A 118725-nucleotide genomic window follows, 5' to 3' on the forward strand; every position below is an offset into this window, starting at 1 on the left:
AATTATGAAACCTTCTGAGTGATAGTTGTGTGAAATGGTAGGCAAACGCTGCCTTGTTTCACGTCTGTTTACATCCACAGTCCTAGGCGTTCAGGTGTCCCAGTTTTGCATGACAAACACAGACTACCGGCACCTTCTGAAAGGAAGAGTTATCTCTTCTCACGTAGGATCAGAACGTATGTACTAGTGGGCCGTCGGCTGTAGTCTTTGCGGTGTGTTTAAGTGCAATTATTTTGCCAACACGGGGGCGACAGGGAGGCGACGAAACAGTCAGCCTTCATCGCGGCTAGTCCTTTGACGTCGGTTTGGTGTGTCAGGGCTTTTAAACCAATCGTTTGATGTGGAAAAATGTCCCACGGCTATTATACCTGCCCTGGCAACAGTTTCATCTGTACTTATCATTGTTGGCATAAACGCTGCTTTTGTTGTTGTTGTCGTTGGTGGTTGTGGTTATTATTGTGACTGTGATCCATGTCACAATCAAACTCATCATCATCATAAAAAGCAGATATCATGTCATAATACATCCAAATATAGCAAGAAAAGGCTTAGTTAACAACAAGTAGCAACTGACATACCAAAATATAGAATGTAATATGAACCGTTTGATAATTTAAAAAATATATCATAAATAGAAATATATATCATGATAAGGGGGCAGGAGAGCCAGGGTGTTTTGACTACGAGCTGAGCTCAATTTCTGGGTTTAAACCCCAATTATAGCATATAGGCACCCTTTAGCAAGATGCCATAACCCCCTACTCCTTAATGAAGAAAAATATATCCAAATATATCCAAACATAGACAAAGATAACCCTCTTCTATCCAGTCGCCCTGTTTTAACCCGATCCATATTCTTCCCTCCCCTCCCACAGGTGGCCCAGCTGCCGTTGAACCTTACCCGAGGCAGCTGGCAGCACATGTGTGTGAGCTGGAGCCAGAAGGGCGGAGCTTGGCAGGCCTACCAGGGAGGGAGGCTGAAGGGGGAGGGGCACGGCCTGGCCCCTGGACATCACCTCCGGGCCGGGGGGCAGCTGGTCCTGGGGCAGGAGCAGGTGAGGAGGGGGGAAGAACGAATAGCCGTGAGAGGGAAAGTTGAAAAGGTGGAGTGAAGGAGTGTAAAAGTGAGGGGGTTAACGAGCGAGAGACAGAAGGAGTGTAGACTAAGGAGGTGAATAAGTGAAACGGTGAAAGGTTTGAACAGTGTGAGAGATTAATCGAATTGAAAGAGCAAGAGGGTGAACGGGTGAACGAGTGTATGAGAAAATTTAATGAATAATTTAACTGAAAATATGATTCAATGAAGGGAGGACTGCAAAAACATTATTGCTGCAGTTGGCCAGTTTAAATATGTTGGACATATAAACCAAATATATTAATATAGAGAGTGATTGCCCTGTGAATGCCCTGCATGACTCAGTGTCACATACGTGCATGTCTTTATGATGATAGATTAAATGGCCATGGAGACCATACTTGCTAGAGGCTGGACCTCTTTAGTGTGTGTGTGTGTGTGTGTGTGTGTGTGTGTGTGTGTGTGTGTGTGTGTGTGTGTGTGTGTGTGTGTGTGTGTGTGTGTGTGTGTGTGTGTGTGTGTGTGTGTGTGTGTGTGTGTGTGTGTGTGTGTGTGTGTGTGTGTGTGTGTGTATAGCCGGTGGTGTGCAGCTGCAGCCTTAGCATTTCCCTTCATCTCAGATCAGAGTTCTGCGAATGGTCTTTTATGCCTCTCTAATTATCTCAAACATGTTCACCGCCACCCCTACACCAGCCCCTTCTCTGAACTCCACCGACTTTCCACTAACACTCTTACACTACAACCAACACTGCCACAGTCACCGCCTCAACAACCTTACAAACTTCACCTCTCTCTTTCACCCTCACGCTCCCTACCACTCCCACCACCGCTATCTCAACCTCACCACCACCACCACCTCCACCACTATCATCCCTACCACCACTCCTCTAACCGTACTCACCACCAACACTGCCACTACTACCATGCCCCCCCCCCCCCCCCACACACACACACACACACACACACACTCCCCATAACCAGCTCTCTATTCTCCACAATCTCCACCCCCCCAGGACTCGCTGGGCGGGGGTTTTGACTCAACCCAGGCGCTGGTGGGGGAGCTGGCCCAGGTGGGCCTTTGGGACCGTGTGCTTACCCCTGTCCAGGTGGCGGGTCTGGCCCGCTGTGGGCGTGTGGCGCAGGGCAGCCTGACCAGCTGGACGGAGAGGGAGGTGGAGGTCCATGGAGGAGCCACCAAACACCCCGGGGAGCCCTGCAGTAAACATAGCCGGAGCTCCCAGTGAGCGGCCGGAGGGGGAAGACCAGAACCATGTGTAGGGGAAAGGTGTTGCCACGTGTTTCATTAGCCCCCCGCCCCCCCTCCCAGTGTGAGAAGAGAAAAAGTCCCACCTCCCAGTGTGTTATTGAAAGACAAACTTAACAAAATAATTTCATCTCGAGCCATAGATGGAAGAATGGTTAAAAATAATTACTGGCTCGTCTGATCCCTGCTTGGGTCTTGTAGTGTAACAGTTACAGGAATTATTATGATTAGGGCATCCTCGTACTGTGAACCTATTGGACAAAGGGTTTGTCTGTTCAATTCTGCCTTTGGATAGAAAGTTTGTAATTCAAATCACACTGGGAGCCTACTGGACACAGATCTTGTCTATCAAATCATGCTGTGAGTTTATTCGACACAAGAAAGGCCATTTAAGTATGGCTGAGCTAGCTTAAAAAAACAAGGGCTAAAGCACAGTGTCAGTGTTAGCCATTTAACAAATCACCCACATGTACACACTACACACAAACACACACAAAGAATTAGCATTGTGCTAGTTCCCAGGCTGGACTTCACTTCACCTTCCCATGTCGGAGGCGCAGCAGAGATGAAGGGGTTTCGTGAAGGAGGTATGTGGGTATTGCATATTGATGGTGGGGAGAGGGAGAGCCAAAAGTGGGGGAGAGGGAGGTTGTAATTCAAGGAGAGAATAGTCGTTATTCATGTGAGAATACGATGAGAAGCACAGAACAGCATGAGAGTTTTTCACAAAGATAAGCCAAAAAGACGGGAGAGAAGGTGGTGTAGGAGAAGGAGAGGAAGAGTAGGAGGAGGAGGAGGAGGAAAGGTTATGGTATAAATATATGGATTCAGTTGGTAGCTGGCAGACTAGTAGACTTAAAAAAAAAAAAAACTCTATTTGTTTTCCATTTTTGCCCAGTATATTTAGACATGTGTCATGATTGCCACTCCATATTTTTCTGCTATTATGGCGAGGGCTAGTATTTGGCCCAATTTTGCAATTCGTGTCTCAATCTAAAATAAGACTTAGTGATTCGTGCTGCCTATGAGGCCGCTAGTTGCAGAATGGAGAGGTAGTGGTCTTGCCACGTCTCAGCACCACACACTAACTGGAAAGAAGGACTTGAAGTGTGAGGTAATTACACTCCTCTTCGAGGCAAACAAAAGTATACTATAAAAAAAATTCCTATGTATATTAGACAGCAAATCCAATAAGTTCAATATAATCATCAATTTGCCATATTCATTCCGAAACTATGGAACACGAAATTTGGCGCTTGAATGAAAACCAACCGACTTCAACACATTCCACCTGTTTTTGAACCACACTGCAATGTTTCTGATTTTTGTTATGTATAGTAATTCATTCGTTTTTTCGGTCAATTATTGAACGGTACAGCATCCTCCTGTGCTTCAAATGCAACCATCAAATCTCTTTGTTAACACTTTTCTAACCTGTTTTCTGTTTTATTTGAAGGCTTCTGCTGTCTTGTTTGTGAGGAAAAGTGCCTGTTAGGGTATTCACAGCCATGTACAAATTCACATTGCATACAATCTGATTTATTTTTGCTGCTGGACAAACCCACACTGCTATTCACGATATTTTCTGACTGATTAACCACCAGTAAGGCTATCTCGGGGGAATAAAAAGAAAATGATGAAAAAAAATAATTACTCCTAGATTTGCAAAGTGGCAAGGTACTGTTACAGCTGCAACTGGTGCCTAATGAGTGAGTCCACATACGTTGTTTAGCATGTACTTATACTCCTGAGGGCGTTTTGCATTGTGCTTTGTTGTTAATACGACTCTTTTGGTCGGTATGTATCCTGTCATTTTCCTTAGGGCTTTAAATGCAGCAGTGTTGTACTTTTTGTATTGCTTTGAGGACTTTGGGTCTGTGATTATTTCTATCTTTGTTTGTAAATGATGCTACTATGTCAGTGTCCCGTGGCTTTGTTGTGTACTGTTTGCCGTATAAAATGCATTGATGATGGTGTATTTCTCACAATCCAGACAAATAAAGTTTGGATTTTAAATGATCGGATATCAGTTCCTCATTTTTTCTTCGCTCTGCTTCTTGCTGTGTTGTTTCCCCTCCCCTCAGGGTTTACACAATAGGATTTTGTTTTCGTTTACATACGCTGTTGTGTTTCCTTATCGTATTTCACGGTTCAGGACACTGGTGTTAGAGTGCTTATCGCTTATGGGGGGACCTTGTTATTAATTGTTGTTCACTTCACCGCCCCTGCAGATATTACATCGCTCACACTGGCTCTCAAAGTGATGAAGCGTGCAAGATTGCTCTCTCTCTCACACACACACACACACACACACACACACACACACACACACACACACACACACACACACACACACACACACACACACAACACACACACACAACACACACACACACACACACACACACACACACACACACACACACACACACTTATATGCACACATAAACATACAAACATACCTACATGTGTACGCACCCACACACATAAAACAAATCATTGCCTGTGCAAAATATTCAGTAGTGGGTTCATTTAACCCAAAACGCTAGCTCTCCTGTCTCTCCTTCTCAACCTGTTGGACTTTTCTCCCCTCCATCCCACACTCTCATCCTCTCTGTGCGTCACAACATGGGTCCCTTAGGTTCTCATGTGTGATGGATATTACCCCACCCTCTTCATGCATGAATCCCTGGTTTATTTTAATCAATTCAGTCAAAACATCCCACACACGGCTACTACAGACCTAGTGTAACTGAAAATAACATTTTAAAAACGGTTCAAGGTTTCGATGATGCAAAAATCTGACCTACTTACTGATCAGCGGGGCACCTGTGAATAATAATCCAAGAGGACTTCCAGGAATAATACACTAAGCAAAAGTATTTTTTTGTAATCATGAATGGTTTGAAACAGCATGCCTCAATTCATGTCGTCAATCACATTTTAAACAATCAGATGACCTCAAACAAAATTAAGGGAAATCAACTGCAATCTCCCTTCTAACCTGGAGCCCATAATGTCTGGGAAAAGAGGGTCTTACCAACCCCAGCCCTCCAACAGCTGACTCCCCAGCAGCCGATAAAACCAGGGTTGAGGCATGCTTGTTACGCGCGGCGCAATCCTCTCTCGATATAACATACCTAACCTTTAAGCCCATCCAGGACTCCACATGTGTGTGGCTGATACATCACAGAACAGCCGGGATCTAACTTGCAAGATACATCTGTGGTTTGTGGGGACATGATCATCCCGATAAGGTCCTTATGACCCTATTAGGGCCAACGCTGTGCATGTGAAACCTCTTATCGCTTGGCTCAGCTCTTGATACATTTTCCCACCAGCCCTGTTCTACTGGACCAGATTGTCGCTAGATTGATCTAGATTGCTGTAACTTCAGCTCTAAATTAATCTCTCAAAATTATTATTTGAAGTGTGTTGGGAAAGAAAAAGACAGCCTTCTGATTGGCTAATTACCAATCAGGCAGTTCTAATTTAGGTTCAATACTAAACAGTGTCAGGGTTGTAATCACTTTAAACTGAACCTATGTGTTCTTCTTCAATGGCAATGACCAACAGAATACAACTAATCTTTCCAGACTTTTTTAATGATGAATGGCTTATAAACCGTCTTCTTTAACTTTCATACGTCATGAAGCCACCATTCTGCGTAGATATTTCCCTGCATAATTTAATGTTCCTCATTGAGAATGAAACAGAAAGGACATGAATCGTTCTCACATTCAAAAAGGAAAAGCTGAAGGACAGTAGCCACCAGTGTTGTATATATAAATATATATTCCAGGGACATATCACACATTTAATCCCTCAGGCACCTTTTCCCCCGTCTCACACCAAACTGACCTGCTTCCTGGATGGAAAATTAATTTCCAACAAACAAGTAATCGCAGGGAGGAGGTGCTTTCACACTCTTCATGATTTCTCAACTTAAGATGGCTGGCACAAATGAGACGAGGATGGAGGTGGGATCTGCTGTTCTAATATTTTTTTCCCACATGTCCCTTGAATAAGCCCACGGACTCCACGGGCAGGCATGTCCACGTCGGGCTGTGATATCCCTTATACTTGCATTGATGACATGACACTGTAAGTCGCTTTAGGTAAAAGCAGCTGCTAAATTACTTAATAGTATAAATCTGACTTACTTGTGTTTTTTTTTAATAGCCCATTAAAATCTGTGTTCACATTTCGATTTTTTTTATTTGCTTTGAACATAAGCCCTGGATTGGTGATTTTGCTAGTGATTAGGTATTACCCGCCTTTTGAAAGATGTAGGACATGTTCACAAATGGGGAATCCCGGCTTTGAAAGGTTGCTAATTTTGCTATTTAATCATGTAGCAGACGGTTTTATCCAAAGCAACATAAAACATTTTTTTAGATACACTTCATGTCGGACCAGATGGGGGTTAGGGCATCTCGCCCAGGGATGCCTCAGGCAGACTGCAGTCAATGGGGTCTAAACCCCAGAACCTTTAGCTGTCAAACACCATAACCACGAGGGTGTCCTGTAGCAGGCTTTGAAATTAAAACAGCTAGGGTAAGGGTTAACGTAAGGTATCTTTCCTCAGGCAGAATCACTGTTAGATAGACCACCAACCATCAACAACCAGCTGCATTAAGCAGACGAGAACCTAATCGTTACACACATCCACACCCACTGGAAGCATGAAAGATGATGGATTACAGCCCCCTTGTCTAATCCATAATGCCTCATCGAGGATTGCACGGTTCGTAATCCCTAGGAGCATAATCCAAGCAACGAACGGTTAAACAACAGTTAAAGTGATCGCCCCGAATGCCACGTATGGTTCACCGTGTCATGGATGCTTGTTGACGTGGAGAAGATGGGAAAAAATGGCTGTAATATGTTATTGCTTCTTGCTTTTTCTAGACCTAAAGTGTTAAGATAGCATTGAGGTCATTTGGTTTCGAATGTTAAAGCTCTAACAGTTAGACCTGATGGGGCTTCTAGCTTTTGGATCGTCGATAATATTTTTTTATTATAATTTTTATTTTTGAATCATAATAGAGACATACAAGGAGTGTCATTTGAATTGATGATGTACCCTGCTCTTAAAGTAGAGTCTACTCAACACATTCAAAAGGGGCGCAACCGTTGCTGTGTAAAAACCAATATGTATCGTACATGTAATGTTATGTACATCTTAAAAAAGCTAATGGTATATCGAACCAAGTTTCTGGTTCTGACGCCACCATGGTCTATAATATGGTCTATAATACGACAAAACACTATTGATTGCTCAAAACCTTTGAAAAATCGGGCATTAGCGGTGCTTTATGTGGGCAGGGATCGAGTTCTAAATACATTTCAAAGACGAGGGTTAAATCTTCTACATTCTACATTCTTTTAGTCATTTCTGATTATTCTTGCCATCGAATGATGTGATTGTGTGAGGGGAATAACGTACTGATGTAATGCAAGGCTCTCATTGAATTTGAATACCGCACCATGAAGGAGAACATGGAATAACTGCAGACAGGGAGATCAGCAGCGCGGCTACGCCGGGGCCCCACGAGCCCAGGACAACGCCCACTCATCGTTTTTCAGTTTGAACCAGAGCTTGGAACCCGCCCACTCCGCCTCCCCATCGCACAGCCCTCATGTCTCACTTTATCTGAGGACACACAACCACACACACACACACACACACGCACACAAAGGCGCGCAAGTACACATGCACACAAACACAAGCACATACACAAATGCATAAACGCACGCACATGCAAGCACGCAGTCACGCATTGGCACACACGTGTCCACACCCACACACGTGCACGCCCGTACACACACACACACACACACACACACACACACCACACACTCGCATTCACTTTGAACGCACCCACATACATTCACACAAATACACATGGCACTTTCACACACGCACACACACACAAAGAAACACACAGACACGCATATACACACATGCACTTTTTACAATCACAAATCCAAATTCCCTGCAGAGGGTCCATCTGTACAGGAACCACGTTTTACTCTTCCTTCCTCTCCCCCCCGCCTGCTTCTCTATCTCTTTCTCTACCTCTCTCTCTCTCTCTTTCTTTATTTTCACCTCTCTGTCTCTCTTATATCATTGCTGCTCATCAAAGTCCTCTTCCCAATACTATTTTTTTCGCTCTTCCATTTCTATTTTCCCTCAGAGAGGAAAATCGATGGTGGTCGAATGTACATGAGTGTGATAGCATGGGGGTGTTGGTGGGGGCTCTGGCTCTGTGTTCTGCTTTTGTTTATTGTGCTGCCTCTTCAAGGGTTCTAAACCTTCCAGGCTGGGATGAAGTCATGATGATCACGTCGTGGTCGGATGGGGAGAGAGGAGGGGTGTCAGCAGGGATTTTGGTTCCTGCCTTCTCCCTTCGCTTTTCGGCATGCGTCGATAACAGAGAGTTATCCAATGATCCTCTCTGTAGTTCTGATGGCACCATGTATGTACCATGTATGTACCTGTATGTACCGATCGGAGTCAGACCGGCCAAAACGTAAAAAGAGATGTTGAGGTTGAACTTAATGGAGCTAAAACATATAGTACATGTTTTGATTCTTTCACCTTTAGTATTATTATTATAAAAGGTTCGGCCTTATTATTATTATAAAAACATCGCAACATCACATCGCAATGATCGCCTCCATTTTTTAACACTAGGAGCATTTCAGTGATAGTTATGTTGGTCTTTGTTTAATGATTTATTAGGAAATTGTTTGTCATTTTGGGGAGGTTTTGTTGTGTTTTGTTCAATAGCCTCGTTTTCAATAGCCTCATGTTATATCGATGTTGATTTAGGATTTGAAAGTACTACAACTATCTTGAGTCCTACCAATAGGGCTGAGTATCGCCTACAGAAAATCCCATGATGTATCCTTACACCCTAACAATGATCCACTAATCGACCCCTTTAACTGGTGCAATGGTACCTTAGGGAAATCTGAAATACCTTCATGGAATGTCCCCATAAGTAAGGTTTTTCCATTGGGGTTGGTTGTATTACCTTCCTGTTGTTACTAGGTCTTCTGTCAAATGCAGCCTTGTGAGTACAGCTTGCAAGGTGGATAGTCAGTTTGTATGATATACAGGAGCTCTGAGCTGTGATTAAAAAGTGTTGCCCTGAATACAATGCATACATACAAACACCCGGAGCCGTTTATAATCAGTTAAAAGTGTTTTTTTGTGTTGGAAAAACACTTGTTCACGAGTGCTGGGATAAATATCCCACGACAGTAAATCTGTGTTAATTACTGTGTTCATTACTGTGTAGTCAATGCATGTGAGAGAAGAACAGTGATTGGTGAGTGGGAGTGTTGATTTTTAGATATAATCAGGATTTTGGAGGATCCAGAGAAATAAGGGTTTGTTTCTCCGCTTTAAAGAAGGTTCAAAGTGTTTCCGATTTCAGTCAGACTTTTGTTAGCAATTGGTAAAAAAACAGACATTTTCCTAAGCTATGCTTCTCCTAGGCAAATATGTGTGTTTCTAATCAATTGGGGTTTGAAGATGTAAAAGTTTGCTTTGGAAGAGTAAAGCTCTCTTTCAAATCCTGATGCAAGTGCTTAGCCCTTTTTTTCCACCACAAATAATTCATAGATTAAATAAATATACAGTTATCCAAGAAAATGTTCAATAAAGATCATTGAGAAGTGCGCTTTAGTCCACAGATTCTCCCACACATCATCCAGGGTTGTTTCTAGTACATCAACCCCCTAGGAGCTGCTTGTTCTCTGGCTCTCATCTGTGGCTACTCATGCTTCAAGCACTATCAATTCAACGTTTCCACACCTGCAGGATGATAATGAGACAAAACATCCACTGTACACCTGTTCAACCCTGGAGAGAACTCCAGCGCTAGTTTAATCGCTAAAGTAGCAAAGTGTAGATCTTTCTCCTGCAGCGAAGTTCGCTGTTATCAACCACAGAGTGTGAACGGTACGACACTGTTCGGGTGTTATCAGGATTGTTGGTTTAACGTGAACTCCTCCCTATTCCAATTTAGAAAAAGGTGTGATGTGTTTCGGATGACATCATTGACTGACTTTCCCGTCCAATTCTCTCTCCCTTTCTGGTACACTCGGTTGGTTTGCCCCTTTTACTTTTTCGGCCCTTTGTGAATCTAATCCCTAATTTAAGTGAGATGTTCATCTAGAACTTCTCTCTTTCTACATCTCGCTCCTCCATTCTCTCTCCTTACTTTCTCTTTCAACCTCCCTATTAATTATTCCTTCTCACTCTCTGTTAGCACTGTCTACTTCTCCCTCTATATCAGTTGTGTTGGCAGAAAATAGTTAAAAAAAATAAAGTTGGTGGAACAGAATGTTTTCATTTTACACCGACACGCACAAACACACACGTGTGTCAACACACACACACCACACACACACACACACACACAGACACACACACAACACACACACACACACACACACACACACACACACACACACACACACACTACAGTGCTGCAGTCCACCATGGATAAATAAAATACAATATTTCAATTATTCAATTATTACAAATATTCATGTAGCAGACACTTCTATCCAAAGAACTTTAGAGTGAATGCATATGTATCCATGATCAGGTCAGGGTTTGGAACTCTTTCTGTAAGGATGCCTCTGAAAAGGTAGCTTGCAGACATTGATAGGATCAAACACCTGCATAAATAGACCCTTTTCATAGATTCTTTGTGGCAGGATAAACCAAGGTTTCACTCATAACACTAATTAAGGGTCTGCTCCTCTGACGTCCCAGGGCTGCGGGTAGTAGACATGGCTTCACTAGTTTAAGCTATACTACCCTTGCTCTGGTTCATAAAATAAGTGGACCCATAATCGGTGTAATGAGTGACACCTGTGTTTGTCCTACACGATACCACCTCCACCCCCTCCAAAAAGATATATTCTTCAGACAGGTTGCAGACGATGCCTACGCAGGACAAACTAAACAGCTGACTAGTAGAACAGGGGGAGTAATGGAAGCTAGGACACACCTGGGGTTCACAAGGAGACAAAGGAGAAGGTGGCAGAGGAGGAGGAAGAAGAGGAGGAATGGCAGGAGGGCGAATAGGAGGTGGAGGAGGTGCGGTGAGGGAGATGGAACAAAGGGAGAAGGAGAAAGAAGAGGAGGCGCTTTAGGAGAAAGAGGAGGATGAACGGTAGGAAGGGAATGATGAGAAGGAACGGTAGAAGGAGGAGCAGGTGTTGGACTATAGGGGGTGGAGCTGTTTCTGTCAGGGCTCCAGTGTCTCCCTGTGTGTGGTGTGTGTGATGTCCTCTCTTCTCGGCCCTCGCTAGGCAGAGGAGGGCCTCCTCATCCTGGCAGCTCGTGACTAGATGATATCACTGCAGTGCTTTGGCTTCCTTGTCGATTACGTGCTCTGTGTGTGTGTGTGTGTGTGTGTGTGTGTGTGTGTGTGTGTGTGTGTGTGTGTGTGTGTGTGTGTGTGTGTGTGTGTGTGTGTGTGTGTGTTCGGTGTGTGTGTGTGTGTGGTGTGTGTGTGTGTGTGTGTGTGTGTGTGTGTGTGTGTGTGTGTGTGTGTGTGTGTGTGTGTGGTGTGTGTGTGTGTGTGTGTGTGTGCAGAGAGAAGGGGGGACGGGGGATAGGTAATAGTTGAGGCATTCAACTCGGCACTCTGGGTTGATCCCAAGTGTCCGCAGTAGGCATCCTGAGCAAGATGCACTGCGTGTTATGAATAAAAAGTTAACCGTGTGTTGTACTCCACGTGAGCCTGCTATGTGATTACGTGTGATCTATGTATGTATGTATTCACCCACACACAAACAAACCCACAGACACTTGTTTATGTAGGCACATGCTCACTTCGGGACTTCATACCATCTGCTGGATTCACAGCATACACAGACACATACACACACACGCAAAAAAGCATCTTTACCCAGTGACGAAAATACAGTTGGCCAACTAGGCATTGTACCGACACGTTTATGCAGAGTAATTTCTATCGTCGTTTATATAGAATTTCCCTCTGCAATTCTTGCATTTCTGTATCCGCCATGCAGTAAATCTGAAGCAGCAGCTTATCCTGATCACGCACACCCGGCATGCTTCTACAAGTCCATCTGCAACACTTTCAACCCACATATCTCCTCCAATAAGACTGTCGACTGTGACTAAGCGCTCCGATCGGAGAACGACGACGACGCTCGCTGTATTCCACGGTCCACAGAGTTCAACTTTCTTGGGTCCAAGGTAGCCCTGTGTGGAGTAGAGACGATAGTCCCTCCATAAGTTAGCTTTGTCTTTACCATAGCATTCGTGTTTAATTTCAAACCTTTATTACGTCTTGCAATAAACTCCTGTAGACTCCTGCTCCATTGACTCAGATTCCTACACTCTGCACCTCTCTTAGAAAACTTTAGGCTGTAGCACTTTACATTCCTGAAGTTGCTCTAATATCGATTGTGTGATTAGATTGTCCTTAGCCTCGCCGCCTTTGAGTCGCCTTGGATCTATGCGTGTGCTAAATTACCAAAGGTAAGTGTGATTACAATCAATGCTACCGAATAACCCTGGCATCCTTGCCGTCAGTAAAATAAAAAAAGTACTATTTAAGTGATCCTTACTGTTGACGGAATAGCTGTTTTTCTTTCTTTCTGCCTGTACTAGTTTATTTAACACTTTATTTAACACACACACACACACACGCACGCACGCACACACGCACGCACGCACGCGCGCACGCACGCACGCACGCACGCACGCACGCACGCACGCACGCACGCACGCACGCACACAGCACACACCACACACACACACACACACACTACACACCACACACACACACACACACACACACACAGCACACACACACACACACACACTACACGTGTATCTATAGCAACAGCAGATTCCTACCGTGTGGGGGTTGAGGGCAGGAATTAGGTAGGTATTAAATGAGCACTTTATCACAATCTGTTGCCGTGAAAGAGACGAAAAGAGAGAGGAGAGAAAGAGTAAGAGAGAGGGAGAATGAGATGAAGAGAAAGAGAGAGGCAGGGAAAGGGAGAGGGATGGAGAATGAGAGAGGTAGAGATGGAGAGGGATGGAGGGACGAGGAGAGAGCATTTAGAGATAGATGGAAAGAGAGGGAAGGAGACAAGATGGAGAGGTAAGGTTCCCTGCTGCTGAGGGAATTGACCAGTATACTGAATTTCCCGTTATGCAAGGCTTTCATCATTATATGTGTATCAATATGTTTATGTATAATATCTGTGATGTTTGCATGTGTGTCTTACGTACTATTATGTGCAGTACATAGAGTATGTCTGTCTGTGTATGTGCAGTAGTATGTAACAGCTCAAAGCCTTCCTGTCTAAATTAGGCTTTCCATGACAACACATCAGTGTTCCACAGCAGAACGCTAGTTGGTATTCCACTCGAGTCTCCCTCTCCTCCACTCTCTCTCTCTCTCTCTCTCTCTCTCTCTCTCTTCCATGTACTGTACTCTGACGCTCTTCAACTCCTCTCCTTTTCCCTCCCATACCCCAGTGTTTCATTACCCTGTCACGTTTTTGTCTTTATTTATATGTAAGTGTCTTTCACTCCGATCTCATCTCCATCTTCGCTTCTGTGAATAACTCTTGGTCTATCTCGGACTCTCTCTCTCTTTTTTGTTCGCTTGAACTCTATCTATCTTTCTCTCTCTCTCTGTATCACTGTGACCGTCTCTTTCTCTCTTTCTATCTCTGTGTGTGTGTCTCTCTCTCCCTCTACCATTAACAGTGTCCTCTCTGTCTTTCTCACTTCCCCATTAAATATTCATGTCCATCCATAGAGGGAAAGCTGTAGCAGCAGAGGTTCAGCAGTCCAACGCAACAACTTGGCTTTTGAAACGATTGCCGACCTGGAGTGGTAAAGAGAGAGTGGTATAGTTAGAGGGAGTGAGAGAGAGACAGAGAGAGAGAGAGAGAGAGAGAGAGAGAGAAATCCAGAGAGTGAGAGAAAGATGGTGGATGGAGTAGGCGTGTTTTTTCCTCTCAATGTTATAAAATAATTCAGCATTCAATTTGAAATACACCAGTGTACCCAACCTCTTGTTAATTCAACAAACTATTAAAAGCGAGGCGATGCGAAATCAGAGACAGAGCATGAAAAACAGCAAAATAACAGCCCAATCAAGGCTAAAACTCAACTGTTTCCAAAGTTAGTGCTAGCGCTAGCACCAGAACGCGCCATGACAGAACCTTGAGGCTAGGCAAAGACACTGATGCAGGAGTCGATCAAAATTCTTCTGGCGTTTCCAACGAGCGTTGTTGGCGGAACAGTTAGGTGCGTCCAGCCGCCATCCGGATTAAACCGCCAACGGTTAATCCGGATGGCGATAGCCGCTGAAGCTACGTAAGCATTGTGACATCAAAGCAGTGTTGCATAGTGTAGCCTGCTTATAAATTCAATAAAAGAAGAAAGCGAGACAAAGAGCAACATTGAAGGGACGTCCAAGAAGGCATTTTTTTCAATTAACAAAACTTTTGCGGTTACTTTTACAGAAATACCTTGCGGGCGTTTATTTGTTTTTCTCTCCCTGACGTACGGAAGTGGACGATTCTATCGACCAATCGACAGACGGGCGTGTGTAGCGTGTAGTATGACGGACCCTACCCAACTTTTGCTTAGGAAACGCGAACCGTGCCGCACCTTACCGCACCGAACTGTACCGCACCCCTCGGTGGAAACGCACCATTAGAAGCAACTCTCTCATCCACTCAAGCCCCTTCGTTAGTCTTGGAAACTCGTATGACAGAAATTACAGACTGTTGTTTAAATTATGTTACTTGTATTGGAGAGAGAGCATAGGGCTCTTTTGTAGCTTGGCTAAACTATGTCTGTTCGAGGCGAAAGTGCACTTGTGTTTGCGAAAGTTCTTAACAGTGTGTTTTTTTATGTTGTTTTCCCTTTATGCTGTTATCAGTGTGTTTCAAGGGCTTCACAATGTTCATATCACTGGACTTAGATATGCATTCTAGTCTTTCTTCCAGAGGTGTTAGCATTATTTTTACAAGTTTGAATGTCCGTGGATTGGGGCATTCCATTAAAACGGCAAAAGTAATTCTCTCATTTGAAGTCCTTAGCTGCAGACATTATATTCCTACAAGAAACTCATATTAAGCCCACGAGAGCAAAAATGCGTCGATGCAGCTGAGTCCCAATCAAATTTCCCAGTCCACAATTTCCAATAAAGCTCGTAGAGTGGCTATTTTGATTAGCAAAACTAGCCCATTTAGGCATGTTCTCCACCATGTGTGATCCAAATGGCAGCTATATTTATGGAACGTCATAGGTTTTGAATTACCCCGCAATCGGATTCATCAACACAATTTCACTATATTACGGGTGTAGTGAGGACAGTTAGGACACTTTATCGACAAAAATCACAATGACATTAGTTGTTGTCATCGATATATGTGCGAGAACAGATCTTAAATCTACCTTCAGGATGTTATCTCTCTTAGGGACCGTCAACATTTACACCCCCCAGACTGGTGGCATATAGCCTGGGTTAGAATGGGCGATATGACCAAAATATCATATCCCGATATAGGTCATCATATCCCGATAACGATATATATCACGATATAGCACATTTTCTGTAAATTCGATGAATAAATACTGTATTTTCCGCACTATAAGACTCACCAGAGTGCCGCAGCAGCTAATTGAAGGATGTGTACATATATAAGCACGCACTCGTCTATAAACCGCAGGTGTTTTAATGTTTAATTACCATTAGGGCTTGCCCAAATGCCATTTTTCAGGCTTCGAATACTCGTTGGTTTTTCCGAGCGAATATTCGAATACTCGTTCCAGAAAAAAACACCATCAAAACCAACATTAATAATCCCTATATACTCCCTGGAACCGATTTTGACAGTATCTGCATATTTTGTTGAAGATTTAATAGCTTTTGAAGGTTAATTAGTAGGCCTAAGTAGGTTGAAGTTCCTTATTTTTTTCCCCGTGAAAGCGAACAGCTGTTGTTCCGTTCAAATCAGCTGTCCTCTGCCGCACCGGTATATAAGGCCGAAGAATCGAAAAAAAGAAAAAAAGGCGCGTCCAGAATGACGGCCTAGTTTTATATAAAGTGGCCTATTTCGTAAGCCCCTCTTTTAGGTACGAGCTCACTTTTGTCTTGGCTGGTCGTGGGAGTCCTTCTCCTATTCAGAATTGTCTACGTTCACTCTCCTCCATGTTTGTTTGTGTTTCGTTCATGTGCCGTGTGGAAGAGTCGTCCAAATGACGTAAAATATTACCGTAAAGAGTGTGATTTGCGATAAGACGATATAAACGATAGAAGGATAATAATGCAAACGATAGACATTTTTTATATCATCACCACGATATATATCGTCATATCGCCCAACCCTAGCCTGGGGTATACCCATGCTGCCTTGCGTGCAATTTCATTTGCGCTCCTAAGCCAGCCTGGATTCCATGGATCTGATTTTCGCCTGTGATAGTGGAACCAATCACAGAACGGGGTAGGGGCGGCAAGACGAATGACGACGTCTAGGCAACACACCGAAGCTTGGTAGTATACGGATCCAAAATGGCAGCAGACGCGTACCTTTCGGATGCAGTCTTAGATAGTGTTCTAAGTAGTTTAGAACGCAAGTTTATTTTGAAAAATGAGAAACTTTCGGCGTTAAACTTTCATTACCATGAAGGATGTCTTGCCCTGCTACAAACAGGCTTTGATTGGCTATGAGCTACGTACAGACTCATATGATAGGACATTCTTTAGCGCCAATGAACGTCTCTAGGCAATCGTAAACCACACCTCAAATACGAGAAGAAAATTAATGTGTGGTTCCCAGACCTCATCTCAATGTAGATTAAAGATGAGGGTCGGCGTTAGCCAGGCTAGGTGGCATAGACTTTACCATGGATTGTATCGGGAAAGAAATCACCACAAATCAATAAAATACTTTTCTTATTCTGGACTGCCTGTTAAAACAAAAGTGAATAACCAATAATCTTAGTAGTTTGAAAATATGGCAGCAAATTAAGAAGTGGCTGCAAGTTACCTGGAACCTCTAGCTTGCTCCAATGTGTCATAGCTAGTGCTGTCAGTTTAACGCGTTTATTAACGGCATTAACGCAACCCAATTTTAACGCCGTTAATTATTTTTTTATCGCGACTGATTAACTAATTAACTGGTCGGGCGGATGGCCCTCGGCCATCCGCCCGACGGTTGCATGTACTGTGAACAAGGAGTCAGTCTTTGTAGACGCATACTGCAAGCCAATGAAATCGCCTCCCTCTACAAAGCCGATGTGTGGATATTAATACAAAAGAGGACACCAAAAAACAGGTGACTAAAAACAATCCTATCATTCCACATTTCTTTAAAAATATATAACGACCGGCTTTTTCCCTTATGGATCCAGGAAACGAAGTGGAGTGTATTGCATAACCGCGATCTGATTTGCCGACGGATCGGCGCTGCCTGAAAAGTTTAACATTTCTCAACTTTTTGACGCAGGCCACGGAGCTGAATGGACGGACGGACCCAAAATGCATTTCGCGAGCGGCCCCATCCAATGAGAACCGTCAACGGACGGAGGTAGTGTGAACAAGGCCCGAGGTTGCGGGCGCAAAGCTCAGGCTGCCGGACGGTGCTGCAAGGAACTTTTATAAACGCAATATTGTTATCCGGCAGCCGACAGCCCCGAAACCGGTAACGGCCCACCGTGCATTTCCTCCTTCATTCTCAGATGCAACTTTTTATAGTTGGGGGCTAAAAGGCATAGTCGTTTTACAAGATTTGTACATTGACAAACATTTGCCTCATTTAGTCAGCTAAACAATAAGGTTTACCTTCCACCAACCAACACACTTCTTTAGATACCTACAGGTTAGGAAAATGTCTGCTAAAAAATGCTTATTTTGAATCCCTCCCCAAGGAAAGCAGGGTTTATAGTTTTTTGCATGGCACACAGGAATCCAAACACCTGATTTCAAATTTTGCAAAGGTATTCTCTGAACAAGTGAACTATGCCAGATAATCTTTGAAGAAAGCTTGGGAAGAGGAACTGGTCTCCAAATTAATGTTATTGTTTGGGTAGAGAGTCTCAGTATAATCCAATATTGTTCTATTAATGCCAAACATCACTTAATCCTGTTTAAGGTCATGCATATACGCCATTATTCCTACAGTATCCCCTTTGTGGGGTGACTGTTCCTTAACCCACCTCTTCTGGACCTGTCTAAAATTGTATGACAGCTGGTGTGGAGTATTGCAATGGTTTTCTGCAATGTACGACTTTGTGTTCAAGCCTGAGCCAGAGGTGGCACTGTTTGGCTACTCCCTGTCTCTATTGACTCATTGTCCCCCTGTACAGCACACCATTATGTATAGATAGATAGATCGAAAACTTTATTGCAATGTCAACACAGTTGATTGGAATTTGTCTTAGGACCATTGCAGGTTAAAATAAGGCAATACACGCACAGTACATACAGTACATTAAAGACAATGACGCGTGCATAATTCAACCCAGTAAAAGATAAAAAGATCTCGTGCTATTGCACTTCCCATAAAGTGTTTGTGCAGTCTATAAAGTGCATGTTAATGGAAAAGAGACAGATTTTAAGGCTTTGGAAGTCAGAAGCAGTGCCACGCTTCAAGACGTGTTAATCAGAACTGCCATTCTTAGACCATCTTGCTCAACTTAATGGAGACCTCGCGCAGTCGTGAGATTCATCATAGGCCACTCACCTCTCTTTGATATATTATGTTTTACCTTTGAGTTCTAGTAATGCAACAATGCATTTCATTGTCTTTCTTTTTACCTTTCTTCCTTTCTTTTGTTTTTTCCATCTGCTTATTTTCTATTCATATTTGCATACTTTTTACTCCTAATCTTTGTACTTCACGACTTGAAAAACATAAGAAATATATTGAACAAATAAAAGAAAGATCATAACAAAGAGACAGACAGAGGGAGAGAGATAGAGACAGATAGACATGGAGACAAAGAGAAAGGACTAGAAGGATGATTAGAGAGAGCGACACACGTACACACAAACACACCCTTAACAATAGAGGGAACGATAGAGAGAGATATATTAAAGAACCCAGAGGGGGCGGAGAGGGAGACAGAGGTATCAAAAGACAGAGAGAGAAATGATGAATGAAAGAGATAGGTAAAAATTACAAAAAACATTTTGCCAGACAGATAGAGGAAGACGATGATGCAGACACAAAGAGAGCTGGAGGAAATACAAAAATATGATAGACAGTGACAGAGAGATGGAGAAACCAAGGCGACAAAAGAGTGAGAGGGTTTTATACATACACACAGAATGCCTAGTGGTATTTTACAGTCACAAACACACACACACACACACACACACACACACACACACACACACACACACACACACACACACACACACACACACACACACACACACACACACACACACATATTCAAATAGCCAAATGAACACAAGCACGTTGTAGGTACTTATATGTAAGCATGCATGCGCACACACACACACACACACACACTGATCGAATTATTTCCAGTGATAATTTGATATGCAATGTTAAATAGCATTTGTGGGAAGATTATATTACCATCTCAGCCTTGAAACAGTATTGAAAATTTGACAGCTGCTACCATAAATATCCCATAGATACAACATGCAGAAAAAATGAGAGAAATGGAGATTAATTTATTGGATGTCAGATGGAGGGCGAGGGAGGTGGAGACGGAGAGAGAGATGGAGAAACAGGAGTAGGGTCGAGAGACTAAACAGAACATTGACCAGTCTCATGTTTTAAACATGTCCCACAGACTGGACGAAACACAAGCAAACAAAGACCCTTTTCATAGCTTGTAGGCAGGTTTATATGCTTAGATGAGCTACGAAATAGCTGAAATAAAATGACATAATGTGTGTCCTCTTGGAGTCCGAGAGACAGAGATTAAAGACAGAGAGAGGTTGAGTGAGGGAGAAATTAACTGAAATGAGTTGCGTTGAGATGAGATAAAATGAGATGAGATTCAATGATCTGAGATGAGACACAGTGCAGCAACAGAAACAACTGCTAGTCAAGATCAAGGCCAGATAACAACAATTATGACATGGAATATTAATTATATTTGCATATCCATAATGTAAGGGTAAGGGTTAGTTATATGTACAAAAATAATCCAATAGGATAAACCAAGTTAAATATGAAAAATGAATGATATGTATGTGTCTACGCATCTATATGTATCTCCATATAACAGAAAGGCTTCCAAAATATTGTAAATACTCTAACACACACTTCTAGCACACCTTCTGTCACTCAATTAGCCTGTGGTTGACACTGATGAATAATACAAGCTCTGTGCGTGTTCCTCAGTGAGGAGAGGTGTAATGTAGCGCTCGCTCTCTTCATCCTCTGGTTTCACCTCACCTTCCTCTGCTCAGCGTCCATGTCCACGTTATGGGTTGTAACCAAGCAACCGACCACAATCACACCGCAGGCTTTGGAGGGTCAAACACACAAGGGGTGCAGTGCTTTTGAAGCACATGTGCTAGGGTGTGGGGGCGTGGTATATGTGTTTGTGTGGGTGTTCTCTTTTTAGAGAGACGGGGGGGGGGGTTAAGAATGCTAAAGTGTATGCGTGTGCGCTCGTGTCTTTGTGTGTGTCGGTCCGAAGAACCTGGAGACAAAACAGCTTGTAACAGCCGCGTCTCAAGCCCTGGTGTGCACACCCGCAGCTCCCAGCCCCCCCCCCCCCCTTTCACATTCCATCAACACCTCGGTTACAGGCTCCACCCCCATCGCCAATGGGGGTGGAGGGGGGGTCAGTGTGATGGAGTTTGGTCGTCACCCAATAATTCGATGGAAGGTGCACGGCGGATTGACCGTTGGGTGGATGGACCCATAGCTGGCTGTGGGCCCCATCCAGACAGGATTTCACCCGGGGATCAACGTCATTTGAGATGTTGAGGTTTGAGGGAAATATGGACGTCCTTGCCACCAATGGGGATTCTGCACCTCAGATACAGTAGTTGTCTTGGGTGACCAGTTTACCTCCTACCGTAGCGACATACAATGAATACGTGAGGAAAGCAGTTTTTAGCACTTAAATTATATTTTCAATGTTTTCCAAAGACTACCTCCCTGATAAAGAACTTAATAGATGATTCACCTTAACCTTACCTTACACATTAACAAGATTCTCTCTTATCCTCCAGTCTGTATAATTGAGAAAGACCAGGACAGTAAAAAAAAAAGCTGTTAATAAATGTTCCTATATTACGTCTCTTTCATTGGCTCTTTGTTCTCCCGCTGACGTTACTTTGATATTTCTCTTGAGGCCTTTCAGGAATCATCTCACATTCCTAATCCTACACACAGCAAGGAGAGAGAATGGGAGGGTTCTACATCAAAGAGATCCACACAGTGGTTACTATGATATTGGATTGGGGATGTGAGATGATTCCTAAAAGCAGAGAGAGAAAATCAAAGGAATGTGAGCGAGAGAAAAATAGGTGGTTCAGGCATCTTGTAAGAATGCCAATGGATGCCTCCCTAGGGAGGTGTTCCAGGCACGATCACTGGGGAGGAGACCTCGGGGGTGACCCAGGACTATGTGGAGAGATGGTATCTCTACACTGGCCTGGGAACGCCTCGGGATCCCCCCGTCAGAGCTGGTCGATGTGGCCCGGGAAAGGGAAGTCTGGGGGACACTGCTTGAGAGGCTGCCCTTGCGACCCGACCCCGGATAAGCGGTTGACGATGAGGATGAGGATGAAACAGACAGAACAGAGGGACATGTTTAGAAGAAAGGGGAAAGGACTGAGGTTGAGTTGCCAGAGGAAAAATGTGAGAAGAAGACAAAGACAGAATAAAGATAGGGAGAGAAGAGAATAAATGCCTTGGGAGGACAATCAGGGAATGAGAGAGGATCAAACGCCAGTAGAGGAAGGGATGGAGAGAGAGATAAGGACAGAGCGCAGCAAAGAGAGGGGAAGGGAGAAATTGAGAAAAAAGTACAACGGGAGAGAATGTAATAGAGAGGGATAGAGTTAGACAAAGAGAAAGAGAAAATTTGGTTGTGATTGACTGAAGAAAGGAAAGTGAAGGAAAGTCGATGAGAGAGAGAGCAGGAAAGAGGGAAGGAGGCAGAGTTGATGGACAGAATGTCGAGTCAGTCAGCATGTGTCAAGAACGTTCAATTTAGTTCTCGCCCAGCCCCACATCTTACATCTCACAAACCCATTTGCACACACTATACATTTCTATATTGGTATTCTTTAAGATAGCCATGAGACTAAATGACCATAATATTTTATTACTTTGCCGTGGATGAAGAAAATCATTGATGTTCTGCAACCTGGGAATTTATTTTTTCAAATTGACATCCAAGCATTGTATATGCAGCATGTGTCTGTGTGTATGTGTGTGTGTGTCTATGTGTCTGTGTGTATGTGTGTGTGTGTGTGTGTGTGTGTGTGTGTGTGTGTGTGTTTCTGAGTGTTGGTATGCTGCATGCCATTGTAGAGACTAGGAAAGAGTTTAGTCAGTTATAAGCTGCTCTTACCTGGTTAGACCCTAGAGTCGAATCAAAAGCCAGGTGAAATTGGAAGATGCCCAGGAAGATATTCCACCTCCATCCTGGAGGTGGAATATATGGGCCTCCCTGTCGTGTGGCTCAGGGTTTATGGACACTTTGGTCAGGTCAGACCATGTATTTGTGGCCAATACGCTGGAAGGTCACTCTAATCTAAGTCGGCACCTTAGAGGAACATGCTGGCAATCGATCAATGCGAACAGTCAGGCACAACCTTTAAAGGGGTAGTTCGGAATTTTGGACATAGGGCCTGATTCCGAAGTGAGCATTGGTATTCTATATCACTGGAGACAGTTTTCAACACATTTCATTTGTAAAATTCCTTCATTCACTGTACTCTGCGTTTGTAGCAATGACAGCGGCAGGTAACCTAGGTATCAGTCCGCCGCTGCCGTAGCCTACGTACAGGAATATAAACACTGCTGCTGAGACCCCGCAATTCCCTCAAAATGCAATGCAATGCAAGGTTGGTTTTATTTCTAACATTATTCTATAAACAGACACTTAGATTTATAGTCTTTATAGTAAATCGTTATAATTGATTTACCTCGGGTGTACTGTGGGGTGGGTAAGACTGTTTTTAATAGCAGGCTAGCATTGCCCGTTGACGTGCGCTAGCCTAGCACGAGCGAACTCTGCAACTAGAAGGACTGAATGAAATGTGTTGAAAACTGTCTCCAGTGATATAGAATACCAATGCTCACTTCGGAATCAGGCCCTATGTCCAAAATTCCGAACTACCCCTTTAAGTACTTTCTCACACACACACATCTTATCCCGTACGCAGTATCTCAATTGATATACTGCTATTCCCTGCTCTCGTTCACAACTTTCCCAGTATTTTCTCATATATCATAAAGACTGCGATTTGAGAGGGAATCTTGTTCATGTGTAAGGGTTTAAATTAAATGTCTCAATGTGTTTGTTGGGGAGGAGGTAATGGACTAAGAAAATGACAATAAATTTGATTTAAGTGTATGCTTTTATTTCATTGGATTTTTTTCATTACTAAACAGTTATCTTCTTAATGACTTATTTTTATTGATTACTTGTAATTATTGAATGATTGAGCAACTAATTTTGAAATCTCAGCATTAATCCAGGATTTGCGTGAGCCATGAAGCTAGCTAATAACTAACTGGCTGACCGTTGAACGGACAGCAGATCAATAAGGTACCGTCCACTCCTCACTCCAGGTCAGAGCGACACGGGGCACAGAAACCTACTGCATACACCACCTCGCTGTGTTTACATTGCTGAAGAATTGGCAACACACACACACACACACACAAACAGGAACACTTAATAATCTTCAAAATAACCAAAAAAAAGACTAACCCTTCATATGTCAGGCGTCTTTGATGTGCTTGTTTCATTGTATCAAAACTACAAAGCAATCGACAGAGGGATCAGACAGATGGAGAGAGAGAAAGAGAGCGTGAGCGATTACTGATTCAAGAGAGGTAGAGACCCCAAGGAGAACCTGAAGAGAGAGAGAGAGAGAGAGAGAGAGAGAGAGAGAGAGAGAGAGAGAGAGAGAGAGAGAGAGAGAGTTTGGATATCCAGCTGAGACAATCCGCACTGGAGGACTGAACACTGGATCAACTTCAGAGTCCTTGAGTCTTTCCGTCGGGAACCGACACTAGCTATTGTATGTACCCCTCACCTCTACTATGTTAATCAGAAACAGTTTAATTCATGGCATTCATTCATTATTTTTTCTCTTATCTATGTATGTGCATATGTTTGTGTAAATGTTAGCCTTTCTCCCTATTTGCTAATTTACTGATTTGTCTGCATTTGTACTGACATGACTATCAAGCTGGATGTCAGGGATCTGGACCTACTCCATTCTAGGCAATTATTCCCCACTTTCCTATCTTCAGGTGAATCCTTCATAGAGTATGTTCATATCAATGTGTACAATAATATACTTAATAGTTGTCTGGATTTCTGAACAGTATCCGTTTTTTTTGTGTTTTTTGTTTGTGTGTTACCAACATTAAACAGTGCCGAAATGTAATGGCCCGTGCGGTGCAGCCTGTTACATTGCGATTTTTGGATTAGTATCTTGGGGAAGAAAAATGATCTTCAAAAATTTTAGTTCCCCCCTGGTGGTTCTTTCTTTCTCCCAGGACCAGCATGTTGAGGCGAAGCGTTGGCGGTCGGTCCACCCGCTCCATCTGTCTGGTTCTGGCATGTCTGTCCCTGGCGCTGCACATCCTCCTGGCCATCTTCTGTCTCTCCGTCCTCCAGACGGCCTGTGTCCCAACTCACTCTGCTTCATCATCTCCCCTCCATGATCCTGGAAGCACTTCCCGCCAAACAAAATCATCTGTCATCATCTCCAACGGAATCTTTGCCAATAATGCCACTGAGTGGGAAAAGGAACCAACTGGAGATAAAATGTCCACCAAGGGTATGAGGGAGGTAGATCCGGTAGGTTCAAAGTTAGAGGCTCTGTTCAGCCACCCGTTGTACAATCTGCAACGGCCTGAAATGCAAGAAGATGATTGGTTGCTGCGAGTCAAGAACAGCGAAGATGAAGAAGAAGAGAGGGACACAGGAGGTGAGGAGGAGGAAGACAGCTACTGGTGAGTGGAAACCCATAAATAATAGATCAGGCCACTGATGCATATCGCTATTTTTCGTAGCATAGCAGTATTCTTTGCACTTGTCAACAAGGGTACAGAGAAGTACTTGAATACTTGAAAAGTAAAAGAAGGAACTCCATACTTTGACATTTACGGTGTAACTGCATGATTGCTGACTTTTTTTATATCAGTAAAATGATCGGTTTGTAGAAAGTTTGGATTTTGTGAAAAACTTGATGCAATAGTGTGAGGTATACTTTTACTTAAAATGTAATGTATTTAATCCCAGAATCCAGATTTGTAGTTGATCAGGGCCTAAACACAATATGTTGTCCATTCTCCCCTCCCATAGGCAGAGCGGTAGTGAGGAGGACGGCTACGACAAAGCTAACTGGACGGTGGCGGCTGAAACCCACCCTCCCTGGCTGCGCTTCCACCTGGGAATCTCCCGCTGGGAGCTTTACCACAGGACCGATCCCCTGCTGGACCAAATCACCCATTACATTTCCACACAGCGTATCCTCAATGTTGGTTAGTTACGACCGGCTCGCAGGGGTGTGTGTGTGTGTGTGGGTGCATTAGAGCATAATTTTGTGTTTGTGTCTGAGACATAGCCCATAATCCTGGAAGTGAAGAAAATGATCTCTAAAACATCGATACATTTGAATAAGCGCCGACTCATAAACATGTATGGTCATCACACACTCACATAAAATGGAGAAGTTGAGGATACAACCTCTCACTCAACAACAACAGCTTGCGTGATCTTTCATTTGAAAGTCTTGATAGAATCTACTCACTCATCCACATTAACCCTAACCCTATTTTCTGAATCCAAATGGATACACACAATACAAACTCCATTCCCACTACATAGCCTACACCAACTAAAACAACTGTGAGGCCCACGCAGATAAAAAAAATATACCCAGAAACACAAACAAAGACAAACACTCGTGAACACACACAAGACCACACACATACAGGCTGTGTTTGATAGAGCACAGCAGAATGAATATCAACAGTATTGTAATTTGTCTGGAGTGCTGCAGATTAAACAAAACAAGTTCCCAGCCGCGCAAGCTTTTAGTACTGGTTTCTGTACCGATATACAGAATCTCATGTTTTCCACACATTTGTTATTCATGATCTAGACTCTAGAGCTACACTGCATAGATTCACTGGCTTTTTTTTCATTTTTTCGGTTTCTGAATTATGATCACTGTGGCAATAGGTATTTCACAATTTGAAAGATAAAAAATGAAGTATGTATCTGTGCAAAATGCCTGCCCATTTTTTTGTTTACTTGAAATACACACAATTTGGCTTTTGCTATATTGCAGCAACGCTGCCTATGGGAATGCAACATGTAGGCCTATTGCAATGAATGAACTGCAGTAGAGCTCTAGATATACCCTACATTATGTATAGACGATGATACATTGGAGACAGCAAAACCTATGGAGGTTGACAGCAATGGAAATTCAATGTTAATGGTCTGGTTATAGTTGTGGCAGGGCACCACGTTGTGGAGAAATAGTGACAAGACATGTTGAATCCACAATCGACAAAGTGTGTTTACAGTTAGGCCTTCCTATAGCAACGTATAAAGATATTGTAGCTTTTATATGAGGAATGATACTTTGAAACTACTAATTAGAGAATACTAAGACTTGACCTATTTAGTTAGCCTACTACCAACTAGCTTTACTACTTTTGTGTCATGACGGTTTGTTAATGCTTTGAACTGGCATGTCCACCGTGACCTCAGCTAAGTATACATCCAACACATGCTTTTATCAAATGATTTAGTGTAGGCCTACCTTGCCTGTTAAAGTGTTTGGATGTATATTAATATTGATGTGTCTGTTTGTATCTCTCAGTGCAGAAAAGAGGGGGTACCCAGCTCAAACTACTCATGTCGTTTCCCAATCACGGAGAGGCTCTGCTCAAACCGATGAGGTAAGACCACAGCTTCATAATAATATAATAGGGTGTCCTGCACAATGAATTACGTGTAGAACAGGAAATTCTATTGGTTATGTTTGAATTTCAGTGGAGAGGATGTGGAGTTAACTTTGAGCCACAATGTCCACCCTCTAGGCCTACGAGTAGACCTCCCTTTGTAAGATCAACTCCTTGATGACTTAAATATTAACTCATTGGATAAAAGCGTCTGCAAAATTACTCCATAAAAAATAGTGAATAATCATTTTTGGGATTACAGGAAGTATAAGAATATTGATGTTTGTCTGTGGGTGTGTCAACGTGTTCCATCGCCATTGTCAGACAGACCAGAGACGCGGAAACAGATGTTAATCTGTTCTACTTCTCAGACTTTGAGCGACACAATGCAGAGATCTCCGCCTTCCACCTGGACAGGTGAGTATCCAGAATATATTTTATTGTAGGCTGCTATATTGACATGAAGTGTAGAACATGCTGTGTGTATCGAATCGATTGATAGCAGTTGAGTTAATCAAACTACCTCCTGGACAATGACCATCTAGTCTAGACCATCTCTGTAAATGATTTTGCATGTGCTTTATAACATAGAGTATATACAGCAATATAAGACTTTCTCTCTCTCTATCTCTCCCCCCTGCCTCTTTCTAATCTCTCTCTCACTCTCAGGATCCTAGGTTTCCAACGGATCCCTCCAGTGGTTGGAAGACTTGTCGACGTCGTCTCGGAAATCAAAGATGTCACCACAGACAAAAAGCTGTTGAGGACCTTCTTTACCTCCCCCGGTTTGTGCGCCACGTGAATGCATGTGTATTACAACAGAGATGGACGTTTCCTCTTGACAGTTTTGGGCTTTTAGCAGGGCTTTAAGCGGCCACCAACGACTTCAACTCTATGTTCTCCTCTTTTCACTCTCTGGCTCCCTCCAGTGGGGAACACGTGTTTCTACGGCCAGTGTGAGTACTACTGCTCCACGGAGAACCCGGTGTGCGGCGGTCCGCTTGCGCTGGAGGTGTCTCTTGCCACCATGCTCCCTGATCTCACCCTGGCACCCCGCCGGTCCTGGAGGTCACCATGGAGACGTTCCTATAGCCGCACCAAACTAGCACAGTGGGTAACAATCTGCTGGTCATGTGTTTGTGTGTGTGGCTGTTTAGTTTAGTGTGTATATGTTCGTATAGAATCTTGTTTTTCCATAAAGTTAAAGTTTCACCTCCTTAGCCAAGAATTTGTGAAAAGTTGTGAGATTTAAATTTTGTGGAGAAACATGTGTTCAGTTAATTACTTTTCAAGTTGTATCAACATATCAAGGAAGAAACCATGAAAAGAAACCGTTATGCACCAAGTGGGATCCATCCCTCCAGGTCTGGTTAGGCCTGAAATTTGTGCCATCATGGGCAGACAAATTATGGTAGCATAACAAGCACAGCAATTGAAATACTTTTTTTAGAAATGTATTATGTCCAGGATAAGACACTGTGTGTGCGCAGGTGGGAGAAAGACCCGGCCTTCTGTGACGGAGTGAAGCAAACCCCTCCCTACGACGAGGGAACCCGGCTGGTCGACCTCATGGATATGGCTGTCCTGGATTTCCTCATGGGTTGGTCACCACCTATATATGCGCAACCCAGTCTCACCAATATGCGTACAGATCGCACGGTTTGACACTTTCAAAATGCGTGCAGTACATACGCCAAATGACCATTTCGCGTGCATATGATACGCAAAACCCAGCATTAACTACTGTGGAGGGAGGATGCGTCCATTTCGCGTGCATATGATACGCAAATCCCAGCATTAACTGAATGGGAAATGCAATATTTTAGGACAGATTCACCATTAAACGTGTTTCTAATGACATTTCTAGCGAGAAATGTACTTTTTCCTTGAATAATCTTCAGTCAGTGAATGTGTATGATCTTTATTAATCTTTATTATCTGAATGGGAAATGCAATATTTAAGGACCGATTCACCGTTAAACGTGTTTCTAATAACGTTTCTAGCGAGAAATATACTTTTTACTTGCATAATCTTCAGTCAGTGATTGTGTCTGATCTTTAGTTTTATAGTTATTAGGAAGATTTTATCGGCTCGCTCGCATGTTTCAACGACGTCAGGTTGTTCAACCCAGTCGCCAAGAAAAAACGTCAGTGGTGTACGTTTCCATGAACACTGGATACGTAGCATTTCAACGTAAAAAATAGCGTGTTATACCTACAGTATCCACGTGTGCCGCTGTGGAGGCGGGTTTCGGGGTTTGGGTTTCACGGCTTTCGCGGCAAATTGTGGACACGATTGTTTAGGGGGGGGGGGGGAGACTGTTGTTGACCGGGGAGGGGGGGGGGGGGAGAGACACGTTTGTTGAGACACGTTAGTTGAAGGGGGGGGGGGGGGGGGGACACGTTTGTTGAGGGGGGGGGAGACACGTTTGTAGGGGGGGGGGCACGCTCGACAACGAGAGTTGGTTTTTATTGAACGCTCGACAACGAGAGTTGGTTTTTATTGAACGAGACTTCAACACGGAACAGCTGCGCGAAACGATGGTCACGTCACTCTCGGTGACGGTGTCGACAATAATGAACACACGAACAATGTTAATAGAACAACACACAACCACATAACATCCCGAACCCATTAACCCCACTTAATCCTAACAACAAAACAAGTTAACAAAAGCCCCATTTGTCAACTGAGAACCCCAATTCCCAGAATCCCCCGCGGCTCCGGAACACGGCGTAGCTTATATTAATCTTTATTATCTGAATGGGAAATGCAATATTTTAGGACAGAAACACCATTAAACGCGTTTCTAATGACATTTCTAGCGAGAAATGTACATTTTCCTTACATAATCTTCAGTCAGTGAATGTGTATGATCTTTATTAATCTTTATTATCTGAATGGGAAAAGCAATATTTTAGGACCGATTCACCGTTAAACGTGTTTCTAATAACATTTCTAGCGAGAAATATACTTTTTAATTGCATAATCTTCAGTCAGTGATTGTGTCTGATCTTTAGTTTTATAGTTATTAGGAGTTGATCGGCTCGCTCGCATGTTTCAACGACGTCAGGTTGCTTTCGCTAAACTAGCAGCTCACGTGCTTCCGGCGTTTGTGTTATTAAACTGTTACTTTATGTAACTTTTAATGATATCATCTTGTTAGAAACACGTATATCTGAGAGCCAACCCAGTCGCCAAAATCATACCTACGTTGACACTGTACGTTTCGTGAACACTGGATTACGTCGCATTTCAACATAAAATTGCGTGTTATACACACACACACACACGCACGCACATGCACAGACACACACACACACACACACAAGCACACACAAGCACACACACGCACGCACAGACACACAGACACACACACACACACACACACACACACACACACACACACACACACACACACACACGCACACACGCACACGGTGCATTTCGCTGCTAAAACCACAACAAAAAATATTCCCTCAAATATTATTACTTTCAAAACGTTGGCCAAAATGGCCAATAATATCATTTTTTTTTGGGATGCTTCTAGGACATTTTGGGTGGATTTTGAACGGTATGTGGGGGGCACGTTTTTTGCAGGAAGATCTGGCTCCACCCCGGCGTGGTGGCGTCTCCTTTTGACCTTTTGACCCCAGACTTCTGGGGGAATAGCTGAATCAATTCATTAGTCAATCAGAAGCATGTAAATATCTTTCCGGTGGCGGAAGAGGACAAACAAGGTATCCTTCAACATCTACGCTTCCAGGCGATTGCAACGGTGCCACACATGAGCATATTCGAACATGTTTAATGGTAGTAATTAGCTGTCGAAATTGGAGGCCTTAATCAATACTGAGCAGCTATTGATTTGCTTCCCGATAAAGATTTGTCACAAATGACATGTTATTTAGCATCTACACGTTGAGCTGAGTCCAATGACACCAAGAACGACTCTCTAGCTAATGGTAACATGTATTTTACATGGTACACCTAGGTCTAGGACATGATCTCGGTGTAGCAAGAGGCCGAGCTTGATCTCATTGGACTCAGCTTAACGTGTAGATGCTAATTAACATTAATTTGTCAAAAATCTCCATCGGGAAGCAAATCTATAGCTGGTCATTATTGATAAAGGCCTCCAAAATCGACAGCTAATTACTACCCCGAAACATATTCAAATATGATCATGTGTGGCACTGTTGCAATCGTCTCGAAACGTAGATGTCAAAGGACACCTTGTTTGCTCTGCTGCACCACCGGGAAGATATTTTCATACTTCTAATGGATTGATTCATATTTTAAGGTTCTCGGAGTGAGACTTTAAGTGGCTGCAGCAGAAGTGTTGCGACGAAAGATGATATCAAGAGATTTATAGAATATTCCCATTCACATTATGATTCTTCGTCGTAACTTCCGACCAAACATCCTTTACATTCACAGAGCGAAGATTATGAAAGTCCAGGCTCAGCAAGTGCTCCATCTCGTTGCACCTGCACCCAGCGGCTCGCTTGCAAGATTTTGGCCTGAAGTTCTTCCCAGACCTATACCCTAACAGTCCAATATGCATATCTGAGAATCAGGCCTCTCTTCAATAATGACAAAATGTAATGAGAGAAATACAGATTCACTTTTTGTTATCTCATAAGCGGCGTGGTGCCGGCTCCTTTTGACCTTTTGACCCCCGACTTCAAAAACGTGGCCACAGGCCAGCTGTGTCTACACACCTTTAGCCACAAATGTACACCTCCATCCCACAAAAAATGGGGACTAGAAACTAACCTCTGTCTTATGTACATACACTGTACTGTTGGAGGTCACGCCCCTTTGCCGACCTTTTCGAGATAGCTAGGGATGCTAAAATGTTTACACACATTTCCCGGGGCCCCGTGTACGACATATCCGAGATTTGGAGTTCTAGCCCTTAGAGATAAAAAGTTTTCCCAAATGGAGTGTCATTTGGACAAAGCCCCTCAGAAGTGTAGCCTGCAAGACCTAATGGTTCAGAATGTGGTGGAAAAAGAGTTTTTGAGATAGGAAGGTCCTACCGCCCTGAAATTTTAATACCTTATTCTAGGGCCTAACTGGGACCTCCGCACCGAAACTTGGCCCGGTCGGACCCCGAGGGCAGGAAGGGGGGGCCCTTCCTGCCCGAGACTTGGCGCGGTCAGACCCCAAGGGCAGGCCCCCCCTTCCTGCCCTCGGGGTCCGACCGGGCCAAGTTTCGGTGCGGGGGTCCCAGTTAGGCCCTAGAATATGGTATTCAAATTTCAGGGCGGTAGGACCTTCCTATCTCAAAAACCTTTTTTCCACCACATTCTGAACCATTAGGTCTCGCAGGCAACACTTCTGAAGGGGCTTTGTCCAAATGACAGTCCATTTGGGAAAACTTTTTTTCTCTATGGGCTAGAACTACAAATCTTGCATATGTCGTTCTCGGGGCCCCGGGAAATGTGTGTCAACATTTTAGCATCCCTAGCTATCTCGAAAAGGCTGGAAAAGGGGCGTGACCTCCAACAGTACAGTCAATGTACATAAGACAGAGGTTAGTTTCTAGGCCCCATTTTTTGCGGGATGGAGGTGTACATTTGTGGCTTAATGTGTGTAGACACCGCTGGCCTGTGGCCACGTCTTTGAAGTCTGGGGTCAAAAGGTCAAAAGGAGCCGGCACCACGCCGCTTATGAGATAACAAAAAGTGAATCTGTATTTCTCTCATTACATTTTGTCATTATTGAAGAGAGGCCTGATTCTCAGATATGCATATTGGAATGTTAGGGTATAGGTCTGGGAAGAACTTCAGGCCAAAATCTTGCAAGCGAGCCGCTGGGTGCAGGTGCAACGAGATGGAGCACTTGCTGAGCCTGGACTTTCATAATCTTCGCTCTGTGAATGTAAAGGATGTTTGGTCGGAAGTTACGACGAAGAATCATAATGTGAATGTGAATATTCTATAAATCTCTTGATATCATCTTTCGTCGCAACACTTCTGCTGCAGCCACTTAAAGTCTCACTCCGAGAACCTTAAAATATGAATCAATCCATTAGAAGTATGAAAATATCTTCCCGGTGGTGCAGCAGAGCAAACAAGGTGTCCTTTGACATCTACGTTTCGAGACGATTGCAACAGTGCCACACATGATCATATTTGAATATGTTTCGGGGTAGTAATTAGCTGTCGATTTTGGAGGCCTTTATCAATAATGACCAGCTATAGATTTGCTTCCCGATGGAGATTTTTGACAAATTACATGTTAATTAGCATCTACACGTTAAGCTGAGTCCAATGAGATCAAGCTCGGCCTCTTGCTACACCGAGATCATGTCCTAGACCTAGGTGTACCATGTAAAATACATGTTACCATTAGCTAGAGTGTCGTTCTTGGTGTCATTGGACTCAGCTCAACGTGTAGATGCTAAATAACATGTCATTTGTGACAAATCTTTATCGGGAAGCAAATCAATAGCTGCTCAGTATTGATTAAGGCCTCCAATTTCGACAGCTAATTACTACCATTAAACATGTTCGAATATGCTCATGTGTGGCACCGTTGCAATCGCCTGGAAGCGTAGATGTTGAAGGATACCTTGTTTGTCCTCTTCCGCCACCGGAAAGATATTTACATGCTTCTGATTGACTAATGAATTGATTCAGCTATTCCCCCAGAAGTCTGGGGTCAAAAGGTCAAAAGGAGACGCCACCACGCCGGGGTGGAGCCAGATCTTCCTGCAAAAAACGTGCCCCCCACATACCGTTCAAAATCCACCCAAAATGTCCTAGAAGCATCCCAAAAAAAAATGATATTATTGGCCATTTTGGCCAACGTTTTGAAAGTAATAATATTTGAGGGAATATTTTTTTGTTGTGGTTTTAGCAGCGAAATGCACCGTGTGCGTGTGTGCGTGTGCGTGTGTGTGTGTGTGTGTGTGTGTGTGTGTGTGTGTGTGTGTGTGTCTGTGTCTGTGTCTGTGTCTGTGTCTGTGTCTGTGCGTGCGTGTGTGTGCTTGTGTCTGTGCGTGCGTGTGTGTGTGTGCTTGTGCGTGTGTGTGTGTGTATAACACGCAATTTTATGTTGAAATGCGACGTAATCCAGTGTTCACTAAACGTACAGTGTCAACGTAGGTATGATTTTGGCGACTGGGTTGGCTCTCAGATATACGTGTTTCTAACAAGATGATATCATTAAAAGTTACATAAAGTAACAGTTTAATAACACAAACGCCGGAAGCACGTGAGCTGCTAGTTTAGCGAAAGCAACCTGACGTCGTTGAAACATGCGAGCGAGCCGATCAACTCCTAATAACTATAAAACTAAAGATCAGACACAATCACTGACTGAAGATTATGCAAGTAAAAAGTATATTTCTCGCTAGAAACGTTATTAGAAACACGTTTAACGGTGAATCGGTCCTAAAATATTGCATTTCCCATTCAGATAATAAAGATTAATAAAGATCATACACATTCACTGACTGAAGATTATTCAAGGAAAAAGTACATTTCTCGCTAGAAATGTCATTAGAAACACGTTTAATGGTGAATCTGTCCTAAAATATTGCATTTCCCATTCAGTTAATGCTGGGATTTGCGTATCATATGCACGCGAAATGGACGCATCCGCCCTCCACAGTAGTTAATGCTGGGTTTTGCGTATCATATGCACGCGAAATGGTCATTTGGCGTATGTACTGCACGCATTTTGAAAGTGTCAAACCGTGCGATCTGTACGCATATTGGTGAGACTGGGTTGATATGCGGCACAATTTTGAGCAGAGCTAGAAGTCATATCACAGCACTGTTGGATGAACACTATGATATGTCATTGAAATAATGTTTCCAATTTCGTAACATTACATGTTGCTTATGGCTTGAGTGTCTGATTACTGACCTGTATCTGAAATAACTGTAAGTGGCTTCATATAAATGTCTCTACCAATGACTTAAAGAGTATATACGAATTGATAGGTGAGGGCCAAGGTATTTTCTGACTCCTCAGGCAACATGGACAGACATCACTATGAGACCTTTGAGAAGTTTGGTAACAAGACATTTATGCTGCATCTTGACAACGGACGCGCGTGAGTTTCATTCGTAGAAGTCACGAAATTTGAATTGATTAATTACTGTAGGCGCCCAGAAAAACCACAGATGAATGAATGAATCAATGTTTTTTTTTTGTTTTTTTATCTTAAATCTTCAGCTTTGGACGTCACTCTCGAGATGAACCCAGCATTCTGGCCCCTCTACGTCAGTGCTGCAGGTACAACAGTGTTTCATTCAAACTACGGAACTAATACATACTATATACATGTTTCATGTAAAATAAGACCTTTTATTTACTACTTGGCTTTTAAATAATCTAAGATCCAGAAGTTTGACAACGCAATAGCTGAACTTCTGGGGGTAGACTCTATGTTGAGAGAAAAACTTTTTGCATTCTAATTTTTGTAAATATATATATATATTTTTTAATATAATTTTTGCAATTATTCTGAAGGCAAAAACTAGCTTTTAAGTTTTTAATGGACTATTGTATTTTATAATCAAGATTCCAATCGAAAATAATTATATTTCACACAAAAATAATAGCATTTTCCCCGCGGTCACGATGTGTTAAAATGGTGCCATATTTAGTTTTTTTAAGGAGTTGATGTGTTATGTGTTTGGTAATTACATTATCCATTAGGCAGTTGTTCCCGCAGTGATTGAAATGTTCTACTGGTCCATCTGTTTGGGTGGGGAATCAAAGCTGCAAGAATGCAGTGATGGGAATTTCAGTTATTTTTAGTGAGCTGGATCATTTGGATCAGCTCATCAACAAGAGCCGGCTCCCAAACGGCTCTTCATATTACCTTTTATAGTTCAGCCCAATGTAGCCCGTTCTGACTTATGATTCATATGTGTAGGCCTATACCGTATTGGTCCGAATATAAGACAGCCTTTATTTCCGCCCGAAATAGGTCCGAAAAAGTCGGGTCGTCTTATATTTGGGGTCTAGTATTCAGAGCGCAGCTTCTCTTCTTCGCCTCTCCCTTTAAATATCAATACACATTCGCGGCCCCAGGGGACGCCAAAAATTGGTTCCGGGAAGAAGTATTCCAGCGCCTGTTACCGGTGTTTAAAGATGGAAAGACAGGCTGACCATTTAGAAACAAGTGGCTCAAAAGTGGGTCAGGTCAATCAACAACAGCGGAGGAGCTATGATGGCAATTTTAAAATAATGGTTGTCAATAAGGCAGAGTCAAGTAACAACTGCCAAGCTGCCAAGAAGTTCGGGGTCACGGAGTGTGACGTAAGAAGATGGCGAGCACAAAAACACTGTCTCAAAGAAGCCAACAGTCAGCACAAATCCTGCCGTGGTCCTCAAAGTGGTCGTTTGGGTGAGGTTGACCGGAGAGTTTTTGAATACGTCAGGGAAAAACGAAGTGAGGGAATGCCCATTACCAGAGGTGGCATCCACCTTAAGGCCCTGGAAATCGCCAGAAGAGCTCAACATCACTGGATTTAAAGCCAGCCTCGGCTGGTGTCGTAGGATGATGCGGCGTAATGGACTGGCACTGGGACGGAGAACGAGTTTTGCCCAACACCTGCCGTCAGACTTTGGAGAGAAGCTTCGTTTTAGCGCTTTGTCATTTACTGAGGAAGAAGCACTCCTACCCACTGGATCAGATCGGCAATGCTGATCAGACACCCATTTATTTCGACATGCCAACATCGGTGACGATAAATAGAAAGGGAGAAAAGTCTGTGTCAGTGGAATCAACGGGCAACGAGAAGAGCCTGTCATGTTGACATGTCTCGCTGATGGCAGCAAACTCCCCCCGTATGTCATTCTAAAGCGTAAGACATTGCCAAAGGACCCAATGCCGGGTGTTGTGTCGAGATCTGTTTCCCCGTCGAGATGTGTTTCCCCTAGTCCCCGCCCCCGTCCGAAATGGCCCTCTGTTCCATAGGAAAGGAGGCTCACACATCTTTCAAATTCATACTGCTGACTTATTTCCCCACAAGAGATAAGTGCTGTGATTTTCAGGCTGATATCATTCAATTTGACCATTTAGAACAGGGGGAACGCATCCTGACAGCTTGGAATATTACTGTCAGATACTGTTCCCCCTCTGTTCCATAGGAAAGGAGGCTCACACATCTTTCAAATTCATACTGCTGACTTATTTCCCCACAACAGATAAGTGCTGTGATTTTCAGGCTGATATCATTCAATTTGACCATTTAGAACAGGGGGAACGCATCCTGACAGTCATTATCTGGGACTAGGGGAAACACATCTCGACGGGGAAACAGATCTCGACACAACACCTGTTGGCATTATCGTGCGTGCCCAGGAGAAGGGCTGGATGGAAATGGGGCTTGTAGTGGACTGGCTAAAGGTTGTGTGGGGTGCACGCTGACTGAGGAAGAGGAGGAACATGCTCGTTCAGGATGCGTTCTGCAGACATCTGAGTGAGCCCGTAAAAAGTCAGGTGCGAGCAATGAACGGTGATCTTGTGATCATACCAGGGGGAATGGCAAGCCAGCTACAGGTGTTGGACTTTGTTGTGAACAAGCCTTTCTAGGATAACCTGCGAAGGAAATACACAGAGTGGCTCCTGTCTGGCAACCACGCACTCACACCGACCGGGAAAACACAGAAGCCGTCAGTCCGTCGACTAGGTGAATGGATCCGGAATGCATGGGATGCTGTTTCCTCACAGAGCATCATCCGTGGCTTTAAAAAATGTTGCATCTCCAATGCATTGGACGGCAGTGAGGATGACAAGCTTTGGGAGGAGCCGGTGGAAGTGGAGCAGCTGGGGAGCGATAACAGTGAGAGCGAACACAGCGGGGCAGAGGACGTGTGTGAGGGATAGATAGACATTGGAGGTGAAGTTTGGTGAATTTTAGTTAAGTTTAGTCAAATATCTGGCCTGTATTTTCTCTGTTATTTAAGAATGTTCACAATGTTGCTTGATTATTGCTTGATATTAATTTTGAATCATACTGTACATATTTTGCCTTGAAAGTGCCGTGGCCTTTACCGCCATTATTATTATTGTCATTAATATAACAAGTGTTTAATTCACTGTGTTTTTAATATTGTTATTTGTTCTGCAAATCTTTTTTTCTAAATGTTTGTGTTGAAATACGGGGGGTCGTCTTATAATCAGGGTTGTCTTATATTCTGACCAATACGGTATATTACTTACATTTTTTAATACTTCCTGATACTTCCTCAATACTTGGTGATTCGGAGAGGGTGTCTTCTGTGCATGGATCCCGATTTATCTTAACAGTCTATATTAAGCGTTACGGCCAAATAGTATCCTGGGTTTGCACCAAATAAAACAGCATGTATTGTCACATTGTTCTTCATGTAAATAGGCATTTGTTGCAGCTTACCACATTAAAGGAACGAAAAGCCAGAGTGACGATCTAAAATAATGTCTCCTTACTTGTCATGTCTGTCTAATTCAATAACACTCTCATACTAATGTAATTGCCAGCCTAAGTGGATGTCGCCCCGTCACCATGACATAGGGGAGACCAGGGACAGTTGTAACACTTTTTGCATTTTTTAACAATAAATCAAAAACCATTTACACTGGAATAACCAATTTGTTATATTATAAACTTCAATCTGTCATCTACTGAAACATGGTATTTAAGTGGTTTTATGAAAATATGTACAGGTTGCAAAATTGATTTTAATACAGTCTCACCCACTGTTACAACCATCCCAGTGTAAGGGATGGTTGTAACACATGTCAGGGACGGTTGTAACATGTCCAAAATATATGTAATTAGTCAATCATATACTGTTATATTTATTGTAGGCCTATAGTTATATGTATTGTAGGTATAGATATTGTTATTTATACTGTAAACATTTAAGTTAGTTCAATTAGTTCTAGCCTACCTCCTTTGGGCTCAACCCATAAAATAAATCAGCTGCCTGCTTCAAATAATCTGATATGAGGAGCTCCTGCTCTAGAGAGAAAACCCTTTTTGGAGTCCAGTATCCAACTCTGGGATGTGTTTGGCCCTGGCTCTTCTTCTTGTAAAATCGATACAGGGTCACATGGCAAATGCCATATGATTTGGCCACTGACCTTACTGACTTTCCCTCTGTAATATCATTGGAAGCCCTCTCCAGCAAAGGAAATGGGACTCCCCTGTTTGTCTTCCTCTTTCTGATGTTTGGCATGCTTTAATGTTAACTCATTACTCAGATTCAAAAGCTGTGATGCACATGAAACATTTAAGACATAGGCTACCACGCAACAATGATCGACAAGGAACACATGGCAGGAACAAGGAAGTACAAAACACTAAACAGGAAGTAAACAATGGGAAACAGGATAATTGTATGTATGAATTAATATTATTATTATTATTATTATTTGCAATGCACAGTGTACATTTGACTTTTAACTTGCACATTAATACCAACATCTGCATCTCTATACCTAACCCTAGCTAGTTTTTAAAATATAAATGAAACTTCGTTCGTCATACTGGGACGGTTGTAACAGGGCGTTACAACCGTCTGCTAGTTTGACACTTGATAGCCATATATATTATAGCTTACAAAACAGGGATTCTAATAATACTTGTTTGAATTCGTAGACATTTTATCTTTGGACAGCATCCAAAAAAGAACATCGGGAAGAAAAGTGTTTTTTTGACCTCAAAAACAGACTTTGCTTTATAGCGCCCCCTGTAGGTTTCAAATGCGACTCCCGTTTTCGCAAGTAAGGAGGGAAACTAAATGTGCACAAGCACAGTGAGTTTCGTCATCATAGCTGGTTTCTGATTGGAGGAATTCACAGTGTTACAACCGTCCCCTGTTACAACTGTCCCTGGTCTCCCCTACCTACTAGCTTTTGTCTGTGAATAAAAAATCGGAGGTTATTATTCGAATAACCGCTTGTGCAATTCATTTAAAAACCAAATGTCGATAACGTTCCTAGATGATACGAGTACAGCTATCGATCGAGCAAAACAAAATTGGTAGAACCAGCAAAAAATAATCCTGGTTTGCTGGTTAGTTGGAAGGGTGAAATCGGGCTAATCATCCTGTAGTGTGTCCCTAGCATTGGGAAACAAAGCAACGTATTAATTTTGCCCAAGGATGCCTACAGGTACATTGGAGATAAAACCCATTACCTGTTGGTTGGGTGTCAAGGACCCTTACCGTACAGAACCAATTCGCGTACAAAGATATAAATAGTTGGATTACATCAAATTATAAAAACACCTACTTTTCACTTATTCTCTTTACAGAATCCGACGTTCCACTCTCCTACGTTTACGCCTCATGTCCCGGCCGGGATTCCGTTTGAGTGATGTCATGCGTGAGTCGCTGGACCGGGACCCCCTTGCTGTCATCCAACCCCTTCTCTCAGAAGCACATCTCTCCGCATTGGACCGTCGCCTAGCAATGGTATTGCAGGTGTTGCACACCTGTCAAGATCTTCATGATGATGCTGTCTACGATGATTTAGAGGGACACTATGAAGAACCAGACTGAAAAATAAACGACATGAAAACTTTTGAAACCTGTTTCCAAGCGCTTTCAGTGGGACAGCAGTGCCCACTTTAGGGTACTTATGATCAGGGACAGCAATGACATCGCACAGAGGAAGCGGTGTTGAGGAGCTCATTAGCGGTAAATAGCAACAGCTGAGGCGGCTGGTAGTCTCAGGAATTGAGACTCTGGGTTGAGAGTCTCTCTCGCGGGTTGGTCACCTGGAGACGAGGTGCCAGTGCAGCGTGTCAGAGAGAGTTGTTCACCTACGATGGTTCTGGATCTGGGGTGAGTAACACGCAACTAACCCCCTACATAGGCAAGGCAAGGCAACTTTATTTATATAGCACTTTTCATGCACAAGGCAGACTCAAAGTGCTTCACATATAAACATTGTTATAAAATAAAATAAAATAATAGATAAGTAAAAGAAAACATATGCAAAGAAATGGGTAAAATATAAAGTTAAAAAGGCATTTTAGTGTTAAAATAGAAAATAAAGGCAAAGTTAAAAAAGCTTTTTCGAAAGTGCAATGTATTTAAGATTTCAGCTGAATTTTATAAATAATAATATCAGCATTTTTAAATTGGAATGGAGTCTCTAGGTGAAAAATTGAGGAAGTATATACGTTCCCAAGTTTGGAGAGAGAGGATTAGGTTGTTTTAAATTAATTTCCCTGCATTTCTATCCTTGTAAAAGTTGCAGTTTGCTGTTTTTATTGAAATCTCCTCACAAACTTTAAGAGAATTGTGGACTTTTAATGAGTTCATGAACACAAGAAAGGTAGTGGTGTAGCCATTTAGGTTAAATCAGAATTTGAGGCTTCAATTGTTTTGTCTGAGTCTGCAAGCAAATGGAATTTTTGGCATTGAAGGTGGAAATAGCCAAGTCCCTCTTGTCCAAATTAAGCATCTCTTGTCCCAATTAAATTATAATGGATGGAGATCTGAATTGGCACTGGCTAAATGCAGTTTCTGATTAATTTAAATCTTTGTGACTCTATTAATCTTAGCCAGCTGGTCAACCTACATACAAGGCCAAATCTTAAATCCACTTTGATTGACCTAATTCTAACAAATGTTCCTCATAAATGCTCATCTTTGTGAGTCTTCTGCAATGATAATCCCCAAATGTAAACCACGCATTATTTTCAAGAGGAATTTAAAAACAATTAATAAACAAGCTTATCATCATGATTTGTCTTGGTTAATTGGGGGCATATAGGTTTGTTTCCGGAAGTAGCGCTAACTTGGACATTCTCTGAGGAAAATGTTGTGAAATTGTAAATAAACATGCTCCTACCAGGAAATTCAGGGTGAAGGGACGAGAAACACCTTTGTTTTCCCAAGAGTTGTCAGCTAGAGTGTTCAAACATCAACACATTAACTGTATTGTGTGCGTTTAACACAACAATAACACAGGTTAGCGTAGGATGAAGCCAAATATGAGATCCTTAGGGAGAGTAAAAGAAAGTAAATACTTTTATAATAGGGAAATTAAGTTGGTTAAACATTCTCTATGACGAACACTTGTGTAGAAAACATGTAAAAGCTGTCAGATATCAAGAAAAGAAAGCTAAAGGAGAAATCCAACCACGAAACATAACCAGCCTCCCAAAACATAAGAGCTTTGTGAGGAATGGAAGAATACAAAGACAAGGAACAGGAAGAAGATGGATCTGGCAGCCATTTTGGACATTACTCCCCCATCACCCGAAGAACATGATGAGTCCTTTAGTCCAGTTCATCTTACTCCTACTATGGTTCTCTTTCCCCAATTCCAAGTACCCCCAAAAAGGTTTTTCATTCCAAGTTGACAGAAAAAATGAAGAGGCTTGAAAGAGAAAACAAGGTGCTAAAAGCAATGCTCGATGGCATGAAAAAAGCCAATAGTAAGATGAGGGTTCAAAAGCATTTCTGGATAAAGGTAAGAAAGCACGTCAACCAACCATCAGACCTTCGCCGAAAAGAGCCGCGACACAAAAAAACCCGAATGATTTCAACCGAAAGTCTGTCTAATCTTCTTTCTTCCATTACTTGTAACACAGAGGAACAAGAAAGTCACACCTGGTGGTATTATATGTCCCCTTTAAATCATTTATACCTCCTATTTTAAATATTGGCTGATTGACAGTTTGTCATTATGGTCTGATCATTTGTTCTATAAGTGATGTCAAATTTAAACTAGCTTTGATGATTATGTTCATTTGAAAACATTGCATAATACAACTATCAAAAGAAAAAAATCAACATTTTCAAATATTTTGTCTCATTTTACACAATATTTCCACGGGGGCAAGTGATAAAAATGGCACAAGTAAGGAATAGAATCCAAAAACAGCTTTGCAAAAATACATATGCAGAATTGTAATGATCGTTCCTTAAGAGTAATTCTTAGACATAAAACATACCTGATTTATATTTGAAATCAATATTTAAACATTTTAATTTTATTGTAATGTCATGTCACAGCGCATGACACACTTTGTCTGGAGATGTGAGAAAAGCTTCATAAATTGCTTAGTGTGAAAAAAAATCTGCTAACCTCTAGCAGTTTCAAAAACTACACATTTGACCATCTGTCCATCTGTTTAAACACACGCAAACTAAACACATAACGCATAATACAGTCCTTGGCAATGTATATTAAAAGGGGGACACATGCATATTAGGAACACACGTCGATAACGATAATGCATACAACACTGATAAGAAACAATGTTTATAATATATTGGGTCTATCATTAAATAGAACCACAGTTACGCATATCATGTTATATCATATACGTTTTCTTTGCCGACATTTATTTGAGGACTCAGTATTTCTGAAGTTGTGGAAGAAAACCTTATTCCATGTGTGAATTAGGCCATACTATTTGGCCATAAACTGAGGCATTTAAAGTTAGAAATTCATGTGCATCTGTCTCATCGGAGACTTCAGACGCGATGTCAAAATATAAACTCGTCAGATTCAAATGCGCTCATGGCCCTTAAATGGGATGGGAGATGGCACTCTCATTGGTTGATTGCAAGTTACGCCCAAACCACACCTACGGGTAATTAGGCTACTTCAGACCAACCCTTTTTAGATATGGGCCGTGCGCAACAGTCATTTTTTGCGCCGGTAAAATATCGACATCGCCATCGAACCGCCCACAAAGCTACTTGCGCTTGGCGCTTCTCACTTGCGTTTCAGACCGTTAAAATAGGGCCCAAGATGTGTTGTCCTTAACTAAACACATGGATGCGTTAAGAATATGTTGTTTCCAACACATCCTTTTTGAGAGTGAAGCAATGTATAACTGTGAGGGGTATCCTAGAAGCCAATTCATTCTATGATATCACATTTAGCACCCCCATCCTACCAATGGAATGTCCTCACAATTATCCTGGTAAATTATCAGACTATTAACTTGATGTTGACTAAATATCTTCATCCTGAGATGTTGAAAATCTCCATTAGTTATATTAATACTTTGGCTGTGATTTTTGCTTACAATTCCCAAATCTGTGGCGCTACTTATTTGAATTGAACTTCACTTGTAGTAATGTAGTAGTAGTAGTAGTGTTGGTTTACAATTGTACTAAGTAACTTCCCGTTTACAATTCCCAAATTTGTTGTGTTCTATAAGTTTCATATTCAACCCACACTGAGTAAGTCAATAAAACTCCCTCAAAATCACTTATAAAAAATAAAAAAATAGTTTTTATTTATTAAGTATATTTTGTATTAATGATAATGTGTCATTCCATTTGATAATATTTGACAGCCCTAATTTTATACATTAAAGACCAGAACATTATAAAAAGTTATTTTATGTTAAAGTAAAGAATGTTATGCCATTCACACAGACGAGTACCCGTTCTTATTGCTAAACTGCCTTGTTCCTCAGCGTGCTAAACGCAGCACAGTGACAAATCCACGCATTTAATTCTAGCATGTCCAAGGTCCATCAGCACGTTGCATTTCTCTGCTACTGCCTGCGAAAAACCTTTTCTACAACTTGTTCATAGAACTCTTTCAGTTTGATTCCCATGTCCCGGAACTCTGGTCTATTCTGAAAAAACAAAACAAATCTATTAAACATTACCAAAGAACTTTAACATGCATGGCAAAAATAACAAATGAAAAAAAAACAATGACTTGTCTAGCTCACATATCTAACTCCACGGCCGGTGGTAATGCCGTGTTCGGGATGCATCGCACACCACCTTCCCGAGCTACAAAGTGGATAATCTACCAGCTTTCTTTCGACTTTTCAGAGGCCTTTTGGTCGTAATATAACTTGTCCCACTCAAAGTCCTGAGAGTCCACCAAGTTCAGCGAGGTTAACTGTACGACTGGTTTGCTAAAGAGGCTAATGTAGCTAACAATGACAATGAATAGCCAATGACTGTTCTTCCCCGATTGCCCACAAAGAGAAACGGAAACGCTATAAGTGCTACGAGCCAGGAAATTACGTTAAAAGAGCAACTCGGGGCGGGTGGTGTACAATGCATCTCGAACGCAGCATTATATGTGAGCCGGGAGGGAGGAGTCCTTCTCACTAACCTGGTTAAATTTATCACAGTTGGAGAAAATGAGTTGGATATCGGTCAATAACTGTCCAACGGTGTACTGCTGGCCTAGGAGCTCTGTGATCTTGTCCAGCCACATAGGAGTCACGATTTGAGAGCTGTATCCCCTCACCTGAAGTGAGGGAGGGGGGGAGATAAAGTGAGAGCAAGAGAGAAACTGAAAATCTTTCTGATTTGGTCCAGTCGTACAATTGCCAGTATGTTTGTTCATATCTGTCTGCTCGAGAGTTAAGGAGGGATAGATGGAGAGATGGAAGCAGCGAGGGAGGGAGGGAGGGAGGGAGGGAGGGAGGGAGGGACAGAGAGACCGAGCGAGATCACATACATACACAATAGAGAATAATGTTGAAAACAGTGATGCTTACATGGATGCATGGGTCTTTTGCAAAAATTTGATCCTTGTCTGCATTGTAGAGAGACAGGAGCAGGTAGTGGCACGGCTGTTAGGGCACAAGGGCAGCTTCTATATTACAAATTACGATATGAATAGTGTATGTTGCTATGTCGAGAATGCAATATTACCATGAGTTGTGTCACAGCTAAAAAATAGGCTACACTAGCAGGGAGCGCTAGTAGGACGATCTAGCTGAAGAGCTAGCACTTGATATTCAAGGACTTAGGGCCCTATCTTGCATCCGGCGCAATTGACTTAATCACTGGCGCATGTGTCATTGCTAGTTTCTAACTGGCGCAGAGCGTTCTTTTCCCTCCTGCGCCACGCGTCGGCAAGTTAGGGAATGATCTTGCGCCCCACGGGGCGGCTGGGGGAAAGGAGGAGGCATGTTCTGGAGCAAACGTTCCCTGTTGCTATTTTGACGTTTCAGAAACCACTTGCGCCACAAACCAGTAAATACCTGGTTTAAAGTCAATGCCGCGTTCTTCATATGCTATTTTAAGGGCGCATACATAATGTTGCTTGTGCACCTCGCGCATACACTTTGCTTCTCTCATCTACCTAGCCACACATTCATGGTATATTATTTGGGAAGAACAGCTGATACAGCGGTAATAAGTTGTACTTTTAAATCAATGGATCTGCAAACACCGTACAGCAAACACATATTTTCTTGACACAGACATCGTGTACATGCCCATAACTTTTAGGATTGATGAGTATTTGATCGTGAGAAAACATTGTTTTACCGCGAGTGTAGGGCTGGGCGATATGACCATCTGTCCATCTGTTTAAACACACGCAAACTAAACACATAACACAGTCCATGGCAATTTATATTAACGGGGGGACACATGCATATTAGGAACACAAATAGATAACGATAATGCATACAATACTGATAAGAAACAATGTTTATAATGTATTGGGTATATCATTAAATAGAACCACAGTTACCGCATATCATATGTTATATCATAATCGTTTTCTTTGCTGAAATTTATTTGAGGACTCGTGTGGAGGAGTTGTGGAAGAAAACCTTATTCCATGTGTGAATTAGGCCATATTATTTGGCCATAAACTGAGCCATTTGCAGTTGGAAATTCATGTGCATCTGTCTCATCGGAGACTGCAGCCGCACTGTCAAAATATCACTCGTTGTGCACCGGGCGCAAGTCATTTTTTGCGCCGGTAAACTAGCGACATCACCGTAGAACCGCCCACAAAGCTACTTGCGCTTGACGCTTTTCACTTGCGTTTCAGACCGTTAAAATAGGGCCCTTTGTCTGAAGAGTTAGCATGGGAGCTAGAAGAGAGTTAGCATGGAAGCTACTGTGTGAGCTAGGATGATAGCTAGCAAGAGAGGTAAAATGAGTGGTTACCAGCATGTGGTTGGAGACAGGATGCATGAGGGTCTCTTCGTACGTCATTCGAAAGAAATACTCATTCATATTCCAGATGCAGAACGTACACATCCATTTACTGTCGTCCCTTTTCTCACACACAAAAACACACAGGCAAACATACACACACACACAAGGTTAGGATGTTTTACTTTTTGGGGGAGGCAATGTGTTTGTGTGCCTGTGTATATGTGTCAGTCCGTGCGTCGGTGTGCTTTTGTGTGTTTGTGTAAACACCAGATGTGTACCTAGGTGTCCCTGTGTGTGCGTGTGGCTGTGGGTTTGTGTGCACATGCACATGCATATGTTGTGTAGTAGTATGAACAGTGATATCTTAGCTTGTTGTCCTTGTGTGTGTGTGTGTGTGTGTGTGTGTGTGTGTGTGTGTGTGTGTGTGTGTGTGTGTGTGTGTGTGTGTGTGTGTGTGTGTGTGTGTGTGTGTGTGTGTGTGTGCTCACCCGAGTATAGAGGGGTCCAGCTGGGGCAGGTGACACTTTTGGTGGAAGGAGCGTGGACAGTGGTCACACATCACCAGGTCACCCAGTCTCCCACACACAAAGCAATAATCATCGTTCTTCTGTTCCTCCTGCACACACACACAGTGGTAAGTGATGTAGTTTGAACCTATGTCTAGTAGTATGATTAGCATTAGTTTAGTAGTAGTGTAAGGATGATAAGTAAGCCTAACAGAAGTAATACGTGTATAATGCATAATAGTATCGGAAATTCGAATGATTCCTTATAAGTAGTAGTATAAGTAGTATGAGTCATAGTAATATTGCTATGATACCTTATTAGTATTTTAAGTATTAGTAGTAGAATTAGTACTAGTCTGATACATAGTAGCATTGGTATGATAACTTACAAGTAGTAGCATTTGTCTGATAAATAGTAGAAGTAGTACTAGTAAGATACATAGAAGTATTGGTTTGAAAACGTATAAGTAGTAATATAAGTATGATAAGTAGCATTTAAATGAGTGGAAATAGAATAATATTAGTATTTTGCATGATAAATAGAAGTAATGGTATGATAAGTAGTCCTGAACAGCCTTCCCAGCTGTTTGGAATCTTTTCTTTGACCAATCAAACATGTTGCAACTATCTCCAACAGACAGATGAACTCACCAGGACTTTAGGGTCTGGATGGCACAGTGGACAGTCACACTGCTCAGAGTGTAAGTGCAACATCTTCCTCTGGAAGGATCAAGAACACACGCTCTCAGAAATATGTAAAGGGTATGAATGATACTAATGTGAACTCTCACATAAACCCACACCTATTCCATATTTTATATATTTTGCTGTACACACACAAACACACACACTTACATAGGGCTGGGAAAAATCGATATAGGAGCAATTACATAAAACGTTGTTTGTGGCCCTGAGCAGCTTGCAGCCACGGTACCATGCGCTCTGTTTACATTGGATGTATCGCAACGGCGAGGCGCACACAGCCTTTTAGCCGTGTTCTGTAAGTATTCTAGAACACAGTGGAGTCCTGGAGCTCTATATCTAAATAATATCATATTATACATAGATATCTATGTCATATAATATTATCACGGCCAAAGCTGTGTTAGCCTCCAGATGATATTATGAATCTCAAACGGCCGCGTCGGGTTCTCAGACGATTCTGGTTCTTCCACGTCCACATCAATCTGAAGTAGACTGAACCACGACATGGAGAACAAAGGGATTTTTGCCCGCAATTATTGACAGCGGTTGTCTCCCGCCGGAGCCTCGCCGCCTCGGCAGCGGTCAGCGCTTAGGCACCACCGCGGTCCCTCGGCAGCGGGAAGCAGGGCTCAAACGGGAGACATTTGCTGCCAACAATCCCTTTCTCCTCCATGCCATTGTTCATGTACTTCGGGGAGTCAAAGCCAAAGTTCCTTTCCCCCAATGCATTCTCAACCACGGCTGAGATAACCCCCACTACGAGTCTCGTGGAAACACCAGAGATGAGAATCCGCCGTGTTATGCGCCATAACACCAACAGCAGAACGGTTATCCAAACCGGCTGGCCGCTGCCGGGCGGTGGTGCTTCGCGGCGGTGGTGCCTCGCGGCAACCGGCGGCAGGCAGCATGTCGCAGTTCATGTACTTCAGGGAGTCAAAGCCAAAGTTCCTTTCCCCCAATTCCTTCTCAACCATGGCTGAGATAACCCCAACGACAGTCTCGTTGTAGAAAAACAAGATACGTCAAAGAACCGGCTTGTTATGCGCCATAACACCAACAGTAAACACTTGCGTTACAGTGGCGCTCGCACGGTCGTGTCTCATTGGCGGGCCAAATTCTCTGGTCGGGCAAGGCAGAGAAACGGGAGGAGCTTAGATCCTTTATGACGACATATGGGACCACATTTCAAATCAGCAAAAAAAAATATGGCATAGGTGTGGTTGTGAGTTCACATTAGTATCATTCACGCACACACAGAAAGTGTGTTACCTCAAGGAGACTGCTGAGCGGCTGTCCTTTCCATTGGATGTCCCTCCTCCAGGGGGCGTTAAGCATTGCTGAACCCTGCGCCACGAACTCCACTGGACTCATCCAACGGTCCTCCGTCCGAATACTTTTCCCACACCTCCCTGGAGAAAGAGGACCTTCAGCCATCCGACTACGCCTGACCAGACCATAACTCCCCTCACTTTCCTACAGCGTTCATAATGCCACGCAACATTTAACAAATGCTGTTGTTCATGCCATGATCATAATCAATGTGTATGCATTTGCCATGTCTTTTTTAAATAAGTTCATCGAAGTTCATTAAATTAGCTATATTTTGGTCCAGGAAGACAATTGGCAGTCAGGAATAGGTAGACAGACAGACCCTTATACCTGAGGCAAAGCGGCTCCTGTGCAGCATCCCACTCAGAGCTCCACATATCACTCTGAACTCATTCTGGCCGACCCTGGGCCTCTCGTCTGTCACTTCGTCCAGATTATCTCCTTGGTCTGGATATATATATATATACACATACAACATTTGAATGAATAATTAAGTCTACAATGCTAATAATTCCATTGCTCAAAATGGAAGTTAAATTTAAGACCTGTTGAAGACTTATTGATGCAATTTAAGACTTATTTAACCTACATACTGGCAAAAAAGTATAAAGGATATGAAGGAAAATCAAAGTACCATAATTACTTGCAAAGTAAATAATTGCATTTGCATTCAAAATAACAAGACTACACAGAACTGTGTGTACGTAAGAGATGTAAGAGTATAATATGCAATGCTACATTCAACAAAAACATAGATCCCAGACATAAAATGTCTGCAGCTGGTGGTTAATCTAACTGATTAGCCACATACAGTGAGTCACATAATATATCAGAGCGTGATTCATATAATCGCGTGTTATAGGTGCCTATAATGTAGTACTCTCTAAGACATATCTGTTTACAATTAGGAGATAGGACAGATACAAACCAAAGTTAGGTTTGTGGAATTTCGCTGAATATGCTGACGTGGGCTATGCCTCATTTAGGTAAAAATGTTTTGTCTGCCACATACAACCGTTTGTGAACCATTACAGAGTTACAGGGTCATCGTTAATGCAGTGCGTATGGAGCCAGTTTCCTGCCATAATTCAAACCTGAAAAAAAAAGTTTCAAAGGCTTGTAAGTCTGGGTTTGAAAACTCAACGCCTTGTAAAAAAGGTTTTGCAACACTGAAAAAAGAGATTATAACCTGAAAAAAATGCAAACATCTGTAAACATGATTTTGTGTTCTATTTTATCTTCTTCATCATTTTCACCAACACATTTTCAAAGTTCAAACAATTTCCCCAGCGCATTTGCAGAGTTTCAAATCTGGCACTGTTCTAACAGTGTATTTCATTGTTCCCGCTTTTGAAACCTTGTAAATGGGATTCTGCAAACAGGTGTTCATACATAGAGAAATAAGTTTTGAAAGGTTGAATATTTAGTTTTAAAAACTTGTAAAGGTGTACGTTTACGCCATTGCAACGTATTTTTTCAGAACTGACTTTTCAGCACTGACTTTTCAGAGATTTGACCACACAGGCGCAAGCTTTGAGTCACGTAAATATTGGCAGTGTTCTGTCGCGCACTCGTTTTGAAACTCCTGACAGTCAAATCTGAAGAAAAAAAAAAACGTTCCTTGGGGAGGGACCATTTAGCTCTAAACCTATTGGTTGCTCTCGGCTGACGTACATTCCAATCACATGTGCCGTTCACCGGGCTGTGCGTGATTGACAGTGCTCTGCCGATGAAAATAATGTGATTGGAATGTACGTCAGTACATTCCAAGGGGTCAGACAACTATCATGCCGTCGCAGTCCACCGCCCAGACTCCCCCATCCGCCAACACCCGCATGGGGATAAGGGAGGGACGAAGGATGTACACGTGCCGTTCACCGGGCTGTGCGTAATTGACAGTGCTCTGCCGATGACAAGAATGGGATTGGAATGTACGTCAGCCGAGAGCAACCAATAGGTTTAAAGCTAAATGGTCCCGCCCCCAGGAACGTTTTTTTTTTCTTCAGACTTGACTGTCAGGAGTTTCAAAACATATGCGCGACAGAACACTGCCAATATTCACGTGACTCAAAGCTTGCGCCTGTGTGGTCAAATCTCTGAAAAGTCAATGCTGAAAAGTCAGTTCTGAAAAAATACGTTGCAATGGCGTAAACGTACACCTTTACAAGTTTTTAAAACTAAATATACAACCTTTCAAAACGTATTTCTCAATTTATGAACACCTGTTTGCAGAATCCCATTTACAAGGTTTCAAAACCGGGAAACAATGAAATACACTGTTAGAACAGTGCCAGATTTGAAACTCTGCAAATGCGCTGGGGAAATTGTATGAACTTTGAAAATGTGTTGGAGAAAACGATGAAGAGGATAAAATAGAACACAAAATCATGTTTACAGATGTTTGATTTTTTCAGAGAGGTTATAATCTCTTTTTTCAGTGTTGCAAAACCTTTTTTACAAGGTGTTGAGTTTTCAAACCCAGACTTACAAGCCTTTGAAACTTTTTTTTTCAGGTTTGAATTATGCCAGGAAACTGGCTCCATAAGTGTGGGTCACGCTGGAACCACCTCGATTCTCCCGATGTGAATACTGAACAATATTGGGTGATGGCAGGAGTTTGCCGATGGCTTGTAACAGCGGTTTTATTTTTTTCTGACTTCCCATGCGACTCTAATGCCGTTATACCCAAAGTTCCTAATTTTAGCGTTTTCTTGCACCAGGTGCAGTGCTGTTCTCGTTCCAGATCTTGTTGAAGTTGCACTTAGCCATAGTAGATGAAATTAATGTTAACACAAACATGTATCCATTTTTTTGATGAGAGGAGACGCCACTAAGCCCTACAACACACTGTTTTTGGGCACATCACGCTGTAATTTTATCACTGTTACTAGAAAAAAGCAAAACATTTGGCGTCAGACTACTTTTTCCGAGGTAGTCTGATGTCACGATGAAGGGGCTCCGGCGGCGCGCTGTGTGTGGATTTGTGGATCTCTGTCTGGGAAGCGGTTGACTGTGGTGTCGCAAGAAAGTTGGGCTTTTCAGACACTCATAGCAGAATGACACGATGTGTGTGGCTGGTGAAGCTCCATCTGAGCAGCAATGTATTCATATCTGAGGATAAGGATTCCCGGACACATACAGCATAACGCTACTGTGTGTGTTAGGGCTGGGTAAAAATATCGATTCATCAATGCACTGCAAATTATTTGTTCTCGATTCAATTTCAATTCAGATATTTTTTTTAATAGATTATATTTTAGATTATATTTTCATCCGTTCTTTTTTTCAATATGTTGCTGTGAGCTATTATTTTTTTTATTTTGAACATTGAGCCCCTTCTGGTTTGTTTAGGATGAAATAGAGTGGTTGAATCAAGTATCGTAGCGAAATACAGTTTCTATCGTGTTTTATTGCACATTTAGCGCATTTTGTAAATCCCATTGATTTCTGTTGGAAGACTCATTGCTCGTTGGCCGGAAACGTAAAGGGGGGGTGTTCACGTTTGGTTGTAGTCTTTTTGCTCGGTTCTAGCCCTACTGTTAAGACAGTGAACCGAGCGAAAAGACTGCAACCAAACTTAAACAGCCCCCCTTTCCGTTTCCGGCCAACAAGCAATGATTCTATGAGGTATTCTAGTCTGCTGATCGAGCCAGAGAGCTAATGTAATGGATTGTACATATTTATAATTTGAAATTTGTCCCAGCCTTTATACCACAGATACTATAGGGTCTATAGTAGGGGTGTGGAAAATAATCGATTCTTCGATGCATCGCGATTCTCGCTAGAACGATTCTGTCTCGATGCAGATAAATTAATAATCATAACTTTTATTTATTTGTTGCCTGCTGCAACATTCTGTTCGCCAGAGAGGGATCATTTTGTAATTTAAAAATTATTGAATTTATCTTCAGTGTGTATTGGCCAATCTGATTTGTCTTGACACGATTGCAATTCAGCCTACGCATAGCATGCGCTCAAACTCACAGCCAGACACAGGAACTCCTTCTAATTCAAGAGCAGCTTTTCCTTTAATGAAATAGAAAAGAAAGATTATACAGAAAATAAAACTGAAACCTATTTTTTGCATGCTTCGATACTGTGTTAAAATGCAAGCTGCATTGATTATTGCATTGTTCATATAAAGTCATATTTGTGACAAAAGCGTTCTCTCTTATGAAATATAAGATAAGTTAATTCATCTGTTGATGTCTTTAATGATCATCACAAAAGTAGGAAGTGATTAGCAAACTCTGAGCAGCAAACTCAGATGTATATATATGTTTTTGAAAATCACGCATGGAAATGTACGTAAAAAGAATTGTTGCATCGAGATGCATCGAGAATCGCTTCAGAATCGAATCGTTGATCTCATAATCGGAATCAAATCGTGAGGTGCCAAGAGATTTCCACCCCCTAGTCTATAGCATATAACCGCGTTTTCTGATCACAGTTTAATGTAACAGTAAGCTGACAACACCGCAACTGCAAATGAACCACACGGAGATAACACTGGCAACCGGTCAAACAAATCTTCTTTTTGCGATCATTCTGCGTGCGCATCCGCCGTGTTGATAGACAAATAATTATGAACGAAGTTAAACTGAGTGAGCGTGCCGTTCAGACACCAGAATGAACGAGTTCACAGTAACGTTCATCAGGCAGTAATACAGTACGTTCAGTTCACGTTCGCCCAAAATATGAACGAGTAACATGTCACTGGCTAACCGCACCACTCAGTGGAATTGGCCATTTAAATTGGCATGGGTCGTAACCAGTGTTGGGAATAGCGCCGTTTAAAAGAACGGCGTTACGTAATGCCGTTATTATTTCAGTAACGGGGTATTCTAACTAATTACTATTTCCGTCGTTACAACGCCGTTACCGTTACTGTATGAAAAATGCAGTGCGTTACTATGAATTGATTGAATAAACTGCGTAATCCGAACGCATCCCTGGCTCCAAACACAAACTGCTAGTGAGGAGACCGGGTGGTTTAACAACGAGATAAGCGATTATGATTGGCTAAGGTGGGGTCATGTTTCATGGTGGCCAATCGGAGCCAGTGTTTTTACACACAAGCCAGGACACGCGCGCCACACACACGCAAACGCACACACCAAACCGAATCGATGAAGCAGCAGAAATGGCGAGTACGGAGCAATCAGATGAAAAGTTAGAATTTTCTGTAGTATCTGGCAGATGTTCCACAGCCTTTGCAACCAAGCAAATTGAAATCCAGGCCCCATCCACACTAACCCGGGTAAATGTAAAAACGCCCATCCACAATGAAAAAGATCACCGTCCACACTATCGTTTTCATATCGTTTTCACAATGTTTTGCATCCACGTTCCACACAGAAATCATTTTGATAAACAGTTGTTGTCATGGTTACGTTACTCCGCCACCCCTCTCTGTTAAGATTACAGGCGCACGATCAGATGATATTCACAGTTCATCAGCTGGTTAATCATTTTCGACCCGGTCTTGTCCAGAAACGCCGCTCCAAGTAGGCGACGGTTTGAACTGTCGTCTTTCGTTTTTTCATACCATCACTTAAGAACATTAAGTACAGCGCTCGCCTCCGGCGTTGGAGCAACGATTATGTTTGACTCAATATGTCGAGTTGTTTCTGGAGATAAATTAGTACAATGTACAGAGAGATCCTCATTTGCATTTCACCTGCCATTCTTTTGATGAGCTTCTCGGTCTATAGCGCAAGCTTGTGGCAGTGTCATGGCAGTGTCATGGCAATCGAACGTCATCGTTTCTGAAAGCCTCCGTCTGTCCACACTACAACGCAAACCCATCGGTTTCACATTTATCCACCTCAGCGATCGTTTTCGAAAAGCATCGTTTTCAGCGTCGGAATTCTCTGTTTTAGTTTGGACGGAAGGCCTAAACGTATGAATATTGATGCATTTGTAGATTTACCCGGGTTAGTGTGGACGGGGCCTCAGTTGGAAGCATATCAGGGCCTTGAATGGGCAGTTCAACCATTTAACACATTCAGGCCAAGTGAAAACTGCTCAGAAAAATCCAAATCTTTCACATATAGGAACTTTCTTTTTTTTTGAAGTAACGCAAATAGTTACTTTCCCTGGTAACTAGTTACTTTTATTATAGAGTAATTCAGTTACTAACTCAGTGACTTTTTGGAACAAGTAGTGAGTAACTATAACTAATTACTTTTTTAAAGTAACGTTCCCAACACTGGTCGTAACCATGTGGATAACATGCCCCCTCTTTCCAAAAACTCCTTAAAACACATCTGAAGGCTTAAAATTTAGATATTGGATTTTAGCCTGTAATAGCTAATAATCCTTATCATATAAATGAATACTGCAATAGTGGTAATACATTTTAATGTGTCCATATGTGGCACTGTCTCATGTACCTGTATCGGAGCACTGGGTAGAGCTGTCATTCCCCTGCAGTTCCACTTCGTCCTCCATGCTGACCTCCTCTTCATACGGGTTGGCCTGCAGCTCCTCCTCCTCCCCCTCCTCTTCCTCCATCTCTTCTTCGCTTTCAGAGATAGCTGAAACTGACAATAGAAAAAAAGGTCATGCAAATGTTTGATTTTAATTTGAAGATCAATTCATTATCATATCTGGTCATATTGATTGCATGCTTTAACTCTACTCAGCCTCACCTGTTGATTCAAATAGAGAAAATGCGGTAAAAATACCTAAACTTTACAAGTAAAATGTCAAATAAATTAAATAGAATAACCGCAACAAACCGGTGTTTGAGCTGCAGGGGAGCGTTGATTTCTTAGCCTAGACATGAGAACAAACGAGCAGAAGGAGGACAAACAGCCAAGCATGAATCATGAGAAAACACAAACCAGCAATACAAATAATTTTTGATTTATTTGGATTAATCAATAATTGATTTATTGAAAGTTACCTTGCTCTTATTATATCCCGGGCATGTCAGGTGTCCGTCCTGCAACGGGGTTGCACAACACACACACACACACACCCACACCCACACCCACACACACACGCGCACACACACACACACACACACACACACACACACACACACATTAAGCTACTGGAAAAAGGTTCCTCATATTAGGATATAAACTCCCCTATGTCTAAACAGGCTGGGCTGATTGTGAGTGTGTTATTTTAAACAGAACCAAAGTGATTGATCACTGGTAGTTTGCTCATGCAGGCATGAACTTTCAAACCTTACACCCAACTCTCTTGCCCCTAACACCCTGTTTGACCTTGTCCCTGCCCACAACCAAAATTGTGAAACATGCCGTCTCACAGACACCTTTTTAAATTAAGTGGTGGCTTTATTACTGTTCAGGCATGATAGGTGTCTTCACTTTCTACTTGAGTCGTGATTCCATACATAAATTAGTATTTTAATATTATATTATATTATTATTATATGAATTATCCTATGTTTTGAAAACTTTATGCATTAATGTCAAGATTTAGAGATCCTAAGACATAGATATTCCTAAAATCACTTCTGTCATCTGATAGATTTAACGATTTTTTGCATGAAGTGGTAATAATTTTAGTTTTGGGGTAGGGTTCTACTCCTTTATGGTTTTCCCTGCAGTAAGATTTTAAGCAGGACAAATAGATGTCAGATACATAATACCAACATTTGACAACAGGGGGCACTAAACAAATCCTCCATGTGGTACCTCAGATATCTCAACATTATCATTGTGGTGATGTATAATGCACAGCAGAACCAAAGCAGGTGGAGGCTGGGTTTGTGGTGGGCCAAAGCCATCACAGCCCACTTTACCTTGAGTGTGTGGGAGGTGAAAGCTCTTAAATCTGTGGATGTGTGCTTGACAGGACCAAGTCTGCCATCAATTGATAACGCGGCTAATGACTAGCGGGTCCTTCAGTTCGTCCCCTATAATAATTGTTTTTAGGGTTTGGTTCTCCTTTTAAATACCTTCAATAGCTTTTCTAACGTGGTGTCCTTGCAACGGATACTCGTCTTCCAGTTCCTGCAGCTGAGCTTGCCGCTAAGCTTCTCAAACGCGCAGGGTGTGTACCACTTCTTGCTCCTCAGGATGCACGGCTCTCCTGAAACCACAGAGACAGTCATAAGGTGAAGACTGCTTGAAGGTGGAAAATAGGTTTAAAAAATAAACTAAATCTCTGGTCAAGCCCACTCTGTTTAACCTGAAGAGACAAATAAAAACCCCATCTTGTTTGGTTTTTCCCTTTCCTCCAGTTGGTTACTGTTTCCAGTGTAACCAATGTCTTTTAAATTTTGAATTTTATTTATTTATTTATTTTCAAATGCAATACCTGGTTTGATTTTCAACATTTCCAATGAAAACCATAATAATTAATCTTTAATGTTAACAATAATACAGAAACTTTAATCATGAATCCCCTAAACCAAGGAGGAAATCAGGCTTTTACTCCATTATGGCTCATTTTGTAGTCTTATTAGTTCATTACCTCAAACGCCAAACCGAAAACGTCATTACCAATTCCTTCACATAAATAACAAAACATAAATTCCGTCGCTGTGTTTCTGTACACAACTTTGTATAAACTCAACCCTTGGAACAGGAATAAATTGATCACCGATTCCAGCCTCTAATCAGGCTATTTCCGGCTCACCTTTTGCCAGTTTGTCGCGGTAGAGCGTCCCCTCCTCTTCACCACAGGTAACAGGCAGATGGTGCTTGTATAGAGCCCACGTCCAGATCTCCACATTTTCCCCCTTCGGCAGAGAGCCTAGGCTCAGGAATATAACACAAACCATATTAATATATTCAGGGTGAAGATTAATTCAATGATACATTATAATGTACCACTGTCTTTCTGGTACTTTATATCAAAGAGACAAACCTGGCTGAATTAAATACATAATTTCAGTCAATAACTCAAGAGAGGCGAGTGGCTTGAACTATACCTAATACCGGATTCAAGGTATTTCAACCAATCAGGACACAGTATTAAGCAATGCATCACAATGCCTGCCTCGTTTATGTTTCAGAGGGGATTTATTTTCTTGAACACCGTGTTGTGAATGGTCCAAACTACCTTGGTTCTGGTTATGGATTTCTGGACTGCTTACTCAAAGTTTACCCAAAGTACACCTAAAGTACATATGTGTAGGCTTGAACTTTTAAAACAAATGTGCAAGCCACTCCGTCTGGACTAGCCTCACTGGATGTATATCTGGATTAAAGGGTTTCGCTTTTTTCCCTGTGTTGGTTTCGACCAATCATTGCTGGAGACAGGGATCTGTAAGCGCATAATAACCCAGAACTCGGCTAGCAGTAGTAAACGGTAAAGTGTCAATATTCCCTTTAGACTAGCCACTGTAGAAATCCCCTAATATATATCTCCCTAATGAGGCATAACTTGCTTGTTCTGCCATCTCACAGAAGGACTGCAGATTCCAACATTAGGGCTGAGACGGTGGTTGTTTCTTTATAACATGTGGCCTCACTCTCACCTATTCACACATACAAAGGACAGTGGGGGACAATGTTTACTCTAAATTAATGACATTGTGATCAGTGAATCAGGGTATATATTCCTATTTGCAATGAACACTGATCAGCAGGTGATCTCTTTCGTACTTAATCCCTCCCTCAACCCAAACATCCTGCACAATTGTTTGAACATTAAACAAATATAAATCAAAGCACCATAAATTGTACTGTAAAGTACAGTTCGTAATTTATGCCAGTAATGATTACTGATATTTTGTGTTCCTAATATACTATTCCATAACAACGTTTTTGTAGTTAAACTTCATTGGTGCTATGTTTATGCCACCATCCCATTCTTAATTCCCACTGCAAGTTGTTCCTCGCCCCTCTACAATTGGGGTTAAGATCGATTTACAGTACTACTTTTCGAAATAGTTCTACATTTTTACGTCGGTCGGTTTTCCCAAGGCAGTATATTAGGGCTATACAAACAGGGACTTGACTTAATAAGGGATTCACAACATCAACCAGGCATAGCACCCCTGGTGGTGAAGGACAGTATACCGAAGGTTGGCTTCCTCTTCCTTGGAGAAGCCTGAGAAGAAGAGTGTCCCTGCTGCTCGTCCCGGTCACAGAAACTCCCAAGTTTATCTCTCCCCCCTCTCTCTTTTCCCATGGACTTGTCTTCCGAGAGTCCTTCCCTTGCATGTTCGCCACTGCTCTCCTCATCAGAAAGTGGGAAGGAGCCTAGAACAGTGAGCAACGCAAAGCCATTTAGTTCTCAATTTTCTTGGAGGCACTCTTATTGTTTTAAAAAATGTTCTACTCTAAGAAGAGTACAGACCTTTAGCATATTTAGGGATCCACCGATTCCACTTTTTCTCCAATACAAGTACAAGTTCTTACATTTGGGTATTCGCAGATACAGTACCGATACGAGAACTTAAAAATAACACTACAGTTTTAAGAACCATTGAACTCACTATCAGCCTAGACTATCAGCAGGGGCGGTATTGCGTTCGCTTTACCGCACCGTCGTTACGAAAAGAGAGCTGAGCCGCAAGGCAAAGTTCTCGATCTACCGGTCGATCTTCCTTCCCATCCTCACCTATGGTCACGAGGGTTGGGTGATGACCGAAAGGACGAGATTGCGGGTACAAGCGGCCGAGATGAGTTTTCTCAGAAGGGTGGCTGGCGTCTCCCTTAGGGATAGGGTGAGAAGCTCAGCCATCCGTGAGGAACTCGGATTAGAGCCGCTGCTCCTTTACTTAGAAAGGAGTCAGCTGAGGTGGTTCGGGCATCTGGTAAGGATGCCCACTGGGCGCCTCCCTTTGGAGGTGTTTCAGGCACGTCCAGTGTGGAGGAGACCTCGGGGAAGACCCAGGACTAGGTGGAGAGATTATATCTCAAGACTGGCCTGGGAACGCCTCGGGATCCCCCCGTCAGAGCCGGTCAATGTGGCCCGGGAAAGGGAAGTCTGGGGCCCCCTGCTTGAGCTGCTCCCCCCGCGACCCGACCCCGGATAAGCAGACGAAGATGAGATGAGATGAGATGAACTCACTATTTCACCGGGAAATCTAAAACTTTGAGGTCTTGAAAAATGTGTTTTAGGCTGAGAGTTCTAGGAGAGGGGCATGTTATCGCCTTGGTTACGGCCCAGGGCAACATTGTGACACTTTTTTAGTGCCGTCGTTTTGGATGAGTGTTATAATGAGCTGTTTTTCAAATGACATGCACCACACCGTAGCGTTATACTATATCGGTCCGAAAAGCCTAACCTTCGGACACGGGTATTAAATAAATCGATGCTCCGACGGAGCTTCACTATCCAACACACTGTACCGGTATACAATAAGTTTCCCGAAAAGCTCAGCTTTCTCTAGGATGCCGCAGTCAACCACTGCCCAGGCAGAGCTGCAGAAGTCCACACAAGCCATGCCGCTGGTGCCCCTTAGTCGTGACGCCACCTGCGTTCGCAGCAGTCTTTTTTGGAGACTGGCAAAAACATAGTAATTTTCCCCCTTCCCCTCAAATTGGGGACTTATTAAAATTAAAGTTATGAAATGGCATCGGTTACTGTATTTACCATCATATAGGGCAAATTATGTAGTTAAAAAACAACAAGTAGGTGAGCACAGTATCGGGCCATAATCCGAGAACTGGTATAGGTATCGGTGCATCCCTTAGCATATTAGAACAATCCCCCCCCCCAACACACACACACACACAAGTTAGTACAATATCAACGCTTTCACCTACAATTCTTTTTTTATATCTAGCTGTTCTCTTGAGGCTGTGTATTAAGAGCTATTCAAATAAAATGGACTTGACTTAAAAAGGGATTTCCCAGCAGCCAGGTGGTGAGGGACAGCATACCGAAGGTTGGCTTCATGAGTTTCTTCCTCTTCCTCGGAGTAGCCTGAGAGGAAGAGTGTCCCTGCCGGTCGTCCCGGTGACTCCCACGTTTACCTCTCCCCCCTCTGTCATTCTCGAGGAACTCGTCCTCCGAGAGTCCTTCCCTTGCATGTTTGCCGCTGTCCTCATCATCTGAAAACAGGAAGGAGCCTGGGGTTTTGATGAAGAGATGGGTAGGTGACTAAAATCATAGCTAGTGAGCTGATAATGAGATTCTGACTTTAAGTAAAGCAAAGCCAATTAGTTCTCTAATTTCTTGTAAATACTCAATGTGCTTATTGTTTCACTACATTTTCTACTAAAGAAAGAAAACAGTCCTTTAGCACATATAAGGACAACCCCCCCCCCCCACACACACACGCACACACAAGTAATACGATTAAGTAAAACAGTTCGAAAATCAACACTTTCATCTACAACTCCCATTCAGTTTTTTTTTTTATATCTGGCTTTTCTCACGGGTGCTGGTATTAAGGGCTATACAAATAAAAGGGACTTGACTTAAGAGGGGATTTCACAAAATCAGCAAGGCCTAGCACCCCGTGTGGTGAGGGACAGCATACCGAAGGTTGGCTTCATGAGATTCCTCCTCTTCCTTGGAGTTGCCTGAGAAGAAGACTGCCCCTGCCGGTCGTCCCGGTCGCAGAAACTCCCCCGTTTACCTCTCCCCCCTCGCTCTTTCTCCGGGTACTCCTCTTCCGAGAGTCCTTCCCTTGTATGTTTGTCGCTGTCCTCTCCATCAAAAAACTGGAAGGATCCTTGGGTTTGAGAAGAGATGGGTCAGGTGACTAACAATATAGCTGGTGAGCTGATTCTGAGATTCTAACAGTAAGAAAAGCAATGCCAATTAGTTCTTCAGTAATTTAACTTGGAAATATTCAACGTACTTATCATTACATTAACTTTTGTACTTTAAAAAGAGCACTGTCCTTTAACATATTAAAGAACACAAACAAGCACACAAGTAATACGATTAAGTCATAAATTATCATTGCTTTCACCAATAAATCCACATCAGTCGTGGGTCACAGTGAGCTTCGACGTGACATACATCCACAGCAAAGCCAACATCCTCCTCAGCAGCAACAACATCTCCCAATGACAAGCCAGCTATGAGGTGACCGAGGTCCGTACCTCGGTCATTTCTTTAGAGATAAAAACATTAGAAACTAAATACAACTGTATACAGAATCAGCGTCTGAGAATTTGTCTGAGATGAGTAAATGCATAATTCAGTTGAGACTTTGTGTCCGCCGTGTGTGACATCTATTGGTGCGTACGCGGGCCAGGCACAACCACCATCCCACCCCCTCCAACCAAACTGAAAGCTGCAACCCCCCTAGTTGCAGACCACCCTAGACCTCAAACCCTGGCTCTGGCCCTGCTCCCGTCATAATATCCACAGCAGGGTTCTGACCGTCGAGGAGGCTGTCTCGTAGCCGCTTCAGAGTGGGGTACTGGGTCGTGATGATCTCCTTGAAGACGCAGGTCCAGAAAAACCTGATTTTCCGAGGTCGCTCTGTCTCGATCCAGTCCAGAAGTTCATATACACTCGTCTTCATTTTATCTATGCTCTTTATACGGATCATCTTCTGGAGGTGGGAGGAAGAAACGTTTTTCATTAACATCGAGGAGGTATGAATGAAGTAACATTCTCGCTCCACAGGTAGTCGAGCGAGTCACAAACTGTAGTATGAGGACCATAAGTTAAAGGGCATGGACAATAATAATAATAATAAATATAATTTATATAGCGCTTAATATGGTACTCTAAGACGCTTTACATATTGCCCAATCAAAACTATGTAAGACAGCCTAGGAATAAAAGAAAAACAGAGGTTAAACATGAAGAATAAGGTGGGAGTTAGTTGGGGAAGGCTAGAGTGAAAAGGTATGTTTTGAGGGCAGATTTGAAAGAAGAGAGGGTTGGAGAGACTTTGATGCCAATGGAGTTCACGGAGGACAGGTGTATGGATATGGGGTCAGAACAGTCTCATTAATAATGAATGCACAGAGAAGGATTCACAAATGTATTTTATGATTCATATATAAATTACTCTCTTCTCTCTTCTCTTATTCTTTAAATAAATGTAATATAAATCCATAAATATATTAATTAAAAAAATATTAGCAATTTTCATCAAATATACATTTGGATGTTGTTACATTTATATACAAACTGTTAAACTTGAATTAACAAGACGCTTTTCATTTGTGAACTTGTTTGCATTTGTTTGTGAACTGGACTGTATTTATATGTGGATTTTTGAGACTCTCCTGACGTCGCTAGATTCACAAATGCATTTTTTTCCACAAGGAACTCTCTGTAGCCAATCAGATGCCTCCCTCGTTTGCAGCCAATCACATGACTGCAGTTCCGACCTCTGAGTCCAGCCTCCGAGCCTCCCGGTTCCCTCTGTCAAATGTCTACTCTATGGGAAAGAACATGGGTTTTTTGAATGATCGTACATAACTAGGTGGTGAAGAAGTAAAAGCTGCGTCACGTTTAGCTACACACTTTTTCCATCTAGTTTCGACTGGGTTTTGGGATTAACGGTGCCGTTAAAGTAAAGGGCACCGACGTAAAAACCCGGTCACTGCAGTCATGTGATTGGCTGAAAACGAGGGAGGCATCTGATTGGCTACAGTTCCTTGTTGGAAAAAAATGCATTTGTGAATCTAGCTACGTAAGGAGAGTCTCAAAAATCCACACATAAATACAGACCAGTTCACACACAAATGCAAATAAGTTCACAAATGAAAAACGTCTTACAAGTTTAACAGTTTGTATATAAATGTAACAACATCCCAATACATTGTGATGAAAATTGCAAATATTTTTTTAATTAAAATATATATTTATGGATTTATATTACATTTATTTAAAACAAGGTACATTTGTGTGTGGATCAGAAATGTGTGAAACTTATTTTTGTTTTTGGATTTATTTTAGATTTATACATACCGATATCCATTTATGTGTGCATTGAAATGTATTTGTGAAAAGAGAGTAATTTACATATAAATCACAAAATACATTTGTGAATCCTTCTCTGTGCATTCATTATTAATGACTGTTCTGACCCCATACATGGATGCCCATTGGAATAGTCCATTTGTAGCCTACATTCCCACCTTTGTATTTATTTAAGTATTTACATTGTTCGCCCCGTTGTCTTGTCTTCAACAACTTAAGTGGTTGTTTTGTAAATAGGTTGGCCTACAGTAGGCCTAAATGGGACAGTAAAACGTATCCAATTACCTATATGTATGTTAAGGTATAATTGAGTGTGATATGAATTACTTCTTTATTTATATTAGTAACCCAGAAATAGGGGATTTCACTTAGCCAATACATTTACGCGCAAAATTCAAATGTGTTGCGTCCCATAGTCATGGCTGTTGGATCCGAGATACCTTTTGTCTCACCTTATATTTCTCCTCAAGAATGAGCTTGTGGTCCCGCAGCTGGTTTAAAAATGTTTGCGGCTTATCCATGCAAGACATTTCTGTCTTATTGCATCGGAAAAACACTTGAAGTTGGTTTTCGTCAAAGAAATCCAATGGGTTCATTTTGAATAGTTCCGTGTGCAGTTGCAAATATGACAACCGAACCAAACAAGCGACAAGTTATTACTTCCGGACTGAAATCACAACTGGCGCAAAGTGGAAAACGTTTCAGTCCCTCTTACGCGGTGACGTTTCGAAAGTGAAACTTGGAGACCTGATTTATTCAGTAGCAGCCAGGGAGCACCCTTGCGTAGGCTACACACGCAGTATTATATTTACATGGCTTTTTGCTCCCTGCCAAGGATGTGAGCTGTGGTTTGACCAGACAGACCCGTGTGTGTTTGTGTCTTCGGTTTTTGTTGAGTGGGTCTTTGTGTGTGTGTGTGTGTGTGTGTGTGTGTGTGTGTGTGTGTGTGTGTGTGTGTGTGTGTGTGTGTGTGTGTGTGTGTGTGTGTGTGTGTGTGTGTGTGTGTGTGTGTGTGTGTGTGTGCGTGCGTGTGCGTCTGTGTGGTCCGGATCAGAGAGAATTTAGCTGCAGCTGTCTCTTCTCCTGATGCTCTGGTGGCAGCTCTGGAGGGCCATGATTGCATATATAGAATAGGAAGAATTTGTACATAACGTGATTACACATAAATTAGAATAGACCGAATTTTGTACACAATTATGTCACATTAGTTATTTTGCGGATGTTGTTTCCGTCCTTGACTGATAAGTGTTAAAGGTGCCATGACATGCTATTTTATGGATGCTTTAAAGGTATTTGTGGGCCACTAACACAGTAGCCTATTCAAAGACGTTCCCGAAATTCAGCCGTGGTGCACATGTTACAGCCACTCCGAGCCAGTCGCACATTGAACTTCCCCCAAATGGTGTCTGTAGTGCAAATGAGGAGGAGCGAGGCGGGTCAAGGCATAGGTCAAGGAGGAGGGTGGGGGTGTGGCCCTGAGCAGCTTGCTATGGAAAGCCAAGAAGGCCACAATCCGGCCCTAGAATGGCGCGGTAAAAGTGCAAAACCGCGGTTTTGGAGAATTTATAGCCTTCTTGTAGTGAAGTATTTTTTTAACAGTGTGGAATCTACAGCTGGTCACTTTCACTGGCTAAGCAAAATGAATCCCGAACAGTTGAACCTCTGAATTGATCCTGAAAGCCTATGTCGTAATTCATTTGTATTCCGTTTTTTAGGTCATCTCACTAAAGGTCACTTAAATGTAGCCTATTTAAGCTCACCATGTCCAGTATTCAGAATTCAAAGCATTTATTCACAAATACGTTATATTTTTTTGACAAGCGGAGCCGACAGTCCTGTGCAAATATGCAAATTAGGCATGTGCGCCAAACAGAAGATAGACGCAATGTATAGAACTGATTGTTGTGCATTGTTGTGGATATGTAGGCTGGTTAGTTGTGGTTGTTTGTGGTCTTAGTGAAACAGCCTTGCCTTGGAGTTGGAGAAGTTGGAGTGATTGTGTGAATGTGCGAGAGAGAGCGCACCTGCCGTGGTGATGTTGTGCTTGTTGTGGGCTTATATGTGATCAATTATGTATCTGTCTGATCGTATTAGCTGTAGATGGATGGTTAAATAATGTCACAAGATCGGTCATACTGCAGGCCTCTCATTTGCAAATGCACTGATTGTGTGCCCGTCTCCGATATGCTATATACCTGGCATTTATTCAGTTCATGTTCTTCTGAGTGCGCAAGAACGGTGCCAATTATTGTCGTGTTTGCATTGTAATGCACAACTTTATGCCTGGGTTGTTGTCACGCCAGGGTGTTGTTCTCCGGGGCTAAATAACGTTAAAAACCTTTTCTAAGCTGAAAAAATGGTTACTAACGTGTCGAAATATTTTTTTATTTCTTTGTTATTCAAGCGATAAATACGTTTATTTGTCTATAGAAAATAATCGGAGGTAACTTCCGTCCAGCCACAGTACTTCCGTCACGCCAGGGTGTTCAATCTGTCACGCCCATTGACATAATAAAGGTCACGCCAGGGTGTTGTTCTCCGGGGATGCAGCTGGACCCTACTCGTGTGTATGTGTGTAGCCTACGCAAGGGTTCCCCCTAGCTGCTTCTGAATAAATCACACCTCAAAGTTTCACTTTCGAAACATCACTGCGTGCGTAAGAGGAAATGAATCGTTTACCACCTACATAGACGTCTACTTGAGACTATACGTGCCACATGGTTATCATATTTTGAATTGCAGACGGAACTATTCAAAATGAACCCTTTGGATACACTTGACGACCGCCAACTTCAAGGGTTTTTCAGGCGCAGTAAGACAGAAATGTCTTGCATGGATAAGCCACAATCACTTTTAATGCAACTGCGGGACCACGAGCTCATTCCTGAGGAGAAATATAAGGTGAGACTAAAAGTATCTCGGATCAAAGAGCCATGATGAGTGTGAGCATAGTTACGTATTGTAACTCTAGATTCTATGAGTATAGGCGCAGCCTTTTAAGGCGGTAAAAAAAATTGAAATCCCCGCCCTGCAACAGCGTGGACCTCAATGACGTCCGCGGACCTCAATGACGTCCGCAGCTTGCATATATAGGCGAGCGCAGGAGGACGTACTGCTCCCAATAAACAGCTTTTCTTCAGCTATTTAAAGGACAACGAGGCCGACACTTAAAAGGCTGTGCCTGTACTCATAGAATCTGGAGTTACAATGCGTAACTATTCGTTTGGTTCACGTGACGTCACTGTAGCTTTGCACCGCCATCTTGACGACCGATCCCACCCGCTCTGACCCACTGATTTCAGTGGCAACTCAGCATCAACAACAACACCTACGACCAAAATCAAACAATGAGGATGCACTCTTTTATTGGTAATAAAAGGTAATAAAAGCCTCTCCTGGAACCGTCACCTTATCGTGGTGGAGAGGTTTGCGTGTCCCTGTGAACCTGAGAGCTGTGTTGTCTGGAGCCTTGTGCTCCTGGTAGGGTCTCTCATGGCAGAGTGGTCTCAGGTGAGGGGCCAGACTAAGAATGGTTCAAAAAACTCCAATGAAGAACGGAAAAAGAGGAGATGTGACCCGGCCCGGAGGAAGCCCGGGGCCCCCGTCTGGAGCCAGGCCCAGACGGAGGGCTCGATGGCGAGCGCCTGGTGGCCGGGTTTGCCACGGAGCCCGGTCGGGCACAGCCCGAACAAACTACGTGGCACCCCCCCTCTCTTCATCCCATGGGCCCACCACCTGTGGGAAGACCCGTTGGGGTCGGGTGCGCAGCCACATGGGTGGCAGCGAAGGTCAGGGGTCTCGACGGACCAGACCCGGGCGGCAGAAGCTGGCTCTGGGGACGTGGAACGTCACCTCGCTGTGGGGAAAGGAACCGGAGCTTGTGAGGGAGGTGGAGCGCTATCAGTTAGATCTGGTGGGGCTTACCTCCACGCACAGTCTCAGCTCTGGTACCGTACTCCTGGATAAGGGTTGGACTCTATTCTTCTCCGGAGTTGCCGAGGGCGTGAGGCGCCGGGCGGGTGTGGGGATACTCATAAATCCCCGGCTGAGCGCCGCGGTGTTGGAGTTTACCCCGGTAGACGAGAGGGTCGCCTCCCTGCGCCTAAGGGTTGTAGGGGGGAAAACTCTGACTGTTGTTTGTGCGTATGCACCAAACAGCAGCTCAGAGTACTCGGCCTTCTTGGAGACCCTGAATGGAGTCCTGTATGGGGCTCCAGTAGGGGACTCCGTAGTTCTGCTGGGAGACTTCAACGCCCACGTGGGCAACGATGGAGACACCTGGAGAGGCGTGGTGGGGAGGAACGGCCTCCCTGATCTAAACCCGAGCGGTCGTTTGTTATTGGACTTCTGTGCTAGTCATGGATTATCCATAACAAACACCATGTTCGAACATAAGGGTGCTCATAAGTGTACCTGGTACCAGAGTACCCTAGGCCGAAGATCGATGATCGATTTCGTGATCGTGTCATCTGATCTGAGGCCGCATGTTTTGGACACTCGGGTAAAGAGAGGGGCGGAACTGTCAACCGACCACCATCTGGTTGTGAGTTGGATCAGGGAATGGGGGAAATTTCCGGATAGACCTGGTAAGCCCAAACGAGTAGTGCGGGTGAACTGGGAACGTCTGGAGGAGGCCCCCGTCCTAGGTATCTTCAACTCACACCTCCGGCGGAGCTTTTCTGGCATTCCTGTGGAGGTTGGGGGCATTGAGCCGGAGTGGGCGGTGTTCAAAGCCTCCATTGCTGAAGCTGCGGTGGCTAGCTGTGGCCTCAGGGTCTTAGGCTCCTCAAGGGGCGGTAACCCTCGGACACCGTGGTGGACACCGGTGGTCAGGGAAGCCGTCCGACTGAAGAAGGAGGCCTTCCGGGATATGATATCCTGGAGGACTCCTGACTCGGTTGCAGGGTACCGACAGGCTCGAAGGGCTGCAGCGGCTGCCGTGTCGGAGGCTAAGCAGCGGGTGTGGGAGAAGTTCGGAGAGGCCATGGAGAAGGACTTTCGGTCGGCACCAAAGTGTTTCTGGAAGACTATCCGGCACCTCAGGAGGGGGAAACGGGGAACCATCCAAGCTGTGTACAGTAAGGATGGGACTCTGTTGACCTCAACTGAGGAGGTCGTCGGACGTTGGAAGGAACACTTTGAGGAACTCCTGAATCCGAATAACACGCCCTCTATGTTGGAGGCAGAGCTCGAGGTTGATGGTGTTTCGTCGTCAATTTCCCTGGTGGAGGTCACTGAGGTAGTCAAACATCTCCGCAGTGGCAAAGCCCCAGGGATTGATGAGATCCAGCCAGAAATGCTAAAGGCTCTGGGTGTTGAGGGGCTGTCATGGTTGACACGCCTATTCAACATCGCGTGGGAGTCGGGTACAGTGCCAAAGGAGTGGCAAACCGGGGTGGTGGTTCCCCTGTTCAAAAAGGGGGACCAGAGAGTGTGTACCAATTACCGGGGTATCACACTTCTCAGCCTCCCTGGTAAAGTCTACTCCAAGGTGCTGGAAAGGAGGGTTCGGCCGATCGTCGAACCTCAGATTGAAGAGGAACAATGCGGTTTTCGCCCCGGACGTGGAACTACGGACCAGCTCTTCACTCTCGCAAGGATCCTGGAGGGGGCCTGGGAGTATGCCCATCCGGTCTACATGTGTTTTGTGGATCTGGAGAAGGCGTATGACCGGGTCCCCCGGGAGAAACTGTGGGAGGTGCTGCGGGAGTATGGGGTAAGGGGGTCTATCCTCAGGGCCATCCAATCTTTGTACTCCCAAAGCGAGAGCTGTGTTCGTGTTCTCGGCAGCCAGTCAGTTTCGTTCTCAGTGGGTGTTGGTCTCCGCCAGGGCTGCGCCTTGTCACCAATCCTGTTTGTGATATACATGGACAGGATATCGAGGCGTAGTCGTGGTGGGGAGGGGTTGCAGTTCGGTGGTCTGAGGATCTCGTCACTGCTTTTTGCAGATGATGTGGTCCTCATTGGATCATCGGCCTGTGACCTTCAGCACTCACTGGATCGGCTGGCGGCCGAGTGTGAAGCGGCTGGGATGAGGATCAGCACCGCTAAATCTGAGGCCATGACTCTTAGCAGGAAACCGGTGGATTGCTTACTCCGGGTAGGAAATGAGTCCTTAGCCCAAGTGAAGGAGTTCAAGTACCTCGGGGTCTTGTTCGCGAGTGAGGGTACTATGGAGCGTGAGATTGGCCGGAGAATCGGAGCAGCGGGGGCGGTATTGCGTTCGCTTTACCGCACCGTTGTAACGAAAAGAGAGCTGAGCCGCAAGGCAAAGCTCTCGATCTACCGGTCGATCTTCGTTCCTATTCTCACCTATGGTCATGAGGGCTGGGTGATGACCGAAAGGACGAGATCGCGGGTACAAGCGGCCGAGATGAGTTTTCTCAGAAGGGTGGCTGGCGTCTCCCTTAGGGATAGGGTGAGAAGCTCAGCCATCCGTGAGGAACTCGGATTAGAGCCGCTGCTCCTTTACTTAGAAAGGAGTCAGCTGAGGTGGTTCGGGCATCTGGTAAGGATGCCCACTGGGCGCCTTCCTTGGGAGGTGTTTCAGGCACGTCCAGTGGGGAGGAGACCTCGGGGAAGACCCAGGACTAGGTGGAGAGATTATATCTCAACACTGGCCAGGGAACGCCTCGGGATCCCCCCGTCAGAGCTGGTCAATGTGGCCCGGGAAAGGGAAGTCTGGGGCCCCCTGCTTGAGCTGCTCCCCCCGCGACCCGACCCCGGATAAGCGGATGACGATGAGGAGGAGGATGAGGTAATAAAAGGTTCTGAAAGATGGCATATCCATGTAGCTTACTAATGAATAAAATGCATACAAAAAACGTTGACATATGACCCACTATGTTCTGCTCCATATTCATCCGGTTCATCTACGTCACGTTTTCTGGAAAGCCGCCATTTGCACGACCGATCTTGCCAGGTATGGCCGCCCACACCATCTGAATGTTAGAGAGAGACAGAGGCTGTTTCCCAAAGTGAAGGCTGCAGCCTTGCTAGGACGCGTCCTTGCTAGTCGCGTCCTATGGAGATGAGACTAGAGTGCTAGCTCGAGTGCTTCCTAGCGTTTGTAACGTCGGACTTTGGGAACGACTTGGTAGTGTGGAAGCGCATCCGCTTCCGCTTTTTAATACTGCGTGTCCGCTTGTAAACACATGTGCGCTTATGAATAAAACATGGCAGCAATCAAGCTGATCGATATTTATTTGACCACAACGCATTAGAATACAAACAGTTTAGAAATAAGCTGAAATCTACCAGTTCAATAGCTTTGTGCAATACCTGTTGGATAAAGAATGTAACTAATATAAATAAAGTTTTCACGTTATAAATTCTAATCGGAATTGATTGAAAATGAATACATTCTTTTATTCTTTATCTTTGCATACCGGTATTTGTTTATGTCCATTTTATATATGTGCGGATGGAAGCATATTCAATGTGTTTCAGTGTCATGGCAATCATGGAAATAATATGTTAAATATGCAAATAATGTGTGAGATCTGCAGTGATGGGCTTGTGTCACACTTCCACATTGTGCTTTGAACTCAGTAGTCGATTATATATTTGACTTCACTTTCGAAACATCACTGCGTAAGAGGAAATGAATCGTTTACCACCAGTTGTGTTTCAGTCCGTAAGCAATTGAACTGGATTTTCCGTCATATTTTCGCAGGTTGCTTGTGGTTGTGAGTTTGTAAGTACATAGCCTACGTAGACGTCTACTTGAGACTATACGTGTCACATGGTTATCATATTTGTAACTACAGACGGAATTGCAGACGGAACTATTCAAAATGAACCCTTTGGATACACTTGACGACCGCCAACTTCAAGGATTTTTCAGGCGCAGTAAGACAGAAATGTCTCGCATGGATAAACCACAATCATTCTTAAAGCAACTGCGGGACCACGAGCTCATTCCTGAGGAGAAATATAAGGTGAGACTAAAAGTATCTCGGATCAAAGAGTCATGAGTGTGAGCATAGTTACGTATTGTAACTCTAGATTCTATAGGCGCAGCCTTTTAAGGCGGTAAAAAAAATTGAAATCCCCGCCCTGCAACAGCGTGGACCTCAATGACGTCCGCGGACCTCAATGACGTCCGCAGCTTGCATATATAGGCGAGCGCAGGAGGACGTACTGCTCCCAATAAACAGCTTTTCTTCAGCTATTTAAAGGACAACGAGGCCGACACTTAAAAGGCTGTGCCTATACTCATAGAATCTGGAGTTACAATGCGTAACTATTCGTTTGGTTCACGTGACGTCACTGTAGCTTTGCACCGCCATCTTGACGACCGATCCCACCCACTCTGACCCACTGATTTCAGTGGCAACTCAGCATCAACAACAACACCTACGACCAAAATCAAACAATGAGGATGCACTCTTTTATTGGTAATAAAAAGTAATAAAAGGTTCTGAAAGATGGCATATCCATTTAGCTTACTAATGAATAAAATGCATACAAAAAACGTTGACATATGACCCACTATGTTCTGCTCCATATTCATCCGGTTCATCTACGTCACGTTTTCTGGAAAGCCTCCATTTGCACGACCGATCTTGCCAAGTATGGCCGCCCACACCATCTGAATGTTAGAGAGAGACAGAGATATTATCGATTTTAGGCTCCGATCCTTATTTGTTATCCCCAGTTCTTTTTTTGTCCATTAGTATGCTTGCCTCAAATCAATCTTCATGACATATATATTTATTTAGTCCACAACCCACCGCTGTGAAGTTAGTCTTAGGTTGGATATTCGCCGGATATTCAGTCCTGGGCCCCGTTTCCCGAAAGCAGCTTCTGTCGAGCCACGAGGGGTAGTAGCGGGCTAGTCGTCATTAGCAACATAGCCTCTTTAGCAAACCAGCTTGAAAACACAACTTTACATTGAATTTCACGCAAAGCAAGTGTAGCAGGGTTAATGCTTCCCACTTGCCATTGCCAGCGAGATCCTTGCGCTGGCTGTGGTAGTGGGAGCCTTGGTTGGAGTGCTAGAGCTCCCCCTAGCGGAATGCGGGGGTTGTATTGTACGTTGCTGCCTCCTCTCCTCAGTCTATGTATACCCCGGCTGGGAGAGGTAGGTAGTCAGAGCAGTTAAATATGAATCCACACTTTGGCGATGTATTACGGGAGTCTAATTGTACATAATACTGTATTAATACTTGGTTGCTTGTACATATATATATTGTGTTCCTTGGAATCGGTTATTACATTTAAATGGACTTTAGGCTTAGGATCGCTAGCTTGGCTACCATGTGCTTTGGTCGTAGCTACTTAGCTAGCGTGGACTTCGCCAAGAATGTGTAGGCTACTTCAGCTTGTCTTTCTCCCATGTTAGGCTGCCATTGTGAGGGTTCTCAACGAGCATTTCCCCATGTTAAATATTCCACCAGGTATGTCACCAAACGCCCATTCAAATATTAATTTGTTTAATGTGATATTTATTTCCATGTAAATGGCTAGTCTATGTATACCCCGGCTGGGAGAGGCTGCCATTGTGAGGGTTCTCAACGAGCATTTCCCCATGTTAAATATTCCACCAGAATAAACGGCTGGCTGCCAATGGTTCCATCGTGGTCTCAATCACACAACGCAACGAGAGAGTACGCAACCGCTACACAAGACCATAAATTGGTGACCGGATTAAAGCAGCAATGAAATCAAGTGTGTAAGAGGATTTAAAATCGACATTACAACCCCCAACGTGGTACAAATACAAAGAAAATACAGCTCAATCTCCATTGACTATGGGCGCAGCCATCTTCTTTGCGAGTTGTACAGCTCTGCTCGCTCTACTTTGAAAGCGACGAGATACTACGACCGAAAGGGGGCGTGCCTCAGTGAAATGCCGCAAGAAAGCTGGGAGATTTGCGACTTTACCACTTCGTACATCCAAATGGATAGCAGCATAAGAGAAGCAAAGCAGGTGAAATCATCTGAAGGATAACGAGATTCTAACATTTGCGAATAAAGTGTACAATGGAAACATTGGAAACGGAGGACATTGTTCATGTTTAATTACACAAAGTAGGGCTGGGCGATATGGCTGAAACCTGTATCACAATATAAGTGTTTCATATCGGTCGATATCGATAATTATTGATAATTTGTATGACCTACCGTAATTTTCGGTATAAGCCGCGCCTTTTTTTTCCCATTTTACGATCTTCCGGCTTATATAACGGTGCGGCTAATATTTGAATTTTATAGCTAACGGCCACTAGGGGACCTCCTAAATCTATGGATTTTACAGGTTACCGTCCAACAACTTTAACTCTATGGGCTCTATGACCAGTCCGCGCCCTCCGACCATTAAGCGGCGGGCTCCAGCGCAGCTTATATATATACACATCATTCAATTTAGCTGCTGCGGTTTATACTCCGGTGTGCCTTATAATGCGGAAAATACGGTATTTAAAATCAGGACCAGGAGAAAAACATACAATTTTATTTTATTATTATTTTTATTTTAATCTTAACCTTACTCTGGTTGTAGGCAGACAATGGAAATGAATGTAAACAACACAGCTATGGAAAACACTCAAATAAATACCATCACAATGAAAACTTAACAATTATCAATAACAAAGTGCTTAACAAAAATAAAGTGTTACAAAAACAAGTGTAAAATGTAAACATATAGAAACCTGAGACCCGAGAAGAACTAGCTATATATATTTTTTACTGCAAGTTTAGTGCAAAAAAGTTCACCCTCTGGTGAATAACTTTTTTTTTAAATATATGCTGTGTTTAGTAAACAAAGAAGAACTTCAAGAAAAACTGAGGTAGACTTAACCTTAACATCTGAACTAACATCTGAACTAACATCGGAACTAACATCTGAACTAACATCGGAACTAACATCTGAACTAACGTCTGAACTAACATCTGAACTACTAATATCACTCAAGGTTTTGTGCTAGGAACACCAGCTGGTTGACCTTCTCTGGTTTTAAAGCTGACCTGGTGCATGTAACAATGTTACCCCCAGTACTAAAAATTATTTCTGAGGGACTACTGGTGGCTGGGATGCATAAGTACTTTTTTGCCAGCTGAGACAATCTTGGGAAGTTGTGTCCATGGATCCTCCACCAGTCCAGGGGTTCAGACTCACTGTCTGCCTCAGGGCACATCAGGTACCTTTCTAGCTCACTCTCCACTTTTTGTTCTTCAGTGAGAGGCAAGTCATCTTCATCTTGACTCTGCTTTTTGAAGAAGCTCCCCAATGACTTGCGTTGCTTCTTCACTCCCAGTGGTAGAGGTGGTTCAGTGGCAGCCGCAGCTCCTCCTTCTGCACCTTGGTCTGCTGCTCCCTCAGAAGCCCCTGCCTGTGACTGGCCTTCATTCAATGCCTCAGACACTGCTCTAATTTTAATGGCCCTTACCTTCTCTGGTCTAATGTATTGGACTTTAAACCTGGGGTCCATCAAGGTAGCCATGTCAAGGAGATCGTCTGTGTCAGGGCCAGCATACTTCTCATCAAGATAGGTCATTATTTTTGTTTTCATCTCTTTTGTGAGCTGAGTGTCTTCCTCGTTTAATTTAAGCAAATTGGTGCGGAACAGGTGGAGCACAGGCTTCACGTAAGACACTGTCACATATGACTCCCCAGAAAGGGAGTCTGTGAACTCCAGGAGAGGAGTTAAGGCCGCATTCATGGACTCAAGGACCTCAATGTCCTGCCACGTTGGGATCAGGTGCCTGTTGTTTTTGTCAGCAGACAGAACGTCAATGATGGCCTTTTGTTGCTCTAGGACCCTTGCCACCATCTTTTGTCTTGAGCCCCACCTGGTTAGTGACTCTGTGATCAGCTGGTGTGTGGGAAGATTGAGACGTTGCTGTGCTTTGGAGAGCGCACTCTTTTTCTTCCATGAGTAAGAAAAGGCAGAGACCACTTTCTTGCAAACACCTACAGCCCTGTCCACTCTTTTGTCCTTTCCTGCGGCACCTGCAGAAAAAGAATGACAGCGTATATTACAGATAATAGATGAGGTTGAATCAGTCAGTAATTCAGTGTAAAGCTGCTTTCATGGATAATAATAAAAACTATATATTAATAATTATATCATCTTAAGAATAATTATATCATCTTAATGTATTGGCTAATAAAATCAATACATGAACCAACAGTTGTTAGTTGTTTGTTTACGTTCGCTGTTCAGCGCTGCGCCAATCAACAGTGACTGGCTTGCTGCCGAGCGTGAGCGTCTTGGGAATACCCGGTCAATATAATGGATATAATATGGGCACATAAGACAATCGATATTCGGTATTTGTTATGGATTTATTGTACAAATTCCCTGAAAAGATGCACGTTCCATGATGAATTGAAAAGCTCCCGTAAGGGCTGAGATGGCAGAGGACAGCTGATATGGAACGGAACAATAGCTGTTCGCTTTCACGGGGAAAAACTAAGGAACTTCAACCTACTTAGGCCTACTTATTACGTTCAAAAGCTATTCAATCTTCAACAAAATATGCAGATACTGTCAAAATCGGTTCCAGGGAGTATATAGGGATTATTAATGTTTTTTTCTGGAACGAGTATTCGAATATTCGCTTGAGTATTCGAAGCCTGAAAAATGGCATTCGGGCCAGCCCTAATGGTAATTAAACATATGGCATAAAAAACCTGCGGTTTATAGTCCAGTGAGGCTTTTATATGTACACATCATGCAATTTAGCTGCTGCGACTTATACTCCATCCGGTGCGCCTTATAGTGCTGAAAATACGGTACTCATCAATAGCTGAGTGCAAACGATGGCCAAAACACTGTAGCCGGGTCCAGTCGTTCAGTGAAGTTGCTTTCACTACATTTGCCCCACTGTCTGTGGTGATGCACACCATTTTTTCGATTATATATTTGACTTCACTTTCGAAACATCACTGCGTAAGAGGAAATGAATCGTTTACCACCAGTTGTGTTTCAGTCCGTAAGCAATTGAACTGGATTTTCCGTCATATTTTCGCAGGTTGCTTGTGGTTGTGAGTTTGTAAGTACATAGCCTACGTAGACGTCTACTTGAGACTATACGTGTCACATGGTTATCATATTTGTAACTACAGATGGAATTGCAGACGGAACTATTCAAAATGAACCCTTTGGATACACTTGACGACCGCCAACTTCAAGGATTTTTCAGGCGCAGTAAGACCGAAATGTCTTGCATGGATAAACCACAATCATTCTTAAAGCAACTGCGGGACCACAAGCTCATTCTTGAGGTGAAATTTCAGGTGAGACTAAAAGTATCTCGGATCAAAGAGTCATGAGTGTGAGCATAGTTACGTATTGTAACTCTAGATTCTATAGGCGCAGCCTTTTAAGGCGGTAAAAAAAATTGAAATCCCCGCCCTGCAACAGCGTGGACCTCAATGACGTCCGCGGACCTCAATGACGTCCGCAGCTTGCATATATAGGCGAGCGCAGGCGGACGTTCTGCTCCCAATAAACAGCTTTTCTTCAGCTATTTAAAGGACAACGAGGCCGACACTTAAAAGGCTGTGCCTATACTCATAGAATCTGGAGTTACAATGCGTAACTATTCGTTTGGTTCACGTGACGTCAGTGTAGCTTTGCACCGCCATCTTGACGACCGATCCCACCCACTCTGACTCACTGATTTCAGTGGCAACTCAGCATCAACAACAACACCTACGACCAAAATCAAACAATGAGGATGCACTCTTTTATTGGTAATAAAAGGTAATAAAAGGTTCTGAAAGATGGCATATCCATGTAGCTTACTAATGAATAAAATGCATACAAAAAACGTTGACATATGACCCACTATGTTCTGCTCCATATTCATCCGGTTCATCTACGTCACGTTTTCTGGAAAGCCGCCATTTGCACGACCGATCTTGCCAGGGCTGTTTCCCAATGTCAAGGAAGCATGCTCAACGGCCGCCCTTTTAAGGACGCTACGTCATCGAACGCCGACAAGCACTGTTCCAATGTTGAGGACACTCGAAATACGCCCCCTTTTCGGGTCCTTCGTTTTTGAGAATTCCGAGATTTTTCAAGGATGCATCGCTGCATCCTAGACGAGCCAAAACTACCCACAATCCTCTGCGTTCACTGGGCGGGTTCTTGACAATGGCAGAGAAGTACACGTTCAAACGAAGTGAAGTTATATTAGTTTTCAGAAATATTTTGTGCCGTATTGCTTTTTATAGATTCATCATGTTAATGCAAATAATCAAGCCTAAAGGCCTGTGCCACTTTTCAAACGTTTTTGCAACTTAATGATACGTTGCTATATTTTGCATGGACGTAGCTGGTGTTAAACACCACTGTCACCAATGTCAATTTACTCGCTCACAAGATTACATTATTTATGTATACCTATTTATGTTTTACGTTTTTTTTAGGGTCAGCCCAGCAAACGGAGGCTTTTGTGCGCCTTAGGGTGGCGCACAAACATTTGTTTGCCGGTGGAAGGGATAGTGCCACTATCCAATGTTGTAAAATTAATGCACAACCGATCATTTGCAATGTTTTTAATTTTTAATGAACGTATATAATTGTATTTGATATGATATACTTATGTGTTCAAAGCACTGGTAGATTGTAGGCATATATGAATGAATGAATCAGATCATGTATCCAAATAAATACACGTTTATCATCTCTTTCTTTGTTTTTTCCCCCCCTGCATAAATGTAATCAACCGTACTGTAAATGTGATGCATGAATTAAGTTCTCAGACAATTTCACTTAGTTTTATAAAAATTGAATGGATTTTCCTTTTTATAAAGACAATTCGATCAACCACAACAAAGCTTTTGTGACTTCCCCAAAGAGGCTCCAGTTGAAGGAGACATGACCACATTCATAACAGACAAAAGTCAAATAAATATCGATCAGCTTGATTGCTGCCATGTTTTATTCATAAGCGCACATGTGTTTACAAGCGGACACGCAGTATTAAAAAGCGGAAGCGGATGCGCTTCCACACTACCAAGTCGTTCCCAAAGTCCGACGTTACAAACGCTAGGAAGCACTCGAGCTAGCACTCTAGTCTCATCTCCATAGGACGCGACTAGCAAGGACGCGTCCTAGCAAGGCTGCAGCCTTCACTTTGGGAAACAGCCCAGGTATGGCCGCCCACACCATCTGAATGTTAGAGAGAGACAGAGGCTGTTTCCCAAAGTGAAGGCTGCAGCCTTGCTAGGACGCGTCCTTGCTAGTCGCGTCCTATGGAGATGAGACTAGAGTGCTAGCTCGAGTGCTTCCTAGCGTTTGTAACGTCGGACTTTGGGAACGACTTGGTAGTGTGGAAGCGCATCCGCTTCCGCTTTTTAATACTGCGTGTCCGCTTGTAAACACATGTGCGCTTATGAATAAAACATGGCAGCAATCAAGCTGATCGATATTTATTTGACCACAACGCATTAGAATACAAACAGTTTAGAAATAAGCTGAAATCTACCAGTTCAATAGCTTTGTGCAATACCTGTTGGATAAAGAATGTAACTAATATAAATAAAGTTTTCACGTTATAAATTCTAATCGGAATTGATTGAAAATGAATACATTCTTTTATTCTTTATCTTTGCATACCGGTATTTGTTTATGTCCATTTTATATATGTGCGGATGGAAGCATATTCAATGTGTTTCAGTGTCATGGCAATCATGGAAATAATATGTTAAATATGCAAATAATGTGTGAGATCTGCAGTGATGGGCTTGTGTCACACTTCCACATTGTGCTTTGAACTCAGTAGTCGATTATATATTTGACTTCACTTTCGAAACATCACTGCGTAAGAGGAAATGAATCGTTTACCACCAGTTGTGTTTCAGTCCGTAAGCAATTGAACTGGATTTTCCGTCATATTTTCGCAGGTTGCTTGTGGTTGTGAGTTTGTAAGTACATAGCCTACGTAGACGTCTACTTGAGACTATACGTGTCACATGGTTATCATATTTGTAACTACAGACGGAATTGCAGACGGAACTATTCAAAATGAACCCTTTGGATACACTTGACGACCGCCAACTTCAAGGATTTTTCAGGCGCAGTAAGACCGAAATGTCTTGCATGGATAAACCACAATCATTCTTAAAGCAACTGCGGGACCACAAGCTCATTCTTGAGGAGAAATTTCAGGTGAGACTAAAAGTATCTCGGATCAAAGAGTCATGAGTGTGAGCATAGTTACGTATTGTAACTCTAGATTCTATGAGTATAGGCGCAGCCTTTTAAGGCGGTAAAAAAAATTGAAATCCCCGCCCTGCAACAGCGTGGACCTCAATGACGTCCGCGGACCTCAATGACGTCCGCAGCTTGCATATATAGGCGAGCGCAGGAGGACGTACTGCTCCCAATAAACAGCTTTTCTTCAGCTATTTAAAGGACAACGAGGCCGACACTTAAAAGGCTGTGCCTATACTCATAGAATCTGGAGTTACAATGCGTAACTATTCGTTTGGTTCACGTGACGTCACTGTAGCTTTGCACCGCCATCTTGACGACCGATCCCACCCACTCTGACCCACTGATTTCAGTGGCAACTCAGCATCAACAACAACACCTACGACCAAAATCAAACAATGAGGATGCACTCTTTTATTGGTAATAAAAGGTAATAAAAGGTTCTGAAAGATGGCATATCCATGTAGCTTACTAATGAATAAAATGCATACAAAAAACGTTGACATATGACCCACTATGTTCTGCTCCATATTCATCCGGTTCATCTACGTCACGTTTTCTGGAAAGCCGCCATTTGCACGACCGATCTTGCCAGGTATGGCCGCCCACACCATCTGAATGTTAGAGAGAGACAGAGGCTGTTTCCCAAAGTGAAGGCTGCAGCCTTGCTAGGACGCGTCCTTCCTAGTCGCGTCCTATGGAGATGAGACTAGAGTGCTAGCTCGAGTGCTTCCTAGCGTTTGTAACGTCGGACTTTGGGAACGACTTGGTAGTGTGGAAGCGCATCCGCTTCCGCTTTTTAATACTGCGTGTCCGCTTGTAAACACATGTGCGCTTATGAATAAAACATGGCAGCAATCAAGCTGATCGATATTTATTTGACCACAACGCATTAGAATACAAACAGTTTAGAAATAAGCTGAAATCTACCAGTTCAATAGCTTTGTGCAATACCTGTTGGATAAAGAATGTAACTAATATAAATAAAGTTTTCACGTTATAAATTCTAATCGGAATTGATTGAAAATGAATACATTCTTTTATTCTTTATCTTTGCATACCGGTATTTGTTTATGTCCATTTTATATATGTGCGGATGGAAGCATATTCAATGTGTTTCAGTGTCTTGGCAATCATGGAAATAATATGTTAAATATGCAAATAATGTGTTAGATCTGCAGTGATGGGCTTGTGTCACACTTCCACATTGTGCTTTGAACTCAGTAGTCGATTATATTTTGACTTGCAGAATGCAAAATAGACCACAGACACCTAGTTTGCAGAGTTAGGTAGCCCCCCCCCAGACCCCTCTATACCACTGTGGTTCACACTGCATGAGTTGCATCCTGTATTTACCACCTCCTTATAGAAGATGCATATTATATTATATATTCATTCTTTTTTCAAACAAAAGTGAATGTTTCTTTTGTTTTTTTTATTGTTCATCTGATTATTTTATGCCCTCTGTTCAGAGAGCAGAAACATTTTCAGGAAGAGAAATTGTTAAATAAAATAGGTATACAAAACATACATAAATACCTATTTATGTAAACATAAATAGGTATAGATAAATAGTGTAATCTTGTGAGCGAGTAAATTGACATTGGTGACAGTGGTGTTTAACACCAGCTACGTCCATGCAAAATATAGCAACGTATCATTAAGTTGCAAAAACGTTTGAAAAGTGTCTTTAGGCTTGATTATTTGCATTAACATGATGAATCTATAAAAAGCAATTCGGCACAAAATATTTCTGAAAACTAATATAACTTCACTTCATTCGAACGTGTACTGCTCTGCCATTTTCAAGAACCCGCCCAGTGAATGCAGAGGATTGTGGGTAGTTTTGGCTCGTCTAGGATGCAGCGATGCATCCTTGAAAAATCTCGGAATTCTCCAAAACAAAGGACGCAAAAATGGCGCGGCTTTCTAGTGTCCTCAACATTGGAACAGTGCTTGTCGGCGTTCTATGACGTAGCGTCCTTAAAAGGGCGGCCGTTGAGCATGCTTCCTTGACATTGGGAAACAGCCAGAGATATTATCGATTTTAGGCTCCGATCCTTATTTGTTATCCCCAGTTATTTTTTTGTCCATTAGTATGCTTGCCTCAAATCAATCTTCATGACATATATATTTATTTAGTCCACAACCCACCGCGGCGAAGTTAGTTTTAGGTTGGATATTCGACGGATATTCAGTCCTGGGCCCCGTTTCCCGAAAGCATCTTTAGCCTAAATGGATCGCAGAGTGGGTCGTACGAGCATCGTATAGTTTTCACACCATTTCCCGAAAGCATCTTTGATAACGAACGTCTTTAAAATGCTCGTAGCTAACGAGTGCTCCAGGGTACTCGTAGGACGCTAAGAGCCTCGGTAGCCTACTATTGCCTCAGTGGCGTAACCAGCGGACATTCCTAGTATTGGATGCGTTTTATTACAACACATTTGTAATGGTGTATCACGTGCGTCTGAGCCTAATGTGGGCCATTATGTTCTTAGTTTGAGAGAGACAGTCCAGGAAATGTTTGAGCAGGCAGGGCACTTAAAATGTGTGAGAGAAAGTGGGGGGGATTTGTGCAGACTGACATAGGCTACTCATAAAACGTAGCCTAAAATAATGTAAAAATAAATAAAATAATGCAAATATTAATTATAAAAATATTTAAAAAAATGCAAAGGAGCAGGCAAAAGGCTGGGATATGGTGGGGATTGGTCACGTTGACGGGAATGTTTAGTGACATGTGGGAGGGTGGAGGGGGTTAAAAAAAAGTCTCAATCACTCTTCGACGTGCATGAAAACCAGCCGCGTAGTTATGAGGGAGGCCGTCCTCACACCGATCTTCCTCGTCGTCATCGTCCTCAATGTCCTCCGGTTCAACCAAAGCTACCCCAGCCTTAGCTGCAATGTTGTGCAACATAGCTGTCACACATATCACAGCGCATGACTTGGCCGGCGAAAACTGGAGCCCTCCGCTGGACTTGTGAAGGCATCTAAAGCGCAACTTCCACCTCCCGATCGTGCGCTCAGGATTAGGACTGATATATATGTCGGCCTAGGCTTAATCAATTGTGTTTTAATATCTTTAGCATTCATATTATTGCAATCTATTCTTTTCGTAGGCTACTCTGCGGTTGGCCTTGACGGGGAGATATTTTAACCCTTTTTAACCCCATTTTCCTCCGACATTCCTGCGTCTCCCCCTGCGTCATAGCCTGTTTCAGCACCATGTCAGTGGACAGGTACAATCCTACGTTCGTCTTGAGTGCAGCGAATGCGCGTTCACGTTAAGAGGAGTTTTGGGAAACGCTCCAAAGAAATTATCGATGGTTCGAAAGATCCACCTTTCGAACCATCTTACGAGCGAAGATCCATCGATATCGGGAAACGGGGCCCAGTTCCAGCCGCGACTTCAAGGAGATTTGCCCGGCAATAGCTGAAGGAGAACGGTTAGCACACCGCGCAGAGCCTCGCGGTGAATCGCTGGAAACTGATTTAGGGACCGTCAATAAATTACTTCACATAATATATAAATACAAAATACTTCAGTTTTTTCAATAGCTTCCATGCCATGTGACCCAGTGACTCCAAACCAGTATCCAATTGTAGAACTAAACCCTGAGAATAGGACACACCACTTTTTATGTTATTTTAGTGCTTCATCTCTATTTTATATGAATATTAATATGCAGGAATTATCATATTTCTTTCAATAGCTTCCATGCCATGTGACCCAGTGACTCCAAACCAGTATCCAATTGTAGAACTAAACCCTGAGAATAGGACACAACACTTTTTATGTTATTTTAGTGCTTCCTCTATTTTATATGAATATTAATATGCAGGAATTATCATATTTCTTTCAATAGCTTTCATGCCATGTGACCCAGTGACTCCAAACCAGTATCCAATTGTATAACTAAACCCTGAGAATAGGACACACCACTTTTTATGTTATTTTAGTGCTTCCTCTATTTTATTTTACATGAATATAACATCCCAAACGTCCACGAAAATCTGTTACCTCAATTTCATACCCCTCGATGTTAATGAAAAACTTTTCTTCCTCCCATCTCCAGGAGATGATCCGTATAAAGAGCAAGGAAGTAATGCAGGACAACGTATATGAACTTCTGAACTGGATCGAGACAGAGCGACCCTGTAACATCAGGTTGTTCTGGATCTGCGTCTTCAAGGAATTCATCATGACCCAGTACCCCACTCTGAAGCGGCTACAAGACTCTCTTCGTAAGTCTCTTCGATGGTCAGAACCCTGCTGTGGATGGGGGGGGGGGGGTGTGATTGTGCCCGGTCCGCGTACGCACCAATAGATGTCACACACGGCGGTCCATCGCGCTCCTCTTCCTCATTCAATACAGACGAGTGAAGGAAAGAGCTGCCTGTGTGTTTTTCTCATTCTTCTCCCGTTACTATTCCCTTTTTTAAGGTAATTACCATTTGCAAAACACTGTATATTTATGAACACATGTTGAAAGTTTGAATGTTATCTGGGCACTTTATCAGAACTGCCTCTTATCATTAGTAATATTTTATGTTTACAGAAATATTTTATTTATATTTTATATATTTTACATTTTATTTTATGTTACAGGTTACACTCACTGTTTACAATGGCAGGGCTTGCCATAATGCCTTTTTATGTAAATCGATTTAAATCGGAAATCTGTTTTTTTGTGAAAAAATCAGGGATTTTTTTTTTTAGGCCATATCGCCCAGCCCTACCGTGTGGACGGGGCTGAAAGACATGTTAGATGCACTTTGGGAGATACACCCGCGGATGAGCAGTGGCACGTTTACTTTAGGTGGATGTTGGAGGTTTACTTTCTCGTGGATGTTGATGGATATTGCACAGATACATCTTACTATGAAACTACTTCTTTGAGTGTAACTCCCTCTGTATCAGCAATCGGCGCAGCTTGGAAACAGATCTGTGATATCGTCTATACAGCTATTTAGAGTAATAGTTTATACACTAAATGGTCGGAGTGCTAGCTTGTGGAGATTGACATGACAGGGGCTGGTTTCCTATTCAAAGGTAACCTGTGGAAATCTATGATTACCCCAGCTGCCTTGGCCCTATATAATTCATTACTGCAGCCAGGGGGAATGCAGTATGATCCTCCTGTAGACCTGGTTGTTTGCTTTTCCGTAGCAATTTCAGCGAGCCTCAGAGTCTGACTCATTGCCTGCTACGGCTGCTAGAGCCACAGAGTAGGAGTAGGTTACCATGCCAATGACGTAGCTGATTGTCGAAATCCAACATGGCGGCGCCCCGTAACTTAAACAACACTTTCATCAAACAATTGTATCCCTTTTAGTAAGTTCAGTCATTTTTAGTAATTGTACCAATGAGAAGGCAGAAAATACATCTGTTACATCAACTAAACTTCAATTTTCAGTTCCATTCATCTTTAATGATTTGTTTGAAATCAATCTGTTCATTTCAACAACTGCGCCATACACATTCAACATCAAAATTATGTCAACTTAGGCTGATAGGCCTACATGCGCTGAAAACAGATTGCAATTTATTGTACTGTACACAGCCTGCATGACGGTGAACTAGAGTTCATTTGTAACGAGGAGTACTCGAGTACTCGATTCCTCACGCCCATCCCTAGTATATATGTGTGTATGCATCACCCATCATGATGTTGGTTCTGTTTGTCTGGTTTTTGTCCATATTTTAATTTTATTAGCACTCTGTATTTATTGTATTTATTGCATTGTCGACTCATTTCTAAGACAGGCAAAATCGAGTTTGCATATACACACACAAACAAAGTTTTCTGAAGCAAATGTATCAATTTTCTGTGCGGCGCCACTAACGCATGCCGTGGGCTAAATTGATATGTAACTTACTTGCTCCTTTTAAGTATAACATTGCTTGGGGAGTCCAATTCCTCCACTGAAAAGGGTGGAAAGTGCTTACAACTTTCTGCTAGTTAGCGATCTATCTCTTCTCTACATGTAGTTGTGTTGCGCGAATGCTGCTGTGGGAGGTAGCCTATTTGATAGATTCGCTGAAGTGTCCAATCATGTGGTGATAACAAAAAAGAAAAGCGATACCATTGGCCTGGGGCGCATACTGGCGCGACCCGAGGGCGAATTTTCTTGCGCCAATGAATAGCTGTCTCTGCTTGATAGACAGCAAAAAGTTAGCGAGCGCCCTCTATTGACCCACCGCCACTGTTATTGACTGAAATGATGTGTTTCATTCAGTCAGGTTTGTCGCTTTGCTATAAAGTACCACTTTAAGAGAAAGACGGTGGTACATTATTATGTATCATTGAATTTATCATATTTTTTCACCCTGAATAATATGAATTAATATGGTTTTTGTTATAATCCTGAGCCTAGGCTCTCTGCCGAACGGGGAAAATGCGGAGATCTGGACGTTGGATAAGTACAGGCACCAGCTGCCTGTTACCTGTGGTGACAAGCAGGGGACGCTCGACCGCGACAAACTGGAAAAAGGTGAGCCGGTAACAGCCTGATTAGGGGCTGGAATGTGTGATCATTTTATTCCTGTTCCAAGGGTTTAGTTTATACAAAGTTGTGTACAGAAACACAGCAATGGAATTAATGTTTTCTTATTTATGTGAAGGAACTAGTCTTGAAGTTTTCAGTGTGGTGTTTGAGTTAATGAACTAATAAGACTACAAAATGAGCCATAAAGGAGTAAAAGACTGTTTTCCTCCTTGGTTTAGGGGATTCATGAGTCAGCTTTCTGTATTATTAACATTAAAGATTAATTATTATGGTTTTCATTGGAAATGTTGAAAATCAAACCAGGTATTGCATTTGAAAATAAATAAATCTATAACATTAAAAAATGAAAAGACATTGGTTACACTGGAAACAGTAACCAACTGGAGGAAAGGGAAAAACCAAACAAGATGGGGTTCTTATTTGTCTCTTCAGGTTAAACAGAGTGGGCTTGAGCAGAGATTTAAACGCAGTTTACAGGGGTTTGAAAAACAAAGAAATTAGGGATGCACCGAATATTCGGCCACCGAACAAGTTCGAACGAAAATGGCCCAAAACGTAATGTTCGGTTTTGTGCGAAGGAGTAAAAAGTAAAAAGGTACATTGTTCTTAAATACTTGCTATAATGTCTGCTGGAATGTTAGAAAACGTTCAGTATTAAATAAATATTTTCTAATCGATTTTTTTTTATAGAAAAGCAAGACAAAAAAGTTTATAAAGGACATTTAATTGTTAGATTTATGCAATGGTGAAAAATTAAAGCAAAATGAATGAAAAACATTAAAAGACACATTCGGTATTCGGCTTCGGCCTTCGGCCAACTGTTTCAGTATATTCGGTTTCGGTTTCGGCCAAGAATTTTCATTTCGGTGCATCCCTAAAAGAAATGCAAAGTTAAGTTCTAGTTTATTTTTTAAACCTATTTTCCACCTTCAAGCAGTTTTTACCTTATGACTGTCTCTGTGGTTTCAGGGGAGCCGTGCATCCGGAGCAACAACGAGTGGTACACACCCATGGAGTTTGAGAAGCTGGGCGGCAAGGAGAGCTCAAAGAACTGGAAGCAGAGTATCCATTTCCAGGGCCTCCCGTTAAAAGCGCTATTGGAGGTATTTAAAAGGAAAGCCAAACCCTAAAACAAATGATTGTAGGGGACGAAGGACCCTCTAGTCTTGTGCCACGTTATTAATTGATGGCAGACTTGGTCCAGTCAAGCACACATTTAAGAGCTTTCTCCTCCCACACACTCAATGTAAAGTGGGCTGTGATGGCTTTGGCCCACCACAAACCCAGCCTCAACCTGCTTTGGTTCTGCTGTGTATTATACATCACCACAATGATAATGTTGAGATATCTGATGTACCACATGGAGGATTTGTTTAGTGCCCCCAGTTGTCAAATGTTGGTATTATGTATTCGACATTTATGTCCTGCTTAAAACCGTACTGCAGGGAAAACCATAAAGGAGTAGAAGCCTACCCCAAAACTAAAATTATTACTATTTCATGCAAAAAATTGTTAAATCTATCAGATTACAGAAGTGATGTTAAGTATATGGATCTCGAAATCTTGACAAAAAAAGGATAATTAATCTAATAATAATGTATTAAAATACTAATTCATATATGGACTCAGGACTCAAGTAAAAAGTGAAGACACCTATGCCTGAACAGCAATAAAGCCACCCCTAATTAAAAAAAAAAGTGTCTGTGAGACGGCATGTTTCACAATTTTACATTTACGTTTACATTTAGGGCATTTAGCAGACACTTTTATCCGAAGCGACTTGCTATAAGTACATTTGTCATAAGAAGTGAAACAATATATCGCTGTCAGTACAGTAAAGATGTTCAAAGAGCCAAGTGCAAGTACTAACAATCGCTAGGCTAACCCGCTCCCCGTGTACAGCAATGCTAGCAGCTATTGCAGATGTTACACAATTAAGTACTATGAATAAGTGCGTACAATAAGTGCGTACAATAAGTGCGTACATTAAGTGCCAGGACGTACAACATACAATGGTGGCCGGAAGGGGCTGGGTAGCTATGCAGAGTCGAGGTGAACTCTGAACAGGTGAGTTTTGAGTCTTTTGCGGAAGCTGGTGAGCGACTCTGCGATCCTGACATCGGCAGGGAGCTCGTTCCACCACTGAGGTACCAAAACAGAGAAAAGTTGTGACTTTGTTGATCGACATTTGCTTGACGGTACCAAACGTCCAGCTGAGGTAGTTGAGCGGAGGGATCGAGCTGGGATGTGTGGCTTTACCAATGCTTGGAGGTAGGCAGGGGCAGTTCCAATCGACTGCGAAGAGCTTGATAGGAAGGGTGACAGTGACAGCGTGGAGTTCAAATGCAGATCCTTCCCCAGAAGTGTTCTAGGGGAAGGACCTGGTAGGACTAAATCGGCGAGACGAGGAGTCCGGTCCCTCCTCCTCGCCCTGATGGTCTTGGGGTGTGTGAGAATGAGTAGACGGTGGAGAGGGCAGCAGGAGTAGCAGAGTTCTCTGGAGTGATCCAAGTCTGTCAAGGCCAGGAAGTGGAGGGTCATGAAGGACGCGTAGGCCGAAATGGCGTCTGCCTTCTTGACCGCTGATTGGCAGTTCCAGAGTCCTCCCATCACTTCAATGTCAGTGTAGGCAAGGGTCGGTGGATGGCACAGATTGGATGGGTTGCTGTGCTGAGCAGAGGATCTATGGTGGCGTCGTCTATGAGTGGAAGTCCTGACGATGAGTAAAGTACGACACATAGCTACAATAGGGTGTAATAGCTAGCCTTTAAATGCACAAGGTAGCTCAGGCAGCTGTAGCTCCGCCCACCATGCAAGCCTATTGTTGTCACCTTGTGACTGAAACTAGTCTCAACGACCTCTTACTAAAAAACAACGACGGCAGCCAAAACTAACACAGCGGCAATAGGGTTAAAGTTAGTAAAACCAATTGTAATGCTAAACACTAGAGTTCTTAGTTTCAAGACGCACCTACAGCCAGATATGACACAACCTTCTTAAAGATCCCATGCCATGCTATTTTATGGATGCTTTAATATAGGTATTAGTGGGCCACAAACACAGTATTCAAAGACGTTCCTATTAACAAGGAAGTGTACAACACTTGCGTTACAGTCCTGGAGCTCTACATCTAAATAATATCATATAATACATAGATATCTATATCAAATAATACATATTATCACGGCCAAAAGCTGTGTGCACCTCCAGACGATATAATGACTCACGAAGGACTTCGTCAGGTTCTCCGACGTCTTTGGTTCTTCCACTTCCACATCAATCTGTAGTAGACAGTAGGGCTGCACAATATGTCGAATTTTTATCGCGATGACGATATTGGCGTCCCACGATGACACGTAGTGTTCCCGCGATATTTTCGCGATATTTTTTTTAAATTTAATTTCTTTCTTTTTTTTTTTATTTACATTTTAAATAATGCGTCCTCAAAAAAAAGACAACGAAAAAAGAAACGAGCCCCGCCCATGCAGTAAACGCTCTACCTCCGCTGCAAAGCCAACCAAGCGCTCCCTGTACACCTGTCTGCGACTGCGTGGGTCCGGCGCGAAGCGTGAAAACAGGGGGAGGGGGGGGGGGGGGGGGGGCGTGGCCTGGCGGCAATTTGCCGCTGAGCACAGTGTGTGGCTCCTACCACAAAGGGGTGGTAGAAATTCGAAAGATTTATTTTTCAATGAATAATCGTGGTAAATAATCGTGATATCAATATTGATCAAAATAATCGTGATAATCATTTTGGCAATAATCGTGCAGACCTAGTAGACAGGACCGCGCGCTGCCTGCTGCCGGCGCGAGGCACCACCGCCCGGCTGCCCGCTGTCGGGCGGTGGTGCTTCGCGGCGGCGGTGCCTCGCGGCAACCGGCGGCAGGCGGCAACCGGCGGCAGGCGGCATGTCGCAGTTAATGTACTTCGATGTCGTTCTGCCATTGCATTCAAAATTCTGTAACTAGCCTGTTACTACGAACTTAGCAACTACCGTACACATATTAGCATTTAGCACTAGCTCAATCACGACTCCTTCAGAATTTCTGTGGGTGGTTACGAACCAACCAAGTGGGCAGGGCCATGAATAATAATTTGACAACGCTACGTAGCAGTGTCACCTTATCCAGATTGGCTAATTTCTTCTGCCTTTTTCCTTTCATTGGCTATTGCATACAGCAGACAAACTGCATAGATTTCAAATTTACCACAGGTCACAAACTTATTCTGACCTATGATATTTAACAAACAATAGGAAAAATGTGATTTTAATGGCATGGGCTCTTTAAAGACAAATATAAATGTAACTTTTGGTTGTGGGCAGGGACAAGGTCAAACAGGGTGTTAGAGGCAAGAGAGTTGGGTGTAAGGTTTGAAAGTTCATGCCTGCATGAGCAAACTACGAGTGATCAATCACTTTGGCTCTGTTTAAAATATCTAGATTCTACAACCGTGTTTGAATCTAGATTTAATAACTTATCTGTTAACACAAAAGGCTAAACACACTCACAATCAGCCCAGCCTGTTTAGACATAGGGGAGCTTATATCCTATATGAGGAACCTTTTTCCAGTAGCTTAATGTGTGTGTGTGTGTGTGTGTGTGTGTGTGTGTGTGTGTGTGTGTGTGTGTGTGTGTGTGTGTGTGTGTGTGTGTGTGTGTGTGTGTGTGTGTGTGTGTGTGTGTGTGTGTGTGTGTTGTGCAACCCCATTGCAGCACGGACTCCTGACATGCCCGGGATATAATAAGAGCAAGGTAACTTTCAATAAATCAATTATTGATTAATCCAAATAAATCAAAAATTATTTGGATTGCTGGTTTGAGTTTTCTCAGGATTAATGCTGGCTGTTTGTCCTCCTTCTGCTCGTTTTTTCTCATGTCTAGGCTAAGAAATCAACGCTCCCCTGCAGCTCAAACACCGGTTTGTTGCGGTTATTCTGCTTCATTTATTTGACATTTTACTTGTAAAGTTTAGGTATTTTTACCGCATTTATCTCTTAAGTGACTGAACAGGTGAGGCTGAGAACAGTCAAAGCATGCAATCAATATGACCAGAGATGATAATGAATTGGTCTTCAAATTAAAATCAAACCCCCTCAAAGAGGGGGCATGTTATCCACATAGTTACGACCCATGCCAATTTAAATGGCCAATTCCATTGAGCGGTGCGGTTAGCCAGTGATATGTTACTCGTTCATATTTTGGGCGAACGTGAACTGAACGTACTGTATTAAGTGTCTCCGTGTGGTTCATTTGCAGTTGCGGTGCTGTCAGCTTACTGTTACATTAAACTGTAATCAGAAAACGCGGTTATATGCTATAGACTAGGGGTGGGAATCTCTTGGCACCTCACGATTCGATTCCGATTATGAGATCAACGATTCGATTCTGAAGCGATTATCGATGCATCTCGATGCATCTCGATGCAACAATTCTTTTTATGTACATTTCCATTTGTGATTTTCAAAAATGTATATATACATCTGGGTTTGCTACTCAGTTTGCTAATCACTTCCTACTTTTGTGATGATCATTAAAGACATCAACAGATGAATTAACTTATCTAATACTTCATAAGAGAGAACGCTTTTGTCACAAATATGACTCTATGAACAATTCAATGATCAATGCAGCTTGCGTTATAATAACACAATATGGAAGCATGCAAAAAATAGGTTTCAGTTTTATTTTATTTCTAATCTTTTCTATGTCATTAAAGGAAAAGCTGCTCTTGAATTAGAAGCAGTTCCTGTGTCTGGCTGTGAGTTTGCGCGCATGCTATACGTAGGCTGAATCGCAATCGTGTCAAGACAAATCAGATTGGCCAATACACACTGAAGATAAATTCAATAATTTCAAAAATTACAAAAATTATCCCTCTCTGACGAACATAATGTTGCAGCAGGCAAAAAATAATAATAATCTGATTATTAATTTATCTGCATCGAGACAGAATCGTTCTAGCGAGAATCGCGATGCATCGAAGAATCGATAATTTTTCCCACCCCTACAAAAGACCCTATAGTATCTGGTATAAAGGCTGGGACGAATTTCAAATTGTAAATATGTACAATCCATTACATTAGCTCTCTGGCTCATAGCTCAGCGGACTAGAATACCTCCTAGAATCATTGCTTGTTGGCCGGAAACGGAAAGGGGGCTGTTTACGTTTGGTTGTAGTCTTTTCGCTCGGTTCTCCGTCTTAACAGTAGGGCTAGAAACGAGCAAAAAGACTACAACCAAACGTGAACACCCCCCCTTTACGTTTCCGGCCAACGAGCAATGAGTCTTCCAACAGAAATCCATGGGATTTACAAAATGCGCTAAATGTGCAATAAAACACGATAGAAACTGTATTTCGCTACGATACTTGATTCAACCACTCTATTTCATCCTAGACAAACCAGAAAGGGGGCTCAATGTTCAAAATAAAAAAAATAATAGCTCACAGCAACATATTGAAAAAAAGAACGGATGGAAATATAATAAAAAATATAGAACAAATAATTTGCAATGCATTGATGAATTGAATTTATAAGTCAAGGAAAGGGGGAAAAATACAATGTTTTGCAGGTGGCGTCACGATTAAGGGGCACCAGCGGCATGGTTTGTGTGGACTTCTGCAGCTCTGCCTGGGCATTGGTTGACTGCGGCATCCTAGAGAAAGCTGAGCTTTTCAGGAAACTTATTGTATACCGGTACAGTGTGTTGGATAGTGAAGCTCCATCGGAGCATCGATTTATTTAATACCCGTGTCCGAAGGTTAGGCTTCCCGGACCGATATAGTATAACGCTACGGTGTGGCGCATGTCAATTGAAAAACAGGTCATTATAACACTCATACAAAACGACGGCACTAAAGAAGTGTCACAATGTTGCCCTGGGCCGTAACCAAGGCGATAACATGCCCCTCTCCTAGAACTCTCAACATAAAACACATTTTTCAAGACCTCAAAGTTTTAGATTTCCCGGTGAAATAGTGAGTTCAATGGTTCTTTAAACTGTAATGTTATTTTTAAGTTCTCGTATCGGTACTCTGTATATATCTGCGAATACCCAAATGTAAGAACTTTTAATGGTCAGAGCAAAAGTGGAATCGGTGGATCCCTAAATATGCTAAAGGGCTGTACTCTTCTTAAAGTTTTCTTATTTTTTTTAAGAGTGCTTCCAAGAAAATTTAGAACTAAATGGCTTTGCGTTTCTCACTGTTCTAGGCTCCTTCCCACTTCCTGATGAGGAGAGCAGTGGCGAACATGCAAGGGAAGGACTCTCGGAAGACAAGTCCATGGGGAAAGAGAGAGGGGGGAGAGATAAACTTCGGAGTTTCTGTGACCGGGACGAGCAGCAGGGACACTCTTCTTCTCAGGCTTCTCCAAGGAAGAGGAAGCCAACCTTCGGTATACTGTCCTTCACCACCAGGGGTGCTATGCCTGGTTGATGTTGTGAAATAACTTATTAAGTCAAGTCCCTGTTTGTATAGCCCTAATATACTGCCTTGAGAAAACCGACAGATATAAAAATGTAGAACTATATCGAAAAGTAGTACTGTAAATCGATCTTAACCCCAATTGTAGAGGGGCGAGGAACAACTTGCAGTGGGAATTAAGAATGGGATGTTCGTGGCATAAACCTAGCACCAATGAAGTTTAACTACAAATAGGCCTACGTTATTATGGGGCAGTATATTAGGAACACAAATTGCGAACTGTACTTTACAGTACAATTATGGTGCTTTGATTTATATTTTTTGGTGTTCAAACAATTGTGCATGGTGTTTGGGTTGAGGGAGGGATTAAGTACGAAAGAGATCACCTGCTGATCAGTGTTCATTGCAAATAGGAATATATACCCTGATTCTCTGATCATAATGTCATTAAAGGGGTAGTTCGGAATTTTGGACGTAGGGCCTGATTCACCAGTGAGCATTGGTATTCTATATCACTGGAGACCGTTTTCAACACATTTCATACAGTCCTTCTAGTTGCAGAGTTCGCTCGTGCTAGGCTAGCGCACGTCAACGGGCAATGCTAGCCTGCTATTAAAAACAGTCTTACCCACTCCACAGTACACCCGAGGTAAATCAATTATAGCGACAGACTATAAATCGAAATGTCTGTTTATAGAATAATGTTAGAAATAAAACCAACCTTGCATTGCATTGCATTTTGAGGGAATTGCGGGGTCTCAGCAGCAGTGTTTATATTCCTGTACGTAGGCTACGGCAGCAGCGGACTGATACCTAGGTTACCTGCCGCTGTCATTGCTGCAAACGCAGAGTACAGTGAACGAAGGAATTCTATAAGCATATTCAATTAACAAGATATGCCCACGTTTGGAGGAGTTAGCGATGCATCTGCTTTTGAAGACGATTATGAGGAATTTGTTGTATCCAACGAACCGTACATGTACGAGCCAGTGTTTTGATGTCCAAGCCAGCAGCAACAAGCCACAGTTGAGTCCTTTCTGGATCTCGCACTGGAAATTGGTGGAAACTTTGTGGTGCCCATCCGTACCGTTTATTTCTACAATTTCTAAAAGCACACTGAACCATCATGTTGCCTAGTCGTTCAATTGCGCTTCTGTCCCACACTTCTCTGTTTACGTTCTTCTGTCGTGATTCGGTTACAAACCTAACCAGCGCATAGTAAAATTCCGCTTCTGCTGAGAAAGTAGTCCCTCGATGATTCATGCGATGCAAGGTTAGTTTTATTTCTAAAATTATTCTATCAACACAGACATTTAAATCTATAGTCTGGCGTTATAATTGATTTACCTCGGGTGTACTGTGGAGTGGTTAAGACTGTTTTTAATAGCAGGCTATCATTGCCCGTTGCCGTGCGCTAGCCTAGCACGAGCGAACTCTGCAACTAGAACAGGGGTTCTCAAAGTTTTGACAACTGAGGGCCAATTTAGGAACCCAAAATTTGACTGAGGGCCGCCAAAGGAAAAAAAAAATTGCGGGAAACGCCGCCAGCATCCCAGTGGTCAAAAAAAACGTTGCACCGTGGACCTCTGGGAGTGAGGTCAAGTGAGGTCTAAATCACGAAACTGAGGTTCAACCTTTCAAAGTAATGTAAAGTCGGATTAAAACTTACAAATGTAAAAGGATTTAATTGAAAGCTAGAGAGAATCGACTTTTCTCTTTATAATCATTTATTTTTCTTTAAATTAATATTGACACAATAATAAAAAAATAAAGTTTTTCTTTTATTATTATTATTTTTTTTATCTAACTTGCATAATTATTTATGTCATTGCGGGCTGCCAGGAATGATTCCACGGGCCGCCATTGGCCCGCGGGCCGCACTTTGAGAACCAATGAACCAGAAGGACTGAATGAAATGTGTTGAAAACTGTCTCCAGTGATATAGAATACCAATGCTCACTTGGGAATCAGGCCCTATGTCCAAAATTCCGAACTACCCCGTTAATTTAGAGTAGACATTGTCCCCCACTGTCCTTTGTGTGTGTGAATAGGTGAGAGTGAGGCCACATGTTATAAAGAAACAACCACCGTCTCAGCCCTAATGTTGGAATCTGCAGTCCTTCTGTGATATGGCAGAACAAGTTATGCCTCATTAGGGAGATATATATTAGGGGATTTCTACAGTGGCTAGTCTAAAGGGAATATTGACACTTTACCGTTTACTACTGCTAGCCGAGTTCTAGGTTATTATGCGCTTACAGATCCCTGTCTCCAGCAACATGATTGGTCGAAACCAACACAGGGAAAAAAGCGAAACCCTTTAATCCAGATATACATCCAGTGAGGCTAGTCCAGACGGAGTGGCTTGCACATTTGTTTTAAAAGTTCAAGCCTACACATATGTACTTTAGGTGTACTTTGGGTAAACTTTGAGTAAGCAGTCCAGAAATCCATAACCAGAACCAAGGTATTTTTGACCATTCACAACATGGTGTTCAAGAAAATAAATCCTCTCTGAAACATAAACGAGGCAGGCATTGTGATGCATTGCTTAATACCGTGTCCTGATTGGTTGAAATACCTTGAATCCGGTATTAGGTATAGTTCAAGCCACTCGCCTCTCTTGAGTTATTGACTGAAATTATGTATTTCATTCAGCCAGGGTTGTCTCTTTGATATAAAGTACCAGAAAGACAGTGGTACATTATAATGTATCATTGAATTAATCTTCACCCTGAATATATTAATATGGTTTGTGTTATATTCCTGAGCCTAGGCTCTCTGCCGAAGGGGGAAAATGTGGAGATCTGGACGTTGGATAAGTACAGGCACCAGCTGCCTGTTACCTGTGGTGACGAGCGGGGGACGCTCTACCGCGACAAACTGGCAAAAGGTGAGCCGGTAATAGCCTGATTAGAGGCTGGAATCGGTGATCAATTTATTCCTTTTGAGTTTATACAAAGTTGTGTACAGAAACACAGCAACGGAATTTATGTTTTGTTATTTATGTGAAGGAATTGGTAATGACGTTTTCAGTTTGGCGTTTGAGGTAATGAACTAATAAGACTACAAAATGAGCCATAAAGGAGTAAAAGCCTGATTTACTCCTTGGTTTAGGGGATTCATGATTAAACTTTCTGGATTATTGTTAACATTAAAGATGAATTATTATGGTTTTCATTGGAAATGTTGAAAATCAAACCAGGTATTGCATTTGAAAATAAATAAATACATACAATTTAAAATTTAAAAGACATTGGTTACACTGGAAACAGTAACCAACTGGAGGAAAGGGAAAAACCAAACAAGATGGGGTTTTATTTGTCTCTTCAGGTTAAACAGAGTGGGCTTGACCAGAGATTTAGTTTATTTTTTAAACCTATTTTCCTCCTTCCTTACCTTATGACTGTCTCTGTGGTTTCAGGAGAGCCGTGCATCCTGAGGAACAATGTGTGGTACACACCCCGCGCGTTTCAGAAGCTTAGCGGCAAGGGCAGCCGTAGTAACTGGAAGAAGAGTATCCGTTGCAACGACACCACGTTAAAAAAGCTATTGAAGGTATTTAAAAGGAGAACCAAACCCTAAAAACAATTATTATAGGGGACGAACTGAAGGACCCGCTAGTCATTAGCCGCGTTATCAATTGATGGCAGACTTGGTCCAGTCAAGCAGACATCCACAGATTTAACAGCTTTCACCTCCCACACACTCAAGGTAAAGTGGGCTGTGATGGCTTTGGCCCACCACAAACCCAGCCTCAACCTGCTTTGGTTCTGCTGTGTATTATACATCACCACAATGATAATGTTGAGATATCTGAGGTACCACATGGAGGATTTGTTTAGTGCCCCCTGTTGTCAAATGTTGGTATTATGTATCTGACATCTATATGTCCTGCTTATAATCTTACTGCAGGGAAAACCATAAAGGAGTAGAACCCTACCCCAAAACTAAAACTATTACCACTTCATGCAAAAAATCGTTAAATCTATCAGATGACAGAAGTGATGTTAGGAATATCTATATCTTAGGATCTCTAAATCTTGACATTAATGCATAAAGTTTTCAAAACATAGGATAATTCATATAATAAATATATAATATAATATTAAAATACTAATTTATGTATGGAATCACGACTCGAGTAGAAAGTGCAGACACCTATGCCTGAACAGTAATAAAGCCACCACTTAAAAAGGTGTCTGTGAGACGGCATGTTTCACAATTTTGGTTGTGGGCAGGGACAAGGTCAAACAGGGTGTTAGGGGCACGAGAGTTGGGTGTAAGGTTTGAAAGTTCATGCCTGCATGAGCAAACTACTAGTGATCAATCACTTTGGTTCTGTTTAAAATATCTAAATTCTACAACCGTGTTTGAATCTAGATTTAATAACTTATCTGTTAACACAAAAGGCTAAACACACTCACAATCAGCCCAGCCTGTTTAGACATAGGGGAGTTTATATCCTAATATGAGGAACCTTTTTCCAGTAGCTTAATGTGTGTGTGTGTGTGTGTGTGTGTGTGTGTGTGTGTGTTGTGCAACCCCGTTGCAGGACGGACACCTTACATGCCCGGGATATAATAAGAGCAAGGTAACTTTCCATAAATCAATTATTGATTAATCCAAAAAAATCAAAAATTATTTGGATTGCTGGTTTGTGTTTTCTCAGGATTCATGCTTGGCTGTTTGTCCTCCTTCTGCTCGTTTGTTCTCATGTCTAGGCTAAGAAATCAACGCTCCCCTGCAGCTCAAACACCGGTTTGTTGCGGTTATTCTATTTCATTTATTTGACATTTTACTTGTAAAGTTTAGGTATTTTTACCGCATTTTCTCTTGAGTGAATCAACAGGTGAGGCTGAGCACAGTTAAAGCATGCAATCAATATGACCAGATATGATAATGAATTGGTCTTCAAATTAAAATCAAACATTTGCATGACCTTTTTTTCTATTGTCAGTTTCAGCTATCCCTGAAAGCGAAGAAGAGATGGAGGAAGAGGAGGGGGAGGAGGAGGAGCTGCAGGCCAACCCGGATGAGGAGGAGGTCAGCGTGGAGGATGAAGTGGAACTGCAGGGGAATGATTGCTCTACGCAGCGCTCCGATACAGGTACATGAGACAGTGCCACATATGGACACATTAAAATGTATTACCACTATTGTAGTATTCATTTATATGATAAGGATTATTAGCTATTACAGGCTAAAATCCAATATCTGAATTTTAAGCCTTCAGATGTGTTTTAAGGAGTTTTTGGAAAGAGGGGGCATGTTATCCACATGGTTACGACCCATGCCAATTTAAATGGCCAATTCCAATGAGCGGTGCGGTTAGCCAGTGACATGTTACTCGTTCATATTTTGGGCGAACGTGAACTGAACGTACTGTATTACTGCCTGATGAACGTTACTGTGAACTCGTTCATTCTGGTGTCTGAACGGCACACTCACTCAGTTTAACTTCGTTCATAATTATTTGTCTATCAACACGGCGGATGCGCACGCAGAATGATCGCAAAAAGAAGATTTGTTTGACCGGTTGCCAGTATTATCTCCGTGTGGTTCATTTGCAGTTGCGGTGTTGTCAGCTTACTGTTACATTAAACTGTAATCAGAAAACGCGGTTATATGCTATAGACTAGGGTTGGAAATCTCTTGGCACTTCACGATTCGATTCCGATTATGAGATCAACGATTCGATTCTGAAGCGATTCTCGATGCATCTCGATGCAACAATTCTTTTTATGTACATTTCCATGCGTGATTTTCAAAAACATATATATACATCTGGGTTTGCTACTCAGTTTGCTAATCACTTCCTACTTTTGTGATGATCATTGAAGACATCAACAGATGACTTAACTTATCTCATATTTCATAAGAGAGAACGCTTTTGTCACAAATATGACTTTATATGAACAATGCAATAATCAATGCAGCTTGCATTTTAACACGGTATCGAAGAAATGCAAAAAATAGGTTTCAGTTTTATTTTATTTATAATCTTTCTTTTCTATTTCATTAAAGGAAAAGCTGCTCTTGAATTAGAAGGAGTTCCTGTGTCTGGCTGTGAGTTTGAGCGCATGCTATGCGTAGGCTGAATCGCAATCGTGTCAAGACAAATCAGATTGGCCAATACTCAGTGAAGATAAATTCAATAATTTTAAAATTTCAAAAATTATCCCTCTCTGACGAACATAATGTTGCAGCAGGCAAAAAAAAATTATAATCTGATTATTAATTTATCTGCATCGAGACAGAATCGTTCTAGCGAGAATCGCGATGCATCAAAGAATCGATTATTTTTCCCACCCCTACTATAGACCCTATAGTATCTGGTATAAAGGCTGGGACGAATTTCAAATTATAAATATGTACAATCCATTACATTAGCTCTCTGGCTCGATCAGCGGACTAGAATACCTCCTAGAATCATTGCTTGTTGGCCGGAAACGGAAAGGGGGGCTGTTTACGTTTGGTTGTAGTCTTTTCGCTCGGTTCTCCGTCTTAACAGTAGGGCTAGAACCGAGCAAAAAGACTACAACCAAACGTGAACACCCCCCCTTTCCATTTCCGGCCAACGAGCAATGAGTCTTCCAAAATAAATCAATGGGATTTACAAAATGCGCTAAATGTGCAATAAAACACGATGGAAACTGTATTTCGCTACGATACTTGATTCAACCACTCTATTTCATCCTAGACAAACCAGAAAGGGGGCTCAATGTTCAAAATAAAAAAAATAATAGCTCACAGCAACATATTGAAAAAAAGAACGGATGAAAATATAATAAAAAATATAATCGATTTAAAAGAAAATCTGAATCGAAATTGAATCGAGAACAAATAATTTGCAATGCATTGATGAATCTATATTTTTACCCAGCCCTAACACACACAGTAGCGTTATGCTGTATGTGTCCGGGAAGCCTTATCTTCAGATATGAATACATTGCTGCTCAGATGGAGCTTCACCAGCCACACACATCGTGTCATTCTGCTATGAGTGTCTGAAAAGCCCAACTTTCTTGCGACAACACAGTCAACCGCTTCCCAGACAGAGCTCCACAAATCCACACACAGCGCGCCGCCGGAGCCCCTTCATCGTGACATCAGACTACCTCGGAAAAAGTAGTCTGACGTTGAATATTTTGCTTTTTTCCAGTAACAGTGATAAAATTACATTGATTATTATGTTGATGATCATATAAGACAAACAACCACGTTTAAAACAAAGTGGTTTCGAGTTCACTGGCTCTTTAGATACGATTATGACAGGTTTTAAAAATGCATTGGAACCAATAACCAGTAATGCCAGTAAAACGCTTCAATCAGGTTAGAATTTATCAGAGCACATCCAGCGTCATGTGCCCCAAAACAGTGTGTTGCAGGGCCTAGTGGCGTCTCCTCTCGTCCAAAAAATGGATACATGTTTGCGTTAACATTAATTTCATCTACTATGGCTAAGTGCAACTTTAACAGCTCTGTACCTTGTGCAAGAAAACGCTCAAATTAGGAACTTTCGGTATAACGGCATTAGAGTCGCATGGGAAGTCAGAAAAAAATAAAACCGCTGTTAAAAGCCATCGGCAAACTCTAACTCTAATGGTTCACAAACGGTTGTATGTGGCAGACACAAGCATATTTACCTAAATGAGGCATAGCTCACGTCAGCATATTCGGCGAAATTCCACAAACCTAACTTTGGTTTGTATCTATCGTATCTCCTAATTGTAAACAGATATGTCTTATAGAGTACTACATTATAGGCACCTATAACACGCGATTATATGAATCACGCTCTCTGATATATTATGTGACTCACTGTATGTGGCTAATCAGTTAGATTAACCACCATATGCAGACATTTTATGTCTGGGATCTATGTTTTTGTTGAATGTAGCATTGCATATTATACTCTTACGTACACACAGTTCTGTGTAGTCTTGTAATTTTGAATGCAAATACATTTATTTACTTTGCAAGTAATTATGGTACTTTGATTTTCCTTCATATCCTTTATACTTTTTTGCAAGTATGTAGATTAAATAAGTCTTAAATTGCATTCATAAGTCTTCAACAGGTCTTAAATTTATCTTGTTGAGACCTGCAGCAACCCTATACTAGAATTAGCATTTTGAGCAATGGAATTATTAGCATTGTTGACTTAATTATTCATTCAAATGTTGTATGTGTATATATATATATCCAGACCAAGGAGCTAATCTGGAGGAAGTGACAGACGAGAGGCCCAGGGTCGGCCAGAATGAGTTCAGAGTGATATGTGGAGCTCTGAGTGGGATGCTGCACAAGAGCCGCTTTGCCTCAGGTATAAGGGTCTATCTGTCTACCTATTCCTGACTGCCAATTGTCTTCCTGGACCAAAATATAGCTAATTTAATGAACTTAGATGAACTTATTTAAAAAAGACATGGCAAATGCATACACATCGATTATGATCATGGCATGAAGAACAGCATTTGTTAAATGTTGCGTGGCATTATGAACGCTGTAGGAAAGTGAGGGGAGTTATGGTCTGGTCAGGCGTAGTCGGATGGCTGAAGGTCCTCTTTCTCCAGGGAGGTGTGGGAACAGTATTCGGACGGAGGACCGTTGGATGAGTCCAGTGGAGTTCGTGGAGCAGGGTTCAGCAATGCCTAACGCCCTCTGGAGGAGGGACATCCAATGGGAAGGACAGCCGCTCAGCAGTCTCATTGAGGTAACACACTTTCTGTGTGTGCGTGAATGATACTAATGTGAACTCACAACCACAGTTATGCCATTTTTTTTTTTTGCTGATTTGGAATGTGGTCCCATATGTCGTCATAAAGGATCTAAGCTCCTCCCGTTTCTCTGCCTTGCCCGCCCAGAGAATTTGGCCCGCCAATGAGACACGACCGTGCGAGCGCCACATGTGTGTGTGTGTGATTACACACACTGTAACGCAAGTGTTTGCTGTTGGTGTTATGGCGCATAACACGCCGGTTCTTTGACGTATCTTGTGTTTCCACAACAAGACTGCAGTTTGGGTTATCTCAGCCATGGTTGCGAAGGAATTGGGGGAAAGGAACTTTGGCTTTGACTCCCTGAAGTACATGAACCACGACATGGAGGAGAAAGGGATTGTTGGCCGCAAATGTCTCCCGCTTGAGCCCCGCTTCCCGCTGCCGAGGGACCGCGGTGGTGCCTAAGCGCTGACCGCTGCCGAGGCGGCGAGGCTCTGGCGGGAGACAACCGCTGTCAATAATCGCGGGCAAAAATCCCTTTGTTCTCCATGTCGTGGTTCAGTCTACTTCAGATTGATGTGGACGTGGAAGAACCAGAGATGTCGGAGAACCCGACGCGGTCGTTTGAGATTCATAATATCGTCTGGAGGCTAACACAGCTTTGGCCGTGATAATATTATATGACATAGATATCTATGTATAATATGATATTATTTAGATATAGAGCTCCAGGACTCCCGTGTGTTCTAGAATACCTACAGAACACGGCTAAAAGGCTGTGTGCGCCTCGCCGTTGCGATACATCCAATGTAAACCGAGCGCATGGTACCGTGGCTGCAAGCTGCTCAGGGTCACACCCCAACCTTCTTCTTGACCCGCCTCTCTCCTCCTCATTTGCGTTTAAGCTACAGACACCGAAACGTTGCATTTGGGGAAAGCTCAATGTGCGACTGGCTCGTAGTGGCTGTAATTCTGCACCATGGCTGAATTTCGGGAACGTCTTCAAATACTGTGTTTGGGGCCTACTAATATCTATATTAAAGCATCCATAAAGTAGCATGCCATGGGACCTTTAAGACCTCGATATGCGCTTGCGTGAGTGTCTGTGTCTGTGTGTGCATGTGTAACATTTGAATACCCATCCGATCATCTGCCTTGTGAAGGCCCCTTCTTTATTAAAGAACTACAACAAGTTTTTTGATTAAACCATATTTTATTTTGTTGCAATGCACTAACTATTGCTCTGCAGTACCCTTTAGTATCCCAGTTAACGTAAAAATATAATGACGGAACAATACAAAAAATACTAACCAATTCTTAAAGCTTTCGTTCCTTAATGTAGAATACAGCAAAATTGCAACAACTTTTTATGTAGTTGTTCCTATATCGATTTTTCCCAGCCCTATGTAAGTGTGTGTGTTTGTGTGTGTACAGCAAAATATATAAAATATGGAATAGGTGTGGGTTTATGTGAGAGTTCACATTAGTATCATTCATACCCTTTACATACTTCTGAGAGCGTGTGTTCTTGATCCTTCCAGAGGAAGATGTTGCACTTACACCCTGAGCAGTGTGACTGTCCACTGTGCCATCCAGACCCCAAAGTCCTGGTGAGTCCCTCTGTCTGTTGGAGATAGTTGCAAGTTGCAACATGTTTGATTGGTCAAAGAAAAGATCCTAAACAGCTGGGAAGGCTGTTCAGGACTACTTATCATACCATTACTTCTATTTATCATGCAAAATACTAATATTATTCTATTTCCGCTCATTTAAATGCTACTTATCATACTTATATTACTACTTATACGTTTTCAAACCAATACTTCTATGTATCTTACTAGTACTACTTCTACTATTTATCAGACAAATGCTACTACTTGTAAGTTATCATACCAATGCTACTATGTATCAGACTAGTACTAATTCTACTACTAATACTTAAAATACTAATAAGGTATCATAGCAATATTACTATGATTCATACTACTTATACTACTACTTATAAGGAATCATTCCGATACTATTATGCATTATACACGTATTACTTCTGTTAGGCTTACTTATCATCCTTATACTACTACTAAACTAATGCTAATCATACTACTAGACATAGGTTCAAACTATATCACTTACCACTGTGTGTGTGTGCAGGAGGAACAGAAGAACGATGATTATTGCTTTGTGTGTGGGAGACTGGGTGACCTGGTGATGTGTGACCACTGTCCACGCTCCTTCCACCAAAAGTGTCACCTGCCCCAGCTGGACCCCTCTATAGTGGAGTGAGCACTCTCACACACACACACACACACACACACACACACACACACACACACACACACACACACACACACACACACACACACACACACACACACACACACACACACACACACACACGCATCAGTTACACACACACTCAAGGACAACAAGCTAAGATATCACTGTTCATACGATGGGGTGCAAGCACACACACAACATATGCATGTGCACACCAACCCACAGCCAAACACACACACAGGGACACCTAGGTACACATCTGGTATTTACACAAACACACAAAAGCACACCGACGCACAGACTGACACATATACACAGGCACACAAACACATTGCCTCCCCCAAAAAGTAAAACATCCTAACCTTGTGTGTGTGTATGTTTGCCTGTGTGTTTTTGTGTGTGAGAAAAGGGACGACAGTAAATGGATGTGTACGTTCTGCATCTGGAATATGAATGAGTATCTCCCTCGAATGACGTACGAAGAGACCCTCATGCATCCTGTCTCCAAGCACATGCTGGTAACCACCCTGGTCCTTTTTACCTCTCTTGCTAGCTATCATTCTAGCTCACACACTAGCTTCCATGCTAACTCTCTTCTAGCTCCCATGCTAACTCTTCACACTAAGGGCCCTATTTTAACGGTCTGAAACGCAAGTGAGAAGCGCCAAGCGCAAGTAGCTTTGTGGGCGGTTCTACTGTGATGTCGCTAGATTACCGGCGCGAAAAATGACTCTTGCGCCCGGCGCATATCTAAAAAGGGTTGGTCTGAAGTAGCTTAATTACCCGTAGGTGTGGTTTGGGCGTAACGTGCAACAAACAAATGAGAGTGCCAGCTCCCATCCCCTTTAAGAGCCATGAGCGCATATGAATCTGACGAGTGATATTTTGACAGCGCGGCTGCAGTCTCCGATGAGACAGATGCACATGAATTTCAAACTGCGAATGGCTCAGTTTATGGCCAAATAATATGGCCTAATTCACACATGGAATAAGGTTTTCTTCCACAACTTCAGAAATACCGAGTCCTCAAATAAATCTCGGCAAAGAAAACGATTATGATATAACATATGATATGCGGTAACTGTGGTTCTATTTAATGATATACCCAATACATTATAAACATTGATTCTTATCAGTATTGTATGCATTATTGTTATCGATTTGTGTTCCTAATATGCATGTGTCCCCCCGTTAATATAAATTGTCATGGACTGTGTTATGTGTTACGTGTTTAGTTTGCATGTGTTTAAACAGATGGAAGCACACATGCATGCGCGTGTGTGTGTTATAGGGATGGGCAAAATGATTCTTTTCCGGGAACTAGTTCTTTCAGTTCAGTTCACTATAACGATTTGTTTGTTTGATTCGTTCGTTTTGATTCGTTCGTTACGTCAAATTACGTCATTTGGTGTCTGCCCCCCCCCGCGAGACGGCCGTGAGCATAATTTAAACAATTTCTAGGATCTAACCCCCGTGGTAATCGAGAAGACATACTATTTAATGTAACCAAACGTCCCACCAATACTTATACCACTTGCTTACTCTCTATATTTCATTCATGGTTTTACATTTATAATTTTATTTTACTTGACATTTAATTCTTCATTATTCAGGCATTACAGAACTTTCATGGTCATGAATACAAAATACGAACTGCAGTTTAATTTCTTTGTTTGTTCTTAAATTGACGTAGAATGGAGCAAAGACTCCTGGGATTGGGAAATGCGTTTATCCAATAAACAGATGGAGGTCAAGTCTATTTTCGAAAAAATGTAGGGGGATATATGAGTGGCCCCACGTCGAATGGTATGACCCAAGATACGTCAGACAGAGAAAGCGCGCATATTCGACGGTACCGCCTTGTCATTGGTTTACCCAGGTGCCATTGAAACACCATTGCTACCTCTCATTGGCTGAATCTTTGAGAACGTTGTAGACTCAATCAATATATAAGTCGCGGGGAGACGAAGCTCTGTTCGTTTGTATATTTTATTTACGTGAGCATATGTTTGGTTTATGTTAAAAAAAAAGAATCAAAGAACCAGTTCTTCTTGTTTTGGGGAACCAGTTCTTGTCGTTCACGTTCGGGATTCGTTCGTTGTAACGAATCAGTCGCGACCGACACATCCCTAGTGTGTTACACATACACACACGTGCGCCCGCATTCATTCATTCTTTTTAACACTCACTCGCGGTAAAGCAATGTTTTCTCACGATCAAATACCCATCAATCCTAAAAGTTATGGGCATGTACACGATGTCTGTGTCAAGAAAATATGTGTTTGCTGTACGGTGTTTGCAGATCCATTGATTTAAAAGTACAACTTATTACCGCTGTATCAGCTGTTCTTTCCCAAATAATTTACCAAGAATGTGTGGCTGGGTAGATGAGAGAAGCAAAGTGTATGCGCGAGGTGCACATGCAACATTATGCATGCGCCCTTAAAATAGCATCTGAAGAACGCGCCATTGACTTTAAACCAGGTATTTCCTGGTTTGTGGCGCAAGTGGTTTCTGAAACGTCAAAATAGCACCAGGGAACGTTTGCGCCAGAACACGCCTCCTCCTTTCGCCCAGCCGCCACGTGGGGCGCAAGATCATTCCCTAACTTACCGACGCGTGGTGCAGGAGGGAAAAGAACGCTCTGCGCCAGTTAGAAACTAGCAATGACACATGCGCCAGTGATTAAGTCAATTGCGCCAGATGCAAGATAGGGCCCTAAGTCCTAGAATATCAAGTGCTAGCTCTTCAGCTAGATCGTCCTAATAGCGCTCCCTGCTAGTGTAGCCTATTTTTTAGCTGTGACACAACTCATGGTAATATTGCATTCTCGACATAGCAACATGTACACTATTCATATCGTAACTTGTAACATAAAAGCTGTCGTTGTACCCTAACAGCAGTGCCACTACCTGCTCCTGTCTCTCTACAATGCAGACAAGGATCACATTTTTGCAAAAGACCCATGCATCCATGTAAGCATCACTGTTTTCAACATTATTCTCTATTGTGTATGTATGTGATCTCGCTCGGTCTCTCTGTCCCTCCCTCCCTCCCTCCCTCCCTCCCTCCCTCCCTCCCTCCCTCCCTCGCTGCTTCCATCTCTCCCTCTCTCCCTCCTTAACTCTCTAGCAGACAGATATAAACATACTGAGAAGAAACATACTGGCAATTGTACGACCAAATCAGAAAGTTTTTCAGTTTCTCTCTTGCTCTCACTTTATCTCCCCCCCTCCCTCACTTCAGGTGAGGGGATACAGCTCTCAAATCGTGACTCCTATGTGGCTGGACAAGATCACAGAGCAGCTCCTAGACCAGCAGTACACCATCGGAATGTTATTAACCGATATCCAACTCATTTTCTCCAACTGTGATAAATTTAACCAGGTTAGTGAGTAGGACTCCTCCCTCCCGGCTCACAAATAATGCTGCGTTCGAGATGCATCGTACACCACCCGCCCAAAAGTTGCTCTTTTGACGTAATTTCCTGGCTCGTAGCACTTATAGCGTTCCCGTTTCTCTTTGTGGGCAATTGGGGAAGAACAGTCGTTGGCTATTCATTGTCATTGTTAGCTACATTAGCCTCTTAAGCAAACCAGTCGTACGGTTAACCTCGCTGAACTTGGTGGACTCTCAGGACTTTGAGTGGGACAGGTTATATTACGACCAAAGGGGGCGTGCCTCTTTGAAAAGTCGCAAGAAAGGTGGGAGATTTTCCACTTTGCAACTCGGGCAGGTGGTGTACGATGCATCCCGAACGCGGCATTACCACCGGCCGTGCGAGTTAGATATGTAAGCTAGTTTATTTTGTTTTTTTTCATTAGTTATTTTTACCATGCATGTTTAAGGTATTTGGTAATGTTTAATAGATTTGTTGTTGTTTTTTCAGAATACACCAGAGTTCCGAGACATGGGAATCAAACTGAAAGAGTTCTATGAACAAGAGGAGGAAAAGGTTTTTCGCAGGCAGTAGCAGAGAAATGCAACGTGCTGATGGACCTTGGACATGCTAGAATTAAATGCGTGGATTCGTCACTGTGGTGCGTTTAGCATGTTGAGGATCAAGGCAGTTTAGAAATAAGAATGGGTACTTGTCTGTGTGAAAGGCACAACATTCCTTACTTTAACATTCAATAACTTTTTTATCATATTCTGGCCTTTGATGTATAAAATGAGGGCTGTCAAATGTTATCAAATGGAATGACACATTATCATTCAAACAAAATGTACTTAATAAATAAAAACTAGACCAAGTGATCTTGAGGGAGTTTTATTGACTTACTCATTGTAGGTTTAATATGAAACTTATGGACGCAACAAATTTGAGAATTGTAAACGGGCAGTTACCATACAATTGTAAACCAACAGTTACTACACGTGTAGTTCAATTCAAATAAGTAGCGCCACAGATCTGGGAATTGTAAGCAAAAATCAAAGCCATAGTATACATATAACTAATGGAAATTCTCAACCTCTCAGGATGAAGATATTTAGTCAACATCGACTTAATATAGTATGATAATATACCAGGATAATTGTGAGGACATTCCATTGGTAGGATGGGGATGCTAAATGTGATACCATAGAATGAATTGGCTTCTAGAAGGAGACCCTTACAGTTATACATTGTTTCACTTACAAAAAGGATGTGTTGGAAACAACATATTCTTAACGCATCCATGTGTTTAGTTAAGGACAACACATCTTGTGTTATTGTTACGTTAAACGAATACAATTTAGTTAATGTGTTGATGTTTGAACACTAGTGTGTTAAAGTTAACACATTTGTGTAAATTTGGTTATGGTTACTTATTCTAATCGTTACTTATTATTAGTCAATATCAATAATATGATTACTTTCTTTAACCTTTATTTAACCAGGAAAGTCCCATTGAGATTAAAAAACTATTTTTCAAGGGAGTCCTGGCCAAGAGGCATCAAAAAAAGGCAGCAAAAGTTACACAGTTACAACATACAGACAGCAATTAAAATGATAAACAGTTACAAGTAAAGGAGGTCGTCTCAAGTGCACTCAGCCTGGATCTAAAAGCATTCAATGAAATCAGTTCAGTTATTTTCCATACTTTTTGCAGCATTTTCCATGTAGAAGGAGCAGAGTAGATGAAAGGCCAAACCATAAGAATCAACACTTCTCCATGTGTTTAGATTACAGATGTAGGAGGGTAGTAGCACAAGCATGGCCTCGTAAGTAAAAGTGCACCAGTGTCCCAGCCTCCTGGTGGACAAAGAAGGCCATCCTACTCGAGAATACAATTCACAATGATGGGTCAGGGCTCCACAGTTAGCAATAAACCTCAGAGAAGCATGATAAACGGCATCAATCTTACTTAAGATGTGGCAGGTTCATTTTTTTCGGCGTTATGCTTCGGGCCCTAGCTAAAAACTCCACAGGCCCAGACTCCGGGGCTACAGCTGGATGCTGAATACAATCAATGCTGGACTTCGAAACCTTTAACCTTTAGTATGTTTTTAATGATGACCATAGTGGCTATTGTGGGTCTTTTTGCTTTTATGTGTTATATTTCAGTGACTGTCCATGTGAGTGTTGGTCAGTAAATGTTTTGTGATTATGCTGACTAACTAAAAAGATAACTAACTCAATGTGGCTAGTGCGTGAGGAAGTTCTAGCAGTGTTGCCAGATTGGGCAGTGAGGCCCAAGTTAACTTATAACTATAATAAGTTAGAAGTTACTACCACACACACACACACACACGTAATGGTTATAAATATGTGTTGCATTCAAATGTTTAGAAATGATTAATGCAGTAAATAAGTGAAAAATGCTTCAAAATGCAAAAACGGACATTTCACTCTTATCTGTTACCCATTGCTCCGCCCTTTTCAAGTATGTTGGTAAAATATGTTTTTGTTTATTCCCATGTTTATCTAAAAAGTGCATCATTCTTTATTTGCTACAACATTATTCTGAAGAGCTAAATTAGGAAAGTTGTTGCAGTGTTCAATCTATACATGGTCTGTTTGTTCCTAACTTTTGTTTTGCCTCGTTCAGCCTGTAGGGGAATAGCGTGCTTGAAGTCTCCTCGGCCATTACAACTTTGGACTTCAACTACCAATACTGCGTCCTCGTTGTTCTTTCTAGTGTCAACCACGACGTAGAGGGAGACTTTTTATTGCCCTACTGAATAATAAAATACCTTTAACCTTTTAAAACGTACAACCCCATAGCAGTAAGAGAAAGCTACCAATTCCCCCCCACACACACACACGCACACACACACACACACACACACACACACACACACACACACACACACACACACACACACACACACACACACACACACACACACACACACACACACACACACACACACACACAAAGATCCACTCAACAAAAACCGAAGACACAAACACACACGCGTCTGTCTGATCAAACCATAGCTCACATCCTTGGCAGGGAGCCATAGCCATGTAAATATATACTGCTGTGTGTGTGTGTGTGTGTGTGTGTGTGTGTGTGTGTGTGTGTGTGTGTGTGTGTGTGTGTGTGTGTGTGTGTGTGTGTGTGTGTGTGTGTGTGTGTGTGTGTGTGTGCCATCTGGCATACCGGGCATCGTCCCGGTGGGCCGTTGACCCAATGTGGGCCGGGCCGGTCCGGTCCGCTATGTTTTCTTTTTTCCTCTCTCTCTAAATTCCCTCCAATTGGGCCGGCTACAGAGAGCTAGCAGTGTGTGGCCAGCATCGATGCATATTATTGGTCTATGTTTGTCATTGTCAATCAATCATGGGCTGACTGGCTCAGATGCCGCTTTCACACCAAAAAGAACCGAGAGCCAGTTCCGGGCTGGTGCTAGGGCCAGTTCCAAACTGGTTCCTATGGAAAGCCAAGAAGGCCACAATCCGGACCTAGATTGGCGCGGTAAAAGTGCAAAACCGTACGGTTTCCGTACGGTTTGGCAAGAATTCCGTACGGAATCCGTACGGTTAGGGTTAGGGTTAGGGTTAGGGTTAGGAATACGTACGGAATACGTATACGTACGGAATACGTACGTATACGCATTTTAAAAACACCTGTAATCAGCGTGACTATGACTTTCCGAGCGGATCATGGGGGGCTCTTCAATCATTTATTTTTCAGGATTTTCTCCCGTCATCCTCGAGTTTATTGCAAACATCTGGAGATAAGTCGGTTTAATTAAATACTCAAGTGAAATACAAGTGTACCTCCAAATTGCACTTATTGTACAGTACTTCGGTAAGGGCATTTACAATCCATCACTAAAGTTTTAATAGAATATTCTGATTCAGCGGATTTAAAATGTATTTGTATAATCTTCACAAATCTTGCAGCAATGCAATGTTAATATATCATCATGGGAAATTAGTATTCTGATTCAGCACATTTACTATTTATTTGTATAATCTTCACAACTCACAGCAATGAAATGTTAATTTATCATCATGGGAAATAGCATATAAACAAGCTTCATAAAAATTCATTTCTAAGCAGTAGGCCTACTACATATTTCTCAACGTAAGCATCATGACCATAAGCTATCCCAACGTTTTCGCACCTTTCACACAGTAGGGCAGCATTAGTCATACATGATTAACAACACATCAAATAAACTTTATTGAGGGATAACAGTGAATAAAACATCTGCGTCTTGGGTAAAGATGGGCTATGCTTAATGTGAGGAGCAGAGCCCGATTGGAAGGAAGCCCATTCAGGACGAAGTTTACCCGGAGAAGGCAGCTTCCAGGCAGATGAAGATGGGGGGGGCTCTACTTCTTATTACCACAACAGGAACAGAACGCAGCCAAGCCAATGAATTCAGCCAAGTCACTGAGAAGTCTGTCTTTAACATTTGGAAAATACAGTTCAACCATGCAGGACTTTTCTAATTCCCCATTGTACTTTACAGAGATAGAGCACTTTGTTGCAGTCAGACATTTGTTTTTGTTTACCTTTAACATAGTGAGGCTGGAACACAATAGTTTGACCTGGCTTGATGGAAAGCCCACTCACCACGTCAAGGTGCAGGTCATGAAAAAAGGTGTGTGTGTGTGTGTGTAATTCCCTATGCAGTGCTGTATTTACAGGTATGCCTAGGTTCACAAGTCAAATAGTAAATATTTTTTTACTTCTTATTACCACAACAGGAACAGAACGCAGCCATTCAGCCAAGTCACTGTATACATACATAAATACTGTATACATACATAAATACAGTTCAACCATGTAGGACTTTTCTAATTCCCCACTGTACTTTACAGAGATAGAGCACTTTGTTGCAGTCAGACATTTGTTTTTGTTTAACTTTAACATAGTGAGGCTGGAACGACAACTTTAGCCAATGCGCTCCTATTGCTTTACCAGTGTGCTTAATGTGTGTGTGTGTGTGTGTGTGTGTGTGTGTGTGTGTGTGTGTGTGTGTGTGTGTGTGTGTGTGTGTGTGTGTGTGTGTGTGTGTGTGTGTGTGTGTGTGTGTGTGTGTTTGTGTGTGTGTCTGCGTGTTGTCATGTAGGCTATAGATATAGATCGATTGTCTTGGCTTGCTTGCATCCATGAAATATTGTTATGTTATGGCAGAGCTGGCTACTGCATATCGCGAACAACCTGGGGATGAGGGCATCCCCGAATAATGATGGGTATTTCGCACACTGCCATCTCAATATATAGCCTAACATATACAAATATATCACTGTACTAGACACAAATATATTTTCCACTAGCTAGTGGTGGTCATTACATTGTAGTGAAACTAGTAAAGACAACACAGCCTTATGTTACGGCGAAACATGGAGGCACTGCAGCTCTAGTTTCGACAATGCGTTACTTAAGTCTGGTCTTTCTCTTCACTGATTGGTTAGACAGCCTTCAAATTTAGTGGTCAAGCAAAGAAGGGGAGGGGCTCGTTCTGCATACCTAATAGCCGGAGTGAATAACTAATAGCCGGAGTGAATGACTAATAGCCGCGGCTATTAGTCATTCAAAACCGTACGGAAACCGTACGGATTCCGTACGGAATTCTTGCCAAACCGTACGGAAACCGTACGGAATCCGTACGGAATCCGTACGGATTCCGTACGGTTTTGCACTTTTACCGCGCCAATCTAGGTCCGGATTGTGGCCTTCTTGGCTTTCCATAGAAAACGCCCGGGTGGTGCTGAAAATTGGCGACTTAAAGGCTAGATTCCACCGGAGGCGTACGCGCCGCGGGACGGCTGCGCCGCGGTCACGCTGCTGATCGCTTCGACTATAATCAATGAGACCATTTCCACCGGGCGCGCCGCGGAACGTTTCAGCAGCGTCCCAGGAGCGGCGTGCCGCGCCGCGGCGCTATCTTTCCGTCCAATTCTATTTTTGCCGCGAGCCGCTGCTAAACTGCGTCAATTTCGACAGAGCAGGTCGAGCCGGGCAGGAAGTGAAAAGGAAAAGCCGTAGAGCATCCGGTCAATTTTCTAAATAAAACACAATACTCAGCTCATGTAACTTCACATCAACATTATTACGTCATGACCGGTGGCACCAGGTCAGCAGTCAATCAATGAAAGGGTCTCAGAGGGTCGGCAACATGGACGACGAGAGACTCATTGTCGAAGTTCAGCAACATGAAGTCATTTATGTACCAAATCATCATTTTTATAAGGAAAATGTCAGAAAGGACAAAGCGTGGCATTTAATTGCAATAGTTTTGGGAGTGGAAGGTGAGTACATTAGGCTTAGGATTATCGCGTGATCTCGTGATCTCGCGTGAATACAGCTGGCTCGCAAGGCAGCGCTACGCTGCCGTTACGCGCCCGGTAGGAATGGACGCAGGGCAGAGGACGCGGCGCAGCCGTTCCGCGGCGCGTACGCGTCCTGTGGAATCCCGGTGTAGTGTCAACATTGCGCAGACATCTGAAGTCATTGGGACTGTTCAGGAGAAAAGCCCAGTCGGACCTGATAAATTGCCGACGAACCGCTCTAGCCGAGCCTTCTCTCGGAGGGACGCTAAAGTGTGTTGCATAGCGACCGTCGTGCATTTTGAAGGCAGCCAGGAGGGATTACTTTTTTGTATTCTTTAATAAAACGCTACTTTGACTTTCTTGTTGTTTTTTAATGTAGTGTGTCTATGACTTTCGTTTTGCCATAATAGTAACCGTTGTATAAAAGCAATAGATCACTTCAGTCAGTGGTATGTGCTCATTATACCACTGTGAAGGTTTTTTTTTTAAAAATATAACAACTGACAGGGTTTGCCTTAACTATGTATTTTAGTATTTTAAATTTGAATACATTAATTATGTGACATACTGTCACAGCCAATATTAAAACAAAATCTAATGTGGGCAGTGGGACAAAAATTATATTTCCCCACAAAAACAATATTTTATTGATTTGTATAAAAACAATTTAGCTCATTAATTTGAAAAGAGCTTGAGGTAAGACGTTTTCTGAACAATAATGCATAGTATAAAGTTAAACACATAATGCACTGCTGTATTCAACTTTTAAGAGCCTCAATGTCAGGGGCCAGCCACATGCCCTTTAAACCACCATGACAACAACATTTCCACTTCTGGGTTCCACTGAACAATTAACGCGTCAATATTCGAGGGGCTTTGGCACATCAAATGATGGACAAGCATCCCGTACTGGTTCAACTGCTCCTGCAGGAAGAGAGCCACTTGTAGCAGGTCCAACTGGGCTTTTCTCCTGAACAGTCCCAATGACTTCAGATGTCTGCGCAATGTTGACATACTTATATTAATGCCCTCCTCACTTTTAAGGAACATCCATATTTCCCTATGCCTCAACCCGAGCAGGAAATAAAGTACGCTAGCGTCGGATAGCGTCATCTTTGCCGGCCAATGACTTCAGATGTCTGCGCAATGTTGACATACTTATATTAATGCCCTCCTCACTTTTAAGGAACATCAATATTTCCCATTGCCTCAACCCGAGCAGGAGATTAAATACGATAGCGTCGGATAGCGTCATCTTTGCCGGACTGCAGCTAACCAGCAACGTTATTTATGAACGAGAGGTGTGATCCTTTTCTCGTAAACGAGTTCCTTATGTCGTAAATATGATATCTTATCTCGTAATTACGAGATACTTATCTCATAATTACGAGATCCGTATCTCGTAATTACGAGATACGAATCTCGTAATTACGAGATATGGATCTCGTAATTATGAGATCCTTATCTCGTAATTACGAGATATTATCTCGTAATTACGAGATCCTGAGTGTGCTAACGGCTACATTAGCTGTGAAACTTTTTTTTATTTGGTGAATGCTCAGCGCCACCTTAAGATTAAGCTAATCAAGAGCATATTTTTAAATGAGCGGTTCGGGTGCATTATATTTATATAAGGCCTAATATTTGAGGTCCGAGTTGCGGTCATTTATGTACCAGCGCACCACTGCTACATACAGATCACTTCCGCGATTTAGAAAAGTACTAGACACGCCTCTGACTACAAGTTACGCCTCCGACTACATGTTACGCCTCCTAGTGCAAGTTACGCCTCCTCCGACTACAAGTTACGCCTCCTACTACAAGTTACGCCTCCGTCTTGCAGGACGCAGACGGACCCAACTCGTCTCCTCGGCCATCTTTGGACTTCAACTACCAATGCTGCGTCCTCGTTGTTCTTTCTAGTGTCAACAACGACGTAGAGGGAGACTTTGCATTGCCCTACTGAATAATAAAATACTTTTAACCTTTTAAAACGTACACCACCATAGCAGTAAGAGAAAGCTACCAATTCCAACACACACACACACACACACACACACACACACACACACACACACACACACACGTCACACACGCACACGCACACGCACACACACACACACACACACACACACACACACACACACACACACACACAAAGATCCACTCAACAAAAACCGAAAACACAAACACACACGCGTCTGTCCGATCAAACCATAGCTCACATCCTTGGCAGGGAGCAATAGCCATGTAAATATTTACTACTGTGTGTGTGTGTGTGTGTGTGTGTGTGTGTGTGTGTGTGTGTGTGTGTGTGTGTGTGTGTGTGTGTGTGTGTGTGTGTGTAGCCTACGCAAGGGTTCCCCCTAGCTGCTTCTGAATAAATCACACCTCAAAGTTTCACTTTCGAAACATCACAGCGTGCGTAAGAGGAAATGAATCGTTTACCACCAGTTGTGTTTTCAGTCTGTAAGCAATTTAACTGGATTTTCCGTCATATTTTCGCAGGTTGCTTGTTGTTCTGAGTTTGTAAGTACATAGCCTACGTAGACGTCTACTTGAGACTAATACGTGTCACATGGTTATCATATTTGTAATGTTACGTATTTTAAGAATCTAAGCTACCCACACATAGACCGAAATGAAGCAGGACCAAACATATAAGCCGTAATTACTATACATAGCCACAAGGGGAACAGGACCTTACTGAAGGCTGCAATAACAGCTCCATCCACAGAGGGCAGCACCAGACAGGTAAGGAGGCCGAGGGTAATAGTCACCCCGGCTCCTCCCACTACTTCCGGGCTTGTGGATCCATACCATAACAGACGGTTGGAGCCAGAGCAAGCCAGAACTCTCTCGGCAGCGATTAGACACAGGGTTAGGTCTATTTTTCAGCTAGGAGAATACTCTCGCACGTGCTAAGGCACATCTTCAATCTCTCTTTACTTCAGAGCATCAGTTTACCATACCGAAAATACTTTATACAAATAAAGTCTCTTTAAAGCTATTCCTTTGGATTCGACCCCTCTTTCCTTGAACAACTCTGCAATTGGTGACCCTGACGTTCTTGGAAAGATCCGGACCGAGACTGGCGACCGCGAGGCCGTTCGGAAAGCAG

At 42.6% G+C, this 118725-nt stretch overlaps 4 protein-coding genes and 1 long non-coding RNA gene across 9 annotated transcripts in view; 4 read left to right on the top strand and 1 right to left on the bottom strand.

The window, feature by feature from the left end:
• Positions 1 to 2927, top strand: part of LOC130403535 (neuronal pentraxin receptor-like) — a 10678-nt gene extending 7751 nt beyond the window's left edge. Inside the window, exons 4-5 of the mRNA XM_056607935.1 lie at positions 876 to 1055; positions 2089 to 2927. Of these exons, the coding sequence (XP_056463910.1) occupies positions 876 to 1055; positions 2089 to 2319 (411 nt within the window). The 3' untranslated portion in view covers positions 2320 to 2927. The remainder of the gene's footprint in view (positions 1 to 875; positions 1056 to 2088) is intronic.
• Positions 2928 to 24284: 21357 nt separating this feature from the next.
• On the top strand, positions 24285 to 46503 carry LOC130373201 (extracellular serine/threonine protein kinase FAM20C-like). Of its 2 annotated transcripts, XM_056579535.1 has the most exons (12): positions 24285 to 24634; positions 24806 to 24869; positions 25119 to 25577; positions 25930 to 26108; positions 27461 to 27539; positions 27867 to 27959; positions 28212 to 28327; positions 28472 to 28652; positions 29033 to 29142; positions 35536 to 35617; positions 35740 to 35799; positions 40818 to 46503. In XM_056579535.1, the coding sequence occupies exons 3-12, from the start codon at positions 25126 to 25128 to the stop codon at positions 41062 to 41064; spliced, it is 1599 nt and encodes a 532-aa protein (XP_056435510.1). In that variant the 5' UTR covers positions 24285 to 24634; positions 24806 to 24869; positions 25119 to 25125; the 3' UTR covers positions 41065 to 46503. The 2 variants fall into 2 exon arrangements, with proteins under 2 accessions (XP_056435510.1, XP_056435499.1); XM_056579524.1 differs by lacking the exon at positions 24806 to 24869.
• On the bottom strand, positions 40108 to 65486 carry sp100.1 (SP110 nuclear antigen, tandem duplicate 1). Of its 4 annotated transcripts, none has more exons than XM_056579495.1 (18): positions 65234 to 65486; positions 63222 to 63393; positions 62368 to 62562; positions 61766 to 61954; positions 59954 to 60136; positions 58566 to 58682; positions 57883 to 58016; positions 56857 to 56895; positions 56690 to 56726; positions 56342 to 56491; positions 50277 to 50393; positions 49887 to 50026; positions 48564 to 48632; positions 47895 to 48022; positions 47416 to 47524; positions 46005 to 46079; positions 45614 to 45751; positions 40108 to 45119 (listed from the first exon to the last, which is right to left on the bottom strand). In XM_056579495.1, exons 1-18 carry the CDS (start codon positions 65375 to 65377, stop codon positions 45036 to 45038), a joined length of 2220 nt encoding a protein of 739 aa, XP_056435470.1. In that variant the 5' UTR covers positions 65378 to 65486; the 3' UTR covers positions 40108 to 45035. The 4 variants fall into 4 exon arrangements, with proteins under 4 accessions (XP_056435470.1, XP_056435462.1, XP_056435478.1 ...); XM_056579487.1 differs by having other exon boundaries at positions 63222 to 63396; positions 65234 to 65485; XM_056579503.1 differs by having other exon boundaries at positions 61766 to 61936; positions 63222 to 63396; positions 65234 to 65484.
• On the top strand, positions 47786 to 51327 carry LOC130373208 (uncharacterized). The gene is made up of 3 exons (XR_008893487.1): positions 47786 to 48040; positions 48550 to 48613; positions 49939 to 51327. It is a non-coding gene; the product is annotated as an uncharacterized LOC130373208 (long non-coding RNA).
• A 6868-nt stretch (positions 65487 to 72354) lies between the features above and the next one.
• LOC130373217 (nuclear body protein SP140-like protein) lies at positions 72355 to 110347 on the top strand. The gene is made up of 20 exons (XM_056579572.1): positions 72355 to 72721; positions 85030 to 85198; positions 87332 to 87448; positions 88433 to 88566; positions 92177 to 92215; positions 92345 to 92381; positions 94675 to 94857; positions 97663 to 97779; positions 98311 to 98444; positions 99442 to 99480; positions 99611 to 99647; positions 99847 to 99996; positions 103099 to 103215; positions 103466 to 103605; positions 105154 to 105222; positions 105764 to 105891; positions 106299 to 106407; positions 108790 to 108864; positions 109136 to 109276; positions 109779 to 110347. The coding sequence occupies exons 1-20, from the start codon at positions 72578 to 72580 to the stop codon at positions 109860 to 109862; spliced, it is 2163 nt and encodes a 720-aa protein (XP_056435547.1). The 5' UTR covers positions 72355 to 72577; the 3' UTR covers positions 109863 to 110347.
• Positions 110348 to 118725: the final 8378 nt, after the last annotated feature.

This window comes from Gadus chalcogrammus, chromosome 2, assembly GCF_026213295.1.
Source record: "Gadus chalcogrammus isolate NIFS_2021 chromosome 2, NIFS_Gcha_1.0, whole genome shotgun sequence".
Taxonomy (NCBI): Eukaryota; Metazoa; Chordata; class Actinopteri; order Gadiformes; family Gadidae; genus Gadus; species Gadus chalcogrammus.

What these genes read in the sequence shown, in the direction of transcription:
- LOC130373217 (XM_056579572.1), top strand. Translation starts at nt 72,578, where the DNA reads ATGAACCCTTTGGATACACTTGACGACCGCCAACTTCAAGGATTTTTC. An exon ending in CGGGATATAATAAGAGCAAG is followed by an intron (nt 99,481 to 99,610) that starts GTAACTTTCCAT and finishes TCTCATGTCTAG; the next exon opens with GCTAAGAAATCAACGCTCCC. An exon ending in CGCTCAGCAGTCTCATTGAG is followed by an intron (nt 103,606 to 105,153) that starts GTAACACACTTT and finishes TGATCCTTCCAG; the next exon opens with AGGAAGATGTTGCACTTACA.
- LOC130373201 (XM_056579535.1), top strand. Translation starts at nt 25,126, where the DNA reads ATGTTGAGGCGAAGCGTTGGCGGTCGGTCCACCCGCTCCATCTGTCTG. An exon ending in GCTCTGCTCAAACCGATGAG is followed by an intron (nt 27,540 to 27,866) that starts GTAAGACCACAG and finishes CGCCATTGTCAG; the next exon opens with ACAGACCAGAGACGCGGAAA. An exon ending in TGTCCTGGATTTCCTCATGG is followed by an intron (nt 29,143 to 35,535) that starts GTTGGTCACCAC and finishes CTGACTCCTCAG; the next exon opens with GCAACATGGACAGACATCAC.
- sp100.1 (XM_056579487.1), bottom strand. Translation starts at nt 65,377, where the DNA reads ATGAACCCATTGGATTTCTTTGACGAAAACCAACTTCAAGTGTTTTTC. An exon ending in GAAGAGGAAGCCAACCTTCG is followed by an intron (nt 58,683 to 59,953) that starts GTATACTGTCCT and finishes TCCTGAGCCTAG; the next exon opens with GCTCTCTGCCGAAGGGGGAA. An exon ending in ACTGTGATAAATTTAACCAG is followed by an intron (nt 45,120 to 45,613) that starts GTTAGTGAGAAG and finishes TTGTTTTTTCAG; the next exon opens with AATAGACCAGAGTTCCGGGA.